General features: G+C 43.3%; 1 protein-coding gene across 1 annotated transcript; it reads right to left on the bottom strand.

The window, feature by feature from the left end:
• Positions 1 to 42,200: 42,200 nt before the first annotated feature.
• LOC141153897 (cysteine-rich protein 2-like) lies at positions 42,201 to 132,242 on the bottom strand. Its single transcript, XM_073639146.1, has 8 exons — positions 132,071 to 132,242; positions 71,420 to 71,514; positions 59,564 to 59,621; positions 58,997 to 59,131; positions 52,022 to 52,090; positions 51,316 to 51,410; positions 47,446 to 47,503; positions 42,201 to 43,273 (listed from the first exon to the last, which is right to left on the bottom strand). Exons 1-8 carry the CDS (start codon positions 132,111 to 132,113, stop codon positions 43,206 to 43,208), a joined length of 621 nt encoding a protein of 206 aa, XP_073495247.1. The 5' UTR covers positions 132,114 to 132,242; the 3' UTR covers positions 42,201 to 43,205.
• Positions 132,243 to 144,179: the final 11,937 nt, after the last annotated feature.

Genomic DNA, 144,179 nt, shown 5'->3' with positions numbered 1-144,179 from the left:
TATGTGGGGCCACTGTACTGTATGGAGGACTATGTGGGGCCATTATTCTGTATGGAGGACTGTGTGGGGCCATTATTCTGTATGTAGGACTATGTGGGGCCCATTATACTGTATGGAGGACTATGTGGGGTCATTATACTGTATGGAGGATTATGTGGGGTCATTATGCTGTTTGGAGGGCTATGTGGGGCCATTATACTGTATGGAGGACTATGTGGGGCCATTATTCTGTATGGAGGACTGTGTGGGGCCATTATTCTGTATGGAGGACTATGTGGGGCCCATTATACTGTATGGAGGACTATGTGGGGCCCATTATACTGTATGGAGGACTATGCGGGTCATTATACTGTATGGAGGGCTATGTGGGGCCATTATACTGTATGGAGGACTATGTGGGGCCATTATACTGTATAGAGGGCTATGTGGGGCCATTATACTGTATGGAGGACTATGTGGGGCCATTATACTGTATGGAGGGCTATGTGGGGCCATTATACTGTATGGAGGACTATGTGGGCCCATTATACTGTATGGAGGACTATGTGGTGCCATTATACTGTATGGAGGACTATGTGGACCCATTATACTGTATGGAGGACTATGTGGAGCCCATTATACTGTATGGAGGGCTATGTGGGGCCATTATACTGTATGGAGGACTATGTGGGGCCATTATACTGTATGGAGGACTATGTGGGGCCATTATACTGTATGGAGGACTATGTGGGGCCATTATACTGTATGGAGGACTATGTGGACCCATTATACTGTATGGAGGACTATGTGGAGCCCATTATACTGTATGGAGGGCTATGTGGTGCCATTATACTGTATGGACGACTATGTGGGGCCATTATACTGTATGGAGGACTATGTGGACCCATTATACTGTATAGAGGGCTATGTGGGGCCATTATACTGTATGGAGGACTATGTGGAGCCCATTATACTGTATGGAGGGCTATGTGGGGCCATTATACTGTATGGAGGACTATGTGGGGCCATTATACTGTATGGAGGACTATGTGGGGCCATTATACTGTATGGAGGACTATGTGGACCCATTATACTGTATGGAGGACTATGTGGAGCCCATTATACTGTATGGGGGGCTATGTGGTGCCATTATACTGTATGGACGACTATGTGGGGCCATTATACTGTATGGAGGACTATGTGGACCCATTATACTGTATAGAGGGCTATGTGGGGCCATTATACTGTATGGAGGACTATGTGGGGCCATTATACTGCATGGAGGACTATGTGGACCCATTATACTGTATGGAGGGCTATATGGGGCCATTATACTGTATGGAGGACTATGTGGGGCCCATTATACTGTATGGAGGACTATGTGCGGCCCATTATACTGTATGGAGGACTATTTGGGCCCATTATACTGTATGGAGGACTATGTGGGGCCATTATACTGTACGGGGGACTATGTGGGGCTCATTATTCTGTATAGAGGACTATGTGGGGCCATTATTCTGTATGGAGGATTAGGTGGAGTCCATTATTCTGTATGGAGAACTATGTGGGCCCATTATACTGTATGGAGGGCTATGTAGGGCCATTATACTGTATGGAGGACTATGTGGGGTCTAATATTCTGTATGGAGGACTATGTGGGGCCCATTATTCTGTATGGAGGACTATGTTGGGCCCATTATTCTGTAGGAAGGACTTTGTGGTGTCCATAATACTGTATAGAGGACTATGTGGGGCCCATTATACTGTATGGAGGACTATGTGGTGCCCATTATTCTGTATGGAGTGCTGTGTGACGATCACAGTTGGGGCATTAAACTGTATTGGGGTCACCATACTTTGCCAGAGGAGTGTTAAGGGAATGCAGTAGGGTGATCATACTGTGTGTGAGACAGGTACTGTGGAAGAATTCACAGTGGGGTTATCATACTGTGTTTCGAGAGGACACTATAGTTGGCATCATAATTTATGGGTGCAATGAAAGGGCAATCTAGGGGCCTCAATAGGAGGAAGATGACTTTGTAAGGGCTGCAAAGTTGTGAGATCTGCTCCTCTGTGACCACAGTGGCTATGTATATACGACATCTTTTTTGGGCAGCACGGTGGCTCAGTAGTTAGAACTGCAGTCTTGCAGCGCTGGGGTCCTGGGTTCAAATCCCACCAAGGACAACATCTGCAAGGAGTTTGTATGTTTTCCCCGTGTTTGTGTGGGTTTCCTCTGGGTTTTCCGGTTTCCTCCCACACTCCAAAGACATACTGATAGGGAATGTAGATTGTGAGCCCCAATGGGGACAGTGTCGATATTGTCTGAATTGTAAAGCGCTACGGAATATGTTGGCGCTATATAAATTAAAAGATTATTATTATTATCTTTTTCAGGTGGTGTCTGCTGTGGAAACTACCTGAAAACCTTTGAAAAAACGTTGAAATAAATGAACAGATGTATGTCTATGGAAAAACGACATTCCTGTGTTACTTCTTTTAACCACTTCAGGGTTTTTAAACCCTGCAACGGTTAAAAGAAAAAGTAGTAATATGTTAATTTTTCAGGGAGTTTTTGGAGCAGAAACTGAGCGGAAAGTCTCCAAATCCTTTAAATTTCAAAACATGTACTACTCCAAAAATTAACAAAAAGACCATCTTCTCAAAGCCTAAGGGTATGTGCACAAAGCTTTTTTGAGGAGGTTTTGGAGCAGAAATGCAAAGTTTTTGAGGAGTTTTGCATTTTTGAGGAGGTTTTGGAGAGTTTCCTCTGTTTCCCCTCCGTGGCTATGTGCACGCAGAGGGTTTGGAGCAGAAATTGTCAGGAAACTCTTCAAAGACTCCTTGATAATTCATAACTACTCAGAAACTTGGAGGTTCTGCTCAGTTTCCTTTAAAAAGCTCTGCAAAAAGACTCTGTGTGCACATAGCCAGTTTTTCTATGCGTTTTTGAAGTAGAAACTAAGCAGAAATTCTCCAAATTATCCTCAAAATGCAAAACTCCTCAAAAACTTAAATTTATGCTCAGTTTCCGCTTCAAAAAAATCCTCAAAAAATATGTATACACAAAGCCTGAAGCTATCCTCCCATGATATTTAATCAAGAACCCTAAATAGCCTTACTCTAAAAGCTACATTGTGGTGTGCTGTGAACAGTGACAACTTTTACAGATTTTTTTATTTTTTATTTCAAGCATTTCTGTCATTTCAAGTGAATTTTCAGAATAAGATGTGTGTATCTGATGGATGACAACATCTCTGGCCTTTTTATGCCGTGTACCCTGCATTTTTCACCTGTTTTCCCCTCTGTGGGTTTTATCTATAATTTGCAATCTCTGAACTAATAGTTGGAGACTAGGTTTTATATGGTCTCCTATACACCGCACAACCAAACATGAGAGATTCCTGTTCCCTGTCTCTAAGTAGCACATGTTCAGAAGCGATAGCAACATGGAGGACATTATAAAGCAGAACTAAGCAGCGTAGCTGTGAATCCAGCAGAGGATAAGAAACACTTACTACAAAGCAGCATCAAAAGTTGTCTTTCTGCTCCTCCCTCCTCTCCCTTCCCCTACTCATTATACTTCCATGGGCAACTGTAATCTGATTCCTCGGGGAACTGGCAGTGAAGCTCATGTTCAGAAGCAATAGCAGCATGGAAACCTTACAGAGCAGTGCTAAGCAGCGTAGCTGTGAATCCAGCAGGGGATAAGAAACACTTACTAGAAAGCAGGTTCAAAATTTCTCTTTCTGCTCCTCCTTTCTCTCCCTTCCCCTACTCATTATACTTCAATGGGCAACTGTAATCTGATTCCTCAGGGAACTGGCAGTGAAGCTCATATTCAGAAGCAATAGCAGAATGGAGGACATTACAAAGCAATACTAAGCAGTGTAGCTGTGAATCCAGCGGGGGTGAGATAAACAAATACTAGAAAGCAGCATCAAAATTTCTCTTTCTGCTTCTCTCTCCTTCCCCACTCCATATACTTCAATGGGCAACTGTAATATGATGCATAAGTGAAACAGCAGCATTCCTCTGATAAGATTTATTAAAGTTTCTGACATTTGCTTTCACTATTTATTCATGGAAAGTTTGTGACCATTTATTCCTTCATGGAAATAAGACATTGGCCTTTATTTTTTCCTTTGGAGCACATGTGGGCTGATACTGTATGTGGGCAATTTCAATTTATGCAGAATACGTACAATTTTCCCTTGTGTTCTCCAAGGGACAAAAAAAAAAAGGGAGAGACACAAGATCATGAGAGCAGTTTTCACAAGAGTGAAAGACAGAAATAGAAAGGTCTATTCACCCTGCAGTGTATGGTCTGCATTTATGCCAGGAATTGCTCCCGTAGCCACAATGAATATGGTCATAGACCACAATGTGCCCTGCAGAAGCCAAAATTGTGTCCTTTAGGTGCACGCTGGACTGGCATTCATTGGTATAACAATTTGTTTTGGTTTTTTTTTGCAGAAAATCCTATCAAATCTGGTAGAACTGTAGACATTGGAGGCATCTGTCAGGGCATGTCCCAATGCAGTGTGAATGGCGTCTTACACACATCAGCGCAGTAACGATTCCCCGGATATATTTCTATATTTGTCGCGCTGCTATTTTGTTCAGGAATGTTTCCTAATTTATTGCCTATTTTATAACTAAATTCCTTTTATCTAAATGTGTCCTGAACTGGAACATTTGGGAACTGTCACAGTCTCGACCCAACCTCGCATTCCTATCATATTCCAATTATATCTAATTTACAAAAAAGGAGCACTGGGACGGCGAGTGACCTCCCGGGAGAGCAGGGAAAGCTGAACTCAGACCAAGAAAATGCTAAATATATTACCAGTTGTTGCAGTTTTTTTTTGTTTTTCCTGTGGGAAAAACTCAGTAGCTTCTACGGAGACGGAATTACATAGCTGCTATTTTCTAGGAGAGCGTCGCCCGGATTTTGGATGATTACATGGAACTAAAAGTGTAATAAAATTGTATCCTGCATTACCATGATTACATGGTGGCCACAGAAATAAAATCTTTGTGTTTTCAGTGGGCGCTGCTCCAGTGAAATAAATAGGCACCCTTAGGGTATGTGCGCACAACATCTTACGGCTGAAAAAGCGCAAAAAAAAGAAAAACGTGATTCCATCTTTTGTCACTTCTTTTAACCACTTTGAAAGCCGTAAATTGACTAAAAGAAATGACCGATCCTTTCTTCTGGCGGTTTCCATTTGGGAGCTGCCACTATGTTAATAAAAAAAAGTTAAGAAAAGAGGCTTCTGGGAAAAATACAGCCATAAAAGAATCAGTGTGCACATACCCTTAGACTGGGTGCATGCGTTGCGTTTGGTGTTGAATTTCTGCACAGATTTTCCCCAGCATTTTACTGAACCAGCAAAGTGAATTCGTTTTTCTTTTTTATGCAGCGTTGGTTTTTTTTGTGGAGAGTCCAAGCAGAAATTGGCTTTTCTTGCACCTTTTAAATCCGCAGCATATAAACTTGTGATACCATTCAAATTAATTGGGACACTTAATCCGCAAGACAAACCACTGCATTTTTTGCACACAAAAATGCATAAATAAGTGAGGAAAAATGCGTGGATTTTAGATGTCGAAATACTACGGATTTCAGTTTAGAAAGTTGTATATAAAATCTGTAAAGTGGGAACCGAGCCTAAGGGGAAATATACATCCTCATATGCGATGGGATATGTGGGCACATGGTTAGGGGAGGTTCACATGTACCACATTTTCCATGGAAAATTTTACCAGTAAATCTGGTGGAAACCACAGAGAAATCTGCAGTGCCAAATCGTCACCTTGTAAAAACCTGCGGTCAATATCTGCGCTAAATATAAAGGAAGCGTAATGTGTGGATGACATTTGTTCAATTTTCATCCACTTTGCTGCTACAGCCATCCACTATGGATTTTACAGCCAAAAATCTGCACAACAAATCCGCAGCAGATCTGGTACATGTGCGAGTATAGTCTGTGGATTCCTCCACAATGTGGAGTTTCTCATAATTGATGGTAAAATTATCGCATTACCACTACTGGTGTCAGTGAACTATGTCAAACTTTTTGCCTAACTTTTGCAAAGTCGATAATGAAAGATTGAAATTGTAGTAAATTCATGACTCTGTCATGAATCATTAGGAGTTATAATAATTTTTTTTTTACATAGCCTTGGAGTATTTTGTGCATAGCTGTGCTGGGTCAGAGCTGGCCCTTCAGTGGGGGCCCACCAGAGGATTCACCGATTCCCCGATGGGCCAGTCCGAGCCTGAATTTCCTTGTGTAATCTTGGGAAAAAAAAGCACAGAGGTCTCCACTTGGAGCTGATGGACAGAACCTACCAGCATCTGTGGCATTCCACCGTTTACATTGGTGTAGGTGATAATAGATGATAGGAGGAGGTCCGACAACCAGCACCCCCTCCCATCATTACAGGTCATCCATATCAAGGTTGTGGACAGCCACTCTAACGAGCAGCATGGTAACACAGCTGGCTTAGTTTCATCAGTGATTTTGGTCCGAGTTTCATCTGAAAGACATCAGTTTTTTTCATACATGAAAAAAAAATTCTCTATTCCTTTCCTATGTAGCAGTAGGAACTCTTGGATTGAAAAAAAAAAGAAATTCTTAGCTTCTCCTTCCCTAGGTCTTGTTCTCGACTGTGCAGGCACGACAGTTAAACAGGCTGCGGAGATGAAGTGGGAGACATCATCCATGTTAATCAATGCACAAAAGGGCACAGAGGAGTCAGCAATCATGGTCTAGAAACCACGATCAAACCCTTTGCACTAACTAGGCACAATTAAAGGTATTTATCCAGCTGGGTGAATAGCAAGTGGTGGCAGGAATACTTATTACGCAGGGCTAAATGGTGGTGGATATGACAGCCTCCCTTTGGCTCCAGGACGACCAGTGTAACTTGAAATATTGTATATTGGTTAAAAGAGAAAACAAAAATAGGACAAAAGGAAAAGGTAAAAAATAAAAAATCAGATAAGTCACAGAATTAATCAAGTTTTTACATATAAGGACTTGTTTAGATGGGAGTATAATCGGCCCATGTGCAGTCTTATGGCGCTGCAAGTCCTCCTGACGAATTCTACCAGAGCACGTTGGGCCTCCTCTGCTTCAATTGACCGCCGCCCTGTCCGCTGTCCTAGCCCAGGCCAATTCCTGTACCGTACGGCAGAGATGGAAGCGCCGGCCCGGCTAACGCACGCTGTCTGTTTAGCACGGCAGGTGTCCTCTCTCTGGCGAAGTCTCCTACAGCGCTTGACCACCAGCGAGTGTCTCTCGAGTCTTAAAGGATGAGGGGTGGGCTCCGGTTCTTGACTGGTGTAAGAGTGTGTCAGGGGCAATCATGCTCTTACTCCTCTCTCATAAAACGGATGCGCTTTTGTGCATTACGAATGTATTTCAAATGCACAGAATATCACAGGCACTAATGTGAATGATGTAATATGAACAATTTTATAGAATGTTTTAATTGCTACTGTTGTGGATGACTCAAATGTGTTTTGATAAAGATATAATGCATTATTGTATTAAGTATAGGGAAAAGTATAAGGATAAGATATTAGGACATAGGTATGAGAATATGATAAAGCGGTAGATATAGAAAGGAATGGGAAAGTGCAGTGGAGGGCACGATAGAACCAGGAAATAGATAGGTATAGCATAGGAACAGTGTAAGGGAACAGACTCAAAATAGGAGGGGCAGGGTTGGTTAAATTGGAGACACTTCCTGCTTTAGAGCAGATGAGAAAATTAGATCGAAAGAGTAGTTAGTGAAATCGAAGGCCAGAGGGCTGAGAAGCACAAGAAAGTACGAGCTTTTGGGCAGCATGTGGACGGCCACCACAAAATTTAGAGGACCTTCCCGGGACGTCTGGGGGCCTACAGCCCGAATTAGGTACAAAGGAGTGTGCCTTAATCACTTTCCAAAAGGGAAAGTCGGACAGGGAACCATGTCAGGAAGTCGGGTCGGAACCAATGAAAGCTGCGAAGTCGGGCAGCGTATTCCAGGGGCCACGGTTGCCAGACCAGAAAGGGATAACACAGGCTTAAAAATACGTGAATGTAACATCGTGCTCTGCTGCGACAAAGATGGAGTTTGGACTGTTCAATAAAGTTCTCATTTGTTTGAAAAGGATCAAGTGTCTCCTGTTCAATGTTTGGCTGTTCCTGGATTTGGAATCATGAAGTCAGGGAATGTTTCAGGCCAAACCATGACTGTTATAATGCACACCCACATGATAAATGGCAGCCTTTTTGCACCAATGACACACAGTGCTGGGGTTTCTTAGGATTATTGTCACCTCCTCTTACAACTATTTATGTAACCTGCAGGGGTAGTTGAGCTCAGACCCATAGAAGTCGATGTTGACTGAGGGTCCTCTTGATGCTTTAATAGGACCTTCAGACACCAAGTCCCAGGTGCAGGTGCTCCCCCTATATCTATGTCCCTGAGGCATATGACATTTTTAGGTGGGCTCATCAGCGATGATGCGGGCACTAAGTGAATAATAAAATATACATATTATATATTCACAGAGTGCTAGCTATACGTACATCACAAACAGCATGATACACAACTCAATATTACCGCAGCATACGTACATTGCTTAATTCGTTTTGTATGGATCACCCTCCATTAACTGTATGAATCACTAATCCGTTTTTTTTTTCCTCCCAGACGGTGGAATTGTTCAACTCCATTTACCTGTCTGCTGGAAATCAGCATTTAAGTCCCATTATAGCAATCGCTGTCACTGGGAATCAGCCTTACAGCATTTTACTTATTTTGTGTGTCCATAAAAAAAACCTTTAGTTGATCCTTTAATTATGTCATTACTTTATAGTGCGCAGAGTCCAAATCCCGGGTTACGGATCATGTGCATTTCTATCCACACAGTGAGCCGGCGCACAGTTTATTATACTCATATTACTAGTGTGCTATAGTACACTGCTCAAAAAAATAAAGGGAACACTCAAATAACACATCCTGGATTTGGAGTCACCCCCAAAATTAAAGTGGAAAAACACACTATAGGCTGATCCAACTTTGATGTAATGTCCTTAAAACAAGTCAAAATGAGACTCAGTATTGTGTGTGGCCTCCACGTGCCTGTATGACCTCCCTACAACACCTGGACATGCTCCTGATGAGGCTCAGTATTGTGTGTGGCCTCCACGTGCCTGTATGACCTCCCTACAATGCCTGGGCATACTCCTGATGAGGTTGCGGATGGTCTCCTGTGGGATCTCCTCCCAGACCTGGACTAAAGCATCCACTAACTCCTGGACAGTCTGTGGTGCAACGTGAAGTTGGTGGATGGAGCGAGACATGATGTCCCAGATGTGCTCAATCGGATTCAGGTCTGAGGAACGGGCGGACCAGTCCATAGCTTCAATGCCTTCATCTTGCAGGAACTGCTGACACACTCCAGCCACATGAGGTCTGGCATTGTCCTGCATTAGGAGGAACCCAGGGCCAACCGCACCAGCATATGGTCTCACAAGGGGTCTGAGGATCTCACCTCGGTACCTAATGGCAGTCAGGCTACCTCTGGCGAGCACATGGAGGGCTGTGCGGCCCTCCAAAGAAATGCCACCCCACACCATTACTGACCCACTGCCAAACCGGTCATGCTGAAGGATGTTGCAGGCAGCAGATCGCTCTCCACAGCGTCTCCAGACTCTGTCACGTATGTCACATGTGCTCAGTGTGAACCTGCTTTCATCTGTGAAGAACACAGGGCGCCAGTGGCGACTTTGCCAATCCTGGTGTTCTGTGGCAAATGCACGGTGTTGGACTGTGAGCACAACCCCCATCTGTGGACGTCGGGCCCTCATACCACCCTCATGGAGTCGGTTTTTACCCGTTTGTGCAGACACATGCACATTTGTGGCCAGCTGGAGATCATTTTGCAGGGCTCTGGCAGTGTTCCTCCTGTTCCTCCTTGCACAAAGGCGGAGGTAACGGTCCTGCTGCTGGGTTATTGACCTCCTGTGGCCCCCTCCATGTCTCCTGGTGTACTGGCCTGTCTCCTGGTAGCACCTCCAGCCTCTGGACACTACGCTGACAGACACAGCAAACCTTCTAGCCACAGCTCGCATTGATGTGCCATCCTGGATGAGCTGCACTACCTGAGCAACTTCTGTGGGTTGTAGAGTCCGTCTCATGCTACCACGAGTGTGAAAGCACAACTAACATTCAAAAGTGACCAAAACATCAGCCAGAAAGCATTGGTACTGAGATGTGGTTTGTGGTCCCCACCTGCAGAACCACTCCTTTATTGAGGGTGTCTTGATAATTGCCAATAATTTCCATCTATTGTCTATTCCATTTGCACAACAGCATGTGAAATTGATTGACAATCAGTGTTGCTTCCTAAGTGGTCAGTTTGATTTCACAGAAGTTTGATCTACTTGGAGTTATATTCTGTTGCTTAAGTGTTCCCTTTATTTTTTTGAGCAGTGTATATTACATGGGAATGACTATGCTAGTTTCATAAACTATATATAATAGAGGAATTGGATTCTATTCTATTCAAATTTTACAAAAATCCGTATTCTCCAAAGTGTCAAATATTTGTAATTTTCTTTCCACATCTTATAACATTAGATGGACAATGGAAATGGCCAAAGAATACAGCAAGGAGATCTATTTTTGCATCATCATCTACAGCAAAGCCTTCGACTGTGTTGATCACCAGAAACTTTGGAATACCATGAAGGATATGGGTGTGCCGAACCATCTGATCAGCCTCAACAGGAAACCTTTACATCGACCAAGAAGCCACTTTCTGAACGGAACACGGCGACACGGCATGGATAAGAGAAGAGCGAGGCGTCAGACAAGGCTGCATCCTGTCACCATTTCTCTTCAATTTACATGTAGAAGTTATTTTCAGGAAGGCTGGACTTGCCGAAAAAGAAGAAGGAATCAAAATTGCTTGACGAATCATCAACAATCTTAAATATGCAGACGATACAACACTGACAGCAACAAGCGTAGATGGAATGATGGAATTATTACGGAGTGTCAAGATGGAAAGCTCGAACTTGGGACTCCTACTCAACACTGTGAAGACAAAGATATTGACTACAGCCAGTAACGACTGATGTAACAGGCCATAGTATACCCCAAGTGCAGACTATACCCAAGGTTAAAGCGGCCTAGACTTGATTATACTCTGGGTATATTATGGCTTTGGCCAATTTATACTCCAGGGTATAAATTGGCCTAGGCAATTTCATACCCCCTCATGCCAGATTATACCGCCCTTGATATCAGCAGCGTTGAGTGATATACACAAAAATTACTTAATTTTTCAACATCTTAACTGGGGTTTGTCAGGTAAGTTATGTGAGAAGATAACAGACTTAAATCTTAAAGTTCTAAACACATAGACTTTTATTATTTGAACCAGAAAAGCTTCAATCAGTAAAAATACTAGACTTCCACAAAGATATAATGAGGTAAAGAATCCTACCGCACTTCTCAGTAGTTACACATTAAAAGCAGCTGTGTGTCTGAGGTATGATAGAAGGAGATCTGCTCACTTTTCAACCAATCAGAGACCGGATGAGAAAACCAGTGAAGTGATAAGATCAAGTTACAATTGCATTCTAAGTTAAAAGCTCTTATCTTAATGGACAACAGTGTAATCTCACATGTAATGACTGTTGTCCGTTACAAGTCACATTGTATTGTAAGATCAATCTTCATCATGTGATTAATAACACAAATGCCTTCCACCTACGTGGAAGTCAGCTTTAAGTTTTTAAAAAATGGCATCTAAAATTTATCTCATTTACATGGGCTAATAAAATAGAGGATTATGTTGTAGCCTGGAGAGGTATAGTTTGGCCTAGGCAATTTTACACCCCTGGGTATAGTTTGGCTTTGGACAGTTTTTCCCCCGGGGTATACTCTGGCCTGGGCCAAACTATACCCGAGTTTAATCTGGACAGGGGTTAATTCGGCCTATTACACTGAGACACATTTGCGATGGACAGCAATGAACTGGAAGTTGTAAAGGACTTCAACCTTCTTGGATCAATGAACACTCAAGATACGACGACACTGAAAGTCAACAGGAGAATAGCTATGGACAAATCAACAATGAAGTCACTGGACAAGGTCTTCAAATCGAAGAACATTTCACTTGCAGCGAAGACCATAGTCTGGTCTTTTCTGTAGTAACATATGGATGAGAAACCTGGAAGATAAAGAGACAAGACAGAAGAAGAATCAATGCCTTTGAAATGTGGTTCTGGAGAAGGATGTTATCAATACCATGGATGGCAAGAAGAACAAATAAATCAATTTTGGAACAAATCAAGTCAGACATGTGTCATGCTAGGTATGGGAAGAACCCAGGCTACGACGATGAAATAAGGGGGGGAAGCCCAGCAACTAGGGAAAGAGGGAGTGGAGAACCCTAAACAGATCTAATAACACCCTGACTCCCCTATCGTCCCTAAATAGGTTCCGCACCTATTGCCGAGCAGGATACCTTAGCCCTGGTTGACCCTAGAGCTAGGACCTAGGTAGGGAGGGGGAGGGGTGAGCACTAGTCAGCCCCACTGCAACTAAAGACAAACCAGGGAAACAGACAGGGGGATACACTTAGCTTTGAGAAGACACCAGAGCGATCACAACTACAATCCACAAAGGAAGTCCAAGGAGAATCTAGCCGACTGCTAGAACTCCAGACCTGAACAGAGGAACTTACTCTATCACTGGCAATTCTCTGGAGAAACTGAGTGTATTTAAAGATCCAACAAGGGTGTGTCAATTAGCAGCAGAAGGTGGAGATCACCTCTGGGTCCTAGAGAGGGAGGGATGATGAAATCATCAAGAAGGTGTCTGCAAGACCAAGCGCAGTGACCTTCTACAGCCGGATCCAGAATGACTGTCAATCAAACCTGACACACCCATTGACAACATGTCACTCGAAGCAAGGATCATCAAGCTACGACTTGTCTACTTTGTACAAATTATACGAAGAGAGCAATCACTGGAGGAGGACATCATGGTCAGAAGAATAGAACGAACAAGGTGAAGAGGAAGACCAGCAACTTGATGGCTTAAAACTAGTAATATAACAGTGGAGAAGACCCTGGTGGACCTATCTGGGCTTGCACAAGATCGATCTTCCTACAAATTGTTCCTTCATCAAGTTGCCATGGCTTGAGATCGAGCTGAAGGTCATTAAAAAAAAAGAAGAATATTATGCTCTGAGGTCTCTCCAGACCCCAGAGCATAATAAGATATATCTAATTCGAGAATAAATTTGATGACAAAGCACAATTTGTCGAATCTCACCAGACCTGCTCATCTCTAATATACTGTATAGTATAGGATAGTAATTAGAATGTACTATATATCAGCAGCCACATGACCAGACAAAAGTTTGGACTCACCAGTTCATGCAATGGTTTTCCTGGTTCTTCCTCATCCACAAATTACCTTATGACGAGGCCTGCCTGATCATTGGGAGCCATTCCAGTTGATACCTGGTGTGCAACGCTATGGCTATGTTCACATCACGCTTTGGCACACGTCATTGCCTACGTCAGGGCTTCCGTCTGCAGCCCTGAAAAACAGGATTCAGGAAAATACACTGACAGGTCCTGTACTTTAAAAGAAATTTGTCATATCCCCAAACGCTATTGACCTTGAGATTTATGGTTATTCTGAATGTTAATAATGTTATATTGCTGTCTGGCCGCCTTACTGAAAGTGTGGCTACCAGGAGAAAGTAAACGTTATTCCTCCCAGGAGCCGCCGGCTTTCAGTCATTCAGATGTACCTGGAGAAGCTACAGTCACCGCTCAGCACACAGTGAGAGACAGCTGTAAGCACGCCTGGCACTTTGATTGACAGCTTGCTCTTCAGCACATCTATGCAGATCGACCTGTCAATCACCTTTTTTTTTCTCCTGCGGTTTTTGTCTCCTTCTGGTATGTCTTGTTTTAATTAAAAATGATTTATTTTGCATATACCTTAATTGTCCTCACCTCATTCAAGTCTATGGGTAAAAAACGCAAATAAAACACATATTTACGGCGAGAGAAATTAACATATTATGGATTTTAAAAACGCAGGTTAGTTTACACTATGTAAAAAAAACAAAACAGCGGCTATGAGATCTCTATAAATCCCATAAGCACCGCTGCAAAACTGCAGGATGATGCTTTTGTCTACACTGCCACCTACTGGTGGAATCCTAAATGACAGGCATATTTGAAAAAAAAAAACGTGTGCTGTATACACATATTAAGGCTGTGTGCCCACTAAGCGTTTTTTAAGCGGCAATTCGGCCGCAGAAAAACTTAAACGCTTGGTAGAAGGTCTGCAATGTTCCCCAATGATAATCCGCATGTGCACATGCTGCGGAAATTTCCGCTGCGGATTATCATTGCGGAAAAAAACACAGCACTAAAAATTATTTTGCGTAAGCGCAGCGTTTTTGCCGCCATTGACTTGCATTGAATCGCTTAATATCCACATGACTACATCTGTACATGCGGATATTAAGCGATTCAATGTGCGGATGGTACCCGGGTCTGGAGAAGAGGAGACTCATCCAGACCCGGGTACCATAGAACCTGTAAAAAAAAAAAGAATTTAAAATAAAAAAAAAAAAACATTATACTCACCTTCTGATGGCCCCCGGTCTCCTTAGTGATGCGTCCTGGCTCCCCGGCAGCTCGCGATGGTCTAAAAGGACCTTCCATGACGTCATTTAGTCATGTGATGGGTCACGCGACCACTGACGTTGGCGGTCGCGTGACCTGTCACATGACTAAATGACGTCATGGAAGGTCCTTTTACACCACTGCGAGACACCGGAGAAAGAGACCCGGGGACATTGGAAGGTGAGTATAATGTTTTTGGGGTTTTTTTTACCATTTTTATTCTTTTTTTAACTAACTTGGTCACACTATATAAATCCATGCCAAGTTGTCAAGCACTTTTCCAAGTGATGCTAAAATCGCTTGGAAAGTGCTTCACATCCCGCATGCGAAATCGCATGTTAAAATCGCATGACAAACGCTTGTACTTGGCTGAAAAAAACGCATGTGCAATCCGCATGTGCAATCCGCATGAGCAATCCGCATGTGCAATCCGCATGAGCAATCCGCATGTGCAATCCGCATGCGTTTTTTCTGCCGGGGAGATGCAGAAACGGTCAGGAAAAATCCGGAGCATTTCTGCATTGTGGGCACATAGCCAAAATGTACTGAGTAACATCACATGAAATCAGCAGTAATTTAATCTTCTCCATTTACCATAAAAAGTGAAAATGCATTTGTAACAGCATGCAATATTATTATAGCCAGACTGCATATAACGCAAAGGGCTGGGCACAACAGCAATAATGTGCAATCACACTCTATGGACATTTTTCAGTCTCGTCTGCAGATAGTGACTGTGTACACATTACATTCTGATGTCAGGGCCTGACGGGAGATAAATGGCGCTACATACGTGCTGCTTATCTCTTCCTGCAGAATAAACTGTCAGAAAACCTCACTGATTGACTGACAGCTGGTGCTATGCACATACAGCTGCTGCAAAACATCATAAAAGTGCTGCAATGAATTAATGTATACCGTATTATGAATAGGATGGAGGACAGGAATGACTCTTTTTTTCAGTAGCGGTATGAGCCTTCCTTGCCTATAGCAGCTGCACAAGTCTGTTCGCTCTGCATCGAACTGTGTGGCAGTGTTATTTGTGCACTACATAGTAAGGAATCCAGAGAAGGTTTTGCACAGAGCACCATTCAATCAGAAAACCTGTCATTTGCTATAAATATGTATTTTTTTTACCTGGTGAAAGAAAAACAACAACTCTCAAGCAGTTTGTCTTGGGATTATATTTGGTCTTTTCTTCACTCCCTAAATCCTCTCACTCACATTTCACCTGCACCTCAAAAATATCTCTAGAATCCTACCATCAAACCAGCAGAGGCACTTCCTGTCACTCTGATTCATTCTTGACTACTGCAACTAGCTACTAATCATTCTTCCCCTCAATACACTTACTCCTCTGTTCAATCTATCCTGAATGTAGCCGCCAAGCTCATATTTATGTCCTGCTGCTACACGAATTCCTCCACCCTGTGCCAGCCATTGCACAGATTACCCATCCGCAATAGAATACAATGTAAATTTATCTAACACTGCTGCACCACCCTACATCTTCCCCCTCATCTCTATCTCATCTACCTCATCTCACCTTACCCGTGCTCTCCAGAGTACTGCATCATCCTACATCTCCTCCCTCATCTATCTATCTTCATGTTATGACTGCACAAGCACATGCACATGAGTAATGTTCAAACCAGGGGGACAAATACTTGAATCTGACAAATCCCTGTTCAGACTGGTAAAGCCTGGTCTGTCCCTACCTGACCGTGCAGGTTGACACCCTAAGATAATGCAATGGCTCCACCACTCGATGGCAGCTTAGCCTTAATGCCCCTAACAGCTCCTAGTATAGCAACTTACTCGGGAAGATAGGTTATACTCTAAAAATTGCAGCTGACTCTGCCGGTTCCTATACAGACTAGATATCCTGACCCCGCAGCCCCTAGTGGTGCCTGCGGGTGCAGAGATAGATCTAAACACACACTTGGAGCTGGCAACTCTGGCCTAAACTGCGTAAAAGGCCTAAAGAACCGCAGGGCAGAGCAGAGTATGAATTACGTACAAAAGGAGAAGTGTGCTGAACAAAGGAAAGATGCCAGAGTGAGTAAAGTAAATAGCAAAATACCAAACAAAGAATAAATGTATTTATTTATTTTACTCACTTACATAGAGCCATTAATTCCACAGCGCTTTACAGACTTTATGGGCACTGTCCCCAATGGGGCTCACAATCTAGATTCCCTATTAGTATGTCTTTGGATTGTGGGAGGAAACCGAAGAACCTGGAGGAAACCCACGCAAACACGGGGAGAACCTACAAACTCCTTGCAGATGTTGTCCTTGGTGGGATTTGAGCCCAGCACCCAAGCATTGCAAGGCTGCAATGCTAACCACTGAGTCACCGTGTTGCCCAAGCAAGTACTATTAACAAATATACTGCCTACTTACTAAAGATAAACAGAAGATAGGTGCAAAGTATAGCAAAGAAACAGCAAAGCAAAAACCCTTAGCTGGAATTTCACAGACTGACTCAAAATATCAATAGAATGTCAGAAAATCCGAATGAATCTATCACCAGCAGGAAACAGCAGCAAGGGGGACAGAATATAAAGCTGCACCCAAAAGTTGATAGGCGAACAAATGAAAACACCTGTGTCAAGCTAAGCAGACTGCAACCAGAAAAGCAGAGCCCAAACATCCGCTAAGCAGACTGCAACCAGAAAAGCAGAGCCCAAACATCCATAGAAAAGGCGATCACAGAAAACAAGCTCAAGGGATCGAATCCAGGAGCATGACACTTCCTACCCGTGTTCTTCGTTTTGCCAATGTTCTAGACTAGTTTTAGAATCGGGAAAGAGTGCGCCATATCTCAGAAACAGAGCTTTTGATACTATAAAAAAGTGTTGATTTTGGAGGTATAAAGAGAATTATATTGATTCTGTAATATCCAATTTGTTAGATTCTATACAGAATTAGATTTTTGCATCTTTTTCATTATTGTTACACCAATGTCATCCCAATGATTCTTCTCTTGTAAAGTGAGCCCTCTTGTGGTGGAAGCATGACTTTGCATTGCTCTTGTTCTGCCTTCAATTGAATTTAAAGATCATATTCTGGAATTGCTTTTATAATAATTATATAATAGAATAAAAGAATGAAAAATTATAAATATAATAAAAAATAATATAAATCAATATCATTGGCATTGAAAGAACATTGGGGTCCATAAACAGCAGCTTGCTGGGGTCATATCACATTATTTCTTGTTCTGGAATAAATTCACCAGTACAAATCCTCTAGGGATAAAAAATGGATAGCTCACAAAAGATCTCATTACCCAAATGTATTATGGACACTTAATTCATGGGGTTAAAAAAAACACAGGTCCATTGTATCCAACCCATTATTTTAGAATAATAGTCCAGAGGAAGGCAAAAACCCCATGAGGCAGATGCCAATTGCCCATATCAGGGGACAAATTCCTTCCTGACTAAAGATATAACAGATTAGTTCCATGGATCAAAGTCCCATCTCCAAAATCTAGTACCTATAATCTGTAATCATTTTATTAAGAAAGGCATCCAGACCCGGCTTGATTTCACTTAGTGAGTCAACCATTACAATATATTGTGAAATAGAGTTTTATATTCTCACTGCTTGTACTGTAAATAATCCATGGTCTCACTGCTTTTCTACTAAAGAATCCATGGTATCATTGCTCTTTTCTTAAAGAAGTCATAGCCTTACTGCTCGTACAGTAAATAATCAATGTCTGTGATGATGATTAAAGGGAACCTGTCACTTTATTCATGCTGCCCAAACCACGAGCAGTATGAATTAGAGCCTGGCTGAACGATTGCCAGAGTGTTTTACCATTTAGTACATAATTATATCTTTTATTTCCTTGACCTAAATTCATGACCTTATACTTATCTACATTAAACTTCAATTGCCATTTTCAGCCCATGCCTCCAGCTTATATATATCCATCTGTAATGTTAAATTATCCTCTCCTGTGTTGATTACCCTGCAGAGTTTAGTATCATCTGCAAATATTGGAATTATACTCTGTATGCCCTCTACAAGGTCATTAATAAATATGCTAAAAAGAAGAGGTTCCGATACTGACCCCTGTTGTATCCCACTGTTATCAATGATCCAATTAGAGTGTGCTCCATTATTAGTGATGATGTTACTACTCGTAACTGATTTTCCAGATTTGCATTGGTATGGAGCGCAGGCAACTCATTGCGATTAGTTTTGTAAACAACTCGCAGCAGTAAGTCGTACCGAATAAAGATGTATATTGCACAGCAGGTCTCCTCACAGGGGGGAATCCATCACATTACATTTATAAAACTCAAGCAGGGGGGTGTCTGCTGTATACATCACATAAGAGACACCAATACTGCCGTATACATAACATAGGAGACAGTGAGATTGCTGTATATATACATCACATAGGAGATACCGAGACTGCTGTATATACATCACATAGGAGACACCGAGACTGCCGTACACATCACATAGACACTGAGCCTGCTGTATATAAATCACATGAGACACAGAGACTGGCATATACACATCACATAGGCGACACAGACTGTTGTATATACATCACATAAGAGACACCAAGACTGCTGTATATACACATCATATAGGAGACACTGAGACTGCTGTGTATACATCACATAGGAGACACCAAGACTGTTGTATACATCACATAGAAGACGCCAAGACTGCTGTATGTACATTATTAGCAACCAAAAACCCATTATTATATTGATTGTGGGCCTACGGCATCATGGAAAAGATGTTGTGACTCACCAACATAAGACCACGCCAAAGCACTTTTTCTACAATAGGAGAAACTGGAGTAAACCGATGCAGAAATACCAAAAAGTAGTTCATGTAGAATATATAATTAAAACACACAATTAAAATACATTAAAAGGACAGGCAGAAATAGATAACCATAGGCAATCAATACTCAATATTGCCTCCCAGGCACCGCAACTATATAAACTAAGTATAGGCATATAAGTCACAAAAAAGATGCCAATAATTGGGATACACTGAGAGATGTTAAGAGTGCCGAAAGATAGGGATGATATGTATAATTAGCGACAAGCAATGTCTAAAGTATGTAGAGTGCCAAGTGGCAATTCTATGTGTCAGTTAGAAATACGGCCCATCTTACCCAAATATAAGCTGACAGCCCAGGTCAGTAGGGAAATCGGGCGTGAGAAACGGTCCCCGACATGCGTTTCGCATGATTCTGGTATTGCTTTCTCAAAGGGAGGTTATGCATGCAAGGGCCAACAGGAGCTTCTTGTGCCTATGACGTGACCTTAGGCTGCAAATCCGCGTTGCCTATTCGGCAGATGCACCCAATGGTGGCAGTGTCACTCGGCTGTCCCTGACCATCAAGTCCTTAGCCATAGATATGGGGGTGTCCTGGGAGTATGTGGCAAGAGTGGAGTCCCTGCTGTGCACATTGACCTCACAGTGGGCTTCAGGAAAATGGCACCAGTGTCTGCGCATGCGCAGTGTAGCATCGGCGTCTCTGCCCCGTTCTAGGCAGAGACGCCGTCCCTCTCACCTCCCCGTTCCTGGCGCGGCGTCCTCCAGCGCTTCTCTCCCCGCTGCTTCCGGCACGCACTCCTTCCCCGGCAGTGTGCTTAGGGCACGCGCGCGCTCCCCCTCTCTTAAAGGGACCGCGCGCGCCGTCCTAAGGAGTCCCCGGCCAATTGCCGGAGGACCTCCCATATAAAAGGCACCTCCTCCAAAATGGAGGTGCCCGAGCAATGTTGTAGCACTGTTCACTACTCTGCTTCAGCCCTCAGGTCCCGTTGCCAGTTACCTGCCAGATACCTGCCAGATTCCTGCCAGTCTGCTGTCTAATTCCTGCCTGATATCCTGCTACCTGCCTGCTAGCCTGAGGTCCGACGGTCTGCCTTCCAACTCCTGTCAGTCTGTCTAAGGACCAGCTTGCCCGCTCACCTGGGAGCGCACATCTTCTACCTGCCTGCTTGCCTTAGGTCCGACGGTCTGCCTTCCAACTCCTGTCAGTCTGTCTAAGGACCAGCTTGCCCGCTCACCTGGGAGCGCTCATCTGCTGCCTGTCTGCTAGCCTACCAGGAGGCTCTGCCGTCACGTGCTGTGACCACCCGCCTGTCCAGAGACTCCTGCCCGCTCACCTGGGAGCGCTCATCTGCTACCTGTCTGTTGGTCTTCCTGGAGGCTCCGCCGTCACATGCTGTGACCACCCAGAGACTCTCGCCTGCTCACCTGGGAGCTCAAGTCTATCATCTGCCGCCACAGGTCGTACCAATCCTTTACCCAGAGACTGCCCCGGTCACTTGCCGTGACCTCCTGCCCGTTCATCCAGAGACTGCCCCGGTCACTTGCTGTGACCTCCTGTCCGTTCATTCAGAGACTGTCCCGGTCACCTGCTGTGACTGCCTGCCCGTCTACCCTGGTCGCCACCCGCTCCCTTACAAGGACCGCCCCCTTGTATAGTAGCTCAGAGGTTCCGCCTCCCAGACCCGTTACAGTTTGCTCGGGCCATGGAACCCGGTGGCACCCAAGCTCCCTCGCTCTCGGACCTGTGTCATGAACTGTCCCGTCAGAGGTCCCAACAGGAGTCCATCCTGGGTCACCTGCGGAATGTCAATTCTCGCCTGGACACTCTGACTGCTCTGCCTACAACCACCGCCAGTGCCATGACTCGCAATCCGGCAGCTCCACTGCCCACTAATAACATGGTATCCTACCCCGGACCCCGGCTTTCTGCACCTCCTCGTTTCGGAGGCGACTCCGCCCAGGCTCGGGGCTTCATAAATCAGTGCACCCTGCACTTTGAACTCCTGTCTCACCAGTTTAACTCCGACCGGGCCAAAATTGCCTTCATCATGTCCCATCTCACCGGGGAGGCCCTGGCCTGGCTAAATCCTCTATGGGAGAGAGGAGACCCCCTGGTGTCCGACTTGCCTGCCTTTCTCACGGCTTTCCGGAAAGTCTTCGACGAACCCGGACGGAAGACCTCATCCGCATCATCTCTGCTACGCCTCCGTCAGGGAAGTCTCACCGTGGGCCAATATGCCATACGGTTCCGTACCCTTGCCTCGGAGCTGGCCTGGGATAATGACGCTCTGGTTTCCGTCTTCTGGGAGGGTCTGTCCGGCCGTATTAAAGATGAACTTGCCGGTCGGGACATTCCTACCACTCTCGATGACCTAATATCTCTTGCCACCCGGATTGACCTGCGGTTCCAGGAGCATGCCAAAGAGGTCACCCGTGAGAGGAGGTTTCCACGTCTAGCTCCTACTTTTCAGAAACTCGTCACTCCCTCCGTCTCTCCTCAGGTACACTCTCCTGAGCCTATGCAGGTCGACCAGACCAAGATGGTCGGTTCTCGCCAAGAATCTCGCCGAGCCGAGGGAAGCTGTTTCTATTGTGGCAGTATGAAGCACTTCATCCGTTCCTGCCCGGAAAACCCGGGAAACGCCAGTGTCTAGGACCACTCGGAGAGGTCGTCCTAGACAAAAGTAAGCCCTCTCCGTCTCTGACCTTACCGGTCTCTATTGCTTGGGGAGAGAACCGTCTCTTTGAACTCGCCCATCTGGATTCTGGAGCTGCTGGAAACCTCATCTCCCAGTCTCTGGTAGAGAGATACCATATTCCCACCAAGTCCCTGGCTGAACCATTGTCAGTCGCCTCCGTGGATGGAAGACTTCTCTCGGAGACCATCCTGCTCGTCACTGAACCCATAACCCTGCAGGTGGGAATTCTGCACTCTGAGGAGATCTCATTCCATGTGCTGTCCGGACTTTCTCACTCCCTGTTGCTAGGTCTACCTTGGCTCCAGACACATGAACCCGTATTGAACTGGCAGTCCGGTGAAGTACTCCGATGGGGTCCTGACTGCCATAGGACCTGCCTGGTCCCGGTCCGTCCACTTCGCCCTCAGCCTACTCCAGCTAACTTACCTGGTCTCCCGGCTCCCTACTGGCCCTATGCGGACGTCTTCGGTAAGAAGGAAGCTGAGACGTTGCCACCCCATAGGCCATACGATTGCCCGATCGACCTGGTACCTGGCACCACTCCTCCCCGTGGGCGTATCTACCCGTTGTCTGCAGCCGAGACCCGAGCCATGTCTGAGTACATTGAAGAGAATCTGGCTAGGGGATTTATCCGAAAATCTACCTCCCCGGCTGGAGCCGGATTCTTCTTTGTCAAAAGAAAGACGGCTCGCTACGTCCCTGTATTGACTACAGAGGACTCAATCTCATCACGGTAAAAAACAAATATCCCCTGCCACTCATCTCCGAATTGTTTGACCGTCTCAAGGGCACCAGGATCTTCTCCAAGCTGGATCTACGAGGAGCGTATAATCTGGTCCGTATCCGTCAAGGAGACGAGTGGAAGACGGCATTCAATACCCGGGACGGTCACTACGAGTACCTTGTGATGCCCTTCGGTCTCTGTAATGCTCCCGCGGTCTTTCAGGAACTAGTCAACGACATCTTCCGTGACCTCCTGTACTCCTGCGTAGTGGTATACCTGGACGATATCTTGGTCTTCTCTCCGGATCTCCCCACACACCGGAGGGATGTTCGTCAGGTCCTGCTTAGGCTTCGGCAGAACCACCTTTATGCCAAATATGAGAAGTGCCTCTTCGATCAGACCTCCCTTCCGTTCTTGGGCTATGTCATCTCCCAAACAGGTCTGCAAATGGATCCCGAGAAGCTCTCTTCCGTTCTAAAATGGCCTCGTCCTGAAGGTTTGAAGGCGATACAGCGATTCCTGGGCTTCGCTAATTACTATCGCCTTTTCATCCCACACTTCTCGTCTCGGACTGCTCCCATATCTGCACTTACCCGTAAGGGGGCTAACCCCAGGACATGGTCGCCTGAAGCCGAGGAGGCCTTCCTTTCCCTAAAGAAAGCCTTCGCCTCTGCTCCCTTCCTGCACCGTCCGGACTGTAATAAACAATTCTACCTGGAGGTTGATGCCTCCTCCTCCGGAGCAGGAGCGGTGCTCACCCAGAAGTCTTCTACCGGGAGAATGCTAACGTGCGGCTTCTTCTCCAAAATCTTCTCCTCGTCGGAGCGCAACTACTCCATAGGAGACCGTGAATTGCTAGCCATCAAATTGGCACTGGGAGAGTGGCGCTATCTGCTTGAAGGGGCTCTCTACCCGGTAATTATCTACACGGATCACAAAAACCTGGCATATCTCCAAAATGCCCAGAGACTCAATCCTCGCCAGGCCCGGTGGTCGTTGTTTTTTGCCCGCTTCGACTTCATTCTTCATTTCCGTCCGGCGGACAAAAACGTCAAAGCTGATGCCTTGTCCCGGTCTTTCCTGTCCTCCGATCAAGAGGAGGAACCTACGCACATCATCGACTCCTCCAAGGTGATGAATGTGGCCCCCTTGGATCTGACTCGTCTTCCACCCGGTAAGACGTTCGTAGCTGTGCCAGATCGGGAGAGGGTTCTTCGCTGGGGACATTCTTCTAAACTAGCTGGCCATGCTGGCCAAAAGAAGACCTTCCAACTCATTACCCGGCATTACTGGTGGCCTACCCTGCGTAAGGACATGGTAGACTTCGTCGCGGCCTGTTCATCCTGTGCCCGTAACAAAGTTCCCCGACATCTACCTGCCGGCCATCTCCTGCCCCTTCCCGTACCTGCTGCTCCTTGGCAACACATCGCTATGGACTTTATCACTGACCTTCCAGTTTCTGCCGGTTGTACTGTCATTTGGGTTGTCGCTGACCGTTTTTCTAAGATGGCCCACTTCATTCCCCTGCCTGGTCTTCCGTCTGCACCCGAGCTGGCTAAAGACTTTATCCGCCACATCTTCCGTCTCCATGGTCTGCCCCTCCACATCGTGTCGGATCGAGGGGTTCAGTTCACCTCTCGCTTCTGGAGAGCCACATGTAAGCTGCTGGACATTACCCTGGATTTCTCCTCCGCTTACCACCCTCAGTCCAATGGTCAAGTGGAGCGGATCAATCAGATCTTGACCAGCTACCTCCGGCACTTCGTTGATGCTCACCACTCGGACTGGGTGGATCTCCTACCATGGGCCGAGTTCTCTTATAACAACCATGAGAGCGAGTCCTCTTCCAAATCCCCGTTCTTTATAGTCGGTGGCCAACATCCCCGGATTCCACTTCCTGTCTCCGTTTCTGTGGACAACCCTGCTGCGGAGTCTCTTGTCAGCGAATTTTCTACTATTTGGGAGAGCACCAGGTCCGCTCTTCTTCTCTCCTCTGAGCGGATGAAGAGATATGCTGATAAGAGACGTCTGGATCCGCCCCAATTCCGTCCGGGAGACAAGGTTTGGCTCTCATCCAAACATGTGCGGCTCAAAGTACCCTCCTACAAGTTGGGTCCTCGATTCATCGGCCCCTTCGAAGTCCTCAGGCAAATTAACCCTGTGGCCTACAAATTAAAACTCCCGGCCACCCTACGGATCCCCAACTCCTTCCACGTATCTCTCCTCAAACCCGTTGTCTTTAACTTTTTTTCCAAAAATCCAGGTGCCCCTCCTGCTCCGGTTTCCGCTGATGACATCTTTGAGGTAGAGAGTATTCTGGCCTCCAAGAGGGTAAGAGGAAAAACCTTTTTTCTGGTAGATTGGAAGGGGTTTGGTCCTGAGGAGAGAACTTGGGAACCCAGGGAGAACATCAACGCCCCGCTTCTCCTTGAGAAATTTCTTTCTGGCCAAAAAAAGAGGGGGCCTAAAGGGGGGGGTACTGTAGCATCGGCGTCTCTGCCCCGTTCTAGGCAGAGACGCCGTCCCTCTCACCTCCCCGCTCCTGGCGCAACGTCCTCCAGCGCTTCTCTCCCCGCTGCTTCCGGCACGCGCTCCTTCCCCGACAGTGTGCTTAGGGCGCGCGCGCTCCCCCTCTCTTAAAGGGACCGCGCGCGCCGTCCTAAGGAGTCCCCGGCCAATTGCCGGAGGACCTCCCATATAAAAGGCACCTCCTCCAAAATGGAGGTGCCCGAGCAATGTTGTAGCACTGTTCACTACTCTGCTTCAGCCCTCAGGTCCCGTTGCCAGTTACCTGCCAGATACCTGCCAGATTCCTGCCAGTCTGCTGTCTAATTCCTGCCTGATATCCTGCTACCTGCCTGCTAGCCTGAGGTCCGACGGTCTGCCTTCCAACTCCTGTCAGTCTGTCTAAGGACCAGCTTGCCCGCTCACCTGGGAGCGCACATCTTCTACCTGCCTGCTTGCCTTAGGTCCGACGGTCTGCCTTCCAACTCCTGTCAGTCTGTCTAAGGACCAGCTTGCCCGCTCACCTGGGAGCGCTCATCTGCTGCCTGTCTGCTAGCCTACCAGGAGGCTCTGCCGTCACGTGCTGTGACCACCCGCCTGTCCAGAGACTCCTGCCCGCTCACCTGGGAGCGCTCATCTGCTACCTGTCTGTTGGTCTTCCTGGAGGCTCCGCCGTCACATGCTGTGACCACCCGTTTATCCAGAGACTCTCGCCTGCTCACCTGGGAGCTCAAGTCTATCATCTGCCACCACAGGTCGTACCAATCCTTTACCCAGAGACTGCCCCGGTCACTTGCCGTGACCTCCTGCCCGTTCATCCAGAGACTGCCCCGGTCACTTGCTGTGACCTCCTGTCCGTTCATTCAGAGACTGTCCCAGTCACCTGCTGTGACTGCCTGCCCGTCTACCCTGGTCGCCACCCGCTCCCTTACAAGGACCGCCCCCTTGTATAGTAGCTCAGAGGTTCCGCCTCCCAGACCCGTTACACGCAGATTTAGATCTCGGCTCAATGATGAGCAGAGATCTCAATCTGTGCATGTGCCCCACTTCTGCAGTCAAATTACGTTAACGTGACCCTGCTCCTGCCTCTTGTGACCACGCTCCATCGCTGCCGCCCCCTCCCCCGGACTATTCAGACTATGACACCTATGACCCCTGACATGACTAAGTCTTGGTAGGTTAAAAATAATTTTTTTCTTATTCTCCACTATCTCCCAATGGACATCACAGGAGATGCTGGGGCTGTGGCATAGACATCACAGGAGACATGGAGCTGCAATATAAACATCACAGGAGGCACTGGGGCTGCAATATAGACATCACAGGAGACGCTGGGGCTGCAATACAGACATCACAGGAGACGCTGGGGCTGCAATGCAGACATCACAGGAGACGCTGGGGCTGCAATACAGACATCACAGGAGACACTGGGGCTGCAATACAGACATCACAGGAGACACTGGGGCTGCAATACAGACATCACAGGAGACACTGGGGCTGCAATACAGACATCACAGGAGACACTGGGGCTGCAATACAGACATCACAGGAGACACTGGGGCTGCAATACAGACATCACAGGAGACACTGGGGCTGCAATACAGACATCACAGGAGACACCGGGGCTGTGTAAGAGGGTGACTGGGACGGTCATGCGCCTCTTCCCTCTTAATGCACATAATTCTGTGTTCTATGTTTATATACAGTGGTGGCCAAAAGTATTGGCACCCCTGCAATTCTGTCCGATAATACTCAGTTTCTTCCTGAAAATGATTGCAATCACAAATTCTTTGGTCTTATTATCTTCATTTAATTTGCTTGCAAGGAAAAAACACAAAATAGAATGAAGCAAAAATCAAATCATTGATCATTTCACACAAAACTCCAAAAATGGGCCAGACAAAAGTATTGGCACCCTCAGCCTAATACTTGGTTGCATAACCTTTAGCCAAAATAACTGCGAACAACCGCTTCCGATAACCATAAATGAGTTTCTTACAATGCTCTGCTGGAATTGTAGACCATTCTTCTTTGGCAAACTGCTCCAGGTCCCTGATATTTGAAGGTGCCTTCTCCAAACTGCCATTTTGAGATCTCTCCACAGGTGTTCTATGGGATTCAGGTCTAGACTCATTGCTGGCCACCTTAGAAGTCTCCAGTGCTTTCTCTCAAACTATTTTATAGTGCTTTTGGAAGTGTGTTTTGGGTCATTGTCCTGCTGGAAGACCCATGACCTCTGAGGGAGACCCAGCTTTCTCACACTGGGCCCTACATTATGCTGCAAAATTTGTTGGTAGTCTTCAGACTTCATAATGCCATGCACACGGTCAAGCAGTCCAGTGCCAGAGGCAGCAAAGCAACTCCAAAACATCAGGGAACCTCCGCCATGTTTGACTGTAGGGACCGTGTTCTTTTCTTTGAATGCCTCTTTTTTTTTCCTGTACACTCTATGTTGATGCTTTTTCCCAAAAAGCTCTACTTTTGTCTCATCTGACCAGAGAACATTCTTCCAAAACGTTGTAGGCTTTCTCAGGTAAGTTTTGGCAAACTCCAGCCTGGCTTTTTTATGTCTCTGGGTAAGAAGTGGGGTCTTCCTGGGTATCCTACCATACAGTCCCTTTTCATTCAGACGCCGACCGATAGTACGGGTTGACACTGTTGTACCCTCGGACTGCAGGGCAGCTTGAACTTGTTTGGATGTTAGTCGAGGTTCTTTATCCACCATCCGCACAATCTTGCGTTGAAATCTCTCGTCAATTTTTCTTTTCCGTCCACATCTAGGGAGGTTAGCCACAGTGCCATGGGCTTTACACTTCTTGATGACACTGCGCACGGAAGACATAGGAACATTCAGGTCTTTGGAGATGGACTTGTAGCCTTGAGATTGCTCATGCTTCCTCACAATTTGGTTTCTCAAGTCCTCAGACAGTTCTTTTGGTCTTCTTTCTTTTCTCCATGCTCAATGTGGTACACACAAGGACACAGGACAGAGGTTGAGTCAACTTTAACCCCTTTACCCCCGAGTGTGGTTTGCACGTTAATGACCAGGCCAATTTTTACAATTCTGACCACTGTCACTTTATGAGGTAATTACTCTGGAACGCTTCAATGGATCCCCCTGATTCTGAGATTGTTTTTTCGTGACATATTGTACTTCATGATTGTGGTAAAATTTCTTCGATATCACTTGCGTTTATTTGTGAAAAAAAACAGAAATTTGGTGAAAATTTTTAAAATTTTGCAATTTTCAAAATTTTAATTTTTCTGCCCTTAAATCAGAGAGATATGTCACACAAAAGCGTTAATAAATAACATTTCCCACATGTCTACTTTACATCAGCACAATTTTGGAACCAAAATTTTTTTATTGTTACGGAGCTATAAGGGTTAAAAGTTGACCAGCGATTTCTCATTTTTCCAACAAAATTTACAAAACCATTTTTTTAAGGACCACATCACATTTGAAGTCACTTTGAGGGGTCTTTATGACAGAAAATACCCAAAGTGACACCATTCTAAAAACTGCACCCCTCAAGGTGCTCAAAACCACATTCAAGAACTTTATTAACCCTTCAGGTGCTTCACAGGAATTTTTGGAATGTGGAAGAAAAAAATGAACATTTAACTTTTTTCACAAAAATGTTACTTTAGACCCAATTTTTTTTTATTTTCGCAGGGGTAACAAGAAAAAATGGACCCCAAAATTTTTTGTGCAATTTCCCCTGGCGACGCAGATACCCCATATGTGGGGAAAAAACACTGTTTGGGCGCTCGGAAGGGAAGGAGCGCCATTTGACTTTTTGATAGTAAAATTTGCTTGAATAATTAGCGGACGCCATGTTGCGTTTGGAGAGCCCCCGTGTGCCTAAACATTGGAGCTCCCCTACAAGTGACCCCATTTTGGAAACTAGACCCCCCAAGGCACCTATCTAGATGCATAGTGAGCACTTGGAACCCCCCGCTGCTTCACAAATTAATCCTTAAAAATGAAAAAGTGGAAAAAAAAACACTTATTGTTACGGATTAATTTGTGAAGCACCTGGGGGTTCCAAGTGCTCACTATGCATCTAGATAGGTGCATTGGGAGGTCTAGTTTCCAAAATGGGGTCACTTGTGGGGGAGCTCCAATGTTTAGGCACACAGGGGCTCTCCAAATGCAACATGGTGTCCGCTAACAATTTGAGCCGATTTTTCCATTCAATTTGTTAGCGGACACCATTTTGGAAACTAGACTCCTCAAGGATTTTATCAAGAGGTATAGTGAACATTTTGAACCCAGAGGTACGACACAGAATTTGATAACATTAGGTCATCATATTGAATAAGTTGTCATTAGTCTTGAGCGCAAGTGCTCGCTATTTGAGTTTGCATCGGATACTCAGATATGCACCATGTACTGCGTGTGCTCGAGTGGCATGCTCGAGTTCCTGCCCCGTATGTTTCACGGTTATTAGATACGCCCCAAAAAAACATACGGGGATCACTTGTGCATGGCAGGCAATCCCCGCAAAGTTTTGTTGGCCGCGAAGCATATGGGGCGGAGACTCGAGCATGTCACTCAAATACCCACGATACTCAATGCATGCCCAAGCACGCGATGCAAACTCAAGTAGTGAGCACTTGCGCTCAACACTAGTCGCCATATCGTCATCTTTTTTTCTTACTTTTGAAAAAAATCCCAACCCCATCACAACCCTAACCCCAACCCTAACCCTAGCCCAACCCTAACCCTAGCACAACCCTAACCCGAGTTTATTTTTTACGCCGTTCCTCGTGCGGTATAAGTGATTAGACGACTTTATTCTTCGGGTCGGTGCGATTACAGAGATACCAGAATCATATGGGGTTTTTATGATTGACAGCTGTCACACACTAAAAGACGCATTTTTTGTAAAATCTAGTTTTTGCATCGCCATATTTTGAGAGCTGTAATTTTTCCAGATTTTGGCAGACAGTCATGTGACGGCCTGTTTTTTGCGGGATGAGTTGACGTTTTTATTGGTGCCATTTTCAGGCACGTGATATTTTTTGATCGCTTTCTATTCAGATTTTTGGGAGGCAGAATAAACAAAAACCAACAATTCAGGAATTGTTTTTTTTTTCTTTTATTCTGTTCCGCGTGTGGTAAAATTGATAAGGCAGCTTTATTCTTTGGGTCAGTACGTTTACAGCTGTACCACTTTCATATCGTTTTTCTATGTTTAGCACTTGTTTTTTACAGGACGAGATGACGTTTCCAGCGGTACCATTTTTATTTATATTTGTCTTTTTGATCGCGTGTTATTCCATTTTTTGTTTGGGACAGTCTTATAGGTCAGGTCGTTCCGGACGCGGCGATACCAAATATGTGTACTTTTATTGTTTTTTTGTTTTTTTTTTCATAATAATATTTATTGATGGGTACATTATATTTTTATTTTTGGTGGATTATTTTTTTTATTTTTTTTTTTAAATATTTTTACAATTTTTTTTTTCACTTTATGACAGCTTTTTTACTTTGTCCCAACTATGGGACTTTCACTTTTTTTTCTCTGATCGCCTGCATGGCACAGGAATGGAGCATCACCCCTGTGCCATGCAGGCTGTCAGCGCTGGACAGGGAGAAGATAGTTTGGAAATGCACTGTGCATGTCCAAAAAATCTTCCTGCTGTCTGGTGACCCGGATGTTGTCATGACGACATCGGGTCGTCATGGCAACATCCAGGAAGCCGCGGCAGACAGCGCTGGAGGCCGGAAGAGGAGGTGAGCACACCGATCACCTCCCCTTAGCCACCGCAATGCTGCGATCGACTTCGATCGCAGCATTGCGGGGGTTAATGTGCCGGGAGCGGTGCGGGACCGCTCCCTGCACATAGTACCGGGTGTCAGCTGTGACAATCAGCTGACACCCGGCGGCGATCGCGCCCGCACAGCGAAATCGCCAGGGCGTATTAATACGTATCTGGTCCATAAGTCCCAGGGCACAGATACGTACTAATACGCCCTATGTCGTAAAGGGGTTAATCCATGTTAACTGGCTGCAAGTGTGATTTAGTTATTGCCAACACCTGTTAGGTGCCACAGGTAAGTTACAGGTGCTGTTAATTACACCAATTAGAGAAGCATCACATGATTTTTCAAACAGTGCCAATACTTTTGTCCACCCCCTTTTTTAGGTTTGGTGTGGAATTATATCCAATTTGGCTTTAGGACAATTCTTTTTGTGTTTTTTCATTGAAGACAAATTAAATGAAGATAATAATACCAAAGAATTTGTGATTGCAATCATTTTCAGGAAGAAACTGAGTATTATCTGACAGAATTGCAGGGGTGCCAATACTTTTGGCCACCACTGTATGAGCATTCATATGATCTAATGTCTGATGGGTTACTTATAGGTTCATTATAGGTTGGTGCGGGTAGACTATTAGATTGATAGTAGAAGTAGTGCAGAGGTGGGCAATATAGCACACAGAGTATGAAGTTGGGAGGGAGTTAAGGGGTTTAGGAGCTGCTCCAGTGAAGAACTGAGACACTTCCTGATTGCAGGGAGAGTTGGAGTTGAGTGAGGGACAGTGACTAGTGAGGACGCGTCAGGAGGACACAGGAGAAAGTGCAGGAGAAGGGTGTGTGTGTGTCACAGTCTGGGAGTTTTTGGACAACCTTATCTGGAAGGTGAATCTGAACAGTCTAGTCAGCGGGGACAACAGGAACAGATGTACATGGAGAGGTCAATGTGAGAACTTCACCTTACGTGCCAAGACAGGACAGCCTCATCAGGGAGGTGGATCCAAGCAGGTCAGGTAGTGGGACAGAGAATGGAGTTACCCAGACGGCTGGCACGCTCGGCGTTGGTCTTTATGCCCAAATCGGTGTCTGTGTCTTTCATCGCTGGTAAAGTGCCGCTGTATGTGAAGAGATCACAAAGAGACTATCACTTGTTACTCCCTGTATGTGACTGTGGCAGCAAGTAAAGAAGTTTTTATGTGTTTAAGCTGGTCTGGTTTTCTCCTTCTGAAGGCTAAAAGACTCAACACCCAGGACGGCGAGACAGAAGTGAGTATGGAGGTATCCTCCACGGAGGTACCACAACACACACACACACCCAGGGATTCTCCGAGTCCCCTTTTTCTGTAGCAGGCCAGGGAGGGGATTTAATCACTGAAACGGACATGCCACTCACCACCGACTGCCATCCTGCCACCCGTTACAGCTGCAATACAGAAATCACAGGAGACACTGAGGCTGAGTTATAGACATCACAGGAGACGCTGGGGCTGCAATACAGACATCACAGGAGACGCTGAGTTATAGACATCACAGAAGACGCTGGGGCTGCAATACAGACATCACAGGAGACGCTGGGGCTGCAATACAGACATCACAGGAGACGCTGGGGCTGCAATACAGACATCACAGGAGACGCTGGGGCTGCAATACAGACATCACAGGAGACGCTGGGGCTGCAATACAGACATCACAGGAGACGCTGGGGCTGCAATACAGACATCACAGGAGACTCTGGGGCTGCAATACAGACATCACAGGAGACGCTGGGGCTGCAATATAGAAATCACAGGAGACGCTGGGGCTGCAATACAGACATCACAGGAGACGCTGGGGCTGCAATACAGACATCACAGGAGACGCTGGGGCTGCAATACAGACATCACAGGAGACGCTGGGGCTGCAATACAGACATCACAGGAGACGCTGGGGCTGCAATACAGACATCACAGGAGACGCTGGGGCTGCAATACAGACATCACAGGAGACGCTGAGGCTGCAATACAGACATCACAGGAGACACTGGGGCTGCAATACAGACATCACAGGAGACGCTGGGGCTGCAATACAGACATCACAGGAGACGCTGAGTTATAGACATCACAGGAGACGCTAGGACTGCAATACAGACATCACAGGAGACGCTGGGGCTGCAATACAGACATCACAGGAGATGCTGGGGCTGCAATACAGACATCACAGGAGACGCTGGGGCTGCAATACAGACATCACAGGAGACGCTGGGGCTGCAATACAGACATCACAGGAGACGCTGGGGCTGCAATACAGACATCACAGGAGACACTGGGGCTGCAATACAGACATCACAGGAGATGCTGGGGCTGCAATACAGACATCACAGGAGACGCTGGGGCTGCAATACAGACATCACAGGAGACGCTGGGGCTGCAATACAGACATCACAGGAGACGCTGGGGCTGCAATACAGACATCACAGGAGACGCTGGGGCTGCAATACAGACATCACAGGAGACGCTGGGGCTGCAATACAGACATCACAGGAGACGCTGGGGCTGCAATACAGACATCACAGGAGACGCTGGGGCTGCAATACAGACATCACAGGAGACGCTGGGGCTGCAATACAGACATCACAGGAGACACTGGGGCTGCAATACAGACATCACAGGAGACGCTGGGGCTGCAATACAAACATCACAGGAGACACTGGGGCTGCAATACAGACATCACAGGAGACGCTGAGGCTGAGTTATAGACATCACAGGAGACACTGGGGCATCAATACAGACATCACAGGAGACACTGGGGCTGCAATACAGACATCACAGGAGACGCTGAGGCTGAGTTATAGACATCACAGGAGACACTGGGGCTGCAATACAGACATCACAGGAGACGCTGGGGCTGCAATACAGACATCACAGGAGACGCTGGGGCTGCAATACAGACATCACAGGAGACGCTGGGGCTGCAATACAGACATCACAGGAGACGCTGGGGCTGCAATACAGACATCACAGGAGACGCTGGGGCTGCAATACAGACATCACAGGAGACGCTGGGGCTGCAATACAGACATCACAGGAGACGCTGGGGCTGCAATACAGACATCACAGGAGACGCTGGGGCTGCAATACAGACATCACAGGAGACACTGGGGCTGCAATACAGACATCACAGGAGACGCTGGGGCTGCAATACAAACATCACAGGAGACACTGGGGCTGCAATACAGACATCACAGGAGACGCTGAGGCTGAGTTAGAGACATCACAGGAGACACTGGGGCATCAATACAGACATCACAGGAGACACTGGGGCTGCAATACAGACATCACAGGAGACGCTGGGGCTGCAATACAGACATCACAGGAGACGCTGGGGCTGCAATACAGACATCACGGGAGACGCTGGGACTGCAATACAGACATCACAGGAGACGCTGGGGCTGCAATACAGACATCACAGGAGACGCTGCGGCTGCAATACAGACATCACAGGAGACGCTGGGGCTGCAATACAGACATCACAGGAGACGCTGGGGCTGCAATACAGACATCACAGGAGACGCTGGGGCTGCAATACAGACATCACAGGAGACCCTGGGGCTGCAATACAGACATCACAGGAAACACTGGGGCTGCAATACAGACATCACAGGAGACGCTGAGGCTGAGTTATAGACATCACAGGAGACACTGGGGCATCAATACAGACATCACAGGAGACACTGGGGCTGCAATACAGACATCACAGGAGACACTGAGGCTGCAATACAGACATCACAGGAGACACTGGGGCTGCAATACAGACATCACAGGAGACGCTGGGGCTGCAATACAGACATCACAGGAGACGCTGGGGCTGCAATACAGACATCACAGGAGACGCTGGGGCTGCAATACAGACATCACAGGAGACGCTGGGGCTGCAATACAGACATCACAGGAGACGCTGGGGCTGCAATACAGACATCACAGGAGACGCTGGGGCTGAGTTATAGACATCACAGGAGACACTGGGGCATCAATACAGACATCACAGGAGACACTGGGGCTGCAATACAGACATCACAGGAGACGCTGGGGCTGCAATACAGACATCACAGGAGACACTGGGGCTGCAATACAGACATCACAGGAGACGCTGGGGCTGCAATACAGACATCACAGGAGACGCTGGGGCTGCAATACAGACATCACAGGAGACGCTGGGGCTGCAATACAGACATCACAGGAGACGCTGGGGCTGCAATACAGACATCACAGGAGACGCTGAGGCCGAGTTATAGACATCACAGGAGACACTGGGGCATCAATACAGACATCACAGGAGACACTGGGGCTGCAATACAGACATCACAGGAGACGCTGGGGCTACAATACAGACATCACAGGAGACACTGGGGCTGCAATACAGACATCACAGGAGACGCTGGGGCTGCAATACAGACATCACAGGAGACACTGGGGCTGCAATACAGACATCACAGGAAACACTGGGGCTGCAATACCGACATCACAGGAGACGCTGAGGCTGAGTTATAGACATCACAGGAGACACTGGGGCATCAATACAGACATCACAGGAGACACTGGGGCTGCAATACAGACATCACAGGAGACGCTGGGGCTGCAATACAGACATCACAGGAGACGCTGGGGCTGCAATACAGACATCACAGGAGACGCTGGGGCTGCAATACAGACATCACAGGAGACGCTGGGGCTGCAATACAGACATCACAGGAGACGCTGGGGCTGCAATGCAGACATCACAGGAGACGCTGAGGCCGAGTTATAGACATCACAGGAGACACTGGGGCTGCAATACAGACATCACAGGAGACGCTGGGGCTGCAATACAGACATCACAGGAGACGCTGGGGCTGCAATACAGACATCACAGGAGACGCTGGGGCTGCAATACAGACATCACAGGAGACGCTGGGGCTGCAATACAGACATCACAGGAGACGCTGGGGCTGCAATACAGACATCACAGGAGACGCTGGGGCTGCAATACAGACATCACAGGAGACACTGGGGCTGCAATACAGACATCACAGGAGACGCTGGGGCTGCAATACAGACATCACAGGAGACGCTTGGTCTTTTTCTTTGGGACAGAAGCGCAACTCAACCACAGAGTACATGCCGAAACGGTCACTGGCTAGTATCTACATGTAATCTTTCATTGTATGCACATGCAGCATTCAGTAGTGAACGCTCACAGAGAAGGAGGAAATTAAAGGACTGGCAGTTGTCAAAGCGCAGCCGCCGGCCCAAGCACTTTGGTCCCTAGGAATATGCCCAGGGGGGCGGAGAAAAGGTTATCATGGGCCGTAAATGACCCTCAGACCTGAGGTTACCCACCCCTGCTCTAAGAGCATGTGGAAGGTGAGTTTTTCACATCCATTCACTTGGTGTTGGGGCGGTGTCGGCCATTGTTGCTGTGGTTTTGTGTTTGTGAAGTGGTGTGGCCTGGAGTCATGGGGACTCGGTCTTGCACCGTGAGTGCTGTGAGGCACCAGGTCGCCCTCCCTGCTTGTGCATCATCGCTATCATGGTGGTTTGTGCACGGCTCTGCATCTTTTAGGCTAGGAACCCACAGAGGTTCACCGTGACGTGGCAGTGGGCGTCATATGGTCTGATCAAAATGTTAAACTAGAACCTCATGTTCAGTTTTGTAAAGTTTTGCCTTGCGGCATTTTTGGATGTGCAGTCCATGACTTTTTTTCTACAGTTCTGGTATAGGGCCTTTACAATTACTAGGGCACTACAAAGTAATTTTATAGTAAGACACAAGTCTGTGCTCTGCATTTTGTAGCTGCTGACGCATGAAGAGCTATATAATACAACGTATTACAAACCCAATGTGAAAAGTTAGTATTCTACATTAAATATTTTATTTTATAATTGAGCTCTTTGATAATGGATACGATATCTAGAATACAAGCGAGAAGCTGCACCTATTAATAGTGTGCATACCACATGGATACTACGGTATATCCTTGCCCTGTTAGCCAATGTATCAACACCAAACGATTCATTTTTACCACCCCGTAAAATTCCTGAGATGCATTCTTATATCTTTGGAGTCTGCTATAAGACAAGGTCACCCGACAGGACCAGACTCATGGTACCAGCTGATAAGTTCTTTGGATTACTAAGGAGTCTGGGAAGGATTAGATGCTTATAGGAACAGATTCCAGAGGAACATGTGTCAGTCGCAGTACTGAAACTGAGATCACAATAAAGAAAAAGAGATATTTAGACATACCTACCATAAAGGCAGACTGGGAAGTCAACATGAGGTCCAGACCTGATTTGGTGCATCTCTTATTTTATGGGTGGCAAAAAGATATCACTTCTCCACAATGCCTGCATATAAGGGTGCGCAGAATGAACCCAAATTTGAAAGGACGACATACAGGTAACAAGTCCATTAGTCCCATTTGGTGGGGTCTGGTCCAGTGTCAACCAACACCAGAATGGAGGTCCATTTGAACATTTGCTGTTAGTCCTCAGATGACCAGTGATGGAATAGGATACTAGCCGGTTCTCGTGCTTATCCATTAGGAACAAGTAGTCAGTGCTTACTGTCCGCTATTTGGGGTTAAGACTCTATAATTTAAGCAGTGGAAGAGGGTGAAAAAGTTCACACAATTATATTGTGTACACTTTTGTGTAAAAAGGGTATTCGAGACCCAGAAAATTAGCACCTATCCAATGGAGAGATGGGAACTCCAACTAGTGTGGGCCCTATCATGGTGACCTCCACCAATCACCAGAATTGAGGTCTTGTCTCCACCATTCTTCCCTGGCCAAAAGACTGTGGTCAGGTGATATTGAGTGGCGCAGCAGGTCGCACATGCACCCTGCAGCTCCATTTTAGTCTTTGACCCTGATGAAGTTAACAGCACAAGGGTTATCTTCCAGTATTTTCAGTGTCATGGACTTGAATAGAGAGACAAAGTGCATGTTCCTCTTGGCTGCGTTCTCTTCGCAAAGGGAGAATGAGGAATTCAAGTCCCCTGTTACAGCAATCAGTGGGGGCCCTATGTGGATCCTACAGTTATCATCTACACTGTTGATAGCTGTTAACTTGTCTAGGTTGGAATAGCCCTTTAGGAGGTCAAGAGCATTTTGATGGGCCACTGGTCTACTCAAATCTCCAGGGTTGACTCTATAATTTATGAATATCATACACCATTACTGATCACATCCTCTTTATCCACATTGGGGACATGTTTGCCTGGACTAACGGTGTTTTACACTGCCACAAAATATTGTACACATAGGATCTTGATAGTCTCTGTGGGAGCGAGATGTCAGAAATTCCACACATAGGAGCGCCATGATCAGTATGAACTGTGTTAGCTAGCGGGCAGAAGAGGCTGTGGATAGGTTGAAGGCAGAAAAGCTACAAAGCCTATGGGTCCAATGCATTATTTCCGTTTGATTTTTAAAGTCACTTTTTTTTTGGTATCTCTTGGTATTTATTGCTGTTTTTAACTCCAAATTTTTCAAAAAGGTACATGCGGGTTCGTGAATTTTGCGCAAAATCCTAAATGTTCTTCATTGAAAATTCCCTCCAAGCTGGAGCTAAAGTACAATTCTACATTTTGCTTTTTTTTTTTTTTTTTTAAGTTGCTGCAAACATCAGGATTTTAAGAAGTAAGGCGAACAGGGAAGGAAAAAAAAAAAACAGACCAACAAGTAGAAATCAATATAGGTGCATCTTAACCCCTTCCCAAGATGGCAATTTTACGCTTTAGCTTTTTCCTTCCCTTCTTTCAAAAGCCCCCTTTTTTGTTTTTCCATCGACGTAGCCGTATGAGGGCTTGTTTTTGGCGAGACGAGTGTACTTTTTTTTTTTTTATGACACCATCCATGTTATCATGTAATGTACTGGAAAGGGGGAAACATTCCAAGGATGGCAAATAGCAAAAAAAAAAAAAAAAAAAAAAAATCTATTTCACAATTGTTTTTATTTACAGTGTTCATTACATGGAAAAACTGACAGTGCAGTATGATTCTCCAGGTCAGAAAGATTATGGAGACACCAAACACGCATAGTTTTTATTATTTAAGTGGTGAAAAAAATTGTTACATTTTTTTTGCAGTCAATGGAGCTGTTTGAGGACTTATTTTTTACTGAAATTTTTATTGATGCCATTTTGGGGGGGGTAGAAACGATGTTTCGATTGACTCAAATTGCATTTTTTTTTGCGCTGGCCGAAAAATCGCAATTCTGGAGGTTTTTTTTCCCCACCGTTTACCGATCGGGTTAATTCATTTTACATTTTGATACATCAGACTTTTATGGAAATAGCAATACCACATGTGTATTTTTTTTTTATTTCTAAAATTTTTAAATAGGGAAAAATAGGGGTGATTCTATTTTTTAATATTTTTTACATTTTTTTTTTTTAGTTTTTACTGCATTTGTTAGTCCTCATAGGGACTTCAATCTGCGATTATAATTTGATCACTTTCATTTCTTGAAAATACGTATTTCTGGCAACAGCAGATTGGCTTTCACAGGAATACTGTCAAGACCAGCATGGGGTCTACAGCAGACCCCAGACTATCACAGAAACTAGTCGGCACCTTGCCGATGAGCGTTTAGAACAGTGTGAGCCCCCCGGGGCGCACGTGGTAATTACCGGTGTCATAAATAGACATGCGCAGCTGTTAGAGGCAGATGATGGCTGAATAATACAGACATCATCTGCTGGCAAAGACACGGGGCTCAGTTCCTGAGCCTGCAAAGTCAGGGAGTTAGCATATGACACGTCAGTAAGAGGTTAAAAGAAGAATTTGTCGCAAAACAATAACAGACATGAGAGAAAAAACTAGACAAAAAAAAAATTGATGCAAATGCAATAATGAATCGAACCATACATGTGGAAACTCAGGGGTCTATCACGTCGTATTCTCAGTGCTTTGTATTCCCAAAAAACAAGACAGAACACCGTGTTCATTGCCATAATTTATTTCAGCAGGATAAAAAGGCATGCAGAAAAAGGCGTGTTTACAATATCATTAATACTGCATTATTTCTGTAATATACTTCTAGGATAAATGCAAAGTTGGCGAAAAGTAATACAAGGTCCACTATTTGGAATACAATACAGGGAAATTTCTGGAATAGATTTTGGACGTTTGTTCCATTTTTGGTAGAGATGATACATAGAGCAATCATTACAGAATCTGGACTTGTTCGCACCTTATTAGAGATCTTTCCAGTACATATGTGTAAAACGAGAAAGAGACAAAAGGAGATGTTATAAGAAGAGGTTCGAACTAATGTTTCTGAAATGGTCAATACCTTCTTCAGGTGAGGTGATAAAATCCTCCTGAAGAGTTTTGTTCTTCACTTATAGTCATCATATGCAAAGTTAGTGAAAACTGCTAACTATCGTGGCCGATTGGTGGGAATTGATACGCAGGTCCTAGTCAAACTCGTTGGTCTCCATTTCACACTTTGAAGAACGGAGAGGTGTCAACTAGAGATGGGCAGATCAATTCAGCCAGGTTGGCAGTCTCTGGCCTCAGGACAGGAGGCTCGCGAACCTCTTACCTTTCGAGATTCCCGGCGCAGCTTTTGATTAGTAGATGTGGTGCGACTTAACCATTGCAGCATGACAAACACCAGCCCTGCTAATTAAAAGCTGCAACGGCATTTCCCAGAAGGCAAGAGATATTTGAGGGTCCCGCTTAACGACTACTGATGATAGACCAGAGTCCCACAGATCGATCCACCCACAACTAGCAGCTAGCTCTCCATTCTTCGAAATGTGAACTGGGGACCAACTAGTTTGGTACGAATTGATTCGCATGTGCCAGTCTGTCGGCAATGATAGTAGCCAGTGGCCACTAGACGGGAACGAGAGAAAAGCCTCTTACCTGACAGTGTCCACAACTCTTTTGATTGGCGAGACTTGTTAGACAACGACATCGTGCTAGGCCAGTGAATCAAAAGAAGAGCAACGGAAGCAGATGCCGTCCGGTAAGAGGAGGTTCTCCAGTTCCCATCCGGAGACTGCTGACTTCTATCGTGGCCGATGGACTGGGACGTGTGAATCAATTCACACCAAACTATTTGGTCCCCATTTCACACATTTTGAAGAATGGAGAGATCACTGCTATAGATGGGCGGATCGAGTCGTGGGAATCCGATCTAACAGCTAGATCAGTAGTCTTGAGGATTTGCAAACCTCTTACCTTCCGAGATCAATTTGCACCAGCTCCAGGACCCACATCCATCAGACATTGGTGCCATATCCTGTATAAATACCTGAGATATACTGTATGTCAACGGGAGTGGATGCAAAGAGCAGAAGTAGTGTCAAACTTCCCGTTAAATCTGCCGCCTTTGGTTTTGGTTCTGTTCCAATCTGCATTAGTCTAGGAGCCACTGGTAAAGTCCTGACAATAGTACCTAGGAATCTGGGGAGTGATCTCATCATCAGAGCTGGGAGGATGAGGGTGGGAACTACATGTTCCAGACTATAGGAACCCAACAGTCATGTAATAACAGCCATGGAAGTCATATCAATCTAGTGCTCGTGCCAATGCTCTACTCGCTGATTCAACTGGACACATGGTGATTTTTTTTTTTACTAGTAATTACTACTTATTTAGATTTTACAAGCGACCCAGGTAGATCCCTGCGAAGCGTAAAAATTAATTTAGACCATGTTCCCACGTGGCATAAACTTTGCATTTTTTTTTCTTTTGTGCAAAAAAACCTGCTGCATTTTACAGTTTGAGAAAAGTGGATGCGATTTCATAAGAATTTTTCTTTTTCTACATAGACTTCTATGGGAAGTCTAAAATATTCCTCAGAGTGGAATCACAACATTTGTGCACCAGAAAAAAAAAACGCATTACAAAAACGCCAAGGTAAAAAAAAGGAGGAAACGCAAAAAAATTAAAAAACACAATAAACAGTAGATTTCTATTGCGTATTTTGCTGATTGGAAGAAAAAAAAAAAAAAAAAAAAAAAAATCGCCGGCCTTGAATTGACTTTCTTTTGTGAATAAAATCCAGTGAAATTATTTAAAAGGTAATTTCAGATTTTGAACAGCAACAAAACATTTGACAGAAAAATGGGTATTTTTTTTTTTTTTTGTTACATTTAGTTTAGTTCACACAGTGCAGTTTTGATGCCTTTTCAACTGGTATTAGGTTGAAATAGAAGTTTTTCCCTTTTTACTTTTCCTTCCAAAATTTTGTTTAAACCTACAGAATATCCTCCCTTCATGATACCTAATAAATTGTAGATGATGAACAGGGTAAGAATTCCTAAAAAAGGATAACAATCTACTTCTCTACTGCATTTCCCTTTTGTTCTATGGACTCTATAATACTGACAGTCCAGGACTCCGGACTCCTTGGAGGCAGGAAGTAGTCCCAGAGTCACATGATCTCTCTTGGCACGTCTGACTGGCTGAAAGCACAAGTGTTATATCACTAGCATATACAGCATTATTCTCACCCCATTGTAGGAACTCAGGGGTTTAGTGGAGACAATAACAACCCAATAACTTAGCTGTAATGTCCAAGCCAAAGATCTATCCCGGTTAGAGATTCTCTTTAAGGTTTTGCCATTCACCTGGAGTAACCCCAGTGTCTGTGACACAAAGCAGAAGCATGTCCTCCTATATATCTAATATTGAAAACATCCCTTATAGCTGAACCCAAAAGGACAAATAAAACATAGAATATATTAGTAGCACATAGACCCCTATACACGTAGCACAAGACTTCATGCCTTCCATCGTCACGTCAGTAAATCAATCGTGTAGGCAAATAATGCTCGGTACAAAATACAGAATTGTCAGGAGTGCACTTCGCTCATTGCAACTGCTCTAAGGGTTTGTGGTTTTTATCTACATGTTCCCGCGATTTATCGTCAGCTTTATAGTGTTATCAGCTAGAAGTGGTACAAGTGTTGGGAGAGGAGTCCGTAGGGGGACGTGTTCTTAGGGTTGATCCTTTGTCTCGGGATCTTTATCGTAGATGTAACTTCCGACTCCTCCCGTGTTCACACCTGGAAATGCAAAATAAATGGTTACTCCTTAGTGTCTTGAAATTTCAAGCTCAAAAAAAATAAAAATGTGTGATTCCTTTCAGTAAATTTTGCAGATTTCCAGCTAGAGGTTGTCCCAATGATCATTTGGTTGACAGTCTGACGATCCTTACAGGGGTTGTTCACTACAGGACTATCTCCAGTTAATGTCCCCTAGGTGCTATCCTTACCTCCTGGACTGGCAGCACACCTCTGCTCTCTCCCCTGTGTCCCCCCGCCAGTCTCTTGACAAACAACTTCACGTAAGTGCTGCAACCAATCAATGGTAGCTGATTGGCTGCAGCCTTCACAAATACACAGCAGCGGAAAAACAAGGATTGATGTGACTAATGAAAATCTGTGCTGACAATAAATACTAAAATAAATCTCTTACGGTATCAAAGGTCCGTCAAAAATAAGCGTTGTTGCCCTGGTGTTCCAAACATCAGTGTATTTAAAGAGGATCTGTCACCAGGTAAAAGATGGCCAGTTTTTGATCTTATTTTATTCCTGCGGTGCCATTTTTTACAATCCTCCATATGGTTCCAGACATATGGGCCTTAATTAGTGCTAATTTTTATGGTCTTTATCAAGGGGGCATGGAACCTAGGATCAAAATGCAGAGCAGCCTAAAGACTCGCCCTCGAGGATCCCAAGAGCCTATATCTCTAAAACCATATGGCGGACTTAAGGAATAATCAGGGGGAGGCAGGAACAAAATGAGAGGAAAATATGGTCACTTTTGAACTGGCGTCAAGTCCTCTTTAATTGTCCAACAGTGCCACCACAGGTGAAGTGATGCATTACATTACACCTATTAAAATAAATATGCAGGAACGTGCTGGGTCCTCCAGTGACACAGATACTCTTGCTACCCATTCTAATTGAGGACGGTCCCATATAAGAAACGTTCCTCTATGAAAGGGGTATGAATAATTGTTTAACAAATAGAGATGTTGCAGGCCGTTAATGCACCTCATAAAGCAGTTCTGGCTCCCTACTTTTGCCCTTCTATCCATGCACACCCATTGTCTCTGGATATACGAGATGTCTTATTTCTTGTCCCATTGCTTTCTTGTTTTCTGAATTTTTCTGGGGTGGGAAAACATTTATCGTCAAGATGCTTTTAACACATGAAACGGATTGAGAGTTCGCAGACTAGAAAGGAAGAGCGCGCTGTAAGCCAAGTACACATGTGTGCATCTAAGTAACCGCGAAGTGTAACTGAAGTACGCTCTCACTAACAGATGTCTCCTCTCTCTTCCCTGGAAACTCGTCTTGCTTTATTCAAAGGTCATTTTCACTTTCTCAAATATCCACAAAGACTAAAAAAGTATCCATCCATGTCTGAATGGTATATCCCCCTTCATACAATTTATATACCCTGCAACAAAGTGTTTGTGGTACGAAATTAGGACACCTAATGAGTACATGAATTATTCTAGTGCTGCGCATGTAAAAAATGTTAGATACTTGTTTGTACAGTTTTGATCAAAATAACCTAAGCCCATCCATCAACGACCTAATCCAAAATGGGACCCAACTCTAGTGCCTCACCTCGCCTCAAATGTACTACGGAAGAGATATGATCCAGCTGTAATTAACACCTGCCTGGGAAATATGGGTGGATAAGGGTGCGCGACCCATTGGGCGGTCATTCCCCAAATACACAATGCAAAAAATATACGGACAAGGTCGGCACACCTATAGTGTTAAACTAGTAAAGGTGCAGGTGCTTGTACACACTCACTGGTCCCCGATTGAGTGCAGTAGTCACGTAAAGGTCTTTATGTCCAGATACCGGTGGGGGACACAGTGCTGATCAAATCTATCTATCTATAGATATAGATACTATGTAGTTGATCAAAACTGTGTAAGCCCATCCACCAGCGACAAGGTGACCTCACCTAATCCAACATAAAATTAATGTGAAGGTAAAATTAATGTGAAGGTATACGAACGCACTCACCAATATACAGACATATAGTCAGGCAGTATACAGTTGATCAAAATTGTGTAAGCCTATCCACCAGTGACAAGAGTACCTCACCTAATTAATCATACAGTACAAAGTCAACGCCCCTGGGCTGAGCACCCTTATCTATTCTTCCCAGACAGGATTTAATTACAGCTAAACTGGATACCAATTTCTTCTTTCCCAGTTTGAGGACTGTTTGGTCACAAAGAGGTATGTTACAAGAGTTAGGGACCACCCTATGAGGTTATCTAGTCGCTGGTGGATGGGCTTTCTCAATTTTGATCAAAACTGTAGACTTCGTACTCTGCAGTTTTTTACATGTGTAGCAACAGTAGAATTGATGAATCCATTAACTGCATAGTGATGTATATACAGTACAGACCAAAAGTTTGGACACACCTTCTCATTTAAAGATTTTTCGGTATTTTCATGACTATGAAAATTGTACATTCACACTGAAGGCATCAAAACTATGAATTAACACATGTGGAATTATATACTTAACAAAAAAGTGTGAAACAACTGAAAATATGTCTTATATTCCAGGTTCTTCAAAGTAGCCACCTTTTGCTTTGATGACTGCTTTGCACACTTTTGGCATTCTCTTGATGAGCTTCAAGAGGTAGTCACCGGAAATGGTCTTCACTTCACAGGTGTGCCCTGTCAGGTTTAATAAGTGGGATTTCTTGCCTTATAAATGGGGTTGGGACCATCAGTTGTGTTGTGCAGAAGTCTGATGAATACACAGCTGATAGTCCTACTGAATAGACTGTTAGAATTTGTATTATGGCAAGAAAAAAGCAGCTAAGTAAAGAAAAACGAGTGGCCATCATTACTTTAAGAAATGAAGGTCAGTCAGTCCGAAAAATTGAGAAAACTTTGATTGTGTCCCCAAGTGCAGTTGCAAAAACCATCAAGCGCTACAAAGAAACTGGCTCACATGAGGACCGCCCCAGGAAAGGAAGACCAAGAGTCACCTCTGCTTCTGAGGATAAGTTTATCCGAGTCACCAGCCTCAGAAATCGCAGGTTAACAGCAGCTCAGATTAGAGACCAGGTCAATGCCACACAGAGTTCTAGCAGCAGACACATCTCTACAACAACTGTTAAGAGAAGACTTTGTGCAGCAGGCCTTCATGGTAAAATAGCTGATAGGAAACCACTGCTAAGGACAGGTAACAAGCAGAAGAGACTTGTTTGGGCTAAAGAACACAAGGAATGGACATTAGACCAGTGGAAATCTGTGCTTTGGTCTGATGAGTCCAAATTTGAGATCTTTGGTTCCAACCACTGTGTCTTTGTGGGACGCAGAAAAGGTGAACGGATGGACTCTACATGCCTGGTTCCCACCGTGAAGCATGGAGGAGGAGGTGTGATGGTGTGGGGGTGCTTTGCTGGTGACACTGTTGGGGATTTATTCAAAATTGAAGGCATACTGAACCAGCATGGCTACCACAGCATCTTGCAGCGGCATGCTATTCCATCCGGTTTGTGTTTAGTTGGACCATCATTTATTTTTCAACAGGACAATGACCCCAAACACACCTCCAGGCTGTGTAAGGGCTATTTGACCAAGGAGGAGAGTGATGGGGTGCTACGCCAGATGACCTGGCCTCCACAGTCACCAGACCTGAACCCAATCGAGATGGTTTGGGGTGAGCTGGACCGCAGAGTGAAGGCAAAAGGGCCAACAAGTGCTAAGCATCTCTGGGAACACCTTCAAGATTGTTGGAAGACCATTTCCGGTGACTACCTCTTGAAGCTCATCAAGAGAATGCCAAGAGTGTGCAAAGCAGTCATCAAAGCAAAAGGTGGCTACTTTGAAGAACCTAGAATATAAGACATATTTTCAGTTGTTTCACACTTTTTTGTTACGTATATAATTCCACATGTGTTAATTCATAATTTTGATGCCTTCAGTGTGAATGTACAATTTTCAAAGTCATGAAAATACAGAAAAATCTTTAAATGAGAAGGTGTGTCCAAACTTTTGGTCTGTACTGTATGTCTGTATATTGGTCACAATGTACATGCACCTGCATATTCATTTATTGATATAGGAGCATAGCCCTTGTCCTTTGTTTTCATACAGAGCTGCAATAAAAATAAATTGGATGTGTTTTGCTGGAATATTCCATTAAGTTTTCTGGGGTTTTTTGCCTTTTTTGCAGACTTACCCTTTGGTCCAAAAAGGATGCCGTAGCAAGGCTTGTGACAATAGGGTTGCCCATCGTGCTGTAAAAACAGAAAATTATTAATGTGTAACTGAGAAATGGTCGGAAGTGAGACTAGGAAATTTAAATCTAGATTCCTCTGTTGCAGGGCCGCTAAAAACGCTGTGATTGGTTGCAGGGTTCAGGTGAGAGAAATATCCATTGATACACTATTCTCATCACATGACTTCAGCGGTCCTGTGACAGAATGTCATTACTTCTAGAGCGGTCTGCGCTGGATTCACGGAAGGCAAGTGTCATTTTCACTACATACATGCCATCGATAAAGTTTTATATTAAGCCAGGACAACCCCTTTAAGTCATGGAAAGTGTTCAATAAATTTGCAACCTCTTATAGGTCTAATGCTTGAAGAATCGGCCACATTAGACTCCATATGTACAACGCCGGTTAATAATAATACCCTATACAGCAATAAGCGCAGACTCCTAGCGCCACCTGCTGCAAATTTCACAATTTGGCTGAATTTGTTTCGGTCTTTTGTAAGAAACGTCTTAATATTATCATGTTCAGATCAAGAAAATGTAAAGCCTATTATAAGCTGCGGACAAACGATATAAACGTTTAACTGCTTATGGAAAGGTAATGAGATAATGGAGCCGATTAGCTGCTGTAAAGGAATCCAGAAACAACAATGCATGAATTAAACATAGAAGACATTCAACACCGCGGACTCCTGGAACAATAAGATCCGTTATGGCACTGGGGGGGTAATTGAAGGAGCTTGTGACAATATTGCCTGAATGAGGAGTTATTCATCTACACAGTATTAGGAAAGTCCTACACCGCGAAGACGCCAAAACACCTGCGGATGCCCGACCCCAGCCAAGAATGCTTACAGGAGAGGAACGGATATCGGAGCTTGCAGAGGAACAGGGAGTCTAAGTACATCACAGACTAACAAGCTATATCTAAAACTGTTATTAGTCTGGAAAAAAATATCTGAACAGATAGAAAAGTAAACTAAAAATAAAAAATTATTCCCTTTGTCTAGTGGTATTCTGACCTTTTTTTTGTCACCAAATTCTTAAAAATGGCGCAGGCGGTTCATGAATTTGTCAGCAGCCTTTTACTACATAATCTGACAGCAGCATAGTGGTGGGGCTGAGAGCCCGATTCCAGGGATGTGTCACTTGCTCAGCTGCTTTCAATACAATCAGTGTTTTATCATCAGATTATCTCTGCAGGACTAGATGTCAGACAGTCCAGCTAATCTGTGTAACTCCGCCCCCCACCACTGATTGGCAGCTTCCTGTGTACACTGTAAGCAAGTTGCCAATCAGTGGTGTGGGAGGAATTATACACAGCTCAGCATTCTGACAACTGCTACATCTATAGCAGAGAAAACAGGGATTGTATCAAAACTGCACCAAGCAGCCCAGTAAGTGACACATCGCTGGAATCAGGCTCTCTCCGCCAACATCATGTCCTGCTGACAGATTCTTATTAAGCTTTTTTTTTCTCCCCCTCGACAACTTTGCTTATCCGGATGTTTTAGACCAATTCATAAAATGAGAGTTTTAAGAAATTATGCTGTTTTTTTGTTTTTGAGCGCAACCAACATTATTGCTACCTGCTCATTTTTCATACAGACGCCAGTACTGGGTAAATGTAGTACTAAATGTGGCCAATAGGGTAGAGAAAAAAAAAAAAAAAAAAAGCTTTGTCCGACTTTGGTCCAATCAGGCCCACTTTGCAAAGTCTTTACGTGTGCAGCATCTTGAGCCTTTTTGGCTAATTATTAATGTATTTTTTGGACGGACCAGGTCTGCCAGAAGTCATTCATATGCCCTAATCTAATAACTAATTCTGCAAGTGCATTGCAAAGGTCTAGTCAGTTCTCCAATCTAGATCCCAAGGGTGGCTATATATGTGGGAGTAAGGACGTGTACCCCTAAGGATATACCGTACTGGCCTCTAAATATTAAAACCAACTGTGCATAAAACAAGAAAGTCATATGATAAGAGCGAGCAAATATTGCGGGAGGTTTGCTCCGTTATCGCATGTGTGTGTGTAATGGATAAGCCCTATCCTTCCTAGCTGACCACATACACCCAGATAAGGGATCCGCAGGCCACTTGCTGCACAAGAATGTAAAATCCTCCAGGTATGCAGACTGATGGTCGGTGACAGACCCCTTTACTTTAACCCTTCAGTCACACGGGGGTAGCGGTAAACTACATATGCCTCGGCGCTGTGGAGTGAGTGCACCACTACAGAAAGCATCCATCCATGGCTTCATAGCAGAATAATGAGCCCAGACGCTTTGATCCGTTTACCTCTCTGCGGCACCACTGTCACCCACCAGCTTAAACATATATTTACGGTTTTCCCAGCAATCAGATCAATAAATTGTATAGAAATGTGGCGACAAACTAATTGTCCATGGAGGCCGCCTGTCCGTACCCTACTGCGTACTAATGAAAAAACAAGGGTTCGGAAAGCTATGCTATTGTGTAAGTAAAAGGAGCAGAGAGACCCTATCTGTAAATCACCTGTGTCGCCAGCCGGTGGCGCTCTTAAGGATAAGCAGTCATTGGAAAATTATCTATTATTTAGAGGGAATCTGTCAGCAGTTTTTTTGCGAAGTAATCTGAAAGGAGCATGATGTAGGGACCCTGATTCCAGGGATGTGTCACTTACTGGGCTGCTTGCTGCAGTTTTGATACAGTCACAGATCAGTCTTCTCTGCTGTAGATGTAACTGACTGAGTATAACCCCGCCCCCACCACTGATTGGCAGCTTCCTGTGCACACTGTCAGCATGCTACCAATCAGTGGTGGGGGCGGGGTTACACAGAGCAGTTGACTAGGACTCACAAGGCACCTAGTCCTGCAGTGATAATCTCCTGCTGATAAAACACTGATTGTATTGAAACTACAACAAGCAGCCTACTAAGCGACACCACTGGAATCAGGGTCTTTGCCTATACATTATGCTCAGTTGCATTTTGAGTTACAATGCCACCCCATTTACATGCCAAATGCTGCAATGTAGCGGCGGCATACAGCAATTGGATGAGCGACCTGTGTTGCACCAAAGTTCACCATGTACCCCCACATCCTACATGGCAAATCAGGCAAGTAACTAGGTGTCTTGGTTGCTCTTTTCTGCCATAGTAATCAGGTGTGATAGCAATTCTCAGACAAGCTGAGCGACCGAAAATATTTGTGCAAAACAGCTGATTCGTATTTGAGTCCGATGCGACGCCGCGATGCCATTATTTCTGTGTAAGCCTTGCCGAAATGTAGGAGAGTACCTGATGATTGTGCACATGCATATTCAGGACTGACATAATGCACATTTAGCAAAAGCAGCTGTTTTGGTATATAAAAAAATATATTATAGACCATATGTGTAATTGGACTCCCCTGCCAACGCCAGCAGCTGAGAAGCACTCATTTTATTATCCAGCATTAATATCAGATGTCTAGATATACGAGAGTAGTCCGCAGAGCGCGCTGGACGGAGCAGACCGCCGCTTTTATGCTCGGTAATATTATTTGGCAGATTATCAGTCCTATAGGTGATTATTTGTGAAAAATATCAGATGCCTAGTCCAATCGCTGCGCCAAAGTCTCATCACCATGTGGTGGTCTAAGTTTGATTTAGCTAACCATGGGGGGAGTCTGGGTGTAATATAGAGCCGAGTAACTGCCCTAAAGGTGTGTGATAACTTTAATTTTTCTTTTTAAGAAGGAAGAGATTGGTTCAAAATTAGTGTAAAGGATCTATTGTCACCATTTCTAACCCCTGTGGCTCCAGCGCAGGCCCTTCTGTTGGTCTAAGTATACAAATAAAGAATATTTCTCACCTCGGCATGGCCGCCAGGAGTTAGAGTTTTCGAGCAACGTTCACATCTCAGGCAAGGTCGATGCCAGTCTTTCCCAAGAGAGGTCACTTTCTCAGCTACAAGAGAAAAAAAAATATTTAAAAAAATAGAAATTAATTAGAACGATAAATTAAATTAGACGGAAATAAAAAATCAACTGAAATAAATCCAAAAACATAATAAATTATATATCTAATCTGATAAAAGGCATCAATATATAGTGAATCTATGGCACACAGGATCATACTCATGAGCACGTAAGAGCATCTTTTTGTGCACTTCTGGTGGTAGTGAGACTATGTACACATGGAGCGCTTTAGCGGTGTTTTTGGAGCAGAATCTCCAAGTTTCTGATGAGTTTTGCATTTTTTTTATGACGATTTGGAGAGTTTGACAGACTTGTTGCTGGAGACAGTCTCCGTTCCAAATCAGGTGACTTTAAACCCCATACTTGCTCGCTCTATTTGGCGATAGAGGGGAATCCTTGTACTCTGCACTCAGCACACTGTCAGGATTCAGCAGCTGGCAGGCACGTTGAGTAAATGCAGAAATCTATGTTTAGGTCAGAAAACCCCCTTAACTTAAGAAAATCATAAAAAAAGAGCTGTAAAATAAAAATTACAAGTCCTGATGCTACTTCTGACCCAATTTTATAGATCTTTTTAAATAATATATATACACATCTTACCAAAAAACACTTTCTTTTCACACCGAGGACACAAATTGGGTTCTCCTGTAAAAGTGGTTATACTTGAAGCTGAAAGATACAAACAGTTAAATAGGTGAGTCTATAACTGTACACAGGCTTCAGCAGGACATATATATTAGATAGCCACTAGCCACACCTAGCCACAGGAGACACCTCCGGAGCTTGCGTCCTTTAGAATATCCAACAAGCTCACTACTTACCTCATCGGATATTCAGTTGAAACCAGAAGTTTCCATCCACTCTATATAAAGACACATCTGCATGTTTTTCTCAATATAGGACATGAAATCAGAATAAACCTTTCCCTTTTAAGGTGAATTAGGATTACCATCATTTTTAATATTTGTCAAATGCCAGAATAATGAGAGAGAGAGGATGTTTTAAGGCATTTTTATTATTTACTGCAAAGTCAAAAGCTTAGATACATTTCATTAGTATTTGGTACCATTGCCCTTAAACTGAATGACTTGGGTGAAACGTTTTGGATATCCTTCCACAAACTTCTCACAATAGTTGGTCGGAATTTGGGCCCATTCCTCCTGACCAAACTGGTGTAACTGATCCAGGTGTGTAGGTCTCCTTGCTCGCACCTGCCTTTCCAGCTTTGCCCATAAATTTTCAATAGGATTGAGATCAGGGCTTTGTGATGGCCACTCCAAAACATTGACTTTGTTATCCTTAAGCCACTTTGTTGCCATTTTGGCAGTATGCTTCGGGTCATTGTCCATTTAGAAGACCCATTTCCACTCAAGCTTTAACTTCCTGGCTGATGTCTTGAGATGTTGCTTCAGTATTGCCACATAATCTTCTTTTCTCATGATGCCATCTATTTTGTGGAGTGCACCAGTCCCTCCTACAGCAAAACAACCCTACAACATGATGCTGCAACCCCCGTGTTTCACAGTTGGGATGGTGTTTTTTAGGCTTTCAAGAGTTTCCCTTTTCCCTCCAAATGTAACGATGGTCATTATGCCCAAAAAGTTAAATTTTAGTTTCATCAGACCACAGGACATGTCTCCAAAAATTACGGTCTTTGTTCCTGTGTGCATTTGCAAACATCAATCTGGCTTTTTTTTATGTTTCTTTTGGACTAATGGCTTCTTCCTGGCAGAGTGGCCTTTCAGCCCATGTTGATACAGTACTCGTTTCACTGTGGTTATTGACACAATCTTACCAGCTTCCACCATCATCTTCACAAGGTCTTTTGCTTTTGTCCTTGGATTGATATGCACATGTGGGATCAAAGCATGTTCATCTTTGGGACACAGAACCCGTCTGCTTCCTGAGTGGTATAATGGCTGGACATTCCCATCTTGTTTGTACTTGCATATAATTGTTTGTACAGATGAACGAGGCACCTTCAGGTATCTTGAAATTATACCCAAGGATGAGCCAGACTTATGCAAGTCCACAATTCTCTTCCTGATATCTTGGCTGATTTCTTTAGACTTTCCCATGATGCTACACAAAGCAGCAGTGTGTTTCAGGTGTGCATTAAAATACAACTAAAGGTGTCTCTCTAATTAACTCAGATGTTGCCAAAAAAAACCTATCAGAAGCTTCCAAACTCATGACATCATCATATGGGCAGTCCAGAATTGTTTAAAGGCATAGTAATCTTAGTGTATGTAAACTTTGCAGTAAGTAATAAAAATGCCTTAAAACATTCTCTCTCTCTCTCATTATTCTGGCATTTTGGTAAATATTAAAAATTATGGTAATCCTAATTGACCTAAAAAAGGGAAAGGTTTACTCTGACTCATGTGAGATATTGAGAAAAACATGTATATGTGTCTTTTTATATAGTGTATGTAAACTTCTGGTTTCAACTGTATGTGAGAGAACTTTGCCTGAACTTAAAGGAGTTTTCCCACGAACGAAAGTGGATTTTTAATCAATAGATCTTGGAATAATAATAAGTTCCACAATTGGATGTGTTTAAATAAAATGTTCCTGTGCTGAGATAATCTTATAAATGTGCCCCTGCTGTGTACTGTGTAATGGCTGTGTCTGACCGTACAGAACATGGTCTGATCATACCACAGCTCCTGGGCAGGGGAGAAAGAAAAAGAGTACACAGACAGGACAGGATGGGATCACAGCTGATTCTTTTTGTTAGGTAAAACATTTCCCTGCCTGTTTTTAAACAATGTTTTACTTCAAAGAAAGAGTCAGCTGTGATCCCGGGCTGTCCTGTCTGTATACTCTTTTGCTTCCTCACCTGCCCAGGAGATGTGGTATGAACAGACCATGTTCCTCTACGGTCAGACACAGCCATTACACAGTACACAGCAGGGGCACATTTATAAGATTATCTCAGAACAGGAACATTTTATTTAAATATATTCTATTGTGGAAATTATTATTATTCCAAGATCTGTTGATTAAAATGAACTTTTGATCATGGGAAAACCCCTTTAATATACAAATTAGATGGCATACCGGTCCCACCATAGCCCCCAACATTTTTGGATTTTACTGACTTAAGTCGAATATGTGTGGCAACCTACAGCCGTTTATCAGGCGGGTAAATTTACAGACAGTAAAAGGCACGGGGAGGCAAAAAGAACAGTAGTTTTAATTAAAAGCAACTGTCATTTCAGGAGAACTGGCAGTGGAATGTCTGTGACATCCTCTAGCTCCTCCCTCCTTGTTTCAGGAGAACTTGCAGTGGAATGTCGGTGACATCCTCTAGCTCCTCCCTCCTTGTTTCAGGAGAACTTGCAGTGGAATGTCGGTGACATCCTCTAGCTCCTCCCTCCTTGTTTCAGGAGAACTTGCAGTGGAATGTCGGTGTCATCCTCTAGCTCCTCCCTCCTTGTTTCAGGAGAACTTGCAGTGGAATGTCGGTGTTATCCTCTAGCTCCTCCCTCCTTGTTTCAGGAGAACTTGCAGTGGAATGTCGGTGTCATCCTCTAGCTCCTCCCTCCTTGTTTCAGGAGAACTTGCAGTGGAATGTCGGTGACATCCTCTAGCTCCTCCCTCCTTGTTTCAGGAGAACTTGCAGTGGAATGTCGGTGACATCCTCTAGCTCCTCCCTCCTTGTTTCAGGAGAACTTGCAGTGGAATGTCGGTGACATCCTCTAGCTCCTCCCTCCTTGTTTCAGGAGAACTTGCAGTGGAATGTCGGTGACATCCTCTAGCTCCTCCCTCCTTGTTTCAGGAGAACTTGCAGTGGAATGTCAGTGTTATCCTCTAGCTCCTCCCTCCTTGTTTCAGGAGAACTTGCAGTGGAATGTCGGTGACATCCACTAGCTCCTCCCTCCTTGTTTCAGGAGAACTTGCAGTGGAATGTCGGTGTTATCCTCTAGCTCCTCCCTCCTTGTTTCAGGAGAACTTGCAGTGGAATGTCGGTGACATCCTCTAGCTCCTCCCTCCTTGTTTCAGGAGAACTGGCAGTGGAATGTCGGCGACATCCTCTAGCTCCTCCCTCCCTGTTTCAGGAGAACTTGCAGTAGAATGTGTCTTCCTTTAGATCGTCCCTCCTCATTTCCATTTCAGGAGAACTTGCAATAGAATATCTCTTTCTTCCTGCAGTTCCTCCCTCCTTGTTTCAGGAGAACTTCCAGTAGAAGGTCTGTGTCTGCCTCTAGCTCCTCCCCCTCTATCCATAGAATCTTCTGAGCACCAACTGTAATCTATCTCAGTGATATCAAAATCTGTCTTCACTGACTACAGATTTAACCATTGAATTCAGAATTTTTACACTAAATGATCAGTCCAGGATATTAAAGAATCAGATTTTTCTGTTAAGATATGTTACAAAGTTTCTTACTTTCATGTATTCTACTGATTTATGGAAAAAAATAAATTTAAAAAAAAAAAAAAAAGGATGGTTACACCTTAATTTTTTTTCCATAAATTATAGTTCAGTTAATAAAAGGTCCTGTTGTTAGAGGACCTGAATCTTTGGTCTATAAAGTTAACATAGTCATAACTTTATGGTCTATCAGTCAATATATCCTATTTCTAAATGGCACCAGTCTAAAATAGCAACATATTGGAGGACTATCATCTATACCAGAGGTCCCCAACCGCCGGTCCGCGGACCTGGACCGGGCCGTTGGGGTTTTTCAGCCGGTCCGCGGCACCGTCACAGACAATCACTAAACATTGACAGTGTGCTCTGGTCTGCGGTGGCTCAGAGCCCACTGTGTGGGGTGGATGCTGCCCGCTGTTCTAGACTCCCGCAGGGTAGACCTGTAGAGGACCTGTGATCACATCAAGGTACATAACTGTGATGTCACCACAGGTCCTGAAGCAGGATGAAGCAGGGGCGGAACTATCGCCCGTGCAGCTGGTTCATTGAACGGGGGCCCCGAGGGAGAGGGGGCCCCTCCAGCCTCCAGCAGGGCCGCCATCAGGGCATGACTGCCCTGACTCCAGTATGGGGCCCGGCCGGTAGGAGCCCCCTCGGAGCCCCCCTCTTGTGCGTCTCTCTCCTCATGGGGCCACCGGCCCCATGCAAAGCGCCGGGTCCAGGACATCTCATAATTCCTCTGACTTCCGGTCATGTGACGGCGCCGTCACATGACCGGAAGGCAGGAGAACCTGGTGTCAGCGATTTGGACGAGCGCCAGGATTCTGCAGGGATCGCATGGGGGTAAGTATAACAAGTTTTATTTTTTTTTAAATACAATTAACTAGGAGTGGGGGGAATGGGAGATGCACATGGGGGAGGGCAGAGATGAGAGATCCACATGGGGGGGGGGGGGGAGATGAGAGATGCACATGGGGGAGGGGAGAGATGAGAGATGCACATGGGGGGGAGGGGAGAGATGAGAGATGCACATGGGGGGGAGGGGAGAGATGAGAGATGCACATGGGGGGGAGGGGAGAGATGAGAGATGCACATGGGGGGAGGGGAGAGATGAGAGATGCACATGGGGGGGAGGGGAGAGATGAGAGATGCACATGGGGGGGAGGGGAGAGATGAGAGATGCACATGGGGGAGGGGAGAGATGAGAGATGCACATGGGGGAGGGGAGAGATGAGAGATGCACATGGGGGGGAGGGGAGAGATGAGAGATGCACGGGGGGGATGAGAGATGCACGGGGGGGATGAGAGATGCACGGGGGGGATGAGAGATGCACGGGGGGGATGAGAGATGCACGGGGGGGATGAGAGATGCACGGGGGGGATGAGAGATGCACGGGGGGGATGAGAGATGCACGGGGGGGATGAGAGATGCACGGGGGGGATGAGAGATGCACGGGGGGGATGAGAGATGCACGGGGGGGATGAGAGATGCACGGGGGGGATGAGAGATGCACGGGGGGATGAGAGATGCACGGGGGGATGAGAGATGCACGGGGGGATGAGAGATGCACGGGGGGGATGAGAGATGCACGGGGGGGATGAGAGATGCACGGGGGGGATGAGAGATGCACGGGGGGGATGAGAGATGCACGGGGGGGATGAGAGATGCACGGGGGGGATGAGAGATGCACGGGGGGGATGAGAGATGCACGGGGGGGATGAGAGATGCACGGGGGGATGAGAGATGCACGGGGGGATGAGAGATGCACGGGGGGATGAGAGATGCACGGGGGGATGAGAGATGCACGGGGGGGGATGAGAGATGCACGGGGGGGGATGAGAGATGCACGGGGGGGGATGAGAGATGCACGGGGGGGGATGAGAGATGCACGGGGGGGATGAGAGATGCACGGGGGGGGGATGAGAGATGCACGGGGGGGGGATGAGAGATGCACGGGGGGGATGAGAGATGCACGGGGGGGATGAGAGATGCACGGGGGGGATGAGAGATGCACGGGGGGGATGAGAGATGCACGGGGGGTGGATAAGAGATGCACGGGGGGTGGATAAGAGATGCACGGAGGGGGATGAGAGATGCACGGAGGGGGATGAGAGATGCACGGGGGTGAGCTGCACATGGGGGGGTGAGCTGCACATGGGGGGGGTTATGTTTACATAACTTTGTTGCCTTATGAAGGGGGGGGGCCCCCAAAAATTTCTTGCACAGGGGCCCTCTACAGTCTGTGTCCGCCCCTGGGATGAAGTAAATGCAGCTGAACAGTCTTTCTAGTGCCATCTAAATTAATGCTGTACCCCATAAACTGCTTTGGACTATGGCATTGATTAACTATTCTTTGGACAGATTGGTGGTAGACCCCAACCAGACACTCATCCCTCCGATGATACATAGAGCCAAGGCCAATGAAGCTCACAGTGGACAGAGCTTGACAGAACAGCTCCATACAACCTGTAGTAGTCGTTTTCAGTACTGCAATTCAGCTCCCAATGAAGTGACTGATCTGAGCTGCAGTACCCAAGAGCGGCCACAACACAATGTATGGAGCTGTGGAATTCTGGCTCTGTGCATTATGAACTTCCGTCAGTCGCAGCTGATCGATGAGGGTGCCGAGTGTCAGACCCCAACTGGTCTGATACTGATGACCTATCCTAAGGAAAAGGACATCATAGGTTTAACCCCAGAATGGCAAACCAGAGACACCACGTGTAGACAGTACTATTGAGCATATCATCTTCTACATACTAATAAATTATAAAACTTTTTTTTCCTTTACTTGTCCAGGAAAGATCTATAGCTTGGTATGCACTGGCATTGAGAAGAATAAACCTGATACTATTGTGGGTCACTGTGATCTGAGCGTTAAACAATCGGAAATTGTTCTCCATCTCACAATACCCGACGCTGCTAGAAATTCCACTGTGTGATCCAATGAAGGGAGGGAACACATGTAGCAAGAGCCACAAAGAACCTAAAAGAACTCTTTCTCCTAAAAGACTTGAAATCAGGTTCCGTCCTCTTGGACAATGTTTAGGAATCTTCTAAGAGTTGCAACTGTACAAACGACCTGTGCTATTATAGCTGTATACTTATAAGTGTTTGTACGTCAACTATCTTGTGGTTTCATTCGGGGTTTGTAAGGAAATCAGATGTTCGTCATTTTTGGGGGGTTTCTCACCTTTGTTGAGAGTTTTTGGAGCCGAGCTGACTTTCCTCTCCTCCACCTTTGGAGCTACTTCGGTAGTAGGAGATGTTGGTTTGTCTTCACTTGGCTTCCTATAGATGTAAGACCCGGCACCTCCAATATTAACACCTGAAATATTCAACAGCAAAAAAGCCTGTGAAACGGAGGAATACATCAAAGCATTTTGGGGTGAACACAACTTCATCACTGAACCACTACGTTTGCCATTTTAAAATTAAATTACACTTGTCCTTTCACACAAAATCTGCAGAAAAGACATGGTCTATCATTTTTCTCACTTCCCAGCATGCACAGCTGGACAGAGACAGATTTTAGAGTGACTTGCGTTTCCCGAAACTGCTTCTTCAGGGGTATTATACTCCATTATTTGTATTCAATGAATGATTGGACTTACTCTGATTCCCTTTTGTAGCTCCACAGGAGAAACAAGCCAGTCATTTCACCGGCACAGTCCTTACAAAAAAATCTCCGGACACGGTACCTCCAAATTATTCACACTCCACCAATACAGTATTATGCTACTAAAATGAAATCGCTCACCTTTTGGTCCATATAATGAGGCGTAACAAGGCTTGTGACAGTAAGGTTTTCCATCATGCTGAAATGATATGAAGAGGAATGGAAAACGTATTATAACTAGCTCAAAATAAAATAATGAATAAATAAATATATATATATATATTTATTTATTTCAAGCATTTAGGATTCATCATTCTCCCAATACTTTATGATGAGAAGTAGATTTTGCAAAAATCTTGGGCATTCTTCATCATAAGAAAGTGAGTCAACACTTTCCTGAATTAAGCTCACAAAAGGAGATAAGTTGACATAAGGTTTCCATGCAGGATGCAAGCATGCATGTATCCTACTGTGATATAAATGGGGGGACGCAAGACAGAAAAGGAGACATTTTCACAGACACCTGGCCCTGACTGGAGGAATGATTCAAGTCTATGGAAAAATGCCTCTTCAAATTACGATACCAACATGAGGTCATTAGATTACTGGTGTACGGGTGTATGACTCAAGCACGTATACTTGATAAGACGTGAGGGTTTCAAGAAGTATTATAAAGCTTTGGATTACAAGCAACTGCATTGTTTAGATCAGGGGTCTAAAACATGTGACCCGTTGGCCGCATGTGGCCCACAAAGCAATTTTTTGCAAACCGAAGCTAGGGGAGAGTTAGGTCTGGGGCGAGTTAGGGTTGCGTGGCAGAGGGCCCAGCCATGTCACAGAATAGCAGATGCGGTCGTGAAGCTCGCTGTGCACAGTCACGTCTGCTGAATGATATCACGCTGCCTGTACCTGCGGGAGAGGGTCTCCAAGCAACATGGCTGGACAGGAGACAAGTCGAATGTCAGGAGGCAAGTGCTGTGAGGCCATCATTCTGTATGTAAGGGGGCAGTGGGACCATCATACTGTATGTAAGGGGGACGGGGTGGCCATCATCCTGTATGTAAGGGGGACGGGGGGGGGCCATCATCCTGTATGTAAGGGGGCCGGCGGGGCCATCATCCTGTATGTAAGGGGGCCGGCGGGGCCATCATCCTGTATGTAAGGGGGCCGGCGGGGCCATCATCCTGTATGTAAGGGGGCCGGCGGGGCCATCATCCTGTATGTAAGGGGGCCGGCGGGCCATCATCCTGTATGTAAGGGAGCTGTGGGGCCGATCATCCTGTATGTAAGGGAGCTGTGGGGCCCATCATCCTGTATGTAAGGGAGCTGTGGGGCCCATCGTCCTGTATGTAAGGGAGCTGTGGGGCCCATCATCCTGTATGTAGGAGAGCTGTGGGGCTTATAATCTTGTATGTAGGGGACGGTTTTGTCATAAAATTGTACATAGAGGACCTATGGTGCCATCATACTGAATATAGAGGGCTATGGGTTTGTTGTACATGACACATCACAATGCAACAAAATCTACTTGTATGACACCATGATGTAGCCGCTATACAAGGTGAATTTTGGCCACACGATCTTTGTCGTGCAGTGTAACCCCAGTCTAAATTGAACAATGTGACTCAAACCTTAACAGGGTTTTTCTAAGTGGCCCTGGGCCCCAGGCAGGACCATAGATGAAGAGTGCTATAGCACTTTATGACTCCTCATCAGATTTAGCAGTCTCTACATTGTGGTGCTCTCACATTAGGTGGCAAAAACCTGGTGACAGATTCCCTTTGACTAGGACCTGTGCGTTTCTGAATGGCGAGCTGAAAGCTTCTGCCTAGCTATTCGAGGAATAGGTGAGATCTCAGGCCCCAATCCCTCACTGGTCAATAGCACGTTTAAGAGAGATATATATAATATAATCTATATATATATAATAAGGTGGCTGTTAGACACTTAGTGGTTGGGAGTTAAACTTGAATTAATGCTTTAGTGCATATAGGACTAAAAGGGGTTAATTGGCCATGACAGGTTGATTATGAGCAGCTGAATGGCTGCTCATCATATCTCCACCCTTGGGTGGGATTCACTGGGTAAATTGTCAGTTATCGGGTCATTCTCAAAACATTCAAGTAAAACCCCTAATTGACTGACTCCCCACAATACCAAGAGAGTGATTATGTAACTACAAGAACAGGACTACGGAAACCTGTTCTCAATGGAGCGGAGGTGAGCATGCTCGGTCTCTGCTCCATTCATTGTCTATGGAACTGCCGAAAATGCTCTACTCTGCAATCCCATAGACAAAGAATGGAGCGGAGGCTGAGCATTCACATGGACCTGCACAAACCTATTCTTGGGCTTCCAATGCCCCAATCTCTGGATAGCAGGGGCTCCCAGCAGCCGGACCCAGAACAATCAGCAAGTTATGTCTAAATAAGTAATGAGTGCAATCAACTATGTGCCGGTTATTAACAGTATTTTATTTTATGTGCCTACAGGCTAACCTAACAAGGGCCGTTCATGTGATCTCATTAAGTGTTTCTCTCTGTATAGTATTCTTGGATTTTCAACTATAAACTAACCATGGTAGAAGAAATATTTTGGAGTATTAACTGCATATTGTTATCATAGCCATTGATTTGTGTATTCTTTTAGGGGTTTTTTTTTTGCCTCCACGTGTTGGTTTTGCATTATGTCATGTAACGTTGGCAAAGCTTCTTATGAAGAAAAAAAGGATTCTTTGTGAACAGGAACCCGGCAATTAAACGTCTCTACAGCCGCAGTGTTTGTGGTATTTGATCTACACCTTTAAAAAGAGTCTGCGTTACATCATCTGCCAACTAATGTATGTAATCTGATGCTGAAAATTAATATATGATCGGGATTATCAAGGCTCCCTACTAACTGGTTGAAGTCGAGGTCTAGCTTTGAAAATGTATTTTATTCATTTTGGGTTTGGAATTCAGTATTTATGATAACAGCCATCCTATGCAAAGAGATCTGTCACTGGACTCCTTAACCCAAACCACCCCCCATAAGCAAAGAATTAAAACAAAAAAAAAAACGAAAATATGTTCTAATTTGTGGAATTAAGAGTAAAATAAAATAAATAATGATTTCTATGAATATTGGATATCTGGCTTGTCCAGCTCCATATTACAGGTAATTTGTCACCATGTTTTTTCTATTTATTCTGATATCAGCATAATGGAGGGGCAGAGAGTAGGATTCAAGCAATATGCCACTTGCTCAGCAGCTTGCTGCAGTTTCAATACAATCAGTGTTTTATCAGCAGGAGATTATCACTACAGGACTAGGCCTCACATGCACAGTAGTCCATCTAATCTGTGTAACCCCGCCCCCATCACTGATTGGCAGCTTCCTGTGTACATTGCCAGCAGGTTACCAATCAGTAGTGTGGGCGTGGTCATACCCTTAGCGCTGTTACATCTACAACAGTGAAAACAGGGATAACTGCACCAAGCAGCCCAGTAAGTGACACATCGCTGGAATAAGGGTCTCTGCACCTACATTGTGCCGCTCTCAGATTACATAGGAAAAAGATGCTGAAAGATTCCCTTTAAGGAAAAAGGAGCAATCCTATTTTATGGAGTTGAAAAAAAAAAGTTATTGTCAGGCTTGGTCCTTTAAGCAACGGAAATAATCAGATAACTATATGCAGAGTATCAGGACATAGTTCAGATTCCGCACTGTTGGCCTGCAGATGTCACAGCGGACACAGATGGAAAATGCTCGCCCTGTGAAAAAAAGGGACGTCTCCACCCTTTAGTCCTCCGATTTACTAATCTGCTCCTCACTTGTGGCGACAGATGCACGGAGATAAAGCAGCACATGGTAGGTCTGAATGTGATGCCGAATCTTGCTGTGATCTGGAGCTTCAGCGAGTCGCATTCATAATCGATGATGCATTGGCTTCTTAGGCACGACGACCTTTGCTGCATGTTATAAACACCGCAATTCCCAAAATAATCAAAGCACTGACAAAGCAGGGGCTACTGGTAAAAACTAAGTGTTCACCATGAAATCAGCGTTATTCTCCAGGTCATTATGATTGTGAAGATACCCAATTTATATAGTTTATTTTTTTAATGCAATAAAATCTAATTTTTATATACATAATTCTATATATTTATATATAAAATTTATTTCAGGTTTATGACAGTGATGAGGAGGTGACAGAAGGAGCCCTATTCATCTGCCTACCTGTTTGGATGTTGCTGTCACTACTGACTGACAGCGGAATCTAAGAGGTTAAATCACAGTGATCGTGATTCTCAGCGTTCATGGATGGTTTAAGCTTTGTAGTAATCTTGCAATTTTCACACTGGCCACTGGGGCTTTTTTAGCCTCTTCCTTTCAAGAGTTTTCTTCAGGTTCATTATCATCAAAGTCAGGATTACACAATGACAGGTAAAATCTCTATAGACAGCTAATAGCACAGGGTCCACCAATCATAACCGGCGATGTCACAGCTGGCCCTGCTGCCTTCACAATGACCTTTGCACACTCTCAGATGCTTCAATTCAAAAATATAGAATTAGAGTCTATTCATGTACATGTGTTGTTTCCTGAAACTAGAAGTTAAAAAGTCACCCCCCCCCCAAAAAAAAAAACCCTGATGGCCAATGTGAAAATAGCAAGATTTCGATTTTGTAAGTTCAAAAAAGATTGGGATATGGGGAAAAAACACTTCCAAAAAATAAATTTTAACGCAAAAACTTGCCTTAAACAACAGGTTATCATTTTTTTTATGATATCTGTTTAGATTGTCAGATGACCATTTAATGATTTTTAGGTAGTTTCATATACCCGTTTGTCTTTCCAAGAAGGTATCTGTCCTTTTTTGCCTAAGTACCACAGCTTTAACAGTAACTAAGGTTTCCTCCATCTTCTATCCATTTAACCCCCCCTGATATAAAACGTTCCACACATTTTCAAAGTCTCAGCCAAATTAATGACGCGAGTCCTCATAAGTCAAGAAGGGTGTAAATCTTACCTGTGATGAAACCTCAGTTTTGCAGAAGGAAAACAACTGACGTGAAATGTAACGCGATGGGCGACTGCTCCAATCCCAGAATGATTTTCGGATTACAGCGCACTCCTGGGAACCACCTGTTCCCAACCGCAGACAATATTTCTATTGTCCGTGGCGTGGAAATGGAGGGTCTCCATGGCAACCAAACAAGAAATGGAGAAGAGTTCTCCTAAGCCGTGAAAAGGCTCGGACATGCTAATGTTTCCAGATCAGAGAAGTCACAGCTGGAAGTGTGGAGGCGCAGAAAACGTCACACCATATCCCAAATCGTGCAAGATTGAGCATCCCGATGACTGGGAAACCCTCAAGTCCCAGTCTACAGCTTTATTTCCTGGGCTCAGTATATTAAGTGCAACAAAAAATCCCAGAGGCATATTGCCCAGAAACACACAAACAGTGCCACTGATTGGAGTTTTATATCTACAGCCGCACACAAAGACTAATAAACTCTCCTTTTCTTCTGGTGTTCTTTTTCAGAAATTATAAATAAAAATATGTAAACTTTATTGACAATTAATTTAGAAAAGACAATACATATAAAAAGAGACGTACCCTGGGTGGGAACAGCGCCAAAACTCTATTTATGGCGCTGTTCCCACCCAGGGTAACCTCTGTGCACTATTCATCAACTCCTTGTTGTTTTCATCACTGCTGTTACTAACATGGGCTACAAGTCACTACATTACAATTTATTATGGCCAATATGAATTTAGCCATGCTATATGCCTGAACTATTTACGTTACTTGTGCCTGCTTTTCTTTCTTTTTGAACAGCATTTACATCATGTGATTTTTTGAAGCTTCCCCGGTGTGGCCAGCGCCATGCTGCCTTTCTCCTAACCCTCCGATTCACGTCTCTTTTTATATGTATTGTACTATCTAAATTAATTGTCAATAAAGTTTACATATTTTTATATATAATTTCTGAAAACTCCTCCTTTTCTTCTGGTGTTCTATCAGTATATTAAGTGGTACAAAACAAATCTATATCTCTTCCTAAACGTGTCACTTGGGCTTCAAGAAATGTAATTTCAGTGTAAAATACCACAATGCCAATATACAGGAATATTACTATATGTGCTCAGTATACACTGCTCAAAAAAATAAAGGGAACACTCAAATAACACATCCTAGATCTGAATGAATGAAATATTCTCATTGAATACTTTGTTCTGTACAAAGTTGAATGTGCTGACAACAAAATCACACAAAAATCATCAATGGAAATCACATTTATTAACCAACTAGATGGTGGCCCGATTCTAACGCATCGGGTATTCTAGAATACGTATGTGGCCGACCGGGCGCAATCAGCAGAATGTTGTTTAAATTTGGCGCAAAAATCGCTGATTGGTCGCGGTTGCCGGCCGCAACCAATCAGCAAAACGGTGTTTAAATTTGGCGGCAATATCGGTGATTGGTCACGGGTGGCGGCCGCGACCAATCAGCGAACTGTGTTAGTGAGGACCGGAGAGCTTCTTTAAATTTGGCGATAAAATCGACCAATCAGCAGAGCGTTGTTTAAATTTGCCGGCAATCTCGCTGATTGGTCTCGGCGGGCCGGCGGTCGCGACCAATCAGCAGAGCGGCGTTTAAATTTGCCGCCTATCTCGCTGATTGGTCGCGGCCGGCCACCGCAACCAATCAGCGTCATATTAGTGTGGGCCCGGGAGCGGAGCTGCTTGTGCGGCTCCGTATTAGCGAGGACCGGGAAACGGCGCTGCCTGTGCTGCTCCTTCTGCTGCGAGAAGCCGGGAGATGAGCGACTGCTCGCGGCAGAAGCATCCCGACCGGCGGCGCCGCTCCCCGGTCCTCCGTTCACACTTGCTGTCGGGAGATCAGCAGGCCAAGCCGCTGATCTTCCGACGTTAGCAGCATGGCCGCTGCATCGCCGCTGACCTCCGTCCGCCAGATGAGCCGCTAACGGCCGCCATCTTTTTTCAGAAATCCCGCGGCGCTGATTGGCTGCTGCCAGACCAATGAGCGACGCGGGATTTCCAGGACAGACAGACAGACAGACAGACCGGATAAGACAATTATATAGTAGATGGAGGTTAATTAACCCAGGGCCAACCGCACCAGCATATGGTCTCACAAGGGGTCTGAGGATCTCACCTCGGTACCTAATGGCAGTCAGGCTACCTCTGGCGAGCACATGGAGGGCTGTGCGGCCCTCCAAAGAAATGCCACCCCACACCATTACTGACCCACTGCGAAACCGGTCATGCTGAAGGAGGTTGCAGGCAGCAGATCGCTCTCCACGGCGTCTCCAGACTCTGCCACGTCTGTCACATGTGCTCAGTGTGAACCTGCTTTCATCTGTGAAGAGCACAGGGCGCCAGTGGCGACTTTGCCAATTCTGGTGTTCTGTGGCAAATGCCAAGCGTCCTGCACGGTGTTGGGCTGTGAGCACAACCCCCATCTGTGAACGTCGGGCCCTCATACCACCCTCATGGAGTCGGTTTCTAACCGTTTGTGCAGACACATGCACATTTGTGGCCTGCTGGAGGTCATTTTGCAGGGCTCTGGCAGTGCTCCTCCTGTTCCTCCTTGCACAAAGGCGGAGGTAGCGGTCCTGCTGCTGGGTTGTAGCCCTCCTACTGCCCCCTCCACATCTCCTGGTGTGCTGGCCTGTCTCCTGGTAGCGCCTTCAGCCTCTGGACACTACGCTGACAGACACAGCAAACCTTCTAGCCACAACTCGCATTGATGTGCCATCCTGGATGAGCTGCACTACCTGAGCAACTTCTGTGGGTTGTAGAGTCCGTCTCATGCTACCACGAGTGTGAAAGCACAACCAACATTCAAAAGTGACCAAAACATCAGCCAGAAAGCATTGGTACTGAGATGTGGTCTGTGGTCCCCACCTGCAGAACCACTCCTTTATTGAGGGTGTCTTGATAATTCCTAATAATTTCCATCTATTGTCTATTCCATTTGCACAACAGCATGTGAAATTGATTGTCAATCAGTGTTGCTTCCTAAGTGGACAGTTTGATTTCATAGAAGTTTAATTTACTTGGAGTTATATTCTGTTGTTTAAGTGTTCCATTTATTTTTGTGAGCAGTGTATATTTAAAGGGGTTATTCTCATCTTTATAAATTGGTATTGCTGGAAAGAGATTCTAAAATTAAGGAATTTTGCAATTTACTCCTTATTAAAATTTTCAGTCGTTTTTGAGATATTTACACTTTTCTTTTGCGACAGCTTGTTGCCTTGGAGACTGACCACCGCTGCTCCACAGCAGAACACGCACACTGTGTACAAGTTATTTTGTACTGCACCTGTCAGCACTGTTTTGTAGCTGGCCAGGATCGCTGGGGCATGCTGTTACCTCCTAACACCAGCAAGCTTCAGTGTAGTGCTTATAAGTGGTCTAGCAGCAGTGGTCGGTCTCCTAGCCAACAAGCTGTAAACAATAGAAAAATGCTAAATATCTCAACAACTGCTGCAAATTTTAATAAGCAGTAAATTGTAAAAAGGCTTGTTTTTATAAGCTGTATCCAACAATATCCATCCAAGAAAATGGGAATAATCCTTTAACCCCATGTATCCTTTGCTCCCTAACCCCATCATGACCAGGCATTTTGTTTGTTTTTGCACATTTCTTTTTTCTCTCCCTTTCTTTCAAGAATCATAACTTTTTTTTTCCCGTTGACAAAACGCCGGCACTGCACTTTTTCTGAATTGGACAGCCAGAGGTGGCCACGCCACTATCCCACCCTTCCTCAGATCCATCCAGTCTAGTAGAGATGATTCAAGCAGGCGTGAAAATTTCAAACGTTGCAAAGTTTTTATGCAACTCCATGCTGTACAAACATACGGAGGCTTTTCCAAGCTTTTATGTCAGTTTTATGGCTTAAAACCTTTCATCTATCAATCATTTTTATATTTCAGGGACTTCAGAACTTTGTAAAAATATAATTTTGCCTGGCGAGCTGGAGATATGTTGATAGCATTTTAGGGTACGTAACAAGTTTTGATCCCTTCTAAATTTTATTTTTGCGGAGGTGGGGTGAACAAAAAACAGCAATTTTTGAATGTTTTTTCTCTTTACGACAGATGTAGCAATACTGAGTATATTTACTTTTATAGTTTTAAACTTGGAAAAGAAGGAGCTTCAATATTTTTTTCCTGTTTTAAAACTTTTTTTGCCATTTTATTTTTCTTCCTTTTTTTTTTAGTCCCCATAGGGAACTTGAACCAGCGATTCTGAGCCCACTGCGAACCCGACATAGGACAAAATAGTAAGTTCTATGTCAGAGTTGGAATGATTGCAGTAAATAAGAAATATAGATGTCCTCACTGTTTGTTAGTCCGCATCATTTCTGCAGGATCCTGATCGGACAGTGTTGTGGAAATACTGCTTAGAACAAGGGGTTAACCTGATGCTCAGCAGCTACTGGCTGATTGAAGCCCAGCCCTTCTTTGCTTTGGGGGTGGAACCTATGGATATTTTGTCTTATTGCAGACAGGGTAGAGGGGAGAGGCTACTGCTGCAGCCAGTTACAGGAGAAGGCGGAAAGAGGAGGAGAAGGCGGAAAGAGGAGGAGAAGGCGGAAAGAGGAGGAGAAGGCGGAAAGAGGAGGAGAAGGCGGAAAGAGGAGGAGAAGGCGGAAAGAGGAGGAGAAGGCGGAAAGAGGAGGAGAAGGCGGAAAGAGGAGGAGAAGGCGGAAAGAGGAGAAGGCGAAGGCGGAAAGAGGAGGAGAAGGCGGAAAGAGGAGGAGAAGGCGGAAAGAGGAGGAGAAGGCGGAAAGAGGAGGAGAAGGCGGAAAGAGGAGGAGAAGGCGGAAAGAGGAGGAGAAGGCGGAAAGAGGAGGAGAAGGCGGAAAGAGGAGGAGAAGGCGGAAAGAGGAGGAGAAGGCGGAAAGAGGAGGAGAAGGCGGAAAGAGGAGGAGAAGGCGGAAAGAGGAGGAGAAGGCGGAAACAGGAGGAGTAGGCGGAAAGAGGAGGAGAAGGCGAAGGAGAAGGCGAAAGAGAAGGAGAATTACAAGAAGGAGAAAGAGGAGGATTAATAGGAGAGGAGAAGGAGAAAAAGGAGAAGAAGAAGAAGGCAAAAGACGAGAAGGAGAAAGAGGATTAGGAGGAAGAAGAGAAGGGAGAAAGAGTAGGAGGGAAACATTACTGAGCTACTAAACCACACAAAGAAGATATCTTTATATTTCAGTTTTATTTGTAATTTGAGACAAAATAGCATCAAAGAAAAGGAGGAGATTGGGTGAGAACTTACAAAGATAATTTTTAAATTTTTATGCATTTTCTGTATTTACTGATTCTTTAACAAAGTGATGAATGACAACCACATGAAAAGAGAAGGGGCTGTAATCAGGTGAGCTGAAGATGTAAAAGAAAACATGGGAGGAGAATTAATAAAATGAAAAAGGGAGGAAGGTGGGTTTTTAGAAAAAGAAAGGCTCATTCACATATAAAGGTAGTCTCGATCCGTTCCCTTTCTTAGCTCCCTAATGTCCTGTAACGTACATTTTCATCACAGGTCACTGGGACTGTATGGAGCAGGTTCAGGAGTTGTGCTACATAGCCAGTATCTGCCTTTAATAGCGACGCCCAGAGCAAGCTCTGATAACTACAGTTAAAATTTTAGATGTGTGATTGACAGCAGTATTTCAGTGGTCTGGTTGCGGATAATCATAATTACATGAGGGATCAAATAATCGTATATTCATGTCTCTTAAGGAAACCAAAATGTAAAGTATAAAAAAAAACATTTATATACACATAAATATATATATTTAAATCACTCCCTTTCCACATTCAAAATGATAGAAATGTAACAAATGGAAACAAACAAAACAAATTTGGCATCATCGTGTCCAAAAAATTCCAATCAAAATATAAAATACTGTACATTAAATCCCCCCCCCAAAAAATAGAAATGCCAGAATTGCTATTTTTCGGTTGTATCAATTAACTAAAGAAAAAGCAAAAACAATAAAAAATGATTAATTTGTTATTTATACCTCAAAGCAGTTTTGATAAAAAGTACAGCTCAGCCAGCGCTCACACATCATTATGGACGGGAAATAAAGAAATTTGGGGTCTCAGAAAATGATGACACAATCAAAATGTTTATTTTTCCCACAAGATTCTGAATTTCTGTAACCTCTAAAATATATTAAAAAAAATGTAGAACTTCGGTATCACCATAATCATACTGACCTGGAGAATCATATTGCCAGAAAGAGTAATTTTTCCGACACAATGAAAGACGTAAAATTAAAATTCATAAACCAATTGTGAAATTGTGTGGGATTTATCTTTTTAACATTTCATCCCAATTAGAAATTTTCCCTATTTTTAAGTGCATTATATGGTAAAATGAATGGAGTCATTCAAAACTACAACTCTTCCCGCAAAAATAAGCCTGGCTATGTCGATGGAAAAAAAAAAAAAAAAAAGTTATGGCTCTTGGAAGAAGTCAAGGAAAATTACAAAAGCACATCTTTAGCAGAGCTGATCTCATTCTATTCCCCAAAAAATCAGGAATGTCCCCCTTTATCATGCGGATTTACCAGCATGATCGGACGCAGCGAAAATACGCTGCGTCAAAAGCGCTGCAATAGCCTGATCGTACCCTCAAAGTGGCGAAATCCACTCAGTCCAGACTTCATCTTAAGACCTACCGGTGGAAGGATGAGTTGTGGTATATAAACTTTTAGGGGCAAATAAAGTTTCATTACAGTTTTTTTTTTCTCCCAAAATTCATTGCTTAATAAATCACAGATTCGGCCTACAACCATTATGTTAAGTTGTTGGGTGACGAATTCAGACATCTTGAATTTGTAGATTTAGAACTACTTTGCATTTCAATAATCTGTGCATAATTCATTCTAATTCAGTTTTGCCATAAAACTGAAGATATTATTTCACGCGGACATACCGATAGTTTGCTGTCCAATAATTGTTTTTTCTTTGGGTTGGACCTTACCTCAGCATGTCCACCAGGGTTAAGTGTCTTATTGCAGTGCTCGCACTTCAGGCAGAACTTGTGCCAATCTTTCCCCAGGGAGGATACCTTCTCCGCTACAGACAGAAAAGAAACCACAAAGTTGTCACAAAGTAAGAAGCAACCGAAATAGAAAAAGTTATGAAGAAAGCTGGCCTAGACCAATGGAACAATGTTAATAAATATTCAATCTGATAAAAATCCTGGTGGGACAGTAATTCGGTCCCCTATCCTCACAGGGTAACGATAGTTTGGCAAGTTAGCCGGAGGCCTCCTGAAGGTCTCTGTCACCGTCAATAGTTTACTTCTATGAAGCCGTGGCGTGGCTTCACAGGAGATAATTTCACTATTGTTGGAGTTATATTAATCTGTAATACTTGATGAAACCTGTATTACATAGATTCACACCACACATGTGGTGACAGTACGCCAAGATACCGTGACTTTTTGACCTTCCTAGAAACAATGATTATTTACTGGAACTTACTATTTCATGTGAATCACTTTATGACTGAACTAGATGGTTATTAATAAATGCTTACTTGTCGATGGGACTTCTGACACCTAAAGGAGTTACCTGGGACTTTTTTTTTTCTACGTGGCTAAGTACTTATCAGCAGGTAGTTACTAACTATCTGCCTATTCTATCGGGCGCTGATCTTTCCTGGCTCAGAGTAGCCATGGATCGCTCCTCCGGGCCATTCTCCTGCTTCCTGTGAAGTTACATTGAGAGAGCAATTCCTTCTTTTCCACTCTGCTCTCTCGACGGGACATCACTGTCGACGTCATGTTGATTGACAGCCAGCTGCCCGCAGCTTGGCAGCATGGAGTCGGCTTTCAATCAACATGTCGTCAGCAGTGACGCACCAGCGACAAAACGGAGAGGAAGAGAAGGAACTGCTCTGAAAACGTGACGTCACAGGAAGCAGGAGAATGGCCCGGAGGAGCGATCCGTGGCCACTCTGAGCCAGGAAAGATCGTCGCAGGGCAGAACGGGCAGGTAGTTAGCAACTATGGGGACTAAAAAAAGTAATGATCCAACTGGCTCCTGGAGTTGTCTCACCAATGTGGGCATATGGGTGCATTCTCTATACAGCCTGGACTTGCTCACGTGAAACTATTTTTTTACTATTTGTTAACTTTGACAACAAAGAAATTATGTGCAAAAATAAAAACACAAACAAACAAGGAAAAAAAAAACATTTGTCTTGCTTTATCGGGCAACAAATTTTTAGGAAATCTCTTGGCTAGAAATGTGCACTTCATACTTTGCTTAAAATTGACTAATGGGAAAGTTACATTTTCCATTTCAAGCAGCAACTGTAAATCAACTCAATCCACTTGAGACATTTAAAATGGATCACAAGAAATCCCTTCACTGTACAGCCGTCAGCATCCTTGTCCAAAGAGTCCATTAGAGGCAAAAAAAAAATAAATAAATGTATTTTTATGGTCCTGAAGAGGTCTCAGCCTTCACTTGAGGCTGGGATCTCTCCACTACATTCACTGCTGTATAGTAGAGGGAACCACACCGATTCTCATTTTATGCAGTGGCACTCAAAGCAATGGTCACTTTTGTCCCCCCATAGATTCCAGGTGCCTCAGGATCAACGACGATCTTAAGCTCATACATGTAACCGGGTTTACCAAAAGCAGGGTTAAAGGACATGGACAACTTTTGGAGCATTTTTATAATAAGGTTTCATTAAAAATTTTAAACCAGTTAGCTTCTACATCCTCTATTCATCACTGTACATAGCAGTCGGCCGAATGATTTACCAGTGAATCCGTCAGTGAGTTCGTCTGACGGCAGGGTCTGTAATGCTTATCTCTCTTATCTATTAGCTCCTGTACTTTATAAACTGATTTATAAAACTTTGAATTTGGCCATAAAATCACCTTAGAACATGGTTCAGGAAAGCAGAGAAAAGTGTTACAGACCCTGCCATCATAGGAGCTTCTATGTACTGTCATACAGAGAGGATGTAGATGGCAAAATAAAAAAAAAATAATAATAAATTTTAACCAGTAATACATCTATTCACTAATGCAGGAAACAACACAACCCCCAAATACTCAACTTAATAACATCATAGAAAAAAAGTCTGCTGATGGCAGAGGTCAATCGATCTATGGATTTTATGGTAATATTACTGACAATATTAGTATATTTTCCTCCAGTTTTCCCAAATCCAACAATACCATAAGTCAACACATAAATGTGGACAGTCAGTAAATATTTCATACATATGGTATTCTTACCATAGTAAAAGCATAGGGGAAAGTTGGGTGGATAACAGGCAAAAAGGTGCACAGGAAAAAAGCTCACGGCATAAAAAGTGCACAGGAAAAAAAAAGAAGGTAAAGGTTGGGTCAAAAACTGTCCCTGCACACTTGTCCATATTGATCACATATAAGATGTACTATGCACCATTGCTGTCCGGTAGACACTAGGCCTGGTGAAGGCCCACAGGGTGTGATCTTCACTCTACATGCCAGTCTCCTTCCTTCATTTCCTGGTGTGTTCCTATGAAAAAGGCTTTTCATGGAAGAAATGACCTTATTTCCTGTAAATGCTATAAATAAGAGCACTACACTCCTCGTTCTTTCCACATGTTGTGTCAGATTGTCCTATATAACTGGGGATTGTGAAAATACTGGGAGACAATTACACGTCTAGGGGGATTTAATGACCTGTCCACACAATGATACAGGAATAAGGTGCCGAAAGGTGATAGTTACTACAATTAAAGGGGTTGTCTGGGTTTTCCTTTTAATTGCCTATAGGACTAGACAGATAGGTATAGAATGCTAAACAAATCAATACTTACCCTCCCCAGGTCCACTGCTGCCTCTCTGCTGCTGCTCCAGTCCTTGACAGGCAGCAGCAATGACATCACTACAACACATGTGACCACTGCAGCTAATCACTGGACTGAGCAGTATTATGCAGTTCAGTGCAGTTGCCGGTGATTGGTTGCAGGGGTCATCACATCATTACTACAGCAACCAAAGCAAACGCTATATAGACAAAAGTAATGGCACACTCTTCTCAATCAATGAATTCATATTTCTCACTCTGTCCCATTGCCCACCGATGTATAACATCTGGCCACCTTCCCTACAGTATATAACATTCAACCCCATTGCCCCAGTATATAACATCTGGCCTCTCGCCCCCAGTATATAACATTCAGCTCCTCACCCCCAGTGTATTACATCCGGTCGCATTGCCCCACTGTATAACATTCAGCCCCTCACCCCCAGTGTATAACATCCAACCCCTCACCCCTAGTGTATAACATCCGGTCCCATTGCCCCAGTGTATAACATCCGGTCCCTCACCACCAGTGTATAACATCCGGTCCTATTGCCCCAGTGTATAACATCCAGCCCCTCGCCCCTAGTGTATAACATCCGACCCCATTGCCCCCAGTGTATAACATTCAACCCATAACATTCGACCCCACTGCCCCAGTGTATACCTTTCGACCCCAATGCCCCCCGGTGTATAACTTCTGGGGGGCAATGGCCGGTGGTGCAGAGCTCACTTATACCAGCGCGGTCCTTTAATATGAGCCATCAGTCTAACAAGTCGGTTCATGACATTTCTTCTCTCTCTTCTCTCCTAAATCTTCCCCCATCACCTGTGAGTCGTATTATTGAGAAGTGTTTAGGAACTGCAGCAACTCAGCCATGAAGTGGAGACCACATAACGTTACAAAGCGGGGGGCCGAGTGCTGAGGAGCAGAGGGCAGAAAGTCACCAACGCTCTATTGACTCCATAACTGTAGAGTCCAGATCTCCTCTGGTACAACATCAGCACAGACACTGCGCCCCCACAGGGAGTTTCATGTCCAAGCAGCTGTATGCAGCCATACATCACCAAGCACAATGCCGAGCGTCTAATGGAGTGGTGTGAAGCCGCCACCACTGGATTCTGGAGGAAATGTGTTCTGTGCAGTGAAGGAGATCACTTTTCTATCAGGCATCTGATGGATGAGTCTGGGTTTGTAGAAAGCCTGGAGAACGTTACCCCTCTGGCTGATGCTATACAGTTTGGTGGAGGAGATCTAATACTATGGGATGTTTTTCAAGGGTTGGCCTAGATCCTTTTGCTCCAGTGATGGAAATCTTCAGCACAAGACAAGCTTCCAACTTTCTGTTCCCAGGACTGTGCCCAGTGCACAAAGTCCATAAAGACACAGTTGCGGGGAGTCTGGTGTAGAAGAACATTACTGGCCGTACAGAGCCCGGCTATCAACCCCATCCAACACCTTTGGGATGAAGTAGAACAGAGATTATGATCCAAGATCAGTGTCTGATCTCACAAATGCTCTTCTGGATGAAGGAGTAAAATATCCCAAAACCACCTCCAAAATCTTGTAGAAAGTCTTCACAGGGGAAAGGAAGTTGTTATAGCTGCAAAGAAGTAACCAACTCCATATTAAGGTGTATGAATGGGATGTGATAAAACATCCTGCAGGTGTGATGCGGAGGGGGGCACAAACTTTTGAACAGACGGTGAATATTAAAGCTCCCAATTTCCTAACACAAAACACTAAGGTTATACTATAAGCTATATATACTATATGGGTAAACTGCCCCGTACATATCTGCATTAATGGCTGACAGTAAACAGCAGAACAGGCTGAGCGTTCGCAGTAACTGGTTGTTTCCTTTTGTTTGGTTTTTCAGCAGCTTCTGAATCAGCAGAAATGAGTGAAGCAGCAAGTTCAGAGAGTGGAGATTCATCAATAATGGCAAAAACGCTCATTCATTTGTGAGGTTTTTTCCCATCTTATTCCTATACACACACAGAACTGCTGGTTTACCAGGATATGCATGCAGGGTGTTTCCTAAGCAGTGATTTGGGAAAGTGGCGTGAGCTCAGAGTTTGTTTGTTTTTTTTATGCAAATTGCCTCTTCAGAGAGGAAGAGGACTTGTACTCTATAGCGCCACCTATTGGAAGCAGAGATCCTATAAGTCACTATTGACCCTTCAACGAGTCTTGCAATATGACTTAGGATAAAAGCCAAATCAGAATCTCAATTTACAGACAAATGTTTTGGGGTATTGCCCCTCATCAGTGCAAAGTATGAGAACTGATTTGGCTGAGAGGCTCGGGACTGAGGTCTAAGGGGTAACGTTTCTCCTTGTTTTGTTTTTTTTAGGAGCAGAAACTCTTCCAATGCTCCTAAAAAAAATGCAAAACACCTCGAAAACTTGGGAGTTTCTACTCGATTTCCGCTCCAAAAACGCAGCAAAAAGTCTCCGTGTGCACATAGCCCCAAGCCGGCTTCACACGTCAGTTTTCTTTTACATGTAAATTGGACCATGGATTTCTTCAGTGCCCTGGACCCATTTTTATTCCTCGTGTGTCAGTTGTACAATTTTTGGTGCATCGCCTGAAGAAAAGAATTCATCTCGCACCCATTAAACAGTAAAATCCAGAGACACGCAGATGAGCTCCGTTTGCTTTTTTTTTTATTACGGGCTATTGCCGAGATTGATCCACGACACGGATCATTTATGGTAGCCCGTGTACGGAGAATGGAGACCACTAAACAGTGAGTGATCTTCTTTGCATGGCAGGGGCTAATTTTCGGGCACGAGCCGTACTCCCAGTGAGGCTCCTGATGCATGCCAATGCACTTGCTGTTTTTGCAATCATCCCTTGAGCTCACAGAGCCGACATCGCCGGCCGAATCATTCATTTTCTGTCTGTTCTCTGCTTCACACAGCAGCTAGAATTACATGCAGAAATACTGGAGCTTCATAGACTCTCCCCGGAGGGACCGATTCAGGTCATGCAGAAGCTAAAAATAGCAGGAATGGACATATTATGTAGAAGGACGGGCAAACGTGGTTACATAAGGCGGCCGTGGAGGAGACATTCTCAGGATTGCAGAGGAAATCAGGAAGGGAGGATGAGATACAGGGAAATATGGGACTATTTTGGCTTCCCACCTGACGTCAATGCGTATCAGGATGTCTGTGTCCTCACAGAGCTGGAGATATCTAAGGACCAAGACTAAAGTCTCTATTGCCCATATATATGATATTAGTCAGCAGGGCAGCCATCTCTCCACCTCCCCATACACATGTACTTCTTTAGGTTTTTTTTTTAAGCTTCCATCACACATCTCTGGAGGTAGGGGAAACTACAGGGAATCAGGTGGAGGGTAGAGTAGCGGAGACTTGATGTCGGCCTTACCTTCACATAAAAGGCGTCTACATTTAGGCTTAACACCGTTCTCCATTTTTTGGAAAAAAATTTTTTTCATTTAAATCCACGTATTTTGGGGCTGAAAGTCATTTTAGCAATTGTGTTTAGTTATAAATTTTGCACCGTTTGCCTTCTATAGCCTCCATGTGGCACTGTCTATTACTGGCTGCAGAACGAGCAAACTGAGTATCCCTCAGTGAGTCCGTTATGACGTGGAGTTTGTAATGCACTACTCTTTTCTGTAATACCATACCAGAATAGTGAATGCTGCGATTTTGTTTTCAGCACAGACTTGAAGTCCGTATGTAAAAATTTCTATGTAGCCATCTGTTGGCAGTCCGTTCCGCACACTGACCTGAAATACGTCTGAATGAGGCCCAACAGGGATAAATCTCATAGCCTAATAGAAGGATTCACTCCCTGCTGTACCGATGTCTGCAGCCCAGGGGACGGGGCGATGTCACACTGATTCATATGAGTATGAATGCTAATAATCTGTACGGTGCTGTAGCATATGTTGGCACTATATAGGCAAATAATTAAATAGCATTTGGATACTATTAGATCCCACACTAAAAGTAATTTCAGGAATGAAAGAAAATCCAGCAATTACTCTCTGTCTGCATTGTGCAATGGATGAATGATCTGCCCTGTCCACAATAAATCAAGGTGATGGGTCTATTGTTGTCTGACAGGCAGCTGCAGACCCAACCTGAGCACCTCCCTGACCCAAAGAGGCGCTCATCTCATGTATAAATAGTAATAGGATGCCCATTAGGAAACCCAATCATTGACGATTCACCAGTGTGGGACATCCCCCTCCACAATTACAGGAAATGCTGCTGATACAATCTCTGTATGAGCACTGACATTAGTGCTGGCAGCAATTTCACAGCCAAAGAGTCTCTTCACACCTAATATTAATGTACGAGCCCCATTTAAAGCTTTTTAGGGCCTGTCACTGGGTCAAAAGTGTCCCATTTTTGCACTTCTCATTCTCACTGCTCCTCTGTGTATGCCTTTTTTATTTTATTTTTTTATCTGCCATACGGTTCCAAAAATATGGGCCTTTGTTATTTATTGCCAAGTTTTATGGCCTTTACCAAGGATTCCTCAGGGGTGTATCTTTAGGCTCCGCTGCATTAACCTGTGAGTCACGCCCTCTTGTATAGACCATAAATATTAGCACTAAATATAAAGTACCCATATCACTAGAACCGTATGGCGGATTTAAAAAAAACCCAAAATACTCAGGGGAGCAGCTGGAATAAAACAAGAGCAACAACTGGTTTCTTTTGATTTGGCGACAGGTCCTCTTTAAAGGGCTTGTCCAACCCCTTTAAAGAGGCAATAGTAATCTTGCAATTTTCACACTGGCCACTGTTTTTTTGTTTGTTTTTTTTTCTAGGTCCATACTTCCTTTCTTTTCAGGAAGCGTTTTCAGCAGGTTCATTATCATCAGAGGCAGGCTTACATTGCCTGATAACATCACCAGGGTGAACCAATCACAATAAGCGATTTCACAGATCCCCTCCTTCACAATGACTTTTTCATACCCGGCTTCAAAACAAAAACTAGTTTACAGCAGTTTCATTATCATTAAAGGCAGGATTACAGCGACAGGTAACAACTCTATACACAGTTGATAACACAGGATCCACCAATCACAGTAGATTATGTCACAGCTCCCCCTCCCTTAACAGTAGCCTTTGCACATGCTCATTAGAAGCTTCAATAGAAAAGATAGGGGCGGAGTCTGTTCATTGCCACTACTGTACATGTGTTGTTTCCTGAAGCAACTGGAAGTTAAAGTCTATAAAAGCCCCAGTGGCCAGTAGGAAAATTGCAAGATTTCTTTTTTTTTTATTTTTTACATTTTTATTTATTTTCAACATCTTTTTTTTTTTTTTTTTTTTTTTTAAAATTGTGATATAAAAAAAAAAAAAAAACATTGCCAAAAATGTTAAAATATTCCTTTATAAATATTTAATCACACATACCTCTATTAATCATTATGTCACTTTCTGATGATAGCTTCCCTTTCATGATTTTTAAACCAGTCTATGCAGTTCCCATTGTATTCACAGTGCCCCCAAAAATTGCAAATTACCAGGAAAAAAGAGAAATATTATGTCTAATGTACAATCCTATTAAGCAATGTAAGGGATGAAAAGGTCAGAGCAGTCTGAATTATTAGCATTTTAATCTAATTGGATCCCGGGTATAAATGGAAACCAGTAGTTACATAATTCAATTTCCTTCTTGCAAAAGTAATTACCGGTACATGGAAAGAGCGATTTCTCCAGTGAGACGGAGAGGAAATAACCAGCCATTCCTCAGCATCACCCGGTCACTAAATCTTTGGGTTTTTACTGATAACAGCAATATATTTATTTCACTAGAGTAATATTTAGAATAAATAACCATAATTTACAGTCAGAGTAACTAGTCTCTAATTTAAGGATGACCCGTGGGCTCTCCTGACAGGTCTCTGGTAAACGCTGAAGAATCTTTTAGAAATCTGAGGTTGCGCCATTTCTCTGTTAACCCCTTTCCGCTGCGGCAATTATTTTTGTTGGCATTTTCGGCAATACAATTCTCCAAGTTAGTACCATTATGGAGATCCCAAACTTGTATAGTTTTTATTTTTTTTTATTTTAGTAGTTTAAAAAAATTCTGACCTTTTGTAAAAAAATAAATAAATAAATAATTATAAAAATTTGGAGTTTCTAACTTTTTTTACATTTTTCAGGAATCAGCTGTGTGAAGGCTTATTTTTTGCATGGCAAGCTGACATTTTTATTGGTACCAGTTTTGAGTACACAAGATGATTTGACAGCTTTTTATTGCATTTTTTTTAGGGGTGTTGACCACAAAATAGCAATTTTGGCCTTTTTATTATTTTATCCTTTGTGGCATTTAATGTACAGATTAAATAATTTCATATTTTTGATAGATTGGGTGTGGTATGTTCATTTCATATTAACTTTGTTATTTTAATTTTTTTTTTACATTTTCAATTTATTTTTGGATTCAGAAAAAGGAGGAGCGGTTTTATATTTTCTGTTTCTTTGTTTTTCAAAACTTTTTCTTCTTTACTTTTCACTTTTTTTTTTAGGTTCCCATAGGGGACTTGAGCCTACAGTATGGAGTAAAAGTCACCAACTCCTATCAATCATATGCTTCATGGGAGTAGAAAGATGGTGGGATTTTTCAAAAAACTTTTTCTTCTTTACTTTTCACTTTTTTTAGGTTCCCATAGGGGACTTGAGCCTACAGTATGGAGTAAAAGTCACCAACTCCTATCAATCATATGCTTCATGGGAGTAGAAAGATGGTGGGATTTTTCAAAAAACTTTTTCTTCTTTACTTTTCACTTTTTTTTTAGGTTCCGATAGGGGACTTGGGCCTACAGTATGGCGTAAAAGTCATTAACTCCTATGAATCATATGCTTCATGGGAGTAGAAAGATGGTGGGATTTTTCAAAAAACTTTTTCTTCTTTACTTTTCACTTTTTTTAGGTTCCCATAGGGGACTTGAGCCTACAGTATGGAGTAAAAGTCATTAACTCCTATGAATCATGTGCTTCATGGGAGTAGAAAGATGGTGGGGATGGATGACCTCAATAGGTTTCAGGCCATCCTCGGCACTATGCAATCGTGGTGTGAGGAGGCCGATGGGAGCCAGAATGAATTCCCCACTTCTCTGTCAGAGATTGACAGTGGAACAAGCTACGGTTGCTGCTGCAAGTAGTAGATGTTGGCTGTATAACACAGCTGGCACTTGCCCTGGATTGAGGGGCTCGGCTCTGAGCCTACTACATACAACCTCAACAAACGTGTGTTCTGCATGTATATCACATGCCCGGAAGTGATTAATACTTCTGGTCACGTATGAATTGACAGATGGACGGTAACATTTCATGTGTGCGTCGCCGAGTATTTACAAAAACAAACGTTCTTCGGGGGTTACATTTTATTTTTGAAGTCTAGACTCATTCTGGGGTTTCAATGAAGGTTGACGGGTCTGTAATAATTTTGGGGTCTGATGTGTAAATTAGTTTTGAAGTCTCAATCCTGTGGTCTGAATTAATTTTGGGGTGTGATGAAGGGTCAAGATCCATGTCTGAAACTGTTGCGGAACGCATATCTTTATAGGAGAGGCGAGATGAAAGTTTGGGCATTAGTAAATCATAGAAAACAAATTAGTTATTAATAGTCTTTTAAGTATATATTTTTTTCTGTCATTGTTTGTAATAAATATACACAAGAGGACGACGTGATATATATATTTTTTTTTTGCGGACAATTTATGTGATAGTAAAAATGCCAGAGCAAACGTGGAATCAGTACAAAGTGCCCACCCAAAAAGATTGTAGATGGAAATGTCAGCAGAAGAGGCTGGGTAATTCCAGCGTGTGAATTCTGCGGTTATCTCTCTCCTGCTGACTTGTATCAGGCCCAGCGGGCCTCCTGACGTCATCTCTGTTATCTGTCACTTAGAATGTGGAAACTCTGGGATAAGCCTTGTCATCTCCGACACAGCGGATACAATGGGAGTTATCATCCTCCACTATCCCCAGTCCAAGGAAGAGGCGATTTATAGAAAATAGATTACTTCTTCCATTTTCATTAATACAAAAGCAAAAAAATAAATAAACCAGATCTACCATGAATGAGAAAATAATAGAAATAAAAAGTTTTACTGAAAGAGTGTTTTAAGCTTTTTTGATAAAGCAGCATTTATAAACAAGCTGCCCGATCACTCAAACAAGCAAAACGCTTCTTCATTTGGTGAAATGATCTTAAGATCATCGTTCGCGGCAGCACATCGTCCTGCGTAACCAGAATCTGCGCTGTCGAGAACAACGGCAGCCCATCCACACAGAAACAACTGATCAATTACAGATGGTTCCTTGTGCATCGTTTACCGCAGTTTACCTGAGTAAAGATAGAAGGCTATTAAACAACAATAGATCGCCAGTCATTTAGCTCCACCCGTCAGTCCTTGTAAATGGACGTTAAGACTCGGCATCTTCCCTTTAATCTATTTTCACACATCGGTGTGTCGGGAGTGTGAGTTCTGAGCCGGGCAGCGGGTCATCTAACAAGAATTCAACAGCCTGATAGGCATATATGAGACTATGGAGATCGGTCAGGAATCCTGTGGCCGGTCTGAAAATATCAGTCCATACACAGACAGGAAAACAGCCATAAGAGTTGTGACAACCATGGTGGATTTTGTTCTTGTTGGTAGTCCTTTATTGGCATCCAACAAAATATAAAATAGTTTGCCCAGCTAGAAAAGTTGTTAAGTGTGCTCAGCTTAGTAAGTAATGTCTACTCCAGCAGTCTTAAAGGTGATATCCAGCTAATATAAAACTGGTAAAGGGTTAGTCATCCCTCAGGAGACCGCTACTCCCCAGACAGCCTACTTTCTGATTGCTTGGGGTGGCACTCCTCTTTGATTGACAGTTCAGGCCAGCAGCATTATCAGAACGCTGGCCTAAACTGTGTGCACTTCGATTCCGCTATATAATACAGCCTTAGCTGTATCTGCAGTATTGTAATAGCTGGGTTTGGGTCAAATCTTCTAAGGTAAGCAAGGTGGTCACAATCCTGTAGCACCTGATAAGGGTTTAGGAGCGGACGGTTCCATGCGTATGTGGGATAAGGAGCACTGTAATTACCCTTAAGTGGACCTTACGTGGTCTGAGCAACTCACGGACACTTGGGATGGAGTTGGACGTAGTGCGAGATGGTGTCAATGGGGGGGAGAAAACATTGTAAAAGCCCTTAGAAAGGCTCAGCAGGCAGCTGCAGGCAGTAATAACTGACCCGATTGGTGAGTGACGGCAGGGGTTTGGAGACTTGGGAAGCTGAGCGGCCAACTTACACAGATAGGTCTACTGTCCATGAGAAGTTCTATAGAAATGAATAGGCAAGAGAGGTGATCAGGATCTAGAGCTAGCACTCCCGAGATCCCGACCGACCTCTTTGCGCAAAAGACTAAGACCAATCACATTCTAAAAAGGAATTTTCTTTGGGAACTTCTTTAAACGCAATATATCATTTTCTGAATGCTCATTCCCACTTTTCACCATCTTACTTGATTCTCCCATGTATGCTGGGACTGGTGAAGCGGGCATGTTTACTGTATGGTATGAGCAACTCCGGAAACGGGATCTGTCAGCATTTATCTACTGTGTGGCCAGCTATACAGATTCTATTATTTTACAGCCTGGAAAAATAAAACGTAGCTTGATAAGCTCGATTATGTATTGCTAATTTTGGTACAAGCAGCGCCTGTGCTGCCTCCAGATAACATGTGTGATAGAATAGGCGGCTTTTCCATGAACAGCTGTGGAAATTGCTGCAACTGATACCACCAGTCTCCATGTTCAACCTCAACAAAGACCCCTCTTCATGGGAATTATAAAATTATTAACCATTTGATGGACACAAGCAACTGGCTACCAAATGGATCCAACATTTACATGCTTGCTACTGTAAGCTGGGCACACCGGAGGACTTAAATGCTGCAAGTCCCGGTGGAGAAGAGGGACAAAATGAAGATCTTACTTAAACATATAGAATAATATGGACTAATCTAACCTTATAGCAGATCTTGAAAAAAAAAATACTGCAGCCACATGGAGCCAGTTGGATATTTTTTTTAAATGTGCCAGTAAAAACCTCCATACAAACCAAAAGAAAGAAATCCAAAAAGTTAGGCAAACTTCCAGGAGCTTTGGCAGTTTCCTGAACTCAGTCCAGCTCTAACAACTCCCTTTACAGGACAATGAGATGCATGTGCAGTGGTTGTTTGCCATTAGATAAGCACTTTAAAGTGGTTATCCCACTTATTTCTTAAAGTGGGCAAAGCATGGTTGAAATAAAAGTCTGTATTTAAGTGCCAATTCCCCAGTGCTCCTTAAACATTGTTGCCTGGGTCCCCCCGCCGGTCTCTTTGCTTCTCCTTCTTGAAGGTGTGACATGTGACCATGGTGGCCAGAGATTAGCTGTAGCGGTCAAGTGCCGTCCATGACTCTCAAATTTTCACTGGCATAATGAGTAACAATAGTGGAACCAATGCTCACTGCCTTAGGTTTCTGTATCTTCCCATGAGAAGCCCCAGAGGTAGAGTGCTGGCGAAACCTCATCAGTGGTAGAATCGTGTACGAGTAAAGCAGACTCCATAGGACAATTTTACTTGTTTCTTTTTTATAGCTTGACAATATTCTCGGAATTTTAAGTACAAAACACTAGACAGTTTCTTTGCGATTTTATTTGACATAGTTACTAATAGATAAGTAAATCCCTGATTCCATCCGAAAGTCCAGCGTAGAACGACCTTGTAATTTTCTCCATTGACTGCAAAGGATCACTTAACACAGTTGCGCCTCCACACTGCATGTTCCCCGCCCTGCCTGCACTAGTTATTACACTACGTAGGAGGCTGACTGCACATCTTTCATGCTCAACAAACTATTTTTTAGACATAAAATAAGCAATAAAACAGAAGTGAAGAAATATTCCAATGTACAATGATCACTGTAGAGTGTCCAAGGCAAAAAAAAAACAAACCCAAAACATAACACTTGTAACAAAATGCACAAGCAGAATAAATTAGCATTTATCTTTGGCAGAAACCCAGTTTCTTGATGCATTGGTCATATATTATCATCAGAAAAATCAATCATTTATAAAGGCTGAAAGCAATGCTAGAGCCAAAACTGATGCACTATGGTGCGGCTCGTGCATGATAATGGGACTCATGGGTGTCCCTGAAGACAACCCTTGTGACTAAGTCACTGGCAAAGTACTGAAGGGGAGATATATAGCACTGAGATTGTTAGCTCCAGTAATTAAACATAGGAAAAAAGTTCCAGCACACGAAGGAATGAGGGGTTAATCAGCCATCTTTAGTGCTAGGGTGATTAAACACCTGTAGAGAGGGAGGAGGTCAGAGGATAAATTCCCAGCCTTTTAGAGCGTTTGGTGTGGGGTGGGCTTGGAGGTGAAAGCTCTGGGAGGTGTTTTTTGTCATGTGAAGGAAAGCTAAACCTTGGATTGTTTGTTCCTGAAGCAGACGATTACCCATAGCAACAAGGACTGTGCCATACGTGATGTTTTGTTTTTCCTGCTAGGCCGGGAATGCAGTGTTTGCTTTGCTAATGTTGCCGTGGTTTATGCAGTTCCCTTAGTAAACCATAGAAGATTTAAAAGAGACGGTGTTCCTGTGTCTACCTCCATGTGCAACCAAGTGAGCTGATCTACCACACCCTATGTTACTAGAAGACAACAATAATGAGTGGTGCTCCCCACTGGCATATTATTTTGTGCTTTTTTTATTGCAAGGTCATATAGAAATATGTATATGGAAGACACACAGACTGGATTACAGGTGTTTTGACTCTAATTATGCTTCATCTGGCCCCCTAAAGGCGCCACAAGCCTTCCATAGGTGTCAGCCAAACCGCATGTTTGCCGAAAGGTTTTTTCTTCTGTCCCCATACACAAACACTTTGCTTGGTCAAGCATTTATGCCTTTTCAATGAGGAGATGGGAATAAGCCACAGTCAGATAACCATAGAACAAAAAGGATCATTGGATTTATGGTAATTCAAACTGCCCAATCTTTATATTTCAAAACATCATCTGTGATGGTAGAGTCAGGAGGTCCCCCCCATGCACATTATTTGATCATCCAATCACAACAAATATGGCAAGATGGGTCAACCTTAAAGGGGGTTTCCCAATGCACAAGATTGAGGATAACTAACTGAACATTGGGAATCTGACTACGGAGACCCCAAGAAATCTCAGAAATGGGGCTTTAAGGCCCAGAGAAAGGGCCCATCTTGAATGAAGTGGAGGTGCACAAGTTAGCCCGCTGCTCCATTCATTGTCTAGATGACTGCCAGAGAAAGTCAAGTACAGAGCTCTGCTATTTCCAGAAGTCCCAATGACAATGAGTAGATCATGCGCACCTCCGCTCCATGGGGCGCTACAGGACTACTTTCTGCAGATTGCTGAAGTCCTACCTTTGGGATTCCCATAGCAATCAGCAAATTATCTGCTATTTTATGGAAACCCCCTTTAATCTAATGTATGGGGGCCTTTAGGCTTTGCACTAGGCACAATGTATACATTTATTACCCACCATGTTTTTTTTTTGTTTTTTTTTAACTATCTGTACAGGAGAAAGCTGAAAGACCAAAGGATACTGGGGAACATATTTTAGGAATAACAATTCTTTACTGTAGAAAAATTGGCCACCAAAGAAAGCTTTAATTTTTTCATTGAGTAGATTACAATCCTTGGTCTGTACAACCCTTAAAGGAGGAAAGAGATACCTAAAATCCCCAACCACAACTGAAATGTCAGTTTTTGGGTGAGGCTCACTGTTCTTGTCAAATTTTTCGTTACTTTATCATTTTATTCCTTGTTACACAGAGGAATTTAAAGAGAATCTGTCAGCACAAAATGACTGTTCAAACCAAGCCCCGGCATTTGGTGCTCTCTACTTTGCCGAACAGTTCGGTGTACCTTTCCACTTCCTTGTTTTCCACCTCTAACCTCTTTTGCTTTCTGTAAAGTCATAACTGTCAGTCAAGGAAGAGGAGGGTGGGGATCGATAGAAAGCTAGCATGTAGGAAGGTGCGCTGAACTGCTTGGCCAGGACAAAGATGAACCGAGTTGCCTACGCTTGGTTTGACCATTCATTTTGTGCTGACAGACTTCCATTAAATGTGTTATTTTCATGTTTTATGTTTTGCATTACAAGCATGTTTTTTTTCTTTAGGATCCACTATTGGTTATGATTAAAGTAATGTCAAAATGGAACCAAACTTTCTTACCCATTCGGGTTCCCACAATAGGAACGGTGATTAGTATCAACATCACACTACATAGCTCTATTATATCATCAATGAACATCTGCCCCTCTTTGGAGAAAGCTGTTGACAGGATCTGTTGATACGTATTACAGTAAAGCATTCATCACATATATATTACACATGTCTAATGCAGAAATGTTAGTTCACACACAGCTGAGCTAGACACTTTGTCATATCAGGAATCTCTGTCATTGCCGCTACTGAGGTCTCATCCTCTAACATCTAGTCTTTCTTGCCTTATATTACAACAGTGTCCCAGTGACCTACTAGGGGTGTTTAATAAGTAAGTACCCCAGCATGTTCTGTCAGTGATAGAGAGCTGAGCTTTTCTGTGCATGTTGATACATGTCTGGACAGACACAGTGGAAGATCATTCTAATGAAAGCACTGGAAAGGACAGGATGGCAAGTGCAGTACAGTGCGACTCTACATGGATCTGTCCTTACAAAAATGGGTGGTAGACTAAAGTTTGTTTGAAATTATTCAGATCTTTCAAACTTTTAAGTTGATGAAAATGAATGATTTCAACCCAAACTATCGTTCGGCTGGTAAAAATAAAAGGGTTATCCTACACTTTGCATTTTTTGGCTATGGGGCTAAGAACTGACCGTCAGGTGCTTGCCTTGCGACTATCTGTTCCAGCTCTGGCGGCGATTCTCTGGCTTCATTTGACCTCATGTCAACACAGCAGCTCTTCCGGGCTGCTCTGTAAACGACATGATGATTGACAGCTGGCTCCGCGCAGTTAGGAAGCAGGGAGCCGGCAGTCAATCAAGATGATGTCAGCAATGACGCCCCATCAACATTGCAGAGAGGAAGAGAAGCAGCTGCTCTGTCGACACGACGTCACCAGAAGCAAGAGACTCACCGGCAGGAGCTGTCCGTGACCGTTCTGAACTGGGAGAGATCGTTGCAAGGCAGAACTAAGTTCTTAGCTCCATTAACAAAAAATACCCTAAAACCCTTTTTAGCCCCATTATGAACGAATGATCAATTAACCGATCACAGACTGTCATAGTATGACTATGTATAGGGGCCTTCAGGTGCCCATATAATGCTCTTTCAGCCGAAAACCATCTTTCCTGACTCTCCCATACATATAAACACTGGGTTCAGCTGACCATTTACAGTGGGTACGGAAAATATTCAGACCCCTTTACATTTTTCACTCTTTGCTTCATTGCAGCCATTTGGTAAATTCTAAAAAGTTCATTTTTTTTCTCATTAAAGTCCACTCTGCACCCCATCTTGACTGGAAAAACAGAAATGTAGAAATTTTTGCAAATTTATTAAAAAAGAAAAACTGAAATATCACATGGTCATAAGTATTCAGACCCTTTGCTCAGTCACTCATATTTAAGTCACATGCTGTCCATTTCCTTGTGATCCTCCTTGAGATGATGCTACTCCTTCATTGGAGTCCAGCTGTGTTTAATTAAACTGATAGGACTTGATTTGGAAAGGCACACACCTGTCTATATAAGACCTCACAGCTCACAGTGCATGTCAGACCAAATGAGAATCATGAGCTCAAAGGAACTGCCCAAGGAGCTCAGAGACAGAATTGTGGCAAGGCACAGATCTGGCCAAGGTTACAAAACAATTTCTGCATTACTCAAGGTTTCTAAGAGCACAGTGGCCTCCATAATCCTTAAATAGAAGTTTGCGACCACCAGAAGTCTTCCTAGACCTGGCCATCCAGCCAAACTGAGCAATTGTGGGAGAAGAGCCTTGGTGAGAGAGGTAAAGAAGAACCCCAAGATCACTGTGGCTAAGCTCCAGAGATGCAGTAGGGAGATGGGAGAAAGTTCACCAAAGTCAACTATCACTGCAGCCCTCCACCAGTCGGGCCTTTATGGCAGAGTGGCCCGACTGAAGCCTCTCCTCAGTGCAAGACATAGGAAAGCCTGCATAGAGTTTGATCAAAAACACATGAAGGACTCCCAGACTATGAGAAATAAGATTCTCTGGTTTGATGAGACAAAAAGAAATTTTGGTGATAATTCTAAGCGGTATGTGTGGAGAAAACCAGGCACTGTTCATCACCTGCCCAATACAATCCCAACAGTGAAACATGGTGGTGGCAGCATCATGCTACGGGGCTGTTTTTCAGCTGCAGGGACAGGACGACTGGTTGTAAATGAAGGAAACATGAATGTGGCCAAGTACAGAGATATACTGGATGAAAACCTCTTCCAGAGTGCTCTGGACCTCAGACTTGGCCAAAGGTTCACCTTCCAACAAGACAATGACCCTAAGCACACAGCTAAAATAACAGAGGAGTGGCTTCAGAACAACTCTGTGACCATTCTTGACTGGCCCAGCCAGAGCCCTGACCTAAACCCAATTGAGCATCTTTGGAGAGACCTGAAAATGGCTGTCCACCAACGTTCACCATCCAACCTGACGGAACTGGAGAGGATCTGCAAGGAAGAATGGCAGAGGACCCCCAAATCCAGGTGTGAAACTTGTTGCATCATTCCCAAGAAGACTCATGGCTGTACTAGCTCAAAAGGGTGCTTCTACTCAATACTGAGCAAAGGGTCTGAATACTTATGACCATGTGATATTTCAGTTTTTCTTTTTTAATAAATTTCCAAAAATTTCTACATTTGTTTTTTTTCAGTCAAGATGGGGTGCAGAGTGTACTTTAATGAGAAAAAAAATGAACAACTTTTAAGAATTTACCAAATGGCTGCAATGAAACAAAGAGGGAAAAATTTAAAGGGGTCTGAATACTTTCTGTACCCACTGTAGGTATTATTTTGGAGGAAGACGGAAGACACTTTCACATACAAAAGTATTAGGGTTGGGACTCATGTTCAGCATTAGACTGTTGGCAGTCGAAAACAGAGGCTTCAACCAACTTTAATGTAACGTGCTCATTTTCAACTTTGTTTGGAAATTTCCCAGGGCGCACAGTGAATGTATTCTTGGGCCACAATGCACCTAACCTATGCCAAAATGATGGCCTATTGGCAGAAGATGGGCCAGTATCCATCAACATTTTTGTTTTACTCTTTTTTTCCCCATATAGTAAAAAAAAAAAAAAAGTAAGTATACCATATTTTCTACAATGGGAGTCAACATCTAAAATAAGCCATGGTATGCCTAGATCGTGGTTGTCGTCAGACGTATATGTCCAGGAAGACTCCCGAATTAGTCATCCATTGGTAGCCTCCAGTGTCGTTCTAGTTAATGTGCAATGGTTTCTGAATGAGAAAAAAAAAACAAAACGACATGCTACATTAATTTTCTGGAATGCAATTAAGAGTGTCCGATGGATATTACACACCCACGTTGCGCGATCTGCGGTGAGGTCCCTATATGGTAGAAATTACAGCTAAGCTAATGACTGAGTTCAGTGAATACAGCAAAAGTGATTCATGGCTTCTACCAGGGTTATAACCTTCAGAAATCTATTCTGTGGCTTCTTAATACCTCAGCGAGCACAAAGATGTACTGCAGTGAGAGGCTAATATTAATTCAGAGGAGAAGACAGTGTCAAGACTAATGACGGAAAAATCTAACGATCCAGTAGACGAGCAGAAAGTTCTTACATATAGACAAGCTGATAGATGCACAACTAAATAAAAGCACATTTTTCAGTAGCAATAAGAAGGGAGAATACGCTTTCTACCAGCAGAGTCAGGCGTCCATCATAAAACCCCCTATAATATCACATCAAGCTCTGAACTCAATTTACTAGACTGATGCTTAAGCTATAGTTACAAGTTGCGGTCTAACAGCTTGCTCACAAGTAGCATTTTTTATAGGTGTTTTTTTTTTATAAGCATAATAAACCATACAATAAAGGGGTCTAGCAAATTGATTCGTTAGAATCATCCAAATAATTCTAAAAAAAATTACTTAAGTTGTCCCTCAAACAACTATGTAGCTTTAAAAGGGTTGGCCACTTTCTGATAAAAACTCTAAATAGCATTAATTGGTACTGACAAGGAAGATCCTAAATCCCCTCATCCTCTAATACAGCCCCCTAGTTCCAAGGCCCATGTTGTTACTGTTTAAATAGTGGACTACAAAGGACGTCACATCTCGGACACTCCAGGTGACTGCAGTCAAGTGATCCACCTACCTGACTGAATCCGGTTTGTACCCAATTGCCTGTATCTGGGCATGTGGTTAAGCTTTCAGCACCAGCGCAGAAAAAAACAAAGTCAAGGAAAGGATGACTTCTGGCATTAAAGGTTGCCACGGAGTTACAAATGGTATAATTAATACTACCAATATCTGGTATACTATTACTAAGATCTGGTGTATTACTAAAATCTGATGTACTACCAAGAAATGGTGTATCATTACTAACACCAGATCTACTGCTGCTGCTACTACTACCTGGTGTACTATTACAAAGATCTGGTGAACTACTGCCACTAAGATCTGGTCTATTATTACTAAGATCTGGTGAACTACTACCACTAAGATCTGGTCTATTATTACTAAGATCTGGTGAACTACTACCACTAAGATCTGGTCTGGTGAACTACTGCCACTAAGATCTGGTGAACTACTGCCACTAAGATCTGGTGAACTACTACCACTAAGATCTGGTGAACTACTACCACTAAGATCTGGTGAACTACTGCCACTAAGATCTGGTGAACTACTACCACCAAGATCTGGTGAACTACTACCACCAAGATCTGGTGAACTACTGCCACCAAGATCTGGTGAACTACTGCCACCAAGATCTGGTGAACTACTGCCACTAAGATCTGGTGAACTACTGCCACTAAGATCTGGTGAACTACTGCCACTAAGATCTGGTGAACTACTGCCACTAAGATCTGGTGAACTACTGCCACTAAGATCTGGTGAACTACTGCCACTAAGATCTGATGAACTACTGCCACTAAGATCTGGTGAACTACTGCCACTAAGATCTGGTGAACTACTGCCACTAAGATCTGGTCTGGTGAACTACTACCACCAAGATCTGGTCTGGTGAACTACTACCACCAAGATCTGGTCTGGTGAACTACTACCACCAAGATCTAGTCTGGTGAACTACTACCACCAAGATCTGGTCTGGTGAACTACTACCACCAAGATCTGGTCTGGTGAACTACTACCACCAAGATCTGGTGAACTACTACCACCAAGATCTGGTGAACTACTACCACCAAGATCTGGTGAACTACTACCACCAAGATCTGGTGAACTACTACCACCAAGATCTGGTGAACTACTGCCACTAAGATCTGGTGAACTACTGCCACTAAGATCTGGTGAACTACTGCCACTAAGATCTGGTGAACTACTGCCACTAAGATCTGGTGAACTACTGCCACTAAGATCTGGTGAACTACTGCCACTAAGATCTGGTGAACTACTGCCACTAAGATCTGGTGAACTACTGCCACTAAGATCTGGTGAACTACTACCACCAAGATCTGGTGAACTACTACCACCAAGATCTGGTGAACTACTACCACCAAGATCTGGTGAACTACTGCCACTAAGATCTGGTGAACTACTGCCACTAAGATCTGGTGAACTACTGCCACTAAGATCTGGTGAACTACTGCCACTAAGATCTGGTGAACTACTGCCACTAAGATCTGGTGAACTACTGCCACTAAGATCTGGTGAACTACTGCCACTAAGATCTGGTGAACTACTGCCACCAAGATCTGGTGAACTACTGCCACCAAGATCTGGTGAACTACTGCCACCAAGATCTGGTGAACTACTGCCACCAAGATCTGGTGAACTACTGCCACCAAGATCTGGTGAACTACTACCACTAAGATCTGGTCTATTATTACTAAGATCTGGTGAACTACTACCACTAAGATCTGGTCTGGTGAACTACTGCCACTAAGATCTGGTGAACTACTGCCACTAAGATCTGGTGAACTACTACCACTAAGATCTGGTGAACTACTACCACTAAGATCTGGTGAACTACTGCCACTAAGATCTGGTGAACTACTACCACCAAGATCTGGTGAACTACTACCACCAAGATCTGGTGAACTACTGCCACCAAGATCTGGTGAACTACTGCCACCAAGATCTGGTGAACTACTGCCACTAAGATCTGGTGAACTACTGCCACTAAGATCTGGTGAACTACTGCCACTAAGATCTGGTGAACTACTGCCACTAAGATCTGGTGAACTACTGCCACTAAGATCTGGTGAACTACTGCCACTAAGATCTGGTGAACTACTGCCACTAAGATCTGATGAACTACTGCCACTAAGATCTGGTGAACTACTGCCACTAAGATCTGGTGAACTACTGCCACTAAGATCTGGTCTGGTGAACTACTACCACCAAGATCTGGTCTGGTGAACTACTACCACCAAGATCTGGTCTGGTGAACTACTACCACCAAGATCTGGTCTGGTGAACTACTACCACCAAGATCTGGTCTGGTGAACTACTACCACCAAGATCTGGTGAACTACTACCACCAAGATCTGGTGAACTACTACCACCAAGATCTGGTGAACTACTACCACCAAGATCTGGTGAACTACTACCACCAAGATCTGGTGAACTACTACCACCAAGATCTGGTGAACTACTACCACCAAGATCTGGTGAACTACTACCACCAAGATCTGGTGAACTACTACCACCAAGATCTGGTGAACTACTGCCACTAAGATCTGGTGAACTACTGCCACTAAGATCTGGTGAACTACTGCCACTAAGATCTGGTGAACTACTGCCACTAAGATCTGGTGAACTACTGCCACTAAGATCTGGTGAACTACTGCCACTAAGATCTGGTGAACTACTGCCACTAAGATCTGGTGAACTACTGCCACTAAGATCTGGTGAACTACTGCCACTAAGATCTGGTGAACTACTGCCACTAAGATCTGGTGAACTACTACCACTAAGATCTGGTGAACTACTGCCACTAAGATCTGGTCTGGTGAACTACTGCCACTAAGATCTGGTGAACTACTGCCACTAAGATCTGGAGAACTACTGCCACTAAGATCTGGAGAACTACTGCCACTAAGATCTGGTGAACTACTGCCACTAAGATCTGGTGAACTACTACCACTAAGATCTGGTGAACTACTACCACTAAGATCTGGTGAACTACTACCACTAAGATCTGGTGAACTACTACCACTAAGATCTGGTGAACTACTACCACTAAGATCTGGTGAACTACTGCCACTAAGATCTGGTGAACTACTGCCACTAAGATCTGGTCTGGTGAACTACTACCACTAAAATCTGGTGAACTACTACCACTAAAATCTGGTGAACTACTGCCACTAAGATCTGGTGAACTACTGCCACTAAGATCTGGTGAACTACTGCCACTAAGATCTGGTGAACTACTGGCACTAAGATCTGGTGAACTACTGCCACTAAGATCTGGTGAACTACTACCACTAAGATCTGGTGAACTACTACCACTAAGATCTGGTGAATTACTGCTGCTACTACCTGGCGTACTATTACAAAAATCTGGTGAACTACTGCCACTAAGATCTGGTGAATTACTGCCACTAAGATCTGCTGAATTACTGCCACTAAGATCTGGTGAACTACTACCACTAAGATCTGGTGAACTACTGCCACTAAGATCTGGTGAACTACTGCCACTAAGATCTGGTGAACTACTGCCACTAAGATCTGGTGAACTACTGCCACTAAGATCTGGTCTGGTGAACTACTGCCACTAAGATCTGGTGAACTACTGCCACTAAGATCTGGTGAACTACTGCCACTAAGATCTGGTGAACTACTGCCACTAAGATCTGGTGAACTACTACCACTAAGATCTGGTGAACTACTACCACTAAGATCTGGTGAACTACTGCCACTAAGATCTGGTGAACTACTGCCACCAAGATCTGGTGAACTACTGCCACCAAGATCTGGTGAACTACTGCCACCAAGATCTGGTGAACTACTGCCACCAAGATCTGGTCTGGTGAACTACTGCCACCAAGATCTGGTGAACTACTGCCACCAAGATCTGGTGAACTACTGCCACCAAGATCTGGTGAACTACTGCCACCAAGATCTGGTGAACTACTGCCACCAAGATCTGGTGAACTACTGCCACCAAGATCTGGTGAACTACTGCCACTAAGATCTGGTCTGGTGAACTACTACCACCAAGATCTGGTGAACTACTACCACCAAGATCTGGTGAACTACTACCACCAAGATCTGGTGAACTACTGCCACCAAGATCTGGTGAACTACTGCCACTAAGATCTGGTGAACTACTGCCACTAAGATCTGGTGAACTACTGCCACTAAGATCTGGTGAACTACTGCCACTAAGATCTGGTGAACTACTGCCACTAAGATCTGGTGAACTACTGCCACTAAGATCTGGTCTGGTGAACTACTGCCACTAAGATCTGGTCTGGTGAACTACTGCCACTAAGATCTGGTGAACTACTGCCACTAAGATCTGGAGAACTACTGCCACTAAGATCTGGTGAACTACTACCACTAAGATCTGGTGAACTACTACCACTAAGATCTGGTGAACTACTACCACTAAGATCTGGTGAACTACTGCCACTAAGATCTGGTGAACTACTGCCACTAAGATCTGGTCTGGTGAACTACTACCACTAAAATCTGGTGAACTACTACCACTAAAATCTGGTGAACTACTACCACTAAGATCTGGTGAACTACTGCCACTAAGATCTGGTGAACTACTGCCACTAAGATCTGGTGAACTACTGCCACTAAGATCTGGTGAACTACTGCCACTAAGATCTGGTGAACTACTACCACTAAGATCTGGTGAACTACTACCACTAAGATCTGGTGAATTACTGCTGCTACTACCTGGCGTACTATTACAAAAATCTGGTGAACTACTGCCACTAAGATCTGCTGAATTACTGCCACTAAGATCTGCTGAATTACTGCCACTAAGATCTGGTGAATTACTGCCACTAAGATCTGGTGAACTACTGCCACTAAGATCTGGTGAACTACTGCCACTAAGATCTGGTGAACTACTGCCACTAAGATCTGGTGAACTACTGCCACTAAGATCTGGTGAACTACTACCACTAAGATCTGGTGAACTACTGCCACTAAGATCTGGTGAACTACTACCACTAAGATCTGGTGAACTACTGCCACTAAGATCTGGTCTGGTGAACTACTGCCACTAAGATCTGGTGAACTACTACCACCAAGATCTGGTGAACTACTGCCACCAAGATCTGGTGAACTACTGCCACCAAGATCTGGTGAACTACTGCCACCAAGATCTGGTGAACTACTGCCACCAAGATCTGGTGAACTACTGCCACCAAGATCTGGTGAACTACTGCCACTAAGATCTGGTGAACTACTGCCACTAAGATCTGGTGAACTACTGCCACTAAGATCTGGTGAACTACTGCCACTAAGATCTGGTGAACTACTACCACTAAGATCTGGTGAACTACTACCACTAAGATCTGGTATACTACCACCACAAAGATCTGGTCTATTATTACTAAGATCTGGAGTACATCTAAGATCTGGTGTATTATTAACAAGATATAGTGTTCTACTACTACTCAGTTATGGTGTATAATCCACTATGAATCACAGAGATTTTCTGTTCCTGTGGATTCTTTACATTTTTGTGTTATAATGTAACAGCCCCGATATCTACAATATTCATCATCCTACTAAATATGAATGTACAGATGGGTAATGTTATCTGGTTGCTTGACAAGGCAGCCATAAATATCTGCATGTAGCAAAATGCTCTCCTTATGCTACAACCAGAGAGCAATAATCACCTGTTTTCCTTTTGCTTTTTCTATTTTTTTTGTGCAGCAAAAAAGAGAGGAAACAGAAATCAGAGAGATTAGCTTGAAAAGAATGGAGCTCACAGTGGGCAGGAAATAAACACTTCTTCTGCCATTATTAGGCTCCATTTTCAGAGGAAAAAGGCACTGCTAATCACAATACCCCATTGTACAGATGTATACACAGCAGCGCCGAAGTTTAAACAACGAGAAACAATTTGACTTTTTCCCCACGCCAAGTACTTTAGACATGGCTTCATTACATTATAAATGGCCGTGGGCTATTAATGGAGCGGATGTGGTTCAGGAATTAGTTCAGATGTTTTATCAGACGTGCGCTTTATTACATAGGTAATAAATATATCACAGGTTTCTTCCTCCATTCTCTAAACAGCCATCATTTTCCATGCCTCGTACCTCTGTGCAGCCTCCTCCAGACATCAGTAGATGGAGAGTGGTTGCAGCTTGTAGCCTTGTTTCTTGTGAGAAAAGTTTTATATTATAGTGATTAAAGAAAAAAACTTCTGAACCTTTGAAAAAAAATAATATTTGTGATTGTGTCACCATTTTCTGAAATCATAACTTTTTGCTTTTTCTGGCAATGTAGACTAAATACACTGCAGACAATTAGACTGTATACATCAGGGATGTATACAGAATAATGGGCCCCTCATAGTCCTCCGTACAGAATGGGCCCCCCCCACAGTCCTCCGTACAGAATGGGCCCCCCCATACAGAATAATGGGCCCCCCCCATAGTCCTCCATACAGAATAATGCCCCTCCCCCATAGTCCTCCATACGGAATAATGCCCCTCCCCCATAGTCCTCCATACAGAATAATGCCCCTCCCCCATAGTCCTCCATACAGAATAATGCCCCTCCCCCATAGTCCTCCATACAGAATAATGCCCCTCCCCCATAGTCCTCCATACAGAATAATGCCCCTCCCCCATAGTCCTCCATACAGAATAATGCCCCTCCCCCATAGTCCTCCATACAGAATAATGCCCCTCCCCATAGTCCTCCATACAGAATAATGCCCCCCCCATAGTCCTCCATACAGAATAATGCCCCCCCCCATAGTCCTCCATACAGAATAATGCCCCCCCATAGTCCTCCATACAGAATAATGCCCCCCCCCCATAGTCCTCCATACAGAATAATGCCCCCCCATAGTCCTCCATACAGAATAATGCCCCTCCCCCATAGTCCTCCATACAGAATAATGCCCCTCCCCCATAGTCCTCCATACAGAATAATGCCCCCCCCCATAGTCCTCCATACAGAATAATGCCCCCCCCCCATAGTTCTCCATACAGAATAATGCCCCCCCCCCATAGTTCTCCATACAGAATAATGCCCCCCCCATAGTCCTCCATACAGAATAATGGGCCCCTCAAAGTCCTACAAACAGAATAATGACCCTACATAGTCCTCGTGTCATGGGCCAAATATAATCACCCTGCGGGCCAGAGCTTGACATGTATGGTAGTATACATAAAAGCCTTTTTTGTGCTTGCAAAAAAACAGATTTGGTTGTGTGAATGTAGGCTTAGGCTATAAGGTACAAGGTAGACCTCGTGAACATTGTTGCTCCACCAGCTGCTCCACCCAACTACCGGCACGCCGCACGAAAGCCAATGGGGTGAGAGAAGGAGACCCCTGTCTGTCTAACCACTTGGATGCCGCAGCAACAAAGTCTCATACCGATCAATCCTATTAATAGCAAGAATAAGGGGGGCATGGCCGTTTTGAAAAGCATAGGGATGACATTCTTGAGTTTTCACCATAGTATTGGTGGTATCCCACCTGTGGAAAACTAAACACCCATCACACTGACAGCCTGCGAATAGCACTCCCAACTGCTGAAAAGCCACTGTTCATCACTTCAGAACAAGAGTGGAATTCCAAAATGGTCCCCATAATGTCCCTCTCTCCTATATCCGCAGTCCTGTCTACTTGGAGGATCCGATGTGCATCACTGAGAATCTATTGCTTTCCTCCTCAGTGAATCTATTTAATAGGTTTTAGGCAAAGTTCTCCATAACCTTCATAGCAGACTCACCCGCCTCTGACGTCCCAGGACTTCGCAGGTACATTTTCTAAACTTTTATATATGACTAATAAATTTAAAAAATCTAATTGCTTGCTATGGTGTCCTCTACGCCGTTCCCTCGTGGCACTTCTTTATATACATGAGCCCTTGAATGCGGTGTAAATAATTCATGCAGCTGACCTAATTGTCTACTTGCATTAGTCTTTATGAGGATCAATAAGCATCACCCTGTGTAAAGTAAACCAAACAGCGGAGGCTGTTATTGTATTGGGAAAGTAATATATTTATTTCTCCACAGTGTGTAAAACCTTATGGGCACCTTGCAGTAAAAGGGTTTTCTGCTATACCTTTAACCCCTTCACCCCCGAGCCGGTTTTCACCTTCATGACCAGGCCAAATTTTACAATTCTGACCACTGTCACTTTATTAGGTAATAACTCTGGAACGCTTCAATGGATCCCACTGATTCGGAGAGTGTTTTTCGTGACATATTATACTTCATGATAGCGGTAAAATTTGTTCGATATCACTTGCATTTATTTGTGAAAAAAACTGAAATTTCGCGAAAATTTCGTAATTTTCAAACTTTTAATTTTTTTGCCCTTAAACCAGAGAGTTACAGTATGTCACGCAAAATAGTTAATAAATAACATTTCCCACATGTCTACTTTACATCAGCACAGTTTTTGAAACATAATTTTTTTTTTGTTAGGAAGTTATAAGGGTTAGAAGTTGACCAGCGATTTCTTATTTTTCCAACAAAATTTACAAAACTTTTTTTTTTTTTTTTTTAGGGCCTACATCACATTTGAAGTAACTTTGAGGGTTCTATGACAGAAAATACCCAAAAGTGACACCATTTTAAAAACTGCATCTTGAGGGGCACTCAAAACCACATTCAAGAAGTTTATTAAACCGACAGGTGTTTCACGAGAAATGAAGCAATGTGGAAGGAAAAAAAAAAATGAACATTTTACTTCTTTTTTTTTTTTTTTCACAAAAGGTTTACTTCAGACCCAATTTTTTTTACTTTTACAAGGGTAACAGGAGAAAATAGACCCTAAAATGTGTTGTGCAATTTCTCCTGAGCACGGTGATACCCCATGTGTGGGGGAAAACTACTGTTTAGGCGCATGACAGGACTCGGAAAGGAAGGAGCACCGTTGGACTTTTTTAATGCAAAAATTGGCTGAAATCGAGAGCGGACGCCATGTCACGTTTGGAGAGCCCCTGATGTGCCTAAACAGTGGAAACCCCCCACAAGTGACCTTTTTGGAAACTAGACCCCCCAAGGAATTTATCTAGATAGGGTGGTGAGCACCTTGAACCTGGCACGGCAGGGCTCGGAAGGGAAGGAGTTTGGAATGCAGACTTTGATGGAATGGTCTGCGAGTGTCATGTTGCGCTTGGAGAGCCCCCGATGTGCCTAAACAGTGGAAACCCGCCGCTAGTGGCCCTATACTGGAATTGATCTAGTGTTTCCTGGTATGTGAATTTTATAATGAAGTGGCATATGCAAGTTGTGTAGAGTGCATCAGGTTGGCATACGCGAGTTGTGCAGCGTGAATCATGTTGCCATACGCGAGTTGTGTAGAGGGCATCAGGTTGGCATGTGTGAGTTGTGCAGCGTGAATCATGTTGGCATACGCGAGTTGTGTAGAGTGCATCAGGTTGGCATATGTGAGTTGTGCAAGTCAGAAATGAATTTAGTAGTCCATGGATGTGTGGTACAGTTTGAAGCATTATTTTATACAGAGGCCAGGGTTTGTCAGGGCAGGTGTCGCATTAATAAGTGCTGTCCTTTCTTATCCCCCTTCTGTAACACACTAGGCACCTCTTTTGAAACCTTCTTTTCTTTGTCTTTTGAGGGACCTCCCCGGGGAAATGTTGGCTTGGTACAATACGAGCACCTTCAGTTGCGGAAGTACTGAGGCCCGCTCCTTCCGGACTACCAAATATCAGGGCTTTGATCACTACCTTCTGGAACTGAAAGTACATACCGGTCCGGCCTGCACATCGCGACAGCACGTAAGCGTTATACATTGCCATCTGAACGATGTGCACGGCCAGCTTCTTGTGCCACACCTTAGCTTTTCTCATGGCACTGTACGACTGGAGGACTTGATCAGAGAGATCAACTGCCCCCATGTTCTTGTTGTACCCCAGGACACAGTGTGGTTTGTGGACCTGTGTAGAGGTACCTCGTACGGTGCTGGGGGTGCTGCCATCACCATGTATGGTGGTCAAGATAAGGACATCCCTCTTGTCCTTGACCACCAGCATGTTGTCCCTACATTGGGCTCTGCTCTCATCCCTTGTGAGCATCTGTCCAATTAGCGTCTTAGGGAGGCCTTTCTGGTTTTTGAAGACAGTACCATATGCTATGGTAGTTTGCGCAGAGCGGGACTTGAAGAGTGGGATGCTGGTATAAAAGTTATCCACGTAGAGATGTAAAGAGAGGAGAGAACAAGGCGCAATGGGTGACTCAGTATTGCAATTGTTAGAGGGGTGTGAGGATGGCTACTAACCTTATGAAGTTGTGCACCTCTGCACAACCCCAGTGTAAAGCTCCACAAGCTCCGCTCTGTTGGTGGCTGTCATCTATTTCCAGCGGCGTTCACAGATCCTGATCTCTCGGTGGTGGATCACGTGGTCAGGTTAGTTGCATGTAACGCCGAGATGGACGCCCAGCTTCACCAACACCCCCGGCAGCGTTCCGGAGGGGTTAGGGCAGCGCAGCTTGGAAAACCAGGGTAGTGATTCTAATTAAATTCCTCCCACAGGTGAAAGAACAATAAGTTAAAGGCAGCTCTACCGCACCCCAACAGGGGGAAAGGGACAATAAATGGATATGAATAGCGGTACCAGAGCGCCAATAACAGGGCAAAAATATTAAAAGGACTGATTTATTAATATACACACAACGCGTTTCGGTGGACACAGCCACCTTCATCAGGTGTGACAAGCAGCAAACAATTGATCCTTATATACATTTGACTAGGTATACAATTACTTAAAAGGGGCGGGGCCAGATACAGAGTAATACCTCTATATTAACCCCTTGAGTTCATATATGCTCAATAGAGTAAAAAGGATTGTTATAAAATAATGCCTAATGAAGCATATAGGGTTCTTATAAAAAGGATTCGCTGTAAAAAAAACAACAACTTGTGAATCCTATAATCTTAATACTTCATAGGATATATTGTCATCTACCACCCTATATTTTAGATTATATAAAAAAATAATAATAATTTTTACATACAACATAAAACAATGCATAAATATAAAGTATAAAATTACAATCAGTTTCTATCATTATAATTAGGAAAAGTAGACGAAGAAAGGAAAGAGAAAAAAAAGAGAAAAAAAAAAAAAAAAAATTCCAAAAAAAATCCCCCCCAAAAAAAAAAAAAAAAAAAAAAAAAAAAATAAAATTTTTTTTTCTTTAAATTTTTTCTCCCTTCTCTCTCTCTCCTCCCTCCTCCCCTCCCTCTCTCCTTTCCCCTCTTCCCTCCTTCTCTCTCTCCTCCCCCCTCCTCCTCCATATAAAAGATATATATAATAAATTTGCTAAAATATGAAAACAATTATTTAAAAAGTTGTCTTCTCTATATTAAGGTTCAAACCTTCAGGAGACAAGGTTCCCATTTTGAAAATCCAATAATTTTCACGTGTAATGAGACGATTTAGTCTATCAGGGTGTGTATCAACTATATGATCAATGATAGTTAGTTTTAGGTTATTAGGATTTTTTTGATGTTCTTTTAAGAAATGATTAGAAACACTATGTAGGGGAAAGCCGTTTCTAATATTTTGGCGATGTTTATTTAATCTGGAGTGCATTTCCTGGATAGTGCGGCCAATGTATTGCAGGCCGCAGGTGCACTGGAGCAGATAGATCACATATGAGGACTGACATGTAAGTCTAAAGCGAATGGGATATATCTCTCCAGTGACCGCAGAGACGAATGTTTTGGCTCCGTTATCAATGGATTGACAGCATAAGCATTTAGGGACATTACATTTATAACATCCATTATTGCTAATAGGAACTGAATGGTTCGGTCTTCTACCAATTGTTGTATTGCTAGGGGCTATATAGTTTCCTAGATTTTTACTCCTCCGATATATGACATGAGGAAATTCCGGTAAATAACCAGTTAATATTGGATCATTACTTAAAATGAACCAGTATTTTTTTAATAAACTGGATAACACTTGCGTAGGTTTACCATAGGTAGTAATCAGATTTAAACTGAAATCGCTGTATGGCTCTTGGCTGGTATTCTTGGATTTGTTGATACACAGGTTCTGTGATAGGGATCTAGTTTTGGAGAAAGCATCCTCTAATAATTTCCGGGGGTATCCCTTAGCTCTAAAACGTTTTTGTAAAACCTTAGATTCCAGAAAAAAATCCGAATCATGTGTACAATTTTTTCTGACACGCCAATATTGACCGTATGGAATATTTCTAATCCAGCTGGGTAGATGGCCACTGTCAAATTCAAGATAGCTATTTACATCCACTTCCTTAAAGTGGGTAGATGTGGATATTTTACCCGAATTGTCTATATTTATCTGAAGGTCAAGATATTGAATATTACTCTCAAATATGGTAGAGGTAAAGGAAAGACCCCAGTCGTTAGAGTTTAATTCATCAATAAATTTGGCAGCCTCCACAGTATTTCCCCTCCATATAATAAACAGATCGTCTATAAAGCGGCGGTACATAACGATGGATTTATCGGCGCCGAGGGATTGCGCGATGTGGATAGACTCGAATGCCCCCATATATAGATTTGCATAACTGGGGGCAAACCTCGTCCCCATCGCGCAGCCCCTCAGCTGCCGATACATCACCCCCTCAAAAGAAAATACATTGTTCTCAAGAATGAAAGTTATACCCCTCAATAAAAAGTTTTTTTGAGGATCTTGTAAGTTAGGGTCCTCATCTAGGAATTTTTTAATTGCCTGTAAACCCAATACATGTGTGATATTGGAATAAAGAGAGCTTATATCGAGTGTAATAAGAAGACAGCCTGGAAGAGGGGGTAATTCTCTCAATAGTCTAATTAAATGTGTGGAATCCTTTAAATGAGAATCTAGGGATAAAACGTACTTCTGTAAAAAAAGATCAATATAGTGGGATAAGTTGGATGTGATAGAATTAATACCAGAAATAATAGGACGTCCAGGGGGATTAAATTTATCTTTATGAATTTTGGGTAAAAAATAAAAATAAGGGACTTTGAATTTTTTAATGTCTAAAAAGGATTTTTCTTTTTTATTGAGGAAGCCAGCTGTAGAGGCCCCTGCTACAAGTCCTTTGTACTCCAAAAAAATGGTTACAGATGGGTCTGCTTCTAATTTCACGTAGTAGTTTGAGTCGTCTAAGATTCTGAGGCCCTCCTTGATGTACCAGCCCCTGTTCATTATCACAGTCCCCCCTCCCTTATCTGCTCTCTTTATAATTATTTCTTTATTATCCTGAAGGGTTTTTAATGCACATTTCTCCTGGTAGCTCAAGTTATTCACTTTTTTAGAAATTGGGGGGAATGTCCTAAGGTCCCTCAAAATTAATTGTTGGAAAGTTTCAAGGTGTGAACCTTTGTGATGTAATGGATAAAAATTATTATTTTTCCCCTTCACATTTACATGAGTGAAAGGGTCCAGTAATGGGGGGCCTGGTATATTAGATTCTTGAATGGAGGGGGATACTGTTGAGCATGAACTAATAGGATGTGATTTTCTCTTATCTTCCAATAGAAAATGTCTTTTTAGTGTCAATTTCCTTATAAATTCATTTAAATCACAGAACAAAGTGAAATTATTAAATGGGACAGCTGGACAGAAAGATAATCCTCGACCTAACAAGGATCATTCAGCTTCAGATAGCACATAGCTAGAAATATTAAAAATACCCCCACAACCGATAGGGGTTTCTATCTGCAGGGAATTTGTATTCTGGTTCATTGGCAAGATTTCATTTTCTTTATATTTGGATTGTGTCTCAATTTCGGCATTTGGACTATTTTTGTTATTGAGGCCTCGGGTTTTTCCACTCCCTCTACATCCCCTAAATTTCTTTTTCGTTTTGGACAACGTCCGGGGACCACGTGAAAAAAATGTGTAATTTTCGTTTTATTAGTTTGAGATGCAACTGCATTCTGTGTTTGAGGATTTATCAAGATACTATTTTCATTCAAAATCGGAGATAATTCCAAGGATGTCATTCTGTTAAAAATTTTTTTTTTTTTTTTTTTTTTTTTTTGGGGGGGGGATTTTTTTTGGAATTTTTTTTTTTTTTTCTCTTTCCTTTCTTCGTCTACTTTTCCTAATTATAATGATAGAAACTGATTGTAATTTTATACTTTATATTTATGCATTGTTTTATGTTGTATGTAAAAATTATTATTATTTTTTTATATAATCTAAAATATAGGGTGGTAGATGACAATATATCCTATGAAGTATTAAGATTATAGGATTCACAAGTTGTTGTTTTTTTTACAGCGAATCCTTTTTATAAGAACCCTATATGCTTCATTAGGCATTATTTTATAACAATCCTTTTTACTCTATTGAGCATATATGAACTCAAGGGGTTAATATAGAGGTATTACTCTGTATCTGGCCCCGCCCCTTTTAAGTAATTGTATACCTAGTCAAATGTATATAAGGATCAATTGTTTGCTGCTTGTCACACCTGATGAAGGTAGCTGTGTCCACCGAAACGCGTTGTGTGTATATTAATAAATCAGTCCTTTTAATATTTTTGCCCTGTTATTGGCGCTCTGGTACCGCTATTCATATCCATTTATTGTCCCTTTCCCCCTGTTGGGGTGCGGTAGAGCTGCCTTTAATTTATTGTTCTTTCACCTGTGGGAGGAATTTAATTAGAATTACTACCCTGGTTTTCCAAGCTGCGCTGCCCTAACCCCTCCGGAACGCTGCCGGGGGTGTTGGTGAAGCTGGGCGTCCATCTCGGCGTTACATGCAACTAACCTGACCACGTGATCCACCACCGAGAGATCAGGATCTGTGAACGCCGCTGGAAATAGATGACAGCCACCAACAGAGCGGAGCTTGTGGAGCTTTACACTGGGGTTGTGCAGAGGTGCACAACTTCATAAGGTTAGTAGCCATCCTCACACCCCTCTAACAATTGCAATACTGAGTCACCCATTGCGCCTTGTTCTCTCCTCTCTTTACATATTGAGTCTGCTATTGCTGGGGGCTTAGCCTCAAGACCAGGAGCTGCAAATTGGGAGACTCAGATTATTCAACACATCGAGAGACGGAAAAATCTTGCAAAATCGTCAACAGATAAGAACTGTGTTTAAGACTTTAAAATCTAAATTGCTGGATCATTATGGACTTTTATGTGACCAATAGAGAGAAATTTAGATTATCTCTGATCATTACAGCCCTTAGTAAAGACTCTAAAGATGGCGACAGATGCATATATACTAATCCAACTATGCTGAATGATATAGATCAAAAAAGGTTACGTGGACTGTTTTTGAACTTAGAAAATAATAGCAAAATAGAAATAACTAATCACGTAGACACGATGTTTTTAGAACATTACATTAAGGATAACATAATACCCAAGGGATTGAGAATGAATCTCAACTCATCCTTTCCTCAGGATATTGTTTTTACTGAAAGATGGGACAGGTGTATTTCTGATTGCTCAACAATACTGATCAGATTGTTGATTGATAAAAGGAATACTCTGGCTATGTATGCTTTAGAAACAATAGCTAAAATTAAAGGGGGTTTGGAGTTCTTTTCTTCATCTGCGGAATATTTTGCCACAGATAATGAGGTAAAACTAAGACTGGCTAAGTTTGAAAATGATTTAATAAATAAAAAAGCCAAAAAATATGAAAGAGATATAAAAGACTCTAAAAAAGAAAAAATCCAATCACCACTTCAAATTTCACCTGTTCCCATCATCTCTATGCAGAGAACAACTAGGGATAATCCATCATCCCCTATTCTAAGCAATGATCCTGATAACCATACAAAACAAGTGAATAGTTTTCAAAAACAGTTTTTTATGAATAAAAAACAACAAGCAATATATGAGACTCATAAAAAGAAGTTATCCATTAACAATAATTACAAGAAAAATACTGCATTTAATTCTAATTTGGAAAAAAATAATGACCTTATAATAGAGGGAATGTGTATGGAAATTACTCCTCCCTCCATACTGATTACTGATCCACCTATTTTATCCACACAAGCAGCAGATGTAGAATTTATTGCTAATCCGTCTACTATTTCCACACAAGTAGCAGATATTGATGAACTGAACTTCACATTACATATTAACACACAGGAGATATCCCATAGTGGATCTAATATCTCAGAGCTTTCTAGTGCAATACAGACTCCTATTGCTGGGGAGTCATCTGGTCAGATCCCGATAGCGGATACACTGAATATTTTAAATCAAGGGAGACCTTCTGATAAAACAAAAATGGTATAAACCACATAAAACCCCCTATAAACAGAATGACATCCTTGGAATTATCTCCGATTTTGAATGAAAATAGTATCTTGATAAATCCTCAAACACAGAATGCAGTTGCATCTCAAACTAATAAAACGAAAATTACACATTTTTTTCACGTGGTCCCCGGACGTTGTCCAAAACGAAAAAGAAATTTAGGGGATGTAGAGGGAGTGGAAAAACCCGAGGCCTCAACAACAAAAATAGTCCAAATGCCGAAATTGAGACACAATCCAAATATAAAGAAAATGAAATCTTGCCAATGAACCAGAATACAAATTCCCTGCAGATAGAAACCCCTATCGGTTGTGGGGGTATTTTTAATATTTCTAGCTATGTGCTATCTGAAGCTGAACGATCCTTGTTAGGTCGAGGATTATCTTTCTGTCCAGCTGTCCCATTTAATAATTTCACTTTGTTCTGTGATTTAAATGAATTTATAAGGAAATTGACACTAAAAAGACATTTTCTATTGGAAGATAAGAGAAAATCACATCCTATTAGTTCATGCTCAACAGTATCCCCCTCCATTCAAGAATCTAATATACCAGGCCCCCCATTACTGGACCCTTTCACTCATGTAAATGTGAAGGGGAAAAATAATAATTTTTATCCATTACATCACAAAGGTTCACACCTTGAAACTTTCCAACAATTAATTTTGAGGGACCTTAGGACATTCCCCCCAATTTCTAAAAAAGTGAATAACTTGAGCTACCAGGAGAAATGTGCATTAAAAACCCTTCAGGATAATAAAGAAATAATTATAAAGAGAGCAGATAAGGGAGGGGGGACTGTGATAATGAACAGGGGCTGGTACATCAAGGAGGGCCTCAGAATCTTAGACAACTCAAACTACTACGTGAAATTAGAAGCAGACCCATCTGTAACCATTTTTTTGGAGTACAAAGGACTTGTAGCAGGGGCCTCTACAGCTGGCTTCCTCAATAAAAAAGAAAAATCCTTTTTAAACATTAAAAAATTCAAAGTCCCTTATTTTTATTTTTTACCCAAAATTCATAAAGATAAATTTAATCCCCCTGGACGTCCTATTATTTCTGGTATTAATTCTATCACATCCAACTTATCCCACTATATTGATCTTTTTTTACAGAAGTACGTTTTATCCCTAGATTCTCATTTAAAGGATTCCACACATTTAATTAGACTATTGAGAGAATTACCCCCTCTTCCAGGCTGTCTTCTTATTACACTCGATATAAGCTCTCTTTATTCCAATATCACACATGTATTGGGTTTACAGGCAATTAAAAAATTCCTAGATGAGGACCCTAACTTACAAGATCCTCAAAAAAACTTTTTATTGAGGGGTATAACTTTCATTCTTGAGAACAATGTATTTTCTTTTGAGGGGGTGATGTATCGGCAGCTGAGGGGCTGCGCGATGGGGACGAGGTTTGCCCCCAGTTATGCAAATCTATATATGGGGGCATTCGAGTCTATCCACATCGCGCAATCCCTCGGCGCCGATAAATCCATCGTTATGTACCGCCGCTTTATAGACGATCTGTTTATTATATGGAGGGGAAATACTGTGGAGGCTGCCAAATTTATTGATGAATTAAACTCTAACGACTGGGGTCTTTCCTTTACCTCTACCATATTTGAGAGTAATATTCAATATCTTGACCTTCAGATAAATATAGACAATTCGGGTAAAATATCCACATCTACCCACTTTAAGGAAGTGGATGTAAATAGCTATCTTGAATTTGACAGTGGCCATCTACCCAGCTGGATTAGAAATATTCCATACGGTCAATATTGGCGTGTCAGAAAAAATTGTACACATGATTCGGATTTTTTTCTGGAATCTAAGGTTTTACAAAAACGTTTTAGAGCTAAGGGATACCCCCGGAAATTATTAGAGGATGCTTTCTCCAAAACTAGATCCCTATCACAGAACCTGTGTATCAACAAATCCAAGAATACCAGCCAAGAGCCATACAGCGATTTCAGTTTAAATCTGATTACTACCTATGGTAAACCTACGCAAGTGTTATCCAGTTTATTAAAAAAATACTGGTTCATTTTAAGTAATGATCCAATATTAACTGGTCATTTACCGGAATTTCCTCATGTCATATATCGGAGGAGTAAAAATCTAGGAAACTATATAGCCCCTAGCAATACAACAATTGGTAGAAGACCGAACCATTCAGTTCCTATTAGCAATAATGGATGTTATAAATGTAATGTCCCTAAATGCTTATGCTGTCAATCCATTGATAACGGAGCCAAAACATTCGTCTCTGCGGTCACTGGAGAGATATATCCCATTCGCTTTAGACTTACATGTCAGTCCTCATATGTGATCTATCTGCTCCAGTGCACCTGCGGCCTGCAATACATTGGCCGCACTATCCAGGAAATGCACTCCAGATTAAATAAACATCGCCAAAATATTAGAAACGGCTTTCCCCTACATAGTGTTTCTAATCATTTCTTAAAAGAACATCAAAAAAATCCTAATAACCTAAAACTAACTATCATTGATCATATAGTTGATACACACCCTGATAGACTAAATCGTCTCATTACACGTGAAAATTATTGGATTTTCAAAATGGGAACCTTGTCTCCTGAAGGTTTGAACCTTAATATAGAGAAGACAACTTTTTAAATAATTGTTTTCATATTTTAGCAAATTTATTATATATATCTTTTATATGGAGGAGGAGGGGGGAGGAGAGAGAGAAGGAGGGAAGAGGGGAAAGGAGAGAGGGAGGGGAGGAGGGAGGAGAGAGAGAGAAGGGAGAAAAAATTTAAAGAAAAAAAAATTTTATTTTTTTTTTTTTTTTTTTTTTTTTTTTTGGGGGGGGATTTTTTTTGGAATTTTTTTTTTTTTTTTTTTCTCTTTTTTTTCTCTTTCCTTTCTTCGTCTACTTTTCCTAATTATAATGATAGAAACTGATTGTAATTTTATACTTTATATTTATGCATTGTTTTATGTTGTATGTAAAAATTATTATTATTTTTTTATATAATCTAAAATATAGGGTGGTAGATGACAATATATCCTATGAAGTATTAAGATTATAGGATTCACAAGTTGTTGTTTTTTTTACAGCGAATCCTTTTTATAAGAACCCTATATGCTTCATTAGGCATTATTTTATAACAATCCTTTTTACTCTATTGAGCATATATGAACTCAAGGGGTTAATATAGAGGTATTACTCTGTATCTGGCCCCGCCCCTTTTAAGTAATTGTATACCTAGTCAAATGTATATAAGGATCAATTGTTTGCTGCTTGTCACACCTGATGAAGGTGGCTGTGTCCACCGAAACGCGTTGTGTGTATATTAATAAATCAGTCCTTTTAATATTTTTGCCCTGTTATTGGCGCTCTGGTACCGCTATTCATATCCATTTATTATCCACGTAGAGATAACCTTGATCCAGCAGTGGGTGCACCAAATCCCACATAATTTTCCCACTCACTCCCAGGACAGAGGGGCATACAAGGGGTGGAACCGGGTGTCCTTTCCTTCAGAAACTCTAAACCTGTGGGTGTACCCCGAGGTATTCTTGCACAGTTTGATTAGTTTAATTCCGTACCTGGCCCTCTTACTAGGCAAGTATTGCCGGAATTTGAGCCTTCCCTTGAAATGTATTAGGGACTCATCCACGCAGATGTCCCTTAGGGGAACGTACACCTCAGCAAACTTGTTGCTGAAGTGATCAATGACCGGCCGAACTTTGAAAAGTTGGTCAAAATTGGGGTCATCTCGGGAAAGACATTGTGCATTATTGTTGTAATGCAAAAATTTGTGGATTGCCTCAAATCGTTTATGGGTCATAGCCATGCAGAATAGTGGAGTGTTGTATAAAAAAATCAACACTCCAATATTGCTGAAGTTCTGGCTTCTTCATTAGCCCCATGTGAAGGACCAGGCCCCTAAACGTCATAATTTCCACTGCGCTTAGATGGGTCCAGTTAGAAAATGATGAAGGGCGGTTTTGTGTCAGAAAATTGCTTAGCATACAAATATGTCTCAGCTACCATGAGGTTTACAAAATCCTCAGAGAAAAAGACTTTGAAAAAGTCTATTTTTGTGAGGCTGGTGGTGTCAAATTTGATTCCCGATTGTGCCACAAAATCAGTAATCTGTGGCTCATAATCTTCGGGGGGGGGGGGGGGTGAGGTCCATTTTCTGTCCTGGGGCGTCTGTGTGGCGGTTCAGTATCACTTGAAGAAGGATGAAAAATAAAGGATGAAAAATTAGGCAAAATAAAAAAACAAACTTACTAAATGGACGTCAGTAAAAAAAAAATAAAAAAAAAAATGACTGAGCGCCCGAAACTATTTGGCACTAACCCTGACTATAATCAGTCAAAAATACTGTAGTAGACGCTGATTACCACAGTATATTTTTACTGTCCCTAATCTAGTCATATCAACTAATCTAAAATTATAATTTTTTTATTCTTTTTTCACACAAAAAAAAACAACAACCGGATGCTGCCGATCAGTGATGTGCGTCACCGACCAGCGCTCAACGGCTATTGGACGCATGCAAATGTGGTGCAAAAAGAGGATGAAAAAAAAATAGGAAGAAAAAGTCCATGCTAAAAGCAAGCACAGATGCCGATCAGTGGTCTGCGTTATTGATTAGCGATTCAGCGGTTGCAGGACGCACACACGGAGGTGGTGCAAAGGAGGGGAAGGGAGAAAAAAAATAGGGGAAAAAAAAAAAAAGTCCTAGAAAACAGCGAGCACGGGTGCCGATCAGTGGTTTGTGTCACTAATCAGAGATCGGCGGCTGCAGGACCCACGCACGGATGCGGTGCAAAGGGAGGGGAGTGGGTGGTGGAGAAAAATGGACAGGGAAAAAAAGTCCTGGAAAACAGCGAGCATGGGTGCCCATCAGTGATTTGCATCACTGATCAGCGCTTAGCGGCTGCAGGACGCACGAGCAAAAAATAAATACTGCCAAAAATCAAGCAATCAAGTACTGATCAGTGCTTGGCGGCAGAAGGGGGGGTGGGGGAAGAGGTTAGGGAGAGTGGAGAGGGGGAAAAGAAGGAAGAGGGGGGGGAAGAGAGGGATTGGGGTGGATTAGAAAAAAAAGCTAGGGATCAGAAACGGATCAGGAACGTCTTCTTTCTTCTTACAGGAACACCAGCAGCAGTGATGGCACAGGCAAAATTTGTCTGTGGCACCAAAAATCCCAGCAGATCCAGCAGCAGAACAGCTAAGTAACCGCTCTGCACACGTCTCGAAGCTAGAATGAGGAAGCGCACAGTGGTCACTTAGAGTTCACACCGCATTTCTGCACATTGATTGGTGCGATCGGCGTCATCATCCGATAGCACCAATCAGTACTGGGGCTGGTGACGCTGGCGTTACCCAGCACCAATCTATAATCAGTGCTATTAAAGCACTGATCATAGGCTGGACATCAGTGTTTCAGGCAATTTAATTGCCTGAAACACTGAAATTGCTGTGATTGTTGTAATTGACTGTCAATTCTGAACAGCCAATCGTAGTTGCATGGGGGGGGCCAAGGCCACCCCCCGTGACGATGACTCCTGGCGCCCTGTTGCAAGATTCAGCAGACACCTTAATGCGATCACCATGACTGCTGTCGCAGTGCCGCATTAAAGCTAGGATGTTTCCATACGTCCAAGGTCGGTAAGTCCTTACCAACCTGAGCGTATAGATATGTCCAAGGTTGTGATGGGGTTAGAGAACATCTCACTTGCTCAAAAACTAAGTTAAATGCCTTGTAAAAATCCATAAGCTCCACTGATTCTGCCGCTCTTTTCCATTTTGTGCTGCGTCGCTCCATTGTAGAGATATTCACAGTTGATGATTTTGGAGCGCAGTATGTGAAATCTCTCCAACCAGTCCAATGGGGCGTTGCTTTAGAGACTTCTCTGGGGCTGTGCACTTCCACCCCTCCCTCCTAGACACTGCCGATCACAGCTAAGCAGCTGATCTAGCAGTCTCGCAGGCTACTCAGCTATGATTGGCAGCATCTGGGACGGAGGATGAAAGTGGACGACTCTGAACAAACACGCAGTTGGTCTGCAAGCAGAGATTTCACATACTGCGCTCCAAAAGCAACAAATGTGAAGATCTCTGCAATGAGCGACGCAGCGCAAAACTGAAAAGAGTAGCAGAATCAGGGGAATATGGGGAATTTTACAAGGTATTTATCTACATTTTTTTGAACAAGTAAAGAGTTAACAATGGCTAGCTACCCTGGTGACAGTAAAAAAAAAAAGAACCCATACTTACCACCGGAAACAGTTTCATGCACCAGCGTTGCCATTCTGAAGGTCCCTGCTGGACTGAAAGTGATGGCGTTCCGGCAACCTGATCCTGCCGCCATTCATTAGCTGCTGCAGTAAGGTCAGCAGTGGTCATGATGTCATCACTTCCATTCTGACAGAGCTTCACCATTGGAGCAAAATTAAAAGGGGTTGTCCACTTTATCTTTATTTTAACAAATGTATAAGGGACATGATTTTGTGACACTATTATTATAGGTTCTCTTCGTATACCTGTTAGTATACCCTTCGAGGGCTTCCCTGTGAACAAAATGGCTATCGGAGGAAGAGGAGCATGTGACCAGACCTGGTGATCAGCCCTTTCCAATTGAAATCGTGGAGTCGGAGTTAGTATAAAATGGACCGACTCCTAAAATATATAATAAATTGGTACTGTAGTTCAATGCAAGATGTGCTGTAAATGCTTTCATAAGAATTTGGGAAAGTTATGAAATGTCTGTTCTGTTCCTGATCTAAGGATCTGGGCTTTTAGTTGAGATGAATCTGTGCTGCACTTTATGTACACGCTCAGTAGTGAGGCCGGGCTGTGGAGTCGGAAGTCAGGGAAATTGAGGAGTCTGAGTCGGTGGTTTGGCTTACCGACTATACAGCCGTGATTGAAATACAGCATTTTCCAATATGTGGTGTTTTTCTATCGGAGGAGGCTGATGGACATGGCTGATCACATGTTTCCCCTCATCAGCAGCTATTTTGACAATAGCAGTGTTATGCAATGTGTGACAAAATGAAAGAAAGATAAAAAAAAGCCAACCCCAATAAAGCGCTCAATAGTAAAAGCAAGCCTAATAAACTTTGTAATATGTCTTAGCCGAAAATGAAATGCTTCTTCTATCACTTAGCAGCCACTTCTCCTCTCCTCATCTTTGTTTTAGGAACACAGCTATAATTGGGAGTGCCAGTTCACTGAGGGATCAGATTACTGTTGCTTATATAAGCGTATTAAGAGGAAAGAAAGGAGCAGGCTGAAGCATAGACACATAACAATGCCACCGCTGCGTTCTACTTATTTATTTCACCCCAGAGCTGGATTCACAGCTACACTGCACAGTACTGCTGTATACGGCTTCCCCCATGCAGCTACTGCTTCTGAACATGTAGTTCATGGAGACAGGAGAGCAGGAATTCCTTTTCTTGGTCACTAAAGATAAAAAGACGCTTCTTTATTCACTTCAGATGTGTAACTTCGAGAGACAAAGATTAATTTACAAAATTACAATCCCTTTTGACGTAAAAAAAAAAATAAAAAATGCTGCCAGCCTGCAATTATCCCGAGATATCTACAATGAAGAAAACCAAGGCCTAGAATCACAGGATTCGAACTAATAAAATGTTTAGCAAGGTTTTGTGAGAATGTATCTACTTAAGTTTTAAGGTGTCTCTTAATGAGCATAAAAGATTTAAAAAAAAAAAAAAGAAATTAATTGGGAAGAAGTTCAAAGTAATAGTAAGTAAACCTTTACGTCGTTTCTTCTGCCAGCACCTTGTAAGCCGTGCACAAGTTCTAACAAACTACCTTCTTGTCAGATATAAGGCACAAGCCATAAATATCAGATTAATAGTGGATCCCATTGTGTTTAATAGGATATTTTTTAGGCACTCCCAGAAAAGTGAATGAATGGAGGGAGTCCCATAAACACCATTTATCTATTTATCCAAAGAATAAGCAATATTTTTTATGGAACAACTTCTTTAAAATAAAATTTTCCCCATTTTCTAGTATAGATAAATGCTAAAAAAAGTAAAGTATGAAAAATGGCAGAATACAAAACCCCACTTTGAAAAAAAAACCACTGTAAAAATAATACTTTACGTTTTCTCCCAATATAGTGAAATTATCAATAGGATAGGGTATATCTTATATAACACTGGGCATGTGACCACCGGGACTCCCAGCGATCCCAAGGACGGGGCTCTGGAGCTAAACTGAGGTGCGCATGCTCGACCTCCGCTCTATTCATTGTCTATGGGACTGCAGGAGAAAGACGAGTACAGAGCTCTGCTATGTTCAGCAGAGTTACAGACACTAATGAAGCAGATGTCGAGCTAGCGCGCCTCGGCTCCCTTCCAGACGGATCATGGGATTACTGGAGATTCCAGCAGTCAGGCCCTAAGCGATCAGTAAGTTGTCTCCTATCCTATGGATAGGACTTAACTTACGATATTGGAAATAATCGATTAAAAAGCAAGGTATTTCTTTACAAGCGTGTGCAAAGCGTACCCGTCATTCTGGGTACCTTGTCTTAACAAGTTGTCTGTATACACTATATCTGCACATTATATGACTTCTATCCTAAATTTTTTCACCATTTATCCACTCTGCGGATTCATTCTCTAATTTTCAGTTCTCTCTGAGCTAGTGAGTAAAAACTAGTTGTCATGTCTCCTATACACAGCACATAGAGAGATGGATTCCTGCTATTCTCTATCTAGAAGGCAGACAGAAGCAGCACGGAGGACTTCATACAGCAGTACTGACCTAAGTAGCTGTGAATCCAGCACTGTAATGAGGTAAAACAGTTTATCTGTCTCCCTGTGCTGAGTGCTTCTCACTTTTCCTCCCCTCTCCATAGACTATATTAAGAGCTCAGTGACATCTCAGTGAGCAGCAGTCCGAATTGTTTTTGACCAACATAGATTTGAGCTGGGTTTTTTTTTTTCAGATAATGATTTCAGTAGGATAAATGACCCATAAGTGGAGAAATAAGCTAATTTCTCTGATAAAATATTTCACTAAGTTTCTTGTATTCGCCTTTACCATTGTTTCAACAAACTTTGCTTAACTCAAGTCATCATTTAAAGGGGTATTGATAGAATATGCCAGAAATGTCTTAAAGGTTCTCAAAAACAGTGTCTTGCCTTATGGGGCAGTTTATGGCAGTGCAATTATAGTAGGAGACACAATGATCAGACATCATATGCTGTGAAATGGACCTCGTTACAATCGTACCACACAAATGAACATATAATTTTTTTTAGCTGAAGACACTTGCAGAGTCAAAGGTTCTATAAAAAGAAAACAGGAAATACGTTTCATCCAGAAATATAAAAATAGGATTGTATTTAATGGGTTGAGTTAACCTCATAAATCTCATGGGATGAAGCAGGGCACATTTCTTCTGAAGTTCTCCATCTGGAATCAGAACACGGTAGCAGTGTTAAATATGGGATTTTGCAGCATTTTTTTTTTTTAAGAATTTTTAAGCCTCATGGTATTAAAAAAATAAAGAGAAGTCAAATCTTTCCCTAAAAGGGATCACTGAACTTAAAGTATTAAAAGCGTTCAAGAGCACTAGGGTTCACGCCCTCTTCCACACTCAAGAGGTAATTTAGATATATAATTTCCCAGAGGAGCATTGCATGGCCTTTATGTCTCCTTACACTGGCATGTCACTCTCCACAAGGAGACACGTTACCCCTTAGACCCCAATAATAAAGAGCTACTATCATCTTTAGGAGTTATCACTTATCTATAGGTAAGGTGATAACTTGCTAACCAGTGGGGGGATCCAACCCCTGGGAAAATGGGATTGTGGAATCCCAGACTAAATGGAGCAGTGACTAGGCTTGCACACCACCGCTCCATTCACTCTCTGCAGGACTGCTGAAAAGAGCAGAGTACAACATCAGACCCCCACTCAACAGCAAGTTATCTATCGTATTGATGGGTGATCATTTCTATAACCCTTATTTGGCTCCAGGGTGACTATTGTAAGTTTTGGAAACGTAGGAACTAGTGTTGAGCGAGTATCTATTAACCCTTTCGCCGAGTATACTCGGCCGAGCTCCGAGTATTTATAGCTGCTCGGTGATATGTGTCTATTTCTTACACATTCCTCCCATGTAATAAAGCTGTTAAACAGTTGCAAATCATGAGCACAGGAGCGATTCAACCATATCACCGAGCAGCTGTAACTACTCGGAGCTCGGCCTGAGCATACTCGGACAGAACATACTCGCTCAACACTAGTAGGAACCCAAATATTGGAAAATTAGAAATTGTTCTAAGGTCCTACAAAATAAGAAAAAAAAGTTAAAGAGGTTTTCCACTTTCAATAAATATATTTTAGATGAGCTCATAACTGAAAATAAAAGTATATTCATTATTCTTTATTATCATAAGGGGTCGAGGTCTTTAACTATGAGCCTTAGTTCAGAATTTAGCAGCTCTAATTCCAACCCTGTGCTCGACACACCATCTGTTTGTATCGGCACATCATCAGAGGTGTGTGTGAAGGGGGCTGGCTGACTTTCATTTCAATTGCCAAGCCAGCCCCCTGGTCTGTCTGTATATCAGCCAGGGCAGAAAAGAGGGCAAGCCCTCTTAATACCCAGTTCTGATGGTGTGCAGACACAGGAATCGCTTTCCTATCTGGCCCAGATGTGGAGCAGCCAAACCTGGGGCCGAGGTCAATCAGTAAAATGATAATACACTGTTTTATAAAAGTACTAGGGCCCGATTAATTAAGACTGGCTTAATGAAGGAGCTTTTTGGAGTAGGATGCGTCAAATTCATTAAGAGGCGCACACCACTGAAGAATTTGGAGCATCATCTCAGTGCCATGTACCTCGTGGCTTATTGCCAAAATTGCTAACATTTCTGGTAAAAAACGCCGCCTCTATTGATGAATTTGACAGGACGGATGTTGCCATGCTCCTCTGGCGTCTCCCTAGCTGCGCCCATTTTGGCGCAACTTCTTCAAACTGGTGTTTGCAATTATTCAAAGTGTTTTACAACAGTTTTATAATGTAAACACTTTGATGTAACGGCACTTTAGAGTTTAGCACCTGAAGTCCCCTCCTTTCTCCAAATGTAAATAAAAATACATACATACATATATATATATATATATATATATATATATATATATAATGTATCATTGTGTCCTTTAAAGTCCAAATGTTTAGAATAGAAGATTCTTTATCTTGCCCTGTAAACTGTGCAAAAAAGCAAATTTGCCAAAATTGCTGTTTTTTGGTCTCTTTGCCTCTGGAAAAAAAAATGGAATAAAAAGTAATCCAAAAGATTTATGTACCCTAAAATGACACCAATAAAAAGTACAGCTCTTATGAAAGAAAAAACAAACAAACAAGCCCTTATAGACGAAGCTGTGTGAGGTCCTGTTTTCCAAACATGGGGACACAAACCAAACATTTATTTTTAAAAAGTAGTAAAACTCATAAATTTGGTATCATAACATCTTTACTGACCCACAGAATAAAGTTTGTCATTTTTACAGCCCCGTGAATCCTATAAAATGAAACCCAAAACCTATGGCAGAACTACGGTTTTCCAATATATTATATAGTAAATTAAATGGTGCAATAAAAAAAAACTACAACCAAGCTAGCAAAAAAACAAAAGATATGGATATTTAAATGGAAATCTAAAAAAAAAAAAAAAAAAAAAAAAGTTTGGCTCAGATAGGAAAGGGGAAGAAAGAACAAAAAAATAATTTGGTGTGACAGGATCCACAGTGCAAAAAATATCAAAAAGTTTTGTTACATGTCGAAATATATGCAATTATTGTAAAAAAAAAAAAAAATAGGATTTGACGTTCTCCTGTGAGGATTTCTATTTATCTAAATTACACAGTAGTTCTGTAGGAGCTTAACAAATCGGTGCCAAAAACCACAGACATCCCCCCGCAGCGAATGTCAGCACGGCTATTTCAAGGCCGCTCTATAGATATAAAACTAAGAAGCAATTTTCAAGAACATGTGAGAAATAACCCTGTCAGTTGTCCAGTTCCAGAACATATAATATATATGCACACACATTTTTAGGACATTTTAGCCCAGTATTCACATAGGTGACCTGAGGACTCATTCACATTTTCCTCTCCCTCTTCTCTAGAAGGGAAAGACAGATGCTGGCATGAAAAAGTAGAACATGGTCGGTCTTTTCTCCATCCCCCCCCTTTACGACATCTGTCCACGTATCTCACTGATCTCCATGTGAATATCCAGCCGGAGCCAAAAAAGCAGAAGAGCGGACGGAGCTGTGATTATAACCAATTGAATGTGTAGGAAAAGTAAACACTTCCGAGCAAACTGACCAAGGAGAACCCTGGAGGTGCACCCTCTAAAGGCCAAATGTCTACTTAAATGCAGAATGTTCTGGTAGTGAAATGGTTAAAAGTGTTAAAACCCCACCCCATACACAGACTAATGTCGTCTCAAACCCTCCGATATTGACAGGTATGGGAGCCCCAGATATTGTATTTTAGGGTGAAACATCAATACAGCATTCACGATTTCGGACTGCCGATGGCAGAGCAGGTCACCCGAATGAGGATCGCCGTATGTCGAAGGATGGCGCACTGTCCTGTAAGGTACTGAGACATGAAAGCCTGTAAAAATTCAACTGGTCCCGAATTTTTACAACTTGTCTCAATACCCTTGCGGTAACCCCATTCACTTGGACTATGTAGTAGATTTATTGGAGCACTTTTTTTTGCAAAGGAAAAGCCAAAAAATAACAAAAACAGCATAAAAGTATGTTCACACATGGCGGGGTTTTTTTTGGCTGCGTTTTTTTTTTTTCTGCATTAAAAATGCTGCTTTTACAGTACCAGCAAAGTGAATGAGGTTTAAAAAAAAAACTCTTTTTTTACTTTTATTTCCTTCCATTTTATTTTTTTTTTATAAATCTGCAGCATGTCAATTCATTCAGTATTTTTCTCCCACTCTAATGAATAGGAGGGAAAAAAAGCAAGTAAATAAGCAAGAAAAACGCATGTATATTACACAGCGTTTTCCGGCATAAAAAAAAAATTAATTATCGCTACATGTGAACATACCCTTATTCTCCGTCACTGCCCCCCACCGATCTATGTTGAAATGGCTGCAGCGGTGAGGTCATGAATAAAGTAGGTGACCGCTGCAGCCAATAGTTGAGCCAAGTGATTGACATCATGAACACTGCAGTCTTCGCTGCAGCCTGTCATAGACCAAGAGACGCAGCAGAGAGGCAGCACCAGACCTGTACAGGGTAAGGTTTTTTGTTTTTTTTAACAAGGCATGGTCGTGGACTTTTGAGAGCAGAAAATCCCTTTAAAACTCAGCTGAATATTTTTTTTATTTTCCATAGGACGGGAAAGATACGCAGAGTCAGTTAACTGGATATTCCCAGGAGGATATACTACAGGCGAGCACTGATTCCTGGGACAGATGCTGCTTGTAGTGAGGCGGACAATCCTGACTGTATGAAAAGCCCCCTAACATATAGGGGGAACGGTCGTGTCAGTGCACATTATAGGCATTGCCCACGTAGTCACGTCGGTGAATATGGCCTGAATGCCCGCCACGCTGTCGTGTACCCGGTCGGCTCGGACCTGCACTGGAGCTGGAGCTGGATCCATACTTAGAATTCCTGAGATAAGATGAAACCTCACAGGGACGTGAGATGTACACAGCTCATTCTGTCTCATCCCACAGATCCGGCACTCACCGCTGCCGCGATTATATAAGGAGTGCACAAGTTTGCTTACTGCTTGTTGGCAAAAATGCAATCTGGGATAATAATAAATGTAGTATTATTGTATGTTGGTTAATCTGGATTAAACTACGGTATTATAACCAACCGTGCAAAGGTTAAACAGATGGGACAGATCCTAAAAGGGATTTTCTCATAAATAGGTAAAATAGCAAAGCAACTTTTCAATTTACCCCTTATTAAAAATGCTCTCCATTTTCAAGAACAGAAGGATTTTTAATTTTGTAGGTTACAGCTCATTGTCTATGTTACCGGCCACCACTGCAGTCTATCAGAAGTGGCCGGTCTCCAAGGTTCTCTCATGCACTTTATAATAGAACCTGAAAGGGGCTGCTCTGAAAACGGCCGGAGTGCCTCTGCGCTCCCCCGATGCTGCAGAGGAAACGCTTCCTCTCCTAACAGTATCAGAGGGAGAGCAGCACGACCATGCCAAACCGTCAATCTTCAGGAGCGGACCGCTCCCCGGCCTGCAGAAAGATGGGAGGCAGAGGAGCGCTGTGCTCCTGAAGAAAGAAGATGAGAGTAATCACTTAGAGGGGTAACATCAGAAAATGCTTTAGGCCTCATTCACACATCACATTTGTATGCCCAAACCAAGAGTGTCGCCAAAACCCAGAGTGCCGCCAAAACCCATTCATTCTGTCAATTATAGTTTTTTCTCTGCAAGTTCATCTCCTAGCTTTGGTATACAAACAATGATGCAAAAATACTGATGTGCGAATGAGGCCTTATACTACGTGGGTGTCCAGGAAAAAGCCTAAAGGCGCCCCATACACATCAGTCTAATGTTGGCAGTGCTCACCAATATCGACAGGTTCAGATGACACTTTAATGTGTATGGAGACACCACCAACTGATTGTCAGGGAAGATGTCGATCGGGCACATCTGATTTCGGCAGTCTGTTCGCATTGTTCGACCAGAGATAAAAAGCTAGCAGAGATAGTCAGTGTCTTTCTCATAGAGATAACAGGAGAGCTCGGGCCAAACAAGTGCTCCCGAGTATGGGAGAGTCAGCCAAGATGGCTGCCGGCCGAACGATCAGCCAAAGCATCTGGGGGGCTTTAGTATTTGAACACGGCGCCTCGGCTGGGCCCCTGACCTCCCAACTTTGAGCTGACATTGCAATAAAGTGATTAAATGGTGGTCAAGTAATTACTCCCACTCCTCATTGTTTGACTCCACTTCTGCACAGGCGCCTAATGAAACCAATGCTTGCAGAAATACAGGAAATTCTGCAGCTTGTCTCTGCACAAGCTGCTGAAAGCGTCCAGCACAGAAGTGAGGACAGACAATCAGCAGTTCATGCATTGTTTGCCCCCATCTTTGTCGCATGGATGTAGAGACTGCAATGTAATGAGATCTACACTGCTGGCATTGTCAGACATATTTTTGTAGATTTTTACCCCGGATTCCACAACAAAAATTTGCAACAATGCAAGTACGAGCTAGAGGACAGAGGACTACAAGATCTGGTCCCAAAGAAATCCACGCACATCTAAGGACATGTTTTATGGCAAAATATGGGTGAACACATGAGGACTTCACAACAGATTTGCAAGTATTTCCAAAATTAAAAACGTGAAAAAAAAACAAACAGTCTTCAACAAGACCTGTTACCTGCCATAAATATGTTCGCCTGGTGTAAAAGCCGCTGTGCTCCTGAATTCAGTGTTTTTCTTTTGTTCCCGCGCCTCTCCAATCCTGAAATATGGCCTCTTTTTCCCCTAGTCTATATAGCCAAGTGGGCGTGCTCTCCAGCTCTGTACTGTGGGTGTTGTCCTGTGGACCATGCACACTTGACTAATAAGGCTAGATTTATATACAGGGAAAAAAAAGAGGGCTATATCTCAGCAACAGAGAGGAGCAGGGACAAGAGAACAGAGGCTTTAACATCAGGCAAAAAATATTTATGGCAAGAAACCGGTCTTCTTTAGCTTCAGTTTGTTAAGGGTCTACAGTGCCTCTATGTCTTAAAGTGTAGGAGGTACGGTTTGTCCTTGAGATCGCCAGCTGTATGTGAGTCTTATAGGCCGGGCAATGTCCCCTGGGGAAAAACAGGTATGTAAATTTGCATTCTGCAACAAAAAAGAAAGAAGTCTCTAGTGCCACACACTGGAAGGACCTATCCTGTATGTCACGATATCATCCGTTAACGAGTTTTGCAGTAAGGCTTTCCTCACCATCTTGGGGTCCAGACTCGAGTTTCTGCTGCTGCTCTCAGTGTCTGTTATTCTCTGCAGTGCTGACGTCACATCGACAGCACTGCTGCCAATCACTGAGCTCATCGGCTCTGCCTGAATTCATGGCACCAACCACCGAGCTCACTTATTGTCTACAGCACTGTCTATTTGATGCTGTAGCACCCTGAGGATTCGGCTGCTACAGGGGTATTGCACCTCAACCCAGAGGTGTGATATTCCACTCCCGGGTAAGGAAGGAGTGTGGAACTGAGCTCAGATAGACTGCATGCACTACATACATCCCATTCCAGAGGAGCAGGCCGACGGTACTCCCACTTAGAAATGTGCAGGTACAACCGAGCCTGTTCCTGGCTGGAGTGGGAGGGGGGTGGTACATCCCATGTAGTGTAGGGGCAGATAGGGGGAGCAGTCTGGGTAGTGATAGGAGCTCATTGGGTGCTGGTCACCTGAGCTCACACATAGAGGGATATATAAGGAGGGCACCAACTTAGATCAGGGTCAGACGCTGAGAACAAGTCAGTTGGAGAGGAGAGAGAAGGAAACAGCAGCCCTGGAGAGAGAGAGAGGAGAAAGAAAGAGAAAGACCCAGAGGGGGAAGACTGAAGGGACCCAAGAACCCAAATTAGAACACCGGGTGAGGAGTCAGCAAGAGGGTACCGGAACCCAAGCTGGTGGGGGCAAAGACATTCCCCAGCCAGAGACCGGAGACCGTGGGCAGTGTCTGTCACGGTCACCCACCACATTCACCCCGAAGGCACACCACATGAAGGGTCAGGGAACCCAGGGCCAAGGGTGTCCCAAAAGAAGGCCCGAGGGAGCTGGACCTAGGTGAATCACTGGTGGGGACGGCTGAAGAAAGGACAGAGGGAGAGCTCAGGGCCACGCTTTGGACTTGTTTGGGGGTTGGCCGGATCCAGGACCTGGTGGACGCAGCACGGCTCGGGTGGTCACTAGCAGCTGGAGTGACCAGTACAACATCAGCAGTAAGTAAACACCCTTAACTGCACAACCCGAGTCTGTCTTCATTGCCGGCTGCATCGCACCACCACAACCCCCATCCTCTGCGCCTGTCCCCTCTGAGGCTATACCCCTCCCGTTGGGGGTTATCTCACCAAGCTGCGCATCCACCATCAGCCTCAGCGGACCCTGCAGCAGCGGCGGCCACAGTGACCGCATCACAACGGGTGGCGTAGTCGACACAAAAGAACTTTAGTAACATCTGTAAAGCTGCCACATAACACTGAGCTTGACGCCCTGGGCACGGGACCGGGTCACAGCCGCTCGGAGACTACAACCCCCCCCCCATCTGATCCGGTGCCGGGTATTCCCCTCAAAAAGGAATATGTCCCAGGGGGCGCGTCAATGCCAGCACTGCAGAGAGTAACAGACACCCGGGAGCAGCGGTGGAGACTGCGCTGGACCCAGGAGGGGTGAGGAAAGCAGAGTTGTTGTTTTTTTAAACAAACAAACTGTAGCCAGGGGAGAGGTGTTTTCCAAAATTGGGAAAAACCCAATAAAGCTATGTGCACATGGAGTATTGCTGAGTTCTCAGAGCAAACATTGGCTATTTGTACAATGAGTTTTTCAAGGAGTTTTAGGAGCACAAACTCCATGTTTTTGAGGAAGATTTGGAGAGTTTCTGCTCCAAAAATACTCTTTTTTATTTTATTCTTATTTTTATAGTTGGACACAGCGGGAGCAGACTTCTACTCTCAACATTGTCCCCTGCTGGTGCTGATCGCAGCACGGGCAGGGGACAATGATGAATGCAGCGTTCAGCACCCGGCGCTAGGGAACAGCGCTAACTGTACACTGATTCCCAGGCGCCGGTACGTGTCACACGGATGCGATATGCTAATTACACTTGGCTCCTGCTCTGCTGTGAGCTGAGTGTCAGTGCTTTGAACTCCGATCCTCTCGCATGAGAAGATCGCAGCACAGCTTCGGAGGAGACAGAGAAATGAATTTCTCCAGTTCTTCCATTGCTGGCGGGAATCGCATTGCACTCGGGTGATATCCGAGTGCAGTGCGATATTTCAAACGCACCCATAGACCATATGGGTGAATACGATCCGATTCAGGCATGAGAAAATAATTGCAGGTGTCAGCTGCATCATAGGGTAACATTGGGGAGAGTGCAATCCGATTTTTTAATCGGATTGCACTCGTCCAATTTCATCGAAAGTGGGAGCAAGCCCTAAGTCCTCCTTCACACGTTCTGATATTTCTGATACTGGAAAAAACCGTACCGGTGTTATCAGTGTCCATGTGTGCACCATCCATGTGACACGTACTACGCTGAGCGCAGCGTGAGCCAGCGACACAGATGAGCGTTGTCATTACGCCTGTGAATAGCGGTCACTTTACTGCTATTCACACTCACCGGAGCCAGATTCGGGGAACGTGGACTATATTGGAACATTTTTTTAATAAATTGGTGAAAGAGGCACTGTCTCTTGTTTGTTTATTTCTGTCTTTTTATGTTTTTCAGATATCCATTTCTGCATTACAATTGGATTCGGTGTATTAAGGCGGACCTGCATGGGATTTTCTTTTTTTTTTTTTTTTTTTTTTTTTTTTGCAATAAATTGGTGAACGAGGGATAGTGGGGGAGTCTCTATTCAAATAAAATGTTTTTTTTTCTGTGTGTGTGTTTTTATTTTTTATTACTGGGTTAGTAATGGGGGTGTCTGATAGTTGCGGTAACTACCATAACCCGATTGCCACCTCACCAGGGCAATGGGGGGGAAGAGCCGGGCAAAGCTCCAGAATTGGAGCACCTAATGTGATGTGCCAATTCTGGGGTGGCTGAGAGCTGGTATTTTTACCCCCTACCCTACTTTCCCAGCCTGATAATATCAGCTGACAGCTGTCTGCTTTACCTTGGCTGGTAATCAAAAATAGGGGGACCCACCCCCCCCTGCCATTTTTTATTTATTAGCTTAATACAAGCACAGTGACCAACACATGCAAGTCACTAATTATATATCTCACGGACATCTATCTATATCTTTGCACATCTAACAACTAAACATCTGTCATTTCTATTCTGCCTGCTGATCCGGATCTGTGTGTGCAAGTGTGAAAACTGTCGCCACACGTACTGGAAACACTGACTTGTGCAGGGAGCCTAAGGCCGCGTTTAGACAGCCATATAGGAAAAAGGGCCAATGGCGTCGGTAAATTGCAGACATGACTGGCTCTGTGCGGAGCTTCGTGTGCTCGTCCGCTTGGCGGACGGGTGCAGGAGCTGCCTTACACTGCATGCCTCAGTATCCTCAGTGAAATGGACCATAGCAGGGCACGCTTCGATTTTTTTTCTATCCAAACCATTGGTCTGAGTGAAAATCAGCCATATGCACTGGTACATTGGCTACAGTGGGTCCGAGGCACACATAGACATGTGATCTAAAAGGTAATGTCTCCTTGTGGCCTGTCATCTACCCAAATCAGATCTCTTGCTTTGCACTGAGGAGGGCAAACACCCCTAAACACATGTCTGCAAACAGAGATTCTGGTTTGGCTTTTATTCAAAGTCGTGTGTTAAGGCTCTTTAAAGGGTCAATATTAACTTTTAGCATTGTTACTTGCAGTAGGTGGCGCTAGAGTTCAAGTCCTCATACTCTCTGAAGAGGCAATTTACACACACAGACAGTACACGGACCAATTATACTACACTCGTCTGAACGAGCCTTAATAGGCACATACATATGCCCTGACTACCATGGCAAACCATCAGTACTAGGCGCCAAGCCTCACCACTTAGATGCCGCGGTCAGCACTGTCAACTAGGGGGTTAAACATCCGGGGTTGGGGTTCTCTCTGATCCTAGTTGTTATGTGTTGGCTGTATAACACAGATGTCACCTGCAAGCAGGGCTGTGGAGTTGGAGTCGTGGAGTCTGAGTCCATTTTGGTGGAGTCGGAGTCGGTATAAAATGGAACTCCAACTCCTAAAATATATAATAAATTGGGTACAGTAGGACAATGCAGTTTGTGGGGAATATTTTTTCATAAGAATTTGGGAAAGTTATGAAATGTCCTATAAATGTCTGTCCTACTCCTGATCTAAGGGTCTAGACTTTTAGCTGAGATGAATCTGTGCTACAGTCAATTTATCACTTAGACAGGAGCCGTGTATGAGGGAGTCGGAGTCATGGAGTCGGAGGTTTGGCTTACCGACTCCACAGCCCTGCCTGCAAGTGACTCAAACGGGTTCTCTGCCCAAATTATAAATGTCCAAGAGGGGAGCCATGCTGTTAATAAAAAAAGGTTTATTCACCCCCGCACTCCGCTACTGCTGTTGTGGTCTGTGCGCTGGTTGCCTGCCCCTGACCCTGCAAGCAAACAACATCTACAGTTTCTGGCCCGGCAGAGACCAACGGAGCATCAGTGCTGGAACAGGGAGCAGAGTATGGGGGTGAGCAGGCCCTGTTTTACCAGTATGGATCCTTTGTGGCACATTTACCATTAGGGAGGAGAACCCACTTACTGGGTAGAATAATACAATGCTTGTCAAGTACTGTTACAAAATAACTCCCTGAAACCCCCAAAAATGTTCTTTAGGGCTCATGCAGACGTCCGTGAGATACGGTTCGAGCACGGACCGGTCACAGATCTCCTCACCCGAATTCAGCGGCCTCGTAGGCATTTATGAGGTTGAGGAGTTCGGCTCAGGAGACCCATGGCATTGGCCGTCTGTGCTCGGACGCCTGCATGAGCCCTAACTGTGAAATACCGGCAATGTTACCCTGATTTCTCCACATTCACTTTTTTAAATAAACTTCCACTGCCTCAATCATTTTGCAGCAGCCACAAAGCTGCTTCTGATTTTCCTATGATTCGCCTGTGGCAGAGTAGCCCCTGCTAAATTGGATTTGCAAAAAAAATCTAATATGTAGCCCTGCCCTTACGGCAAGTACAAAGGACGCCATTGAAGTCTGCACCCTATATGTTTATTCTAATAAGTGCGTCTGGCAATGGACAAGGACGCGACACAAGTAGACAGCACCATGAAGGCACATTCATCAAGGGAAACGAGCCAGGAAACGGCCGTAGCCGGCATTAGAAAAATGGGGCAAGTTAGGTTACAATCACATTGCATTCGAGGAAATTTCCTGCTGTACAAACCTAACATAAAACCATAATGATAAAACACTCATAACAAAAAAGACATTTCTAAAGTCCTTTCATACAAAACCCTACGAGTTAAAACAGTTTTTGATGAACATATCGGTCTAATATGTCCAGTATTTGTCCCTATTCTCATCTTCTGTAAATTGACATCCACTCTTTTTAAGTGGGTAGTTCCTCCTCTAACAGCATTCTGCCAGCACGATAGGTGCTGGAACTCACTTGCTACCCATTGTCCAATAGTTCCAAACTGAAAACTCTGTTTTGCCTGTGTGCTGTTTGACAGACAGGAGAGCATGAGAAAAGGGACAAAGATCGGCGCCCACAAACCTCCGCTCCTGCTTCTCGCTCCCTGTAATCTGTTCCTGCTTCTCTGCTGCTACAGACAGATAATACTTTACAACAGACAGTAGTCAGCCCTTTAGAGTGACTTTTTTTGTGTTAATGAGACAATGTAACCTTAGAATAATGGAATTTGCAGATTATCTATTATACAGACTAGTTAGAATCATGGTCCCCAACCTTTCTTACCTTGAGGGCCACATTCAGCTCTGAGAAAAGGTTGTGAGCCTCATTTTATGTGAAGAAATCGTATAGACACCACATAGCCAATAGAAAACAACTGAAATAAGAGGTAAGAGGGTGCTCCCTGACTTATTCTTCAGCTGCCACAGTCCACACTGAGCTTAACATATCCAGGGGGTTAAGATGCCGGGATCGGAATTAACTCTGGTCCCAGCAGCTGCCTGTGGGTGCCGACTGTGTAAAACAGCCAAAACCCACTTCTGAGCGCCCTCCACACACAGGATGCTAACAATGATGGATAATGTATAGCTGTCACTGGTCATTAAAGGAGTATTCTGGTTCTTCTCACTCCCGTATTGTGACGTCTACACTTGCCTAACAGGATGAATGCACTATCCGCAGGCGTCATTCAGCCGTCATAATAAATAGGGGAGGGTACAACAGACGTGGTGCACCCCTCATCTCCATAGTGTTATTGAGGGACTACGTGGAGGAGGGTAGTTTTGGGAAAGCAATCAGGAGTCATGTGTGTGCATTTTGCATAGTGAGAAGCAGAGGAGTATGCAGGTGGAAGTACGCGTCCGGTAAATGGCTATACACTATCTGCGTCTGCAACCAATCACTGAGCTCAGCGGTTCTGCCTGAATTGATGGCACGGGTCACTGAGCTCACTGATTGGCTGCAGTGCTGTCGATGTGATGTTAGCGCCACAGACAATATCAGATACTGGGAGCAGAGGTGGAGATTCAGCGCTGGACCTGGGGAGAGTGATTAAAGCAAATATGGTTATTTAAAAAACAAACTGCAGCCGGGGTACAGAGGTTTTTCCAAAACTGGAGAAGTCCTTTTAGGTACGACTTTTGATAAGTAGTAGAATAGAAGCGAGTACACTAAGTAAATTACATCATTTTTCATATCGTGGGAAAGTACGAATTGCAAATAATACAATAAAAAAAATAGCATAAAAATACAAAAACTGCGCCAAGCTACACGACTGGCACTAGACAAGCGCAAGGACTGCCGAGGGCACAACTACTACATAGAAAATAATAAGTAAAGCGGAAGCGTCTGTTCCGCTCACTACAATTAACTTTATTAGCCTATTCATTTAGCTTTTATGGTGAATATATCTATTGTAGTGACTCGCATCCCTCGTATTAACCTGCCTGTTTATATGTCTGGAAGACAAATCCCTTCGCTAGGATCCTGGCGTGGCTTGGGTGCCGCACAGAATTTCCAGACACGCCCGGCTCCTGTGTATGCCAAAACTTCTGAAGGATCCTATAAGGCTGGAATCATTTATAATTAGGGTGATCAAAGATTTTTATATTGCAAAAAATATATATAATTATTATTTTTATTTAATTATTAATCTATATATTTTTGTTACTAATATATCTAATAATGCAATTACTCCTATATTACATATTATAACGATGCCCATTTGCAGTAGCATATGGCCCATCATCCCCATTTACATGATCTAATTATCACAAGTGATCCTGATAATTTTTTTAAGCATATTTATATATTTTTTGTAACTAAAAAAAAAAAAAAATCAAAACATGATTATTAAATATGCTAAAAATATAATAAATCTCTCTAATAAAATATGATAGGAAAAAAAATATTATATATTAATAAATAAAATATATTTTAAACAACTCCTAAAATATGAAACTTTATAAAAGATGCCCCCTTACAGAGGCATCTACCTCCACCATGGTTTATAGTTATGGTGTAATTACATACATATACACACACATATATATATATATATATATATATATATATATATAAAAAGTTAATTAAATGACTCCTAGAATATTTATTATTATTCATTCATTTACATTGCCGTTTTCCCCCCTCCATTGCCATTTACATGATTTATAATTATGGTGAAAATATATTAGATTGCAAAAAAAAGAGAAATTATAAAAAAAAATATATATATATATATATATATATATATATATATATATATATATATATATATATATATATAACATATGCAAAAATAGATAAATTAATACAAAAAATAATTGACTGACTTGTAGATTAGTATATTATAAGTGCCCTTTACAGTGACGTCTACGCCGCCATCGCCATTCACACGATCTATATCGCCAAGCGATCCTGAGTTTTGCAGCATATTTTACCATTGTATTTTCCTTTTTCGCTCTTTTAGGGGGTTTAGGCGCTGTACATGGTGCCAAGTTACCAGGGCTGGCATGGAGATGGATGCCAGGTGCAGCATCCTGCACTCAGTAACCAGCAGCAATGGAGGCAAAGCATAGTGAGATGGCAATGATTGTCAGCAGTGGTGCCAGGTGCAGGGCTCGGGGTGTGCAGCCCTGGCACTGTGGCAGTGTCACACCCTGCATACATCCCTCTACATTGTGTGCCAGCTGCACTCGTGTCATCACTAGCAGGTGGCAGTGGAGTCAGAAATGGCGCCTTACCGAAGTACACGGTCTTGTCACACTTCGGGCACTTGGATGCCATGCTGGTGGAGACGCGTCCTTTGTGGCACAGGCTCCGGGTGCCGAGCTGCTAATGCCTCTAGCTGTCTCCCACGTTCTGGGCAGACGTCAGTGGGCTGCTCCTCCTGTCACTCCAGCCTCCTCCATGTCTCTCAGCCTCCTATTGGCACCAGGCAGACGGCGGTCCCGCCCGCCATTATCTCCTCTCTGCTACTTCACAGGCTACCGTCTGTCAAAATGCCATTTTCTGCAGATGTGAATCAAAATGAGAGGCTCAATTTACACATAAGGGCGAAAAATACAAAACTCTTTCATTTGAATACATTTTACGGTTCTGTCATCTTTTTATTTCTCGTTCCTCCATAGCATCGCACAGAAAACCGCCTCAGATTCTGCTCCAAAATCCACATAAAAAAATAAAAAATTCAACAGTATCTCTGGTGTTTCTATTGTGTGGGTCCGCTCCAAAAAAAACCCCTCAGAAAACGCTTCAAAATAATCTTCCTGTTCATTTCTATGGATAATAACGACTTGCTGTCCATAAGTTAAGGCTTTTGCAAATCTTTTTCCGGAGGTCAAAAATGTACATTTTTAAAGAGGAAGATGCTTCAGAAATTGCTCCTTTTCTGGTGTTTTCTCAGCATTTTTTGTTAGCGTTTTTTTGGATGTTTCCTGAAGCGTTTTATTTTTTTTTTTCCATCAGCATTTTTTTTTTATTGGTGTTTTTCTGATTATTTTTAAGTCAATTAAACAATGTAGAAAACACCAGTGAGTTTTGAGGTAAAAATGCTCCAAAAAAAATGCCTAGGTGTCTTTTTTAGCTTTCCGATTGACTTACTAGTGCAAAACGTTTAATAGGTCATTTGTTTTTTGGCGCTTATTCTGTTGTTTTTATGGGCAAAGTTGCTAAGCAAAAACCTGATAAAGACTCAGTGTGAACGTATCATAAACACTTCAGACTTAGAAAAATGCCGAACGGGTAAAATAAGTGACCTGACGGTTCTTAGGGTGCTTTCTGCTAGGAAGACGCTTTGTACTTTACAACAGAAGTCAAAGGGAAAGCTTAATAATGTCCGGAAAGATGCAGGGGTATTTTTTAAAGTATTTTGTTACTGTCTTTTAAGTTTTCACTCACTGCTTAATGGATCTCACAAAATGTCTGAAAATTTCCCCGAAAGAGAAAAAAAAAATATGACCCAAAATGTTTACAGAAATCGCCAACAAAAATGTTAACAAAACGGTTAAGAATAAAAACACAAAAAAAACCAGCATTAATTAAAGTGGTTTCCGCTTGCAAATCTCGTTTTTGACTCTTGAGTATGAGTTCAATGAGTTTTTGGAGTGGAACCTCTCTAAAATCCTCCTCAAAGACTCAAAGCTTCTCAAATATCTTGGGAATTTTCGCTCAATTTCCTCTTCAAAATTTCAGCAAAGAAACCTCGTCCCGATTCATGAAAGTGTTTTTTCCACAATTTTGTGGCGTAAAACACCTTTAAATGGTTTTGGGCAACTTTAAGGTGTGGTAGAAATGTACATAGTTTTGAGGTTTTCACATCAATTCTAACCGACTTTGCCAAAATGCATACGGTAATGCATAGGACGTGGCAAAGCCCACCCATCTGATTCAAGAACATTTACGCCACTTGGATGCATGTACGGGACATGGCAAAGACCACCCATCTGATTCAGGAACATTTACATCACTTGGGTGCATGTATAGGATGTGGCAAAGCCCACCCATCTGATTAAGGAACATTTACGCCACTTGGGTGTATGTATGGGACACGGCAAAGACCACCCATCTGATTCAGGAACATTTACGCCACTTGGATGCATGTACGGAACATGACGAAACCCACCCATCTGATTCAGGAACATTTACACCACTTGGATGCATGTACGGGACATGTCGAAGCCCATCCATCTGATTCAGGAACATTTACTCCACTTGGATGCATGTACAGGACATGGCGAAGCCCACCCATTTGATTCATGAACATTTACGCCACTTGTGTGCATCTATGGGACATGGCAAGGCCCACTCAACTGCCTCATGAACATTTACGCCACTTGAATACATGTACGGGACATGGCAAAGCCCACCCAACTGATTCATGAACATTTACACCACTTGGATACATGTACGGGACATGGCAAAGCCAACCCAACTGATTCATGAACATTTATGCCACTTGGATGCATGTACGGGACATGGCAAAGCCAACTCATCTGATTCATGACCATTTACGCCACTTGGATGCATGTATGGAACATGGCAAAGACCACCTATCTGATTCATGAACATTTACGCCACTTGCGTGCATCTATGGGACATGGCGAAGCCCACCCAACTGATTCATGAACATTTACGCCACTTGGATGCATGTACGGGACATGGCAAAGCCCACCCAACTGATTCATGAACATTTACGCCATTTGGGTGCATCTATGGGACATGGTGAGGCCCACCCATCTGATTCATGAACATTTACATCACTTGGCTGCATGTATAGGACTTGGCGAAGCCCACCCATCTGATTCATGAACATTTACGCCACTTGGATGCATGTATGGGACATGGGAAAGTCCACCCATCTGATTCTGGAAAATTGATGCCACTTAAATGCATATATGGGACATGGCGAAGCCCACCCATCTGATTCAGGAACATTTACACCACTTAGATGCATGTATGGGACATGGCGAAGCCCACCCATCTGATTCATGAACATTTACGCCACTTGAATGCATCTATGCTACGTGGAGAAGCCCACCCATCTGATTCATGAACATTTACGCCACTTAGATGCATGTACAGGACATGGCGAAGCCCACCCATCTGATTCATGAACATTTACACCACTTGGGTGCATCTATGGGACGTGGCGAAGCCCACCCATTTGATTCATGAACATTTACGCCACTTGGGTGCATCTATGGGACGTGGCGAAGCCCACCCATCTGATTCATGAACATTTACACCACTTGGGTGCATCTATGGGACGTGGCGAAGCCCACCCATCCGATTCATGGACATTTACATCACTTGGGTGCATCTATGGGACGTGGCGAAGCCCACCCATTTGATTCAGGAACATTTACACCATTTTAGTGGCATAAATTTTGCCAGAACACCTGAGGAGTTTTTGTAGTGGGCAGTGTTTTCTGAAGAAGCTTTGAACACTTATTATAAAGTACTTTTTTCCCTCAAGTGTTTTTTTTTGCAGCCTTTTGACTTGATGTGTTAAGGCTATGTGAATCCTGCGTCTTTTTGTTGAGTTTTTGTGACAAAAACTGAACAGAACATCCAAGTTTGTTCAGGAGTTTTGAGTTTTTGAGGAGTTTCCTCTCAGTTCCTGCTAAAAAAAACTCAGAGTGAACATACCCTTAACATTTTGGCATGGATTTCATAAGGGAACAAACTCAAAGACGAGACATACACTTTTTTTCCACCATGTGTTTTAAAAAACGGTAAAAAAAAATCCTCATGAACAAGTAAAGTGGATTTCCCAAAAAAATTAACAGTTTTCAAAGCAATTTTTGAGGTGTTTTTTGAAGTGGATCCAGTAAAAAAAACAAACACCTTTTTGCTGAGATTTTGGAGTGGAAATTGAATGGAAACTTCAATCTTTTGAGCAGGATTTTCGAGAGTTTCTGCTCAATTTGTGCTTCAAAAATTCAGTGTGAACATACCCTAACCTCGTTTTATTGCAGGCTTACCCTCAAAACCAGAACAATAAACATCACTCATACCCTCACGTGGGATAGTGTACAGATTTCCTATTATGTCACCGTCCCCAGGAGTACCCCCATAACCCCGGGCAGCTGGCATGTGCTCAAGAAACACTCTATTCGAAACACCACCACATATAAATGATGTTTTGGGCCCAAGGGGCTGCCAAAGTGTTAACACCAGGCCTAGCAAATTTCTCCAGCACCTGATTTGTTGGATGATATTTTAAAGGGGCAGCTCAGCGCCACCCGATTCTTCCTCGGATGGGGAGAGGTGTTGATGACATTGAAGCTTTACTCACTGGCTGGGCAGGTATCCTGCACCAGTCTGACTTATTAGCGGTGCCACACTACCCCAATTGGTTAACATAGCACAGGTTCATGCGGTAATATTCATGTGATTGAACCCTGCCAATGTGCATTAGGCCGGTTTCCCGTCACGTCTGTGTTACCTTTCATTCTCCGGCTTTCATTTGAATCATTAGGTAAAGGGAGACACTGATTGAGCCATTGACCCAGAGTCTTCCACAGCATTTGGATGAGATTAAGTTAAAAATCCTCCATTTTCCTGGTCCTTTAAACTGTTGCAGATTTTACGTGCTGAAAATTTTCACCAAATAAGCAACGTGTGAACCTCCCCTCGAAGAAACTGCACTGGGAAACTTTCCTCATTGGCTTTGGGTAGGTTACCTCAAGATGTGTGTTGAGAAGAAGAAAAACTTTAGTGTTGAAAATGCAATTATTTTATATCAATTCTAACAATTCAGTCATAAAACAATGCAGCACTGTGTGCATTTTTTTTTTACTGCTGATTTAAAAAAAAAAAAAAAAAAAAAAAAAAAAAAAGCCTTGTGTTAACCTAGCCCTTTTTTTTACTTTTTTTTTTCTATCTTCATAAATGCCAAAGCATAAACTTGGCAACTCTACAAAACCACACCCCCTAAAGTTTTAAATGGCATGGAGTGTGGTGCAAACATCTGCTCTTTTTGGCCCATTTAACTAAATAAGGCTATGTGCACACGGTGCGGATTTGCTGCGGTTTTGACGCTGCAGAATGTCTGCACCATTTCTGCACCTAATATGCAAATTAGGTTACTTGCGGTTTTGCCGTATGCATTTTTTGATGCATGCATTTTTCATGTCTTCATGTTGAAATTAGAGAATAGTTGTTTTTTTTTTTTTGTTTTTTTTAAAACAAACTTTATTGATCATCATGTAGCGTTTTTGTGTGCGTTTCCGCTGCAGAAATGCACACAAAACATCCATGCGGTCTTTACACATTCGGATTTTCCTCCTCTAATGCAAGTCTATGAGGAAAATCTGCATGCGTTTCCGCAAGAGAAATAGACATGCTGCGGGTCTGAAAAACGCACCTCATGTCAGTTTCCGTAGGTGATCCGCAGGTGCACAAAAACGCATAGTGGGCATCGGATTTCTAGAAATCCCATCCACTATGCTGTAACATCTGGCCGCTGCGGTTTTGACCCAGCATAAAAACGCAGCGTCAAAACCGCAGCATATCCGCACCATGTGCACAGTAGAAATTATTTGCACCAAAATTTGCCAATTACAATAGTAACTCACTGTCTGTAGTTTAGATTATACTGCTTAATTTCTGTTAACATCTCCCTGCTGTGTGTAATGTGGGGAAAAAAAAAATACTGGGTGAAACCTCCAAGAATACATTTCCATGTAGCCAGAGCACAGCTGAATTTCCGCCTGGATTTTCTGGAGATAAAAATCTGCTGCATTTTACCATACTGACATTGTGTAAAGGACTTTAAGAAATGTTGAAAAGGCCTGTAAGATATCGTCATGTATGAAAAGAGGCATGGACTCTCGGGACAGGGACGTAATACCAGTACTTTGATCTGACACTCCGCTCAATTTCAGACAAGTCTCTGAAATTTTGCTCACACCACTTGGTCCAACAAAAAAATCAGATGTGTAAAAAAAAAAAAAAAAAAAAAGCCCCATAAATCTATTCATAGGTATCAGTGCTGAATCTGTGAAAAACACCTAGTTCTTGTATGTGAAAAATGGACATCTGAATGATGGCGCCAAGATGTACCAGTACGTAAATCGCCCATTCAAAAATATGGTCAAAACCTATTTCATGTAAAACTTCCTCAAAAGACAAGGGGACACTACCTTGAACTGGAGAAAGAAAGAGGTTCAATCTTTAGAGCAAGCAAGGCTTCTCTACCATGAGAACTATTTGGTCAGGATTTTACATCAGTATTTGTAAGCCAAAACCAGGAGTGGGCGAAAAATGCAGAAGTGGTGACGTGTTTCTATTATACTTTTCCACTGATTGTTCCATTCCTGGTTTTGGCTTATAAATACTGAGGTAAAATTGTGAACGTGGCCTAAATCCGTGGAGTAGTCTACCTCAGATGCTGGTCACAGTGGGAACCGTCAATGGTTTCAAAACAGACTAAGAGTGTGTGCACTGAACGTCTTTTTCAGGCAGGTCTGCTCTGAAAACTAACTGAAAAAAAGCACTTCAAAATCTACTGAAAAAAAAACCTGTGTTTTTGGAGCAAAAACGGAGTTTAGAGTTTTTGAGAAGGATTTTGGAGAATTTTTCTTCTTTGTTTCCTCTCCAAGACTCGGTAAAAAGACTGTGTGAAAACACCTTTTACGGTATGTGCACATGAGGTCTTTAAAGAGAATGTCAGCAGGTTTTTGTTGTGTAATCTGAGAGTAGCATGATATAGGAGCAGAAACCCTGATTCCAGCGATGTGTCACTTACTGGGCTGTGTGTTGCGGTTTCAATAAAATCAGGGTTTTATCTTCAGGAAATTAGAAGTACAAGACTAGCTGCCTGGTGCCTCCTTGTCCAACTCCGCCTGCAGCACTGATTAGCAGCTTTTTGTCAATATACAGTAAGCTGACAATCAGTGATGGGGGCGGGGTTATACACAGGAAGCTGCCAATCAGTGGTGTGGGCGGGGTTATACAGGACTGTGCATTCAGAGTTCTGCTAGATCTGCAGCAGAGAAAACTGATTCTCTCACAACTGCTGCACCCAGTAAGTTGTGACACATTACTGGAATCAGGGTCTCCGCCCCTACATCGTGCTGTTGACAGATTTCCTTTAAGACTTAGCAATGTTGTTTTTACATTGTTGTGCATTATATCCATTTTTTGGGGGGTTTTGCTACACTCTTTCAGCCTGTGTATGTGCACATTGAGTTTTTCATTGCTGTGCACATGTTGCGTCTTATTTCACATCTTTTAACCGCTTCAGATTTCAGAAACCCTGACACAGGTTACATGAAGTGTCAGGCTCATTCTTCGGGAAAGAAATTCCTGGCGTTTTTGTAGCCTATCCATTGATTTCTATTTGTAAAAGTATGGAGAGGCTTCCTAGCAGTGAACTCATGCAGAATGGTCGGGTCATTTCTTGTAACTGCTTGGTGTTTTGGAGACCTGAGGCAGTTAAAAGACAAAAAAATAGTTTTCCAATAGGAATAGTTTTTCAAGAGTTTTGAGTACATTTTCATAGCGGCACCACTCAAGAAAAAGATCTGGAAAAAAAAAACTCAGTGTGAACATTCCCCCCAAAATGGAGTTTCCTAGAGCAGTTTCCATTAGTTTTATACTCTCTGAAAAATATTGAGTGTGCACGGTCCCCAAGTGTAGGAGCCCTTGTTAGCGGTAAACCAAATTAGGTTATATGGAGAGGGGAGTCCTCTTTAAATTTTTTAGCACTTTATGAAATGTTGTCCGGGTGCAGGTGACTAGTAGTAAGCTGTGTTTTTATCTCCATTTTCATGCATTATGTGATGCTATTTGCCTTGGCAGCAGCTGACTGCTACTGGCACAATTTAGCATAATGTACACTAATATCTGTAAATCCTTTTACACAAGTGTATCCCATTTACCATGTAATGATGACATTTGTTCTGGCGTCCTAAGTGCCTGAGCTTTACATCTATCCACATTACATTACATTTCATTAGCCCAACCTTCTAAACGCACTAAATCCCTCGGCAATATTATCCTCTTCTGTTTCAATCGCCCTGCATGTTGGCCAATTTGCTGCTGGGTGTCACACGAGCTCTCGAATGAACTGCCATAGTGTAAACACAATCTGAGCACTTTAACTATTGTGTTTATCTCTCCAGATTAAAATGCTTCTAAAATTATCATATCTATTTGCTGAGGTGAAAATGTCAAGCTCATAGCAAAGTTTTAAAATGCCTCTCCGTTCTCCAGTGATATCCTGCTATTCTTTTCTCATTCAAGCTCATTTTTTTAACCCCTTACTTTGGTGCCAAATTTTACTTTTCTTTTTTTTTTTTATTAACTAATGCTTTTAGTTGTTTGTTTTATTTTCCTCCCCATTTTCAGGAACCTATGGGTGCTATTCATTATTTTTTTTTTCTGGTATTTTTCCCCTGCTTCTCATTTGTGCCTAATTTCAAGGTATCTGCCTGTTCTTTTATTTTATTATTGTTTTTAGTCCCTTTTTTTTGTGTTGTGGTATTTACTGATGTTTTGGCGCCAAGTTTATCAAAATGGCGCACTTGGTACGTTATAAATCAACAAAGGGGGTCCACAATATTTTAACCAACTGGTCAAATTGGGTCACCCAACAATCAAATATGACGCGTCCCCTGGGCCGTGGGGTACTCTGTAGCCGGGCCGGTCGGTGCTGGGGATGCCACGGTGGCAGTGACTCTGTCCGTGACCCAGGGCGGTCAATTAAAGGGGAAAAGTAAAAGGGGAATAAAGTTTTTATAGAAATAATGTTTGTGATGTCACCTGTGGTATGCTGCTATATGGAGCCGCCGCTGCGGTGCAGATCCTCTGGAGCTGATGGTGACGCAGCAGAGTTGATTCAGCTCTCCACAGGCAGAGCTTAGCTCCAGGGCAGGATGTAGTGATACTATAGGGTAGATGTGGTTGGTGCGGTGTAATGCTGGTGATAGCGCAGATAATGACCAGTCCACAACTTAATGGCGGTTTCTTCTTATCTTTACTTGCGGTGGTTAGGCAGACCGGGACACGGGTACTAGCTGGTAGTAGAGGTCCGGACAGCCTGGAAGCAAGTTGGGAATCCACCTCGCCAGGTGAAGTTGTAGGCCTTTCCTTTGTGCTAATCTCTTTGGCCCTGCTGCTTATAGCTGTGCTGTGGCCCTAGTCCCTGAGTAAAACGTCTTTGTTCTCACCCGTATGGCAGGCAGCTTGGGCCTTCCTGGATGGAGTGTCGCTCCCACGTGGCGGTGCTGGGCGCTATCGTGCTGCTGAGCCTCCGGGCATCTGGTGGGGCCAGGAGATCTGCAGTCTCCTGCCCTCCGGTTTCTGCTGCTGGGCCTTCAGTGCCCAACAGCCTCTGACTCCGGTGTCCGGTTCTTCTGCGCTTCCCTCTGGGGTGAGCTGCCGTGCAGATCCACTCCCTAGGTCCTTCCTCGTCGCTGTCCTGTCTTCAACTCCTCTCAACTCACTTTTCCTAACCCTGCCTCCAGATCCCAGTTGCTAAGAGGAGGAGCTCCCCTTTCTGGTCTGGAGCCAGGAAAGTGTGGTATGCTAGTATACCTGATTAGGGGACCCCTCCCTGCTTCCAGGCATGGCATCACCCCTTGTGAGGGTGGCAATACCACTGTGGCAAGGGGACCACTGGGGTGCCACAAATACAGATCAATATACAGTGCCTACAAGTAGTATTCAACCCCCTGCAGATTTAGCTGGTTTGATAAGATGCAAATAAGTTAGAGCCTTCAAACTGCAAACGAGAGTAGGTTTTATGAACAGAAGCATAAATCTTACAAACCAAAAAGTTATGTTGCTCAGTTGAATTTTATTAAATTTTAAACATAAAAGTGTGGGTCAATTATTATACAACCCCTATGTTTAATATTTTGTGGAATAACCCTTGTTTGCAATTACAGCTAATAATCGTCTTTTATAAGACCTGATCAGGCCGGCACAGGTCTGTGGAGTTATCTTGGCCCACTCCTCCATGCAGATCTTCTCCAAGTTATCTAGGTTCTTTGGGTGTCTCATGTGGACTTTATTCTTGAGCTCCTTCCACAAATTTTCAATTGGGTTAAGGTCAGGAGACTGACTAGGCCACTCCAACACCTTGACTTTTTCCCTCTTGAACCAGGCCTTGGTTTTCTTGGCTGTGTGCTTTGGGTCGTTGTCTTGTTGGAAGATGAAATTACGACCCATCTTAAGATCCTTGATGGAGGAGCGGAGGTTCTTGGCCAAAATCTCCAGGTAGGCCGTGCTATCCATCTTCCCATGGATGCGGACCAGATGGCCAGGCCCCTTGGCAGAGAAACAGCCCCACAGCATGATGCTGCCACCACCATGCTTGACTGTAGGGATGGTATTCTTGGGGTCGTATGCAGTGCCATCCAGTCTCCAAACGTCAAGTGTGTGGTTGGCACCAAAGATCTCGATCTTGGTCTCATCAGACCATAGAACCTTGAACCAGTCTGTCTCAGAGTCCTCCAAGTGATCATGAGCAAACTGTAGACGAGCCTTGACATGGCGCTTTGAAAGTAAAGGTACCTTACGGGCTCGTCTGGAACGGAGACCATTGCGGTGGAGTACGTTACTTATGGTATTGACTGAAACCAATGTCCACACTGCCATGAGATCTTCCCGGAGCTCCTTCCTTGTTGTCCTTGGGTTAGCCTTGACTCTTCGGACAAGCCTGGCCTCGGCACGGGAGGACACTTTCAAAGGCTGTCCTGGCCGTGGAAGGCTAACAGTAGTTCCATAAGCCTTCCACTTACGGATGATGCTCCCAACAGTGGAGACAGGTAGGCCCAACTCCTTGGAAAGGGTTTTGTACCCCTTGCCAGCCTTGTGACCCTCCACGATCTTGTCTCTGATGGCCTTGGAATGCTCCTTTGTCTTTCCCATGTTGACCACAAGTTTGGGGAGGGTCTTAAATAGTCAGAAAAGGCTGGCAAAAGAGATCTTTAATCCACACATGTGAAGCTCATTATTCTTGGTGCCTGAACTACTTCTTAATACTTTAGGGCAGGGTTCCCCAACTCCAGTCCTCAAGGCCCACCAACAGGTCATGTTTTCAGGATTTCCTTAGTATTACACAGGTGATAATTGCATCACGTGCACAGGCAATAATTCCATCACCTGTGCAATACTAAGGAAATCCTGAAAACATGACCTGTTGGTGGGCCTTGAGGACTGGAGTTGGGGAACCCTGCTTTAGGGGGACCAAACAGAATTCTTGTGGTTTGAGGGGTTGAATAATAAATGACACTCTGAATTAACTTTTAACGTTTTAAAAAAAAAATAAATAAATAAAAATTTGCTGCAGTGCATTTCCCACTTCCAGGCTGATCTACAGTACAAATGTCACAATGCCAAGTTAATTCCGCATGTGTCAACCAGCTAAATCTGCAGGGGGTTGAATACTACTTGTAGGCACTGTATATCCCCATCCTCGTATTTACTGGTTGGATATATCAAGTGACCACGATATATAGTAAAAGCATAATACTTTATTGAAAAAACATTTAAAAAGTTTATAGAACATAGATACCTCAGTACACAGGGGCATAAGACAGGAATTTCATATATCAACTGTCCCGACTAAACCTATAACTATATATTTGCACAAATCTTAGTATCTTATTCATTCCGCAGTTATCATTTGACATACATTACAGTAGAGAAATGCAACAAACACTCAAAGATATTACCTGTATATAAATTAGCAAGGTTAGTAACAGGTGGTATTTGCAGCAAGGTCCTGTGTCCCACTACCCCCACCGTGCGTTTCATGCCACTTCAGGGGACTCCCTGATATTTAAGGCCTCATTCATTCCGAGTTTTGTCAAAATGAAAAAAGACTATTTTCCTATGTAATGGTCTGTGAAAATCGGACCACACTCGGCTGGCATTGGTATGTATGTATGTGTGTGTATATGTACGGCAGCGTCCGAAAATGATGGGTACTGCCTGGCATACTCTACAGATTTGAAATGGACTGGGAAACCGGTTAGGCATAGGTAGGAGGCTCCATGTAACCGCAAAACATTGTGGAGAGACCTCGGCTATAGACTACTCAAAATCCCCTCATTAATCCAAAATGGGAGGAAACGCGCCGTGAAGTGGTCCTTAGGATAAGTGTCACGGGTGCGTCAGATGGAACAGACAGTCGCTCTGCAGCTGTCATTACAGACGCCTTCTTAATCCGTCTGCTTTTAGGACCCAGCGGCTACCTCCCTTCTGCTCTAATTGGCACACCCTGGTTTGGGTGTTTAAAATCTGTCTGCTTTAGGAACTCGCTGGTGATATTTCTAGGTTTCTTGCCTCTGGCTGGAGTACTAGCAGCTTCTTCTCTGGTGCCCTTGGAAGACTGTT

Source organism: Phyllobates terribilis, unplaced genomic scaffold (assembly GCF_046119375.1).
Source record: "Phyllobates terribilis strain yellow unplaced genomic scaffold, ASM4611937v1 Scaffold_7__3_contigs__length_470593459, whole genome shotgun sequence".
NCBI classification, from domain to species: Eukaryota; Metazoa; Chordata; class Amphibia; order Anura; family Dendrobatidae; genus Phyllobates; species Phyllobates terribilis.
This window is presented reverse-complemented; position numbering and strand designations above follow the sequence as displayed.

What these genes read in the sequence shown, in the direction of transcription:
- LOC141153897 (XM_073639146.1), bottom strand. Translation starts at nt 132,113, where the DNA reads ATGGCATCCAAGTGCCCGAAGTGTGACAAGACCGTGTACTTCG. An exon ending in TGACAAGACCGTGTACTTCG is followed by an intron (nt 71,515 to 132,070) that starts GTAAGGCGCCAT and finishes TTCTGTCTGTAG; the next exon opens with CGGAGAAGGTATCCTCCCTG. An exon ending in ACCCTGGTGGACATGCTGAG is followed by an intron (nt 59,622 to 71,419) that starts GTAAGGTCCAAC and finishes ATATCATTTCAG; the next exon opens with CATGATGGAAAACCTTACTG.